Source organism: Wasmannia auropunctata, unplaced genomic scaffold, assembly GCF_000956235.1.
Source record: "Wasmannia auropunctata unplaced genomic scaffold, wasmannia.A_1.0 LD334213.1, whole genome shotgun sequence".
In the NCBI taxonomy this organism is placed as follows: Eukaryota; Metazoa; Arthropoda; class Insecta; order Hymenoptera; family Formicidae; genus Wasmannia; species Wasmannia auropunctata.
The window spans coordinates 152,646-274,802 of record NW_012028677.1 but is presented as its reverse complement, the minus strand read 5'-3'; the positions used below and the strand labels follow the sequence as shown (position 1 = coordinate 274,802).

General features: G+C 40.5%; 7 protein-coding genes across 15 annotated transcripts in view; 5 read left to right on the top strand and 2 right to left on the bottom strand.

The window, feature by feature from the left end:
* Positions 1 to 7,557: 7,557 nt before the first annotated feature.
* On the top strand, positions 7,558 to 37,874 carry LOC105459069. Of its 2 annotated transcripts, none has more exons than XM_011704755.1 (6): positions 7,558 to 7,732; positions 19,634 to 19,727; positions 29,424 to 29,760; positions 30,163 to 30,319; positions 31,147 to 31,513; positions 31,965 to 37,874. In XM_011704755.1, the coding sequence occupies exons 2-6, from the start codon at positions 19,719 to 19,721 to the stop codon at positions 34,077 to 34,079; spliced, it is 2,985 nt and encodes a 994-aa protein (XP_011703057.1). In that variant the 5' UTR covers positions 7,558 to 7,732; positions 19,634 to 19,718; the 3' UTR covers positions 34,080 to 37,874. The 2 variants fall into 2 exon arrangements, with proteins under 2 accessions (XP_011703057.1, XP_011703058.1); XM_011704756.1 differs by lacking the exon at positions 7,558 to 7,732 and adding an exon at positions 18,452 to 18,613.
* Positions 37,875 to 38,865: 991 nt separating this feature from the next.
* On the top strand, positions 38,866 to 68,298 carry LOC105459070 (GTPase-activating Rap/Ran-GAP domain-like protein 3). 3 transcript variants are annotated; one of them, XM_011704760.1, is made up of 18 exons: positions 38,866 to 39,116; positions 41,483 to 43,010; positions 59,040 to 59,106; positions 60,058 to 60,141; positions 60,315 to 60,396; positions 60,946 to 61,064; positions 61,505 to 61,569; positions 61,635 to 61,701; positions 61,791 to 61,893; positions 62,016 to 62,114; positions 62,527 to 62,739; positions 63,234 to 63,505; positions 63,815 to 64,100; positions 64,421 to 64,881; positions 65,065 to 65,401; positions 66,212 to 66,298; positions 66,471 to 66,734; positions 66,882 to 68,298. In XM_011704760.1, the coding sequence occupies exons 2-18, from the start codon at positions 42,805 to 42,807 to the stop codon at positions 67,127 to 67,129; spliced, it is 3,060 nt and encodes a 1,019-aa protein (XP_011703062.1). In that variant the 5' UTR covers positions 38,866 to 39,116; positions 41,483 to 42,804; the 3' UTR covers positions 67,130 to 68,298. The 3 variants fall into 3 exon arrangements, with proteins under 3 accessions (XP_011703062.1, XP_011703061.1, XP_011703060.1); XM_011704759.1 differs by lacking the exons at positions 38,866 to 39,116; positions 41,483 to 43,010 and adding exons at positions 53,722 to 54,019; positions 56,445 to 57,521; XM_011704758.1 differs by lacking the exons at positions 38,866 to 39,116; positions 41,483 to 43,010 and adding exons at positions 53,722 to 54,175; positions 56,445 to 57,521.
* A 1,719-nt stretch (positions 68,299 to 70,017) lies between these two features.
* Positions 70,018 to 93,352, top strand: LOC105459071 (nuclear hormone receptor FTZ-F1 beta). Its single transcript, XM_011704761.1, has 7 exons — positions 70,018 to 70,785; positions 87,428 to 87,943; positions 88,295 to 88,719; positions 89,358 to 89,702; positions 89,813 to 91,438; positions 91,682 to 91,972; positions 92,106 to 93,352. Exons 2-6 carry the CDS (start codon positions 87,601 to 87,603, stop codon positions 91,946 to 91,948), a joined length of 3,006 nt encoding a protein of 1,001 aa, XP_011703063.1. The 5' UTR covers positions 70,018 to 70,785; positions 87,428 to 87,600; the 3' UTR covers positions 91,949 to 91,972; positions 92,106 to 93,352.
* A 4,880-nt stretch (positions 93,353 to 98,232) lies between these two features.
* On the top strand, positions 98,233 to 104,103 carry LOC105459067 (uracil phosphoribosyltransferase homolog). Its single transcript, XM_011704754.1, has 7 exons — positions 98,233 to 98,671; positions 98,943 to 98,985; positions 99,320 to 99,469; positions 99,554 to 99,698; positions 99,791 to 99,921; positions 100,032 to 100,095; positions 103,492 to 104,103. Exons 1-7 carry the CDS (start codon positions 98,544 to 98,546, stop codon positions 103,542 to 103,544), a joined length of 714 nt encoding a protein of 237 aa, XP_011703056.1. The 5' UTR covers positions 98,233 to 98,543; the 3' UTR covers positions 103,545 to 104,103.
* A 258-nt stretch (positions 104,104 to 104,361) lies between these two features.
* Positions 104,362 to 108,351, bottom strand: LOC105459066 (SH3 domain-binding glutamic acid-rich protein homolog). Of its 3 annotated transcripts, XR_975624.1 has the most exons (6): positions 108,014 to 108,351; positions 106,958 to 107,140; positions 106,657 to 106,803; positions 106,200 to 106,240; positions 105,803 to 106,088; positions 104,362 to 105,697 (listed from the first exon to the last, which is right to left on the bottom strand). XR_975624.1 is itself a non-coding variant. In XM_011704752.1 (5 exons), the coding sequence occupies exons 1-5, from the start codon at positions 108,056 to 108,058 to the stop codon at positions 105,920 to 105,922; spliced, it is 585 nt and encodes a 194-aa protein (XP_011703054.1). In that variant the 5' UTR covers positions 108,059 to 108,351; the 3' UTR covers positions 104,362 to 105,919. The 3 variants fall into 3 exon arrangements, 2 of the variants coding, with proteins under 2 accessions (XP_011703054.1, XP_011703055.1); XM_011704752.1 differs by having other exon boundaries at positions 104,362 to 106,088; XM_011704753.1 differs by lacking the exon at positions 108,014 to 108,351 and adding an exon at positions 107,665 to 107,832 and having other exon boundaries at positions 104,362 to 106,088.
* A 1,315-nt stretch (positions 108,352 to 109,666) lies between these two features.
* LOC105459065 (60S ribosomal protein L37a) lies at positions 109,667 to 110,581 on the top strand. The gene is made up of 3 exons (XM_011704751.1): positions 109,667 to 109,773; positions 110,040 to 110,168; positions 110,404 to 110,581. Exons 1-3 carry the CDS (start codon positions 109,771 to 109,773, stop codon positions 110,548 to 110,550), a joined length of 279 nt encoding a protein of 92 aa, XP_011703053.1. The 5' UTR covers positions 109,667 to 109,770; the 3' UTR covers positions 110,551 to 110,581.
* Positions 110,582 to 110,877: 296 nt separating this feature from the next.
* LOC105459064 (polypeptide N-acetylgalactosaminyltransferase 5) overlaps positions 110,878 to 122,157 on the bottom strand; it is a 22,446-nt gene continuing 11,166 nt past the window's right edge. For 2 of the 4 annotated variants that reach the window (XM_011704747.1, XM_011704749.1), the window contains exons 2-8: positions 118,285 to 119,099; positions 117,707 to 118,025; positions 116,871 to 117,048; positions 116,258 to 116,438; positions 113,615 to 113,853; positions 113,373 to 113,507; positions 110,878 to 113,233 (exon numbers count right to left, since the gene is read on the bottom strand). In XM_011704747.1, the coding sequence (XP_011703049.1) occupies positions 113,084 to 113,233; positions 113,373 to 113,507; positions 113,615 to 113,853; positions 116,258 to 116,438; positions 116,871 to 117,048; positions 117,707 to 118,025; positions 118,285 to 118,906 (1,824 nt within the window). In that variant the 5' untranslated portion in view covers positions 118,907 to 119,099 and the 3' untranslated portion in view covers positions 110,878 to 113,083. Of the gene's footprint in view, positions 113,234 to 113,372; positions 113,508 to 113,614; positions 113,854 to 114,761; positions 114,943 to 116,257; positions 116,439 to 116,870; positions 117,049 to 117,706; positions 118,026 to 118,284; positions 119,100 to 119,852; positions 119,953 to 122,157 lie in introns of those variants that run through there. The other 2 variants (XM_011704748.1, XM_011704750.1) reach the window with 2 other exon arrangements.

Here is a 122,157-nt window from a genome sequence, read left to right as displayed (position 1 = left end):
AGGAGGGGCATTTGCCCCCCCTGAAATCAACAAGTATAAGAAAATTCAAAATTGGCTCTCTTATTTTTACAAATAATTGAAATAATAAATATGTTTGTCAAATGTGAGAGAGCTAAAATACAACACAAGTACACAATGTTTGAACATTTGCTCCTCGCGGTAGTTCGTATTAAAAATTTGGATCATGCTCCCTCTCTAAAAAAAAAAAAATCCTGCGGACGCCCTTGGAAGACAGTATATGGAAATGCCAATCGTGTGCTTTTGACTTCATGAAATTAAGCGATTTTAGTTTTACGCGTCACATTCGTTGTACGTTTTAAGATTTATGCGCATTCCAGAGTATGGTATGAACACAAACTGTATAGACGATATCGTGCACACGCATCTGTAATTTTTCTGAAAAGAGGGAAGATCACGTACACATATTACATACACACACTGTGGTGTCTCTCGCATGTTCCCGCGCTATATCTCACGTTCCCGCTTTCTCCTCTACTTGTGAACAACGTAAGCGCGGCGGCGGCGGCGGCTGGTGCAAAAGGTGCTACATTTGGCCGCGTCTCTTTTGCAGCACGGGAAGCTGAACTCGTCGAAATCGCATACCGGTTCCAGTCCCCCCCCCCTGGTCGCAGTCGGGCGGATTCAGCCGCGACGCGGTGGCCCGCGAACGAAAAGACAGAGAGACACGCGCGGCGCATGCGATGTGGAAAGGACCAAAACTATATACTCGCCTGGCGTTGCCGCACTCGGCGGGCGAGATGTGTCGTCCCTATAGATAAGCGACACTCGTTAAAAGACACTTCGGGAACGGCGGCGCGGGTCGTCGAACGGATATCGCGCCGGCCGATCGTCGAGGGTAACGCCGGCCAGAGAGAGAGAGAGAGAGAGAGAGAGAGAGAGAGAGATCTTCGTGCCTTTGTATTTACTCCTCGCCAAAAGACAGGATCGCGAAAGAGTGCCAGGACATCGAATGTATCGTCACGCGGGATTGTAACTTGTTTTTGCTAACTTTGAGCCCACCACGAAGAATGCTTTGCAAAAAAATGTCTTTTAAAATGTTTTTTAAAACCAGCAGTTGAAGAATCGAGAAGCTACAAGTTTTACTTGTCAAAAATTATGTATTGATGCTATATTTTTCATAAATTAAATTTTATACGACGGGTTTGATACAACGATAAAATTTTTATAGCTGGTATATTTTACAGCTGGTTTTTTTCTCACTGTCACATTAAAGAATGTTTTTTGGAATCAACATTCGAGGAATCGAGACAACGAGTCTCTCGTGGAAAATAAAATTACGAGCTTTTCATGAATTATTTATTTTTAGATGACAGCAGATCCTACTGTTTTTCTTCAGTGTCACGCGAAGGAGGAATCAAGAAGAGTAAAATAAATCCCGTGTGCCGATACACTCAGGTCCTTGTAAATTAGCTCTAGATTATAGAGAGCGTCCGAGTTGTTAAGTGGACGCTGCGTATAATTGTTTCGAACTATCTTAACATTTTGATCGTGCCGTGTTTCGCAAGTATGAGTACTAAGTAAGGGAGAGATGTACGAAGGGAGGGAATTAATCGTTTGAAGATTATATTGTGCAGCCGTACTTATTTCGGGCAACATTACGACGATCTCTTTTGATGGAAAGTTTGGATTTGTGTCTTCGAAGAGATATTCTTCTACTCAATCCATTAATGCAAGAGCGTAAATATGTAGTCTCTAGTCATTATACTCTACATAATTATCGATCGCGAGTTCATCCAATGATACGGACACACTGCCACCGATCGGGGTACGATCGATTTTGCTGTATCTATCTTTGTTTCTATTTAAATGAAGATAGCGTCCCAAATAAAGGTGCGTTACCTTGAAACTTTAAGAGTTGTTAATTTTGTGATATTGATTAACGATTCCGAAAATGCTATCACGTTTTTTTATAAGTTTGTCATGTTATTTAATTTCCTTTGTCGACGTCAGTTTATATAATACTTTTGTCGAGATGATAATGTCAAACTCTAAGTGAATATTTTAATAGTACATTACATCCAGCTTAAAAGCGTTGATTATTCACATTATTTAATCAATAAACGAAGATTTCTTCTGAAAGTGAAGAAACGAAGCTTTTCATTTGATTTACCAACTTATGTTCACGCATTTTACTTCCTCCATTTTTTTAAGACTTTTTTCAATTGTTAAGTCTTAATCGCATTATCACGCTTAATAAAATATTTATCATTACAACGAAAGAAGGCTTTAATTAATTGCATCGTTTTAGCTTACAGTGTATATTAACACTATAAATATTTGTAGCAATAATCTTCGTCATTTATATTCACACACTATTACATATTTAATACAAATTTCTGTGGATATTGCCAAAATTTATTTTCCGAGCACGATTCGCTAAAGCAACAATTAATTTCCTATTCGTGTTTTATACGTTTGAATAAGAATAATATTATTATGATATAGTAACGCAAGATTCGCCGTCTTTCGAGTGCCTTCTGCCGCGCGATCAGGTAAGTGAAAACTCGGAGGGGGAAAGGATAACGTTCGTTTGTCGCTGAATGACTTATTCATCCAGATGACGTTTAGACTTACGGTAATCGCGTTCACGATTACCGCGCGGGATAACGATTTCGGTACGACTTCGAATATATTCAAGCGCGTTGCCTGTCGAGTGCGTGCGAGTCGTATACCCGCAGCACTTCGGGATGCGCGTTGCCATATTCGGGAATGCGACGGCGAGAGAGGACCAACCGGTCCGTTGCCCTCCTCTGCCAAAGAGAGTTCGCCCCGGACATCGCGAAACTGCTCAGCGCCCAGCCGCGGGCGATACCAGGCGATAAGTCCGGGCACGAAGTTGGACTTTTCGTCAAAAATTAGAACTCGAAGAACCTAACTTGCTTGTGCTTTCTTTCGGCACCGTTCTCAAGTTCGAAAAGCTGTTCGGTAAACCTGATAAATTTTCTCTGCGTGTTTTTTCTTTTCCCTCTTTGTTAAAAAAAATTGAATATTCTGCCTTCAAATATTTTTTATACACGGAAAGAACAATTTTGCTGGATCCAGATCTGAAAATAATTTTTGTTCAATAATCAAAATAATTTTGTTGGAAAGTCACAATGATTGCTAGAATATCAAAACGTTTTATAGCAATGCTTATTAATTATAATTTTTAACTTTCCAACAAATTATTTTGATGATTGAACAAGAATTATTTTCAGATCTGTATTTAGCAAAATTTTTTGACCTTTCAACAAAATCGTTCTTTCCGTGTAATATTAATGTTAAAAGAAATCGAAAAAATTTATTAAGCTGCTCAAGTTTGAAAATAAAAATCAAAATTTGATATCCTTTTCTTTATTTTGATCGATTTTGTTTTCATGAAAATTCAGTTATATATAGCTATAGTTTAATGAGCTGTAGTTTAATGACGTTATAGCTAATGACATAGATCGATCAAGAAAGAAAGAAAAAGCATAATCTATCTTAGATTCAGGTTTCTTATTTTCAAACTCGATTAACTCTCATTATATATAAGCTTCTATGCTAATATTAAATATTATAAAATATATCTGAGAGAAGGTAGCAATTTCAAATTTTTTAAAATGATATAGTTATATCATTAATAGCCAGAAGAAATATTCGCAATATCCTGCAAACGGCGTTCCTTACGTATGGATACATTTTTTTTACTCCTTCTGTCACATGAATTTCGAGTTTCTTTTAATTGGTCCAAGGACGTCGTGTGAAAGTGAAGGGTCATTGCGCGATTCGGGGTTTTTAAGCGACGGCATAACGCAGCGACGTAACTTGCGTCAGCGACAAGTGATGCGGTAAAAGTAAATCGGCGTCGCAGGAGGATGGGGGGGGGGAGGGAGGTAAAAAAAAAGACAGCGGTGCGCAAACAGAAATTCGTCGAGCGAGCCTGCGTGCACGGGGCCGGCGCGCGGCGTGACGAATACGCGCAGGAAACACCGGCCGCGCGACGGTGGAAACACTACCGCGCTAGGTGTCGCGGATCCTCGTGCTCGCCGTGGCGGAATCGTGAAAGTCGCTTTATACGGGATTTCTCGTGGGATTCGAAAGCAGTCGACGAATTGTGATTCGCGAGGGAGGGAAAAAAATAGCGATTTAGCGATCGCGCGTTACTGCGCCGCTCTCGTGACTACTTGACACCTCCATCCGCGTATATCGCGCGTCGCGCGATGTTTCGCGGCGCGGCGCGGCGCGGGGCCGAGCGACGCGGGGCCCGTTCTCGCGGGAGCGCCTTTTTAAAGGGACCGATGCAGGCAAGTCACGCCGCATAATCGTTATGCAAGGATGATCGTGCGTATCCTAGATGATACGTCGGTCGGTCCGCAGCACGCGGACACGTTGGTCAGAATTTACGATCTTCGTTACGCCGGAGTTGCCAGCGGCTTGGGGCTCTATATTAATCCCCGCGCCGCTTCGGTATATACGCGATGCGACACGTAGATTAACTAACTCGGGAAACGGTGATTGCACTCCTTCTCAAAATGATTCAGAAATTTAATAATTGGCATCCGAGGAGAAAATCGATTAAAGATGCGACAAATTGAAAATCTCTTTTTATACAGCTCTTCGTACAGTTGTGAGCGGTTGTAAGTTAGAAATCGAAAGAATGCGAAAAGAGTTACGATTTTTATCGTCAAATTAGCAAGTGAAAGCAATTTATTAACTACTATATACGCACGCGGGCGCAGGACACGCTCTTACAAACGTTCTAACTACCGTTATCGCGAATAAATTGCGTTCGCTTTGCTGCATTGTGGCGCAATAATGTGTTCCGTGTATCATAATTAATGCGCGCGATTCTCAGCGCGCAGCGCAAATTAATCGTTCTATTCCATCGGCTATTAAATCTCGCGCGGATATTAATAATCTCACGGGATTACGAACGCGGTAATATCTTCTTCATTCATTCCCCCTCTTCCAACGGGTGTATTATAATCTAAACTGATCTGCTGCAGGCGCTGAATCGCGCGAAAGTGACGCGAGAAGAAAAACTCCGCAATCAATTCCTCGCGTCGACTCGCGAAATTCCAGATTCCGCGCGAGAGGAGGACTCCAGAAGGAGAACTCGTTGGACAAAACACCGCGATCAACGGAGGTTGGAGTCCCGCACCCGACACCGCGAGCCGAGCAAAACGATCGGGGCTCATCCTCCGCCAATAGCGCGGACGCGCGTTTCGCTGACGGAGTTTCGAGTGGTCTTTCCAGTTTGCAACGCGACCAAAATGGTCTTGACGGTGGTATCCGTTTCTCTCTCTCTCTCTTTCTCTCTCTCTCTCTCTCTCTCTCTCTCTCTCGCCCCCTTCGATCTTTCTCTCGTTCTCCCTCCTCGCACCCGCGCCTCACCGTTGTTGTCCTCGCCCCGTTTCGCGGGGTACTCTCGCGTCTCTCGTTCTCTCCCTCACCCCGCGAGTCTTCCGTGTCCGGCTACGCCGGGCCGTAAATGGCGAGCAGAAGGCCTTGGGCGCCCACGCCCCCGCGCGCGTTCTCTCTTTCTTCTCTCTTCTCGCCATCGCGGATCATCGCGGTCTCTTATCACCGACATCGCGAGATCGCCGGCCGCCATCTGTCTTTACGCCTCTCCTGGATGGCCGACGGATCCCGCGGTTTCGTCGTGCCTTTTCGGTAAAACGATTGGGAGAGGAGAACGATAAATGATCAAACGACGAAGGGAAAGGCGCGATCAAACGACAAAGAGAATTTCACAGTCTTTTGCAGCGCAAATTGCGCGACGCTTAAAATAAAAAGATAGAGAGACATATTCTCGATGAACGCTTTTCGAATTGTCGTGCCTGATGGTTTTTTACCTTGCCAAATTTTTAAGAATAGTATATATAATGTTCCTTAGCTATCATCATGGAAAATAAAAGAATGACATCAAGTAAATATTATTTACGCTATCACACGTTCTTCTTTTTTAAATTCTTGTTTTTATATCTTTAAAAAACGATATTTTGCATTTGACGAAAGTGTAGCAATGTTAAATCAACCACAATTACGTCCGAATGGTCGTAACTGACGGAAGACGCATGGAATTGCCGTGGCGTGATTAAAGTGAGAACGCAACTTCGCGCATTTTACATCTTTATAAGCAGCAGCGGTTCTTTAATGTCAATAGCGAAACACGCGAGGCGCATAGCTCCGTGTTAGATAAGCGGAAAAGATCTCCCCGCGGGGCAGGGAGTTGTGCGCGAGCCAAATGTCTTTCAATGCTGCGAGTGCGCTGCGTGCCGGGATACGAATTCCCGAACGACGCGTTCCCGGCGCCGGGGCGTTCGCGTGAGTTGCGAAAGAGCGTTCCCCCGCGTCCTTCAGAGACGGCGCGAAGCGCTCCGTGACCGCCTCGAGTGCGGGAGCTCGCCGCGCCGCCGAGCGCGGAATGGGAAGGGAATTCGCGCGCTAGTCTCCGCGGCGGAATAATTGCCGCGCGGCGAAAACGAATAGCGGTTCTGGAGGAAGAAGTCGCTGGAAGTTGGGGAGACGAGCGATCGCTGGCGTCGTCCCGTACGTTGCCCGGGGACGTCGCGAATTCACCTCTCGCCGGGAATAACGGACGTCAGTCGGAGAAGCCGTTGTCGGTTGTCAAAAGTATTCCTTAAATGCCTGTCGCGCGACGCTCGCCCGCTTTGCGGAATCGTTCCGGTCGGACGTTTGAAATTCGGACGGAATGGCTGGACACAGGCGGGTCGCTACGAGGACGACGATCGATCAGATCGACAATCAAACTATATAAGTTCTGCAGTGCGAAAAAAATGCCGCATTAAAAGCGGCATTAAATAAATAGATACTTCCTTGTCATAAATGTAGGAGAGATAAAACGCACGCGTGTCTCATAAATATCACAAAAAAAGAAATCAAAATGCTTCGAATGCTTCGAATCTAATTAATTCAATCCGCGTGCATCAGTTTACGAGCTGTGAATCAACAGATATAGCGATACGAAAATTAATCGTCATCGTTTGATCTACGATTCACCCCATGAAAGAAGTGGTCTCTTTAAAGAAGAGAAAAGATAAATTACAAAGATCAATCGCGAGGATTAGAAAGGAAGATAGGATCGCCCTCTCTGCCCGTGCCCTATCATCAACACCTGTCCGCAACCCGTCCCGGGGTCCTGCTGATCGTGTCAGAAATAAAAAAAAGGCATTCCGCCTCCCACGATTTGTCAAAGGGAGAGGGGGCGGAATCACCCGGATGCTGCCGGTCGGCGATCCCAAGGGGTACCGAGGCGCGAGCGAGTGCGGTGTGGGCGGGTGGCCGAATAGGTGGTGCAGGCGCGGTGGTACGCGGAGCCGTGGTATCGCAGGTAAAAGGACGCGCGCTTGGTACAAAGGCACGGCCGGCCGCGCGTGCGACGCAAGGCGACGCAAAGCGACGCGACGCGATTGCGAGTGGGAGAGGAAAAGGCGACGGCGACGGCGGCGGCGGTGCGGCGGCGGGTTTTAGTTCGCGCGTCGCACCGAGGCCGTCGAGGGGGGCTCCGTCGTCGCAGGTGAAACGCTCTCTCAGGAGAACGGACTCAGTCGTGGCCGCGCGATCGCGCTTAGACGATATTTACCTGCCTGCGCGCGGAGATCCCGGCAGGAGCGTATTATTTCGCCAGCTCCCCCGAGTGCTCTCTCTCTCCCCCCCTCGGAAGCGGGCCCCGCAGGCCCCGCACGCACGCACGCACGCAACATTGCACGGCGATAACGCCTACGAGGTAGGAGAATCCGCGTGTTATTTTTTTTTTGTTTGTTCCCCGCGTAAAACACGCTCGTCACACCGGGCACACGCTGGACGAATCGCGATTCGGAGGTTCATCACGGTGTCGGATGCGAACGTCACAAAGCGCTCGCAATTGGAAGCAACCGGCAAGAAATATCATGATTTTCTGAAGTATATGGATTCGCTCTTCCGACGACGCTCCGATCTCGCGAGCTTCCTCCAGCAGTGACCGGTCAACTCCGTACACGCGCGACTCGGTATTGCAGGTACCGTGGAGACGTAGAGCGAGGAGTTTCACGACGGAAATAAAAATTTTTATGGAATTTTCTTGATGGCGAACTCTTCGTGTAACCGCGACGCGACTGAATTTTTCCTGAACAGGAAGGTGCTCGTTTCGCGCTCGCTTTTAGCGCTCGTCTGTCACGCCGAGCGGTGATCTCAACGCTGTCAGCGTTAGGACGAATCGAGGTCGAGCGAGAGTTGCCGACACGGTGCGTGATTTCGCGGAGACTCGCTCGCGATGAATTCGACGGAGGTCGTCGACTGTCAGCGCGAAACTCGAAAGACGCGCTCATTAACTCCGGATGGGGAAGAGCCGTAGGGCAGCCCCCGGTAGCAATTTTGCGAGCGTGAGTAAGCTGCGCTCGCTCGCTCGCTCGCGAGCGCTCGCGAGCGCGCGTCGGTGCTCCGCTCCGCACACGCTATAGGCGTTCCCCGCTCGCGTAGAAAACTCGTTGACCTTCGCGCCTACCCGACGTTGTGCAGGAGTACGAAAGCGAGCGGCAGTCCGACTGAAAAGTCTCTCCCTTCTGCCGATTTCGGTGGAAGCCCCGCGCCGCGCCGATACTTGTCGTTAAGGGACACGCCAATTAGCGGCGGAATGCAACGGAGAGGACGCCAACGTGAGTTTTTTTATTTTTTCGCAAGAGCATACGCACGTCGCGACTCTGAACGTGATTCGTGCTTATTTTATTGAAATGCGTATATAAAATTCAGAAGCGGAAGCGTACGGACGGAGTTAATCCGCCGTCCGTAACAAAAATTTGACGTCCAACTTGACGATATATAATGGGCGCCTCGCATTCCTTTCTCCTTTATCCTTGCGGGGGGTATTGAATACTCCGTAGCAAGTGTATCGACCTTTCGCCAGATACGGCCGTAACGGACTCGCGATGCGAGGTGTTCGTTCCTTCGATCTCAAGGTTTCGATCTAGGAAAATGCGAGTATCGAATTCACGCGTATGCTATAAAGCGTATACTATAACTCCAGATTTAACTTCAAGTAATTCACATTATTTCAATACATTTCATTCACTACACTTTCCTAAATTCTGCCAAGATGGATGACGGGTTAAATACCGCGAGATTCCCTGGCTGGCACTCTCAGACACACATCCTCAACGTAAACTTTACAACATATCGTGTACCTGCCAACTTGACTAATCTATAATAACTATAATAAATAAATCTATAATACCTTGCTTGCAGCTCACGCGAAGGCAAATATGCGGAAATAAGAACGATATATTTCGGGGGGAGAGGGGGATGAGTCACTTGACAGGCGCCACGGTGAGGTATTCAAATATAGTTACGTGTAGCAGATAAGCCAATAACGCGATATCGGTATCGTTTTAAACCAGAAAACTGCAAGTATAGGCATCGGCTTGGAGGTCTTAAGTGAGGAGACGTTAGATCGCGGAGCGTACGATCGATACGTGCGTCGATATAGGTGTTTTCAAAGAATTCTCGCTGTCCGCCGAGTTCCGTTTTGATTGGCGGCGCCCCGTCAGTATATCGTAATCGATCAATGGATCGATAATCAACGCGCTTGCACTTTCAAATGTGCGGTCTATACGCTTCCTCGCGCAACGCTTCGTATATATATATATTCATCGGTGATGGATGAATCGAGCATCGGTGTCGTTGAAAGGACCGTGATGATCCGAGCGGGATCCATAGAAAAGCAAACGGATTCGATAGACGCTCGAAAGTATAAGCGTACACCAAGCGAAAAGATTCGACGATCAAGTTTGAATACAGTATCTGAAAGGGGACGGCGATAAAAGTTTTCGCCGCGTACTATCGATAGTTTATACAGATTGACGTTTCCCTTGTTTTATATATACTTCACGGAGATATATTTTTTGAACTGAATTTCTTAAAAAGCTACTGCTTACTGCAATATGATTTGAAACTTTCCAGATTTGAAAGAATATAAAAAATAAATATAAAGTGAAATTTGATATTAGTAAAATAATATTTTTAACTTTTCGTTATTTTTTTCTATTTCTGTAAAATCGCGCAAGTTTTCACCTCAGGAAGACATTTAAGACAGACAAATCGAATGGTTGAGGAAAAAAGCGTGGAAAATGCCGCGCTACGCCACTGGCATCCGCTGCCGCGCGAGAAAATGCGCGACGGGCGCGTGTCTCGGCTTCTCTACGCGGAACAGGATACGCACGGCCACGCATCCGAAGGGAACGTTGCCGCGCGGCGCCTTACCCGCGGCGCCGTATCGATTTTCGAATTAGTCGCTCGAGAAAATTTTACTACGGCGCACCGGTGAGACGAGGCGCTAATCTGGAGCGATACGCTCACGCGACACGAGATCCTCGTCTCTGGAGAAGGGACGCACGTATACGTTCAGCACGCGCGTTCTCTCACTCTATTCGAAATTTCCAGTTTCCCCCTATCTGTCGCGGTCGATTCACCGCGCGATTCACGCGGAGAGCGCGAAATTTACGGTAATGGCACTGTAAAGTCGTGTCCGCGCGAGCGCGTAGGTCGGACACGTGGAGATCGTTTTTTGTCAACGCCGGTAGGGCACCAAGTGCGATCGCGTTTTGCCTTCCCTTCGATAGCGGGATTTCAACGTAACGGCCACGTGTCGCTATTTTCTTCTATTTTACAATTGCTATTAACGGATATGACGATCCTACGAGCCTGAAGCAGAGAGTCTTTTGACTTTGATGGGCGATATCTCACATTTCTTTTTATATACGAGTTTTTAAATTGTCCGATTAAATTTATTCTGAGCCAAACTTTCATTTGTTAATAATTTATAAATGATAAACGATACAGAATTTAGGAGTTTTCATAAATAATGAATATGTTAATCTTCTTTCTCTCTTTCTAACTGCAAGATTAAATCTTTATATCATTTGATAGATAAATCTTTGTTTTAATCTTAATTTAATTTAATTTTAACAAATTTTGTTACTTGAATTTTTTAATCCGAAACAGTGCACATCTAAGGAATCGTCTTACAATATTTTTAAGATATCGAAGTACACGTTTCTTTCACCGGAAAACAGCCTTTTTACACCTACTGCTTGACTTATAATGTAAAAGTTAACGCGCCTTTCAATTATCATATATCAAATATTGTTCAAATTGATATATGATGATTTAAATGCGAAAAAAAACTGCGTACCTAAATAAATTAAAGAGCCCCTGTACGATTGTTAGCGGAGTTTAGCAGATCGCGTAGGCAGGGTAGCTTGCGTGGTTTCGTGTAATAGCTTCGCTTTTTCGGGGCCCGTAAAACGACGAAATTGCACGCTGCGGCCAATACGGCGTACACATCGATGCGGCCGCGGCCGCGGCCGCGGCGATTGCGGCAGCGGCGGCGGCGGCGGTGGTACCGCCTCCTCGAAAACCGGTCCTGCTGCCGCCGCCGCTGACCGCTGTCGATTTCGCCTGGTGAACACGCGATCGCCATCTTGGATCCGGCGAGGATGACGTCACTGGTACGGGGCACGGTCGCTTTATTCACTGCCGCTTACGCGCCTCGCATGCATAGGTGTGGACGTACGCGCGTTCCTCGCCGGGGAAATTGGCGTTGGAAAATTGGCTAAATAATAAATGACTCTGAATCTGAGTTTGTAGAGAGAGGTAGAATTCCGCCCATAATGATTACAAAAAAAAAGAATCAAAATACACTCTCTTTCCTTCGAATTTTACAATATTTAAAAAAATCTCTTTCTTTGTAGCGTAACGTGAAGTTTCTTTATATATTCAAATCAATTTTAATAAAATATCAAACGACAAAAGAATTTTGTTATCTTTTTATAATATATTCGTAAGCAATCGTTTTCTTCTTCAATGACTTAAATAATATCGATGAAATATATTATATTGAAATATTACAGATTTATTAATCACAAAGACAAAAAATAGTTGTTGCATTTAATAATTGCGATATTTACGTTATACATATATGTGTCTTTGTATACAGAATATTACAGAATACATTGCGGTAAAATTAAGAAACTTTGTGTTACTGTTTGTTTGGTAGCTATTTTCGAGTACCAATTTATCTACGATATAGACTAGAGAAATTAAATTAAACCACTACTAATTTATGTTGCTCCATCTATGAAATTCCAGAAGCGATAATCAATAGAAAATTGCTCTCTACTACTTCTAAATGTTTTAATTATGTTTAACGATCGTTTTAATTATGTTTAATTATGTTTAACGAAATTAACGATCATTATCAAAAATCGAAATAATTCCATCGAACATTATAAAATAATTTATGAATGATTTAGATTATAAAATAAATTTGGAATCTTAATACTTTAATAAATTTACTAAATTTATCAATATTTTAATTTTTCAATTATATATTTAGTCCATCCAATGATAAGATATAATCATATAATTCATTTTAATTCTCGCTCCTATCGAAATTAATTTTATTTCAGAGGAAGTATGCATGAGACATATCAACTATTGATTACGCGTATGATGAAAGGTTGACTTTAATGTCGTTAAATGCAGTAGACTAGGAATCGCGCAATCGGTGGATAATTGACTCAACAAGGGTACGACTTCGCCACTGTTGAGATACGCAAGCTCGATAGGCAGATTCCCATGACGTAATAATATAGATGTTCGTGGGTAAAGTATATTTGCGATGAAATTATTAAGCGCACGGAGACGCGTGCGACCGTTGCGATTCGCACGTAATAGCGACTTTCTGCGTGTAAGCACCGTAAAAGATTTTAATAGTATGCCATTAACGTGAATTAAAAGAATTGCGCGGAAAATGCCCCCCCTCCCCCCCCCTCGTGCGCACGTTGCGCTCGCGGTAACAAACTTTTTTCTCTACCACGGGGGAATCTCTTATCAACGACTTATATTTCATAATTCCCAGCTAACATTCCCTTCGGTTGTCGTACGCAATCCGACGGAAACTGCAAGATTCTGCATTAGATTTACGTTAATCGTTTACGCTTGAAATACATTATTATGTATTATTATATGTCTGTCATGCGTTTTTCCGCGTTTTTGTCGCACAACGACCTTTTTGCAGATGCATAAATATGGAAAACCATTTTTTTGCGGTACAGATAAGGTATTACATGTATTGCACTTCGCAATTTACATATACAATACAGAGTAGTGATGAGAGAAGTGATAATCTTATTATTAGTAATGTCTGTCAATGATATAAATTTCTTTCAACTACGTCACTATTAAAGTAGACTGAAGCCAATTTATTATCATAAAAATCGTGAGATTTATTTTGTTGCATATATTCCGGCAGTAAATTTCCCCAGTTAACCGGAATGATTAAGGATGATTGAGTTTTATGTTTTACTTTCGTATCAGATATGTCAGTCAGTCGAAAATGATTAGATACGGCAGGACTTTTCGCTCTGCTCGATTTCTCGAGTAGCGACAACTCGTTCGACTCGTAACCGGCGCGCGATCGCGAAAATGCGATCTATTTTCTTTCTACACGTATATACACACTACGTCCCTGACGCAGCAGCTTTGCGACCATTCACTCGGAGCTAGAACACACTTTCGCAATAGCAAAAGTGTGATTGCTATAATCCGCGGCCTGCGGCGCGACAGCGCACAATCCACAGCTGTCCCCTACACTCTGATATTTCGGTTTTCTTTTCTCCTATCTGATCCCGTTTGTATATCCGTTTCTTTGACGCACACGACAAGGCGCGAGACAAGATCGGCACGATCGTTATGCGGCGGTCGTTGATACATGCCGGCTGGATCGATAAGTAATAAAGTAATAATGCTCTGGCACCAGTTTTTGCTTCTTTCGCGAAGCAACTTTCAAATGATAACCCCGTTACATTTGTTTTATTGTCGACGTACTTATTATTCTGGAGAAACGATAATTCGTGCCCCGATTTTATCTGTCCTCTTTCGCCTTCGGAAGAAATGCCGTAAAAGTAACGAGCTTCTATATATTTATTTTACAAAGCGTTACAGACATACTTATTGCAAAGATCGATAATGGCAATATCCTGTTTTCAACGTTTTTGCCCCTTTCAAAGAAAAATGTTTTGAATGATAATATCAGTAATGCCTGTTATGTTAATTGTCATCGATTGTCAGTAAGGATATAAAAAAAATGCTATTATTATAGAGGACGGAAATTTCCTAACTGCATTAATTCTATCACTTCCAAGATAACTACTACAAGTGTATAAACGATTTCTAATATTATATTTCTTATTTGACCTTTCTAAAGTCACAAGAAAAATTTATCTCTGCTATAATTTGTTTTAATTAATTTTTACACACATTTGACATACATTTCACATGTGGTAAATATAGATTGAAACAAAATTATGTACATAAACTTTATTTCTAAATTTACTACAATTGATTATGACTAAAAATGAAACTGTCGCACTAAAAGTGCAATAATTAATAAAAAGTTGCAGTACATATTTTGCGTATTTTTATTTTATACTATCGTTTTTCGTGTTTTAGCATAGCAACGCATTATTACATTTTTGTTTTTTTTTTCATATTTACAGGAGATATTATATTTTGTATTTACTGTGTATAATATTAGTGTTAAACTACATGCAAGAAATTGCACATTGTTATGCATCGCAGAGTGCACCTTCGCTTTTTGCCGCGAGTGGAAGAAGTTGTAGCTGCAGTATTTCGCGATTCCAGAAAAAGAAAACTGCAATTTACTCGCTGAGAATAATCCGTGATGTGTTTTCGTTTCTCTTTTCTGGTTCTCTTAACCCGTTGGTTATTCCATTCTCTTGTTTTTCGCGCGGACAGCAGATTGTTCTTCTCAATTATATTTTATTATTTTTACATCGATCATCTACGTATTATATTTCATTAGATCGATCGTAATATTTATTTTTCCGCTTCGAGGCAAAGTTGCAAACTTTTTTTCTCTTGCGTAAAGATATAAATTCTCGCGTGAAAGATATAAATTTAATAATAGGAAATAATTTATTATCTCCGAGATATTTCATCGTTCCCATGGTAATATAATACGATCATAACGAAGTATAAGAGATTTTTCATGAAGTTTAAAATCACCGTATTTTAGCTTCTCACGTATTTCGAATAAATAAAGGATTAAGCATTGAACATCGGTTATCCATTTGTCGTTTCAAATCCAATATTAATCCTTTCGCGAGACCAGAAAGATCCAGCTTTCCGCCGTCGCGACAATAATTTCTCATTACGTGTTAATGAATTCGATATTTTAGCCGGACGTCTGTTTAACAAGCAGAAGTCGAATTTTGCAAGTTCTGTGTCGTAGAATGCGTCCAATCAAAGCGGATCTGCGGCGCGCACTCGCGTACACGGTGAATAGACTGCGATTTATTTCTCGTTTCGCCTCTCGTGGTCCTTTAATCCGCCGGTTACGTTTATCCTCCTACTTTTCGTGCGTCCAGCGATGCGCGACGAGCGCAACCACGCTCGTGCGCGCGCGCGCGCTTGCGATCGTGCATATATATGTATACGCAAGCGTGTGCGGCGGCGTGCAAGGGCACACGCACGTGCGCGCGAGCGCGCACGCGTATCCGCGTATCCGCGCGCGGCGCGCCGCGGCGGCCAGTGAAAGTCGAGACTATACGCGCGCGCGGCTTTTGCGCAACGAGATCGCTGTTGTCTCCATCGGATACTGGTTCGACTTTAAAAGGCTCGATCGCAGAAAGGCATCGAGACATTCGGCGTGACTGGGCGTTCACGTCATACCTTGCTTCCAAGAATGAGACACGGTGGAAGCATCCCGCGTAATCGATTGAAAAAGAGTTAGAAGAGATGCTAGAGACAACCTTAGCAAGCTGGATCGACGTCTATTATCACTTTAATTTTTTTATACAAAACGCAAACTTATTGTTTTGCAATTAAGTGTCATGTGCAATAAAGAGATCACGCGATACAATATTAAGAATTCAAAAATTTTAAAAATTCTTTGCAATTGAACATTTTCAATTTTCTTTTCGCATTATATAACGCACATATAATTTCTATCTGCACGAAGCGAGATATAACATTTTGTGCATATTTATGTATACATATAAACTTATAAACATTGTATATTTTGCGTCTATTAATATCGTCGCGTTACCAACAAAAAAAACTTTGCATTAAATTGCTCTAGATTACTCTAGAAGTAAAAAAATAAATGCCCATCCGGCTTTTTTCAAAATAATTTCATAACATAGGCTTTAATTATATTCTTATTTATATTTATTCTTAATATTTTTATGTATTTACTTTTGTTTTCGTTTTTCTATTTTTTTCTTAACATTTAAGTATTAGCCTGTCAAAGTATGTTGAACAAAATTTATAGATTCTTGAGACATTTATAAAACGCGAACAGACATCAACTAAAGTGTTACCGATTTTCGAATCGTAGCAACAATTATTTGTTTTTTTTTTTTAATTTGGTGTATTCTCTCCCCTACGTAGTTATCGATGGCATTACTTTAAAAAATCACAACGATTTCCTCTCCGAAATACATCGATGATTTCATAAAAGAAAAAAGAAGAATTGCGACAGCGCGGCGTCGAGATTGTGAAATGATTACATCTCTCTTTTCTCGTCGTTTTGTTTCTCCGAAGTCCGTTGCCTCGCATCGTTGCCATTGTGTGTCTGCCATAATATATACGAATCCTTCTGTCTGCCTACGAAAAGATTCTCGCTAGCGAATATCAAATATGAATCTGTCATCCTCTCTTCTCGCTCTTCTTTCATCTGTACGCGAGTGTTTTCCGCTTCCGTTTTTGTAGTACAAGATATCCTGACGTGACGGGACGCGCAGCGCACACCTCTCCTTTCCATTCCGCGCGGAATCGTCGCCGTCCCGGTGATACTTTTATGTAACAGTTCCACGGAAAAGTATAAGTCACCCTGCTTTTGCGGCACGACATCCGTGAGTAATCTCGCCGACGACGTGTTTACAAGCACATGAGAAAAGTTTTGTCATCGTTTCCTGGCAGAAATAAACCCAGACTGACACGTAAACGTTCAATTATTTAAATAGCTCGCGGGAATTATTTTAAGAAAAGCGATGATTAATACGCACGCATAATTTACTTCGATCGGCAAATTATCGGGGCAATCAATTTTACACTTCGTGCTTTTAAATCGATTACTGTATGTTTCTTATCGCAGCATTTCTCTTTCTCTTTCTTTCTCTCTCTCTCACACACACACGAGTTATTGCGTATTTTTAGTTAAAAATTTCCCGTGGAAAAGTCCTTGAAAATTATTGCTCACATTTAAAAGATGTGTTGTGTTATTTCGAAACAGTAATATTTTGCTCGACCGATTAGTTCCGAGAAAGTTTCTCCACATTTGCATAAATGCATTTATAGAGAAAGTCTCTCTTCAGCTAGATAAAGTATTCGTAGTGAATACTTGTTAAGTTAGCTTTCGTTCTTTTCTTTTCTATTTTTAATAAATTGTGTAAGTTTACTTTTTCTCGAATCTTTTTCGCATAAACTTTAATTAATTGTACTGCTTGAATAATAAAATTATAAATTCCTTTATCTTATACACTTGATAAAAAAATTAATTTTTATATATATAACACATCTTACATAACACATTACATTAAGCTATTTTACATAACAGTTTATATTTTCTAAATATAATTTTCTCTTGTAACTATATCAGTTATTTGAAATGAAATTAAAAAAAAGAATGAAAGAAAAAGGGAAAGAGCAAAAAATAATTTTTTAATAAACGTACAATTTTGTAGGAACCTTTTTCAGATTCAATTCTATTTTTAGATACTAATAAAAGTTTGTAGTCTGTTTTTAGTTACAGCGAATTAGATTTGAAACACACAAACTTTCAGCAGATGACAAAATGTCTTTCTCCGAGAAAGAATCGACATACTTTCTCCTCAACACAGATTCGCTTGAAAAGAACTCTTTTTCAATGTAACAATAATAATATTCTGGATCAGATAGTAATAAGATTCTCGAGCTTTATTTTTCGGACTTTAATTTTATATATTTTGACAATTAAATCTGAAAGTTAAAATAAAATTTACTCAAAACTAATTAAAGAATGGAATTCTGTCATCTGCGTTCATATCTAACGAAACTTAAATCGAGGACTCTTTGTCCTTCGATCGATACATGTATTTAAATTACTAGTTCAGTCTCTATTATCTACTAGTCCACGATTGCCGAGGCATCCTGTACACATCGTTCGCTTTACATTCCGCCAACAAGGCGACGGGATGCAGGATCGCGTTGGCGTTATCGCGTGGGACATCTCTCGACCTGGCCATCATCGAAAGCCTTCGTGAATTCTTTCGCTGATGATCCTCATTACATCGCGAAGTACGGGAACACACACGCGCGCGGCTCCTCTTACAGTTTATACGGAGTGTATTCAAACCACGTATCGTAAGCCGTAATCGGTACGGCGATCACGTGCCATCGTCCGAAAACAATGTCGATGAGCGCGCATGGTGCAGTCTGACTTGGAGAAAATTCGACGACGGGAGTTGTGTCAACAAATGTACATACGTGTACATGACTGCGCGCGCGTGTGTGTGGTGTGTGTGTGAGAGACAGGAAACGGCCAAGGTTGTGGCGACGCATCACCGTATAGGTACTCTGTCATAGAATCGATTACATCAAGTATCCTCGCCAGAGAAAAGTGTGCCAGACGATGTAAAAAGTTATATTAACTTTGGTTGACATTGTGTGTATAACTTTGAGAGCTCGCAATATTTTTTTCGTTGTTTTCGCGAATGCGCGCATTTTTTAAGGTAGTGCCAGGGCGACTTTTTTTTTTTCTTTTTTTGCGCTGACAGCAAGGAGAAGGGAAAAGTTTTGATCCGACTATAGGATTTCTTAGGCGTCTCATCATAAATCTTTTGATATCTTTTTAATCTCACTCTTCATCTATCTTCACCGAGCCGTCTTCTTCTTTTTACGTTTGGGTAGAGCGCATTCTCAGGCGCAATTATAGAGTACAGCCTAATGAAACTCTCTCTCGTTCTCGGGGGGGTGGCCGTAAAGAATGCCGGAGCGCGCGTTAGAAACGCAGAATGCGATAGCGATAAAGGTGTTAACTATGTATTTCTGGTAATAATGCGTTTCGATGGAAAAAAGGATCATGCCTTTAATTGCACCGAATAAGGAAGCCGCTGAAAACAACACGCAACATAGCGATTCGGTTCGACGGTCTTAGAACCGACTAATCCTCGCGGCGGAGGAGGAAGTAACCGCTCGCGCACCGACTCTCATACGATTCGTGCCAGTTCACCCATAAAATAACAGACGAAGCTGAATTATCGGTGAAATTTCAAAACCGGACTGACAGCCCTCTTCCGAGAGATGATCGCGTCGGAACGAAGCGTGAAAACGGAGCCGCGTCTCAGCCCTCCTTCCCCGCGCGTTCATTTCCTGATATTGATTATGCGGGACGACCACAAATTCGCGCCACACTTTTACGCCCGTGTTAGAAGCGTGTCACGAGCTTGTGCTCACCGTGTATTATCAGCCGTCAATCGCGCGGTCTTTTACGCGCGCGCACGCGGTCTCGTCCGCGACGTCCGCATATTTCACGCTCCGCCGAGACTAACTTTCACTAAATAATCCTCGCAATGTTACTTCGGCATTTCAGGACAGCGCGCGCCATGCGTCAACCTTAAATCCTACGAGAGACGAGGGATCGGGACGACGGGATCTGCGATCAGCGAGCGGCTAAAATGTTGAAGGTACGTCAGAAACCTTGATTAAGTTATATTTCCGATTCGCTGATAAATTCAGTTTTAAGTACATTTAAGTTGCCACGTACATAATTAAGGAATTTTAATCTCTGAAATCGATCTCTCTCTCTCTGGAACAACTCCTCCCGGAGTAATTACAATCAACCGCAAGAATCTCCGAGAGCGATCGCTGAAACTCGAGAGGTAAAGCCTGATGAAAGCAAGCTCTTTGGTAAGAGCGGAACGAGGAGTGATTTTCCGTTTGGCGTATTGCCTGGGGCGAGTTACTCGGATTCGAATAAATTCTCATATCTATAAGTTTATTCGCGTTATTATTCATAGATATTTCACTTCTGCCGCGAATCTCGAGTCGCTATAAATAGACGCAGGAATTTGAGCTAATCATCGTATTAGCGTGTCTAACGGGCTGTCGTCCTCAGCGGGACGACGTCGGGCCCGGCAAAATGTTCCGTCGCGTGTCTGCCGCAGAAAATTCGCATTCCGGGATAGACAGCACGACACCTCGGCACGGCGCGGCGGTCAGTGTAAACCGGGTATTTTGTTACCGTGTGTACCACCGCGGCGAGCGCGCGCATTACCGCGCGGCGTAGTCTAACGGTCCGCAAGTCGGTCCGGCGGCGCGAGCGCATCGAAGCGTGCCCGAGACTCTCCTTCGTTCGCGGTCCTGCATTGCCGCAGTCATCGTTAGACTGCGCGAGAGAGGGACCCCGACGGAGGAGGAAAAGGCCACGGAACGACCACGCGGGACGCGTTTCCCTTCGATTTCTCGTGCGTTTCCTATACCATGCATCGCTCGCTTCCGCGCGGCGCGGCGGCGATAACCATAAGTGCGCGAGGCGCACAATATGCGAACAAATATGATGAACGCAGGATATCCTTTTTACTGTATCAAAGAAATTAATTCGGCCGTCTCGGGAGGAATTAATTATATGGACGCGTTTCGCGCGGAGAGTCTGCAGGTTCAGCGACGCGCGTATCTCGCGTGTTAAAAAGGATTCCATTCCGCAATCGCGTAAGGTATTAATGATGTGCGGCGTTATAATGGTAAAGTAAACTACGGGGCAATTATCCTGTTAAATCGACAATTCGACTTATTGTTGAGGAATAATGCCGCTAGGAAATTTCTTACGGCTTTTTTCTTATCTTTCTCTCTCTCTCTCTTTCTCGCCGGACACGGTAGTCGACCGCATGAGAAAGCGCCGAGATTGCGCCAGGCAGCGGAAGACCGGATATCAATCGCATCTTTTTTTAATGGTCTCGCTGCTGAGCGGATAATGGCTGTGCCAAACGTATCTCAACCATCTCTCGCAGTGACGTGAAAGGGTTGAGGCTTGATGGATAAACACGATAGAGTCGCAATAAAATCCCGCACGTTGCATCGGAACGCATGCGAGTCGGCCGTTGTGGAAAGGGCATGACTCAACTTTTCTACGAAAATAAGTTCTATCAGAGGGGAACACTGTACCGTTAGGGTAGCCTCGGCGATCCGCGCACGAAGGTCTTGAGACGCGCTTTAAAGACAAGACTCCTCTACGCAATTCCATTCCTAATTATTTTCGGAAAGAAGTATAATGGAAAAAGATTCACGCAACGCTTTTGAAAAAATTTATCTCTCTGCACGCTATACTTTGCCGTATCCAAACGACCAAAATATTTGTTCTTTCAATATATGTGTTATGCCGAAAAAAGTGAAGATAAAAGTAAAAAATTTTCTGTCCCTATACTTTTAAAAATTTTACAGTATTAGATATAAAAATTAAACTGAAATACTTTATTCGGTTTGAAATATTTTGAGAAAGAATGTGAAATCTCATCTGCGCGTATCCGTCGCTCTTATTTTATCTTTAAACCGATGCGATTTTTGTTGTGTGTGCTTATTTTGTTTGTATAATTTTATATATCTTTTTTACAATCTATAGAGAAATCTATAAAGACAATTTGCATTCTTGATTGGCGTTTCGTCCTTGCATTCCCACTATCGCGAATAGAATTTAAAGACATGATTGAAGCTTTAGTAATAGGGCTGTTATTTTCAATTTCGAGATGCCGCCGAAGACAAACGTTCGAGGAGGACGAGAATAATTAAGGATCATAAAATGATTTGCGTAATGGGCCTCTTAAAGCGCGCCGCGCGAGTATACCTCGTTTCTCAGCAGCCACGGGAGGTTGGGAAGTGTAATATTACCAAAGGGACTGGTAATGTGATTTAGCGCGCGCTCGGCGTACGATGGCTGCATTAAGAGGCTTTTTTCTCGTTTATTTCGAACTTCTCTCTCGTACCGCGACATGCCTAATACGACGTGTAAAAAACGACACGGGCGAATAATACCGCGGTGGAGGCATCGCCAATTAAATCGCGCGTTGTTATTTCCTATTTAACTGTTCCTTTTCCACGTGCATAGCACATCAATTAAACAATTAAGTGAGCGCGCGCGCGCGATCCGCTGCAGCACGTTCGGAGAAAGGAAACTCAGGAAGCAGGAAACGCTACAATTGCCATGGGATTCTCCTGTGATTTCTCGCGCGTTACTTTCCGCGTGTTCACAATTGTGGACGCGGCTCCTCTCCGAGTAGGAAGCTGTAAAGTCTTTAACGAGCCTTAACAAACTGCCCTTCGAAAGCCTGCCATTTGCGATTTTACGGAACAGTTGGCGCGATCGTTACAATAGGTATATGTCGTCTGATAAGTACAAAAATGATGTCTGTATAAAAAGAAATTAAATAAACATTTTCGTAAATATTCATTATTTAGTACTTGATATCTTGGCAAACTATAAATTTGTTAACAAGGTTTATTCCTATATATTCAAAATATGTTTTTTTTTTTTTTTTTTAATATATTAATTTAGAAGAAATTTTATTTATTTGCAGAAAAAATTGTTTTTTAATTAATTATATTAAATTACAAAAGCTCGCGTTGAATTTTCGCAGTCAATTTATCAAATAATCAACAGAAATAAATGTGAGATAGCCAGTATTTTCTGTTATTTTTTCTCGATTTATTATAACCATCATGCGTTTCAAAACGTTTTGCTGATCGCTTTCGACGTAGTTTATATATAACGCATCCATAATTAATATAACTATCTCTGGCCAACGTGATATCCGGCACTAATAAATGGCCCATCCTATCTGTCACGCTAATCGATTACTCTTGAATTATGCACTCACCGCAATTTAGGCCTATAGCAAGTTTTATTTTAAGGAACAAGGATGAGTATCGGCATAAATAACCCGAATCTAATTTTACTTTTTACTAACGATTGATAGCCAGTCCGACATTTAGGTTGCCGTTCTGCATATTTATAGCGCGATAATGCTCCTTCGAACAACGTATTTCACTTTCACGTGCTGTTTTATGCTTTTTTACACAGACTGTTTTACAACCATCGTACGATAATTTAACGGCGTATTTTGAAAATTAATTGGAGATGCAGATCTCAAAAATGTTACAATTGTGCTCGAGTCATAAACAAATAAAGTTGGCTAATATTATTGCAGAGATTTTATGCGCTCAATATCCTGTATATATTTCACATTTTACTTCATTTCAAATAATATAAAATAATAAATATAGATGGATAGACTATGACGGAATAAAATTGTTTATACGTTATAAATGCAATTGCATTTATAATAATAATTGCATTTAATGTATAAATTGCATCTTTATTAAAACAAATCATTGAAATATTTTATGAAATGATTCAACAAGTATTCTCCATGCCTGTTTTATATTAATATTTAACCTTGGAAAGATATCGAAAACTCTACCTTAAGACCTTAGATTATATTACAGAAAAAAGAAGAAGAAGGAAAAATATAATACATCTAAATAACTAATAATTTATTTCTATTGTGTTGGAATTATTAGTATTTTAATAAAATAAGTAATTTTTACTTTTCATAAATACATATAATACATAATTAAGCTTCTTATTTTAACGTTAATCATTCATAAAATAGAACGCCAACAAAGAATTTAAATAAAGACTTTATATTCCAAAACTGTATCTTATTTGTTCTACTTTTATTTTATCTCTTCCTCTTTTTTTGTTTTATTATTATTTCTCTGTATCAAAAAATAGAAAAATTCAATTATAGTATGCTTGATAAATTGTTCAAATCATTATTAATGTCTTATATCTTCATAGTATCCTCAAGAGTATTTCATGAAAATCTTGTGCTTGGCAAAAAGAAATGATAATATTTTATTGATAGAACTGGTGACAATTCCTCTATTGTGAAAATCACTTTATCATTGTTACTACTTTTTATCGAGCTTATTGTACTTATGAAATATTTTCTATTTCATAGCGTGTTTTAGGGTTAAACGTGTTAATCTGTTTTAATTTATCGATTAAAGAAAACTGGCAATAGATCTATGATGTATTTTATTTATTTGTAATATTTATGTGTTTCCGACTGAGTGCATACATTTTATACATACTCGATGTACTTTTTTTCACACAGATCCATTACCTTAAATTAAAAGAATGTATAAAATTCATTACTCACCGATACGATGCGCAACAGCGGAATTGTAACGCTACGTTGATCTGTATAAAAGAACAAAAATATGTCTAAATTAAAATACATATATATATATATATATCTGGGAAAATAACCAATATTCGAGAAATAATTGTATCGCGTATATATAAAACGGTTATAAATGATTAATTCCGACAGTAACAGATGAAATAATAAATAACGAGTTATTCACTCCTGTGAGTTGCTCCACTACTCCGTCGCTCGCTTCCCCGAGCCTGCCTTTCCTCCCTTGATCGTATTTCCCGTACTTTCATTGTTTTCTCGCGGCATATATATATATATACTAATTCACGAAAACACGTAACGACGTTAATTGCGAATCAACACGAAATCGCATTTTGCACGGTATTCTCGGTAGACATGCGTTTTATTACATCCAAAAAAAAAAAAATTAAAAGTATAACAGTTACCCAGTTACGATTTGTTCGACAATGTCCTGCGAAGGAACAGCGAGTTAAATATTTCATAGCGCCGTGCTGTAACGAGCGAACCTCGAACGGGAATTTTAATAAGTAATGTACATGCCGAATGCTAAATTTATGCCATTGATAAATTAATGCGATTGATAAATGTTGAAATACCGGAATTCAATTTCGATAATTACGTACTAATCAAACGCGTCGCAGTGCCACTCGATTCACAGTCGGTCCGTTTTGTTCCGTTTTACTAATAACTGAGAAATTCGTCACCTTTAATAATGCGGAATACGGCGCGCTTGATGAACCGAGATAACGATTAATTGAGACACGATGGATCGAAGCTCTCAAACGCACAAATGCCACGAGGCACACATGTATTATTAATAAACAGTTGATATAATTACGATTTTCCGTTACGTTTAAATCATCATTCGCACGAGCCGGTCTGTGATTTGCGTGCTACTCCGCAATCCGGACATGGTGATTTATGTTTCAAAATGCAATTACGTTTAATTGCGAAAAATTAGAAGCGCAACGCGAGATCGTCATCCGTAAATCTCACAGTGAAATAATTTATAATTGCGATTGTCGTTACGGTTTCTATTTTAAGTCAACAAGTCGCGCTTAGATTGCAAATGTCTACTTAGATAACCGTCCTGTCGAGCGCGCGTTGCGGGAGAAAGAATTATCGCTCGTAAAAATATCGTGAAACGATCATTTATAAGTTTCGAATCACTGTTTCTTGCCGTAGGAGAATGAATCGATACATTTTATCGTGGGACGATAATTGCTATTTGTTCGTGTTCTCTGCCTGTACCTGTCTCGAGGGATAATGATGCCATGCGACACGAAGATCGGCTCGCGTCGCTGCCTATCGGCTTCAGTCTCATCGTCACCGAGTGACGATACGACGCAAGGTCTTGTGACAATGCGCGGCGTATACACCACCAAACAAGCATTAAAAGTATACGTCAGTCGATATCGCGAAATATTCATTACAACGCCATACCCAATATTAGACATAATTGTCGAATATTCTATTCCTTATCAGATTAAGCTATTGATATGTATTATAACAGCAGCTATGCCAACATCATGTCATTTGCATATTCTCTCTTTTTCATTTCCATGTGACCTTCGTGTAAATCCTGTGCGTGCGCAGCAAATTAAATTAATTATATTAATTATCAATAATCGACAAAACTAATTGAATGGCGATATTGGCGATTCGATCTGAAATAAGATATACTTATAAAAAAATAAGAAATTAGGAAATTATATATCGGCGAAAAGTTTAATCAAGTTAAAGCAAGTTATTAACTTGAATGTAGATATTCTTAAGGAAATATTCGTTATCCGTAAATCTCACAGAAGAACAATTTATAATCACGATTCTCTGTCACTATAATACGGTTTCTATTTAATTTAAATGAGCAAATCGCGCGAAATGTCTGCTTAGATAACCGTCTTGTCGACACAGTTGTTAGTCGCATTAATTAATCGCGCAAGTTCATTATTTGATTTGTATTCGCGTTGTAATTATTTGCAAGGGATAATCGCGTTTCGAGAGATAATAACACGACGACCGCGACGCGCGGAGCGGATCGCATCGCTGTCTGTCGGCTCGAGTATCGCCATGCGAATGACACAAGGTAATCAATCTGTAAACAGTAAGCCGTACGCAGTGCGAAGGACGTGTGTGCCAGGCAATCCGTTGACTATGAAATTTTTAACGTTTCGGTATAAATATCGAACGTTGTTTCTTGCATTTTAATTTCCTTGATCATTATTGCTCATTAAAATATTAAATACAATACGTTTGCTTGAAAAATATAATTCAGTTAGATTGTAAAAATATTTATGTAAATTATTACGATGTAATTTACGTGAATTATTTATTGTTATTGCTTTTTGCTAAATTTTTACTGTAAGAAATAATATTGCGAGATATTGATAAACCAGGAATTTTTCTTATGATTTTAATAACTCAAAAGAATGGAATAATGTCGCGTCGCGCCGTGGAAAATGTGACGACGCATTTATTTCCTTGGCTTATTAAAGTCACGCGAGCGCATTATTCTGGTGATATAAAAATTGGGCAAAAAATAATAATAAATTATAATATTTTTCGCGTAAAATGCAAATAAAGTATTTTTTATATTTAAATTAACACGCGGGTACATTAAACAATTGTTTATTTGAAATAAAATAATTATACCCTTATTTAAATTTTTATTACAGAAAATATTAAATAATTTGCAAGTAAAAGAGTTAAAATTTGTTGTTAATAATTATGTTAATATCAGCTAATTATTATGTATATGTAATACATAATAATTAGTATATCAAAAGATAAAATCAGTCAAGCAATAAAAAGCAATATCATTCGAGCTGTAAAAATCAATAAGAGATGACAGACGGTCATCGTGAAAAAAATGTAGTCAAGGGTTTCAAGAGTATCGCATTTTATGCGATACTCTTTTGTCAACTCCGATTGCTTACTTACAATTAAAAAACGATTGTCGTTTCAACATTTGCATATTAGTATTTTTAACTCTAATTAATCTCTAGAATACACTATATCTTTTTAATTTCCGTACATGACGTATGTATGTACATATGTTTGCTCTTTAATTTTTATTCTCAACGACAGAAAATCTCATATTTATTCTAGCTTATTTAACAAAACTGTTTAAGATCTTAAATTTTTTGTTTTCGTGTAACAGAGACATTACATCGAGACGAGAATCTTGTTACGGATTTAAGAGGAAGTACTGTTTTGACGGTCTTATTTTTTTTAACGTCTCGCTCGGTCCGGCGAGCGTGCAGGACGGCGCGGCGTGAGTTACACGCAAATTCCTCTCACGCGCAGTTAAGCAGCGGCGTACGGCGAATAATTTGCCGCGTGTCCAGTTTTCAGCGAACGGTAATGCCCGGCGCATCGCGGAATCGCGAAATTCCCCGGGTAACGACGACGGCGGTCAAATGATTCACGCCCGTTTCCGCGCGAACCTATTATCGCCGGGAGTATCGTCGTCTGGCGTTTACGACGTGCGTTTGCCGCGTGCGCGGCCGTGCAGACACGCGGGCACGCGGCGCGCGTAGCAACGCGAGCGGAGGCGCGCGATACACATTTTTGTACGCAAGCAATAATGTCTATAATTTGTGCGTTTGCTTAAGTGCAATTACCGGCGGTGAGCGTAACAGTATCTCGTATAGATGAGCACACTCGAGGGGCAGCGGCCTCGCCCCGGATACGATCGTTTCGTATATCATTACACGCTTTGTAATGTGTCATCTGCATTTTTCTTTCCTTAACGAAGGACGGCGCTCGCGTTACGCCGGGGAAAAAAAAAAGAATCGCGCGAGCGTTACACCGTTCGACAATTACCCGTAACTCTGCGGAACGTTTAACTTTATCGTCGGGTAGCGGAATTTCTGGACTGAGATTATATCGGTACACGCCGAACATTGAAGATCACAAGATCCGCTTTATATCTCGAGAGAAGATTTCGTGACGGATAACGGCTTTCTCTCTTTGCTCCAGTTGAGTAGAACTGCATTACTGCAGTCTATAGAGCTCTCGTCGAAGGGCGACGTGGTCTCGAGGTAGTGTACAGGGTGTACCGAAAAATTAGTTAGCCCCGCTTTTTCCTCAGTCGTAACTTTCGTAACGTCCATGAATTTTGAATCAATCTTTGTCTAGTGAATACTCGAATGCTATTGCGACTTTTCACGATTTTCAGGAAGTTAAATATCTATGTAATTGAGCGAAATTATACGAGAGCAAAGTACACAGTTCAAATTAAGTAAATAACGTTTTCTCAAGAGAAATATAAAACAAATCGTTTTGCAAGCGCGTTCCAACCTTTTTTATAATTAAGAAAGATACCGCCGTAAAAAAAAATTGTTCTTGATGTTTTGCAGTTCAAAGAGAAAGCGCGGTTTCTGACACACCTTGTATGGTGTATGAGACGTGGCGTGTTACGGTGGTCAAACCACCTCCGTGTACAGTCCCACGTGAATCGGGCGATGCGTATAAACAATGACGTAGCTAAGACGTACAAAGGAAAACTTACGTTCTGGAAGTCGCTCGTGGGAATGTGGACAGTCGAGTTGTTTCCTCATGCTTCCCAGATGATACCTGAGAAAATAATGATAACGATCTTTGTAGTACACATTACACATGCAATATGTCACATTTGTTATTAGAGCTCATTACAGCATCAATTAGGCTAATTGTGAAATTGACGTGACGTCGCATATCTTACGATATAATAAAACCCATAGTCATTATAAAACTAAATATTACAGATTAAGTATTACTGTGACTATTAATTTAGGTCATGTAAGGATCGCGGAGAAATGATGACTTCTAGTTTTTATTCTTGGAACATATCGTGACATTATACTGTATAACGTCGTGATGCATATATATGATATCATTGTGTGCTTTATAAAAAAGAATATTTTATAATAAAAGAATGAAAGCGCAAATTCATTTTCGCAAACTTTTCGCTAGATTTTCTAATATGTAACATTCTTTCCCGTTTAATTAAAAGTATCTGTATAATTAATTACAGTTACCTTAATCTCTAGCATCGTTAATCTTTAACAATATTATCATAATAATCTTTTTTACTATCCATATTCAATTTTGTAAGTCAGTCAATTTTTTTAGATATTGATTTTACGTCTCTTCTCGTTGTAGATGCTGCCAAAATTGATACTCCTGCTCTGGGCGGCAATTCCGATTGCGTTGTCCCAGAGCAACTATGCGTCGCAAGGCAACAGCATCGAGTATCAGCCGGGACTGCCGCCGAGCACGATCCTCGACGGCAAAGTCACCAAGCTGGACGACATCTCGCCGATTATATTTTTGAATCGAACGAAAGCCTATTTGAACTGCGGCCAGGGTAGCATGGAGGTCGAGCTCAAGTTTGAGGAACCGTTTTATGGAGTGGCTTATGCCGATTTTGATCGGAACAGTGCCTGCATATTCAAAGGACGGGGTGCGACGACCGCTAAATTGGAACTACCTCTGAAAGGTACATTATTAAATTCGATATTTAATCTCCCGGCATAGAATTGTTTATTTTACAGAAATGATGACAAGAAAATAAATTTATCATTCTTGGGCATATACATATTATTTCTCAATTAAAGAAAGAAATAATAGTAAGTTTTGAATAGGCAATAGTAATATAAATATTTTAAATTCAATTTGTGTTAAATTTAACGTAATGTAACTTTCATTTAGAACAAATAAGATTTAAAATTGATTCAATATTTTTAGAACGATTTTTGATTGCTCTACTTCTACAGATTATCTGTTTTTCTGATTCACATATAATACAATTATTTTAGTTGTTGCGTTTAAAGTGTTACTCTAAGCTATTTTTACTTAACAGATTTAACTTCTTATCGCACGAAAATGATTTATATTTCAGGATGCGGTACAAAGCAGGATCCTCTACGCGTGTTCACCAATAATATAGTTGTTCGCTTTCATCCCGGATTAGAAATGGACGGAGATGAGGTTATCACAATAGTGTGCAGATACCCGCCACCCGTGGCACCGGCGCCTCCTAAGCCGCCAGAGAGCATGTAAGAATCCTTTGTTAAAATTCTTATCGAGAAAATGTATTATCAAATATAATTTCTTGCAAAAAGTGACGGTAAAATTTGTTGGAACATTCCTTACCGAATATTAAAATTTTTAATTTATCAAATCATATGCATAAATTATATATCAATTAATTAATTAAATGTTTTAAATAAATGTTACTGAAGTGGGTACTATAATAAACAGTATCGAATTTATGACAAAACGCGGTTCTTTTTCGAAATATTTTTTAAAAGATATTTATGGTAATTAACCTTTTATATACTGTAGCTCATCGTAACTATAATAATATAATTTAATAAAAAATGAGTTTTAATGGAGAGATATATGTACTTGAAATAATTATTAAGTATCCATTTAACATCGATATTCTCGAAATAATTCTTTTTGCTAAGAGAATTATCGATTATATGTACATATTGTATCATATACATATCGTTATATGATTGACAATTATACTATCACTATTGCGAAAAGCCAAATTGAATACATGACGTGTATTCAACATTTAATGAAACAAATTATATAAATCTTTCTTTCCACTATCTAATCATTTAAACATTTGTGAATAATGCATTCAATATCGCTATTTATCTTCTCACTGCGTCGAACTGAATGAAAAAGTAATTCTGTATTCAGAACGTACTGCGACAACGCATGTTTTTGTCTCTCGCAGTCTAATTACGTTTGCGGATATAAATGCGAGATATCATCCCGTGTACCGCTAACTGCGGCGCCTAACGTCGGTGCTGTTTGCACCGGTCCCGGAATCGCGTATATCCTGTTCTAATCTGATTTCCGTCTGCAGAATGGCCACGCTGACGCCCGCGTCGGTGACTGAACCGCCGCTGAAAGGCTTCCAGATCCTGTTGATTATCTGCGCCATCCTGTTCCTCTCATTGCTGCTGCTTGGCCTCGGCTGCTCCTATATGTGCCTGAAACGCCGAAACGTGCGCGTGGTCCATCGTCATCCGTTCGAAAGCGCCACCGGTTCCGAGATAACGAAACTCTCCGGCTCGTCTCTGAGCAACATCACGATGTTCGAAGGCCTAAAGATACCACGCGCGCACGCCCTTCTTCACGCGGCCGTGTCCACTTCCGGTAGCGAGGCGAATCTGGTGATCGATCATTCGGACACATTGCCGAGCGATTATCCAAGCGAGAGCCACTCCGAGGTGAGTCCCGATAATTGTCTAACAAGATGGATGATTGCACAAAATTTATTACAACTTTGAAAGCTCATACTAATGCTCGTACTAATCCTTTTAGCAACGAGCTGCGTGTATAACGGTTTTAAAGAATTTTCATCGTGAAAATCGATTTAACCGCCAGATAAATTATTGAAATTTGTTTTAACGATTATTAATCGCATTGAAATTTGTTTGAATAAATTGTTCAATATCTATTCACTGTTTATATAAGGTAATATCGCAGTTTTATTATTATTCCACGAAATTTAACAAAATACGTTTTAAATGTCACCCATCAATTTATATTTTTATGTGAAGAAAATAAAAAAGATATTTCACAAATATCTCTTATCGTTAGTCAAAAATACCAAATAAAAAAGACAGTTGCGTAATCGATTCGATACGTTACGATCTATTCAATCATCTATTTTCATAGGTGGATGAGGAACGTTCGCTACCTGTGTCCTCCGCCGGATCCTACGACAACAAGGCATTCGTGGACCATCATGAGGTTCAACGCCAAGTGGAAATGCGTACTTCGAGCTCCCTGTACTCGGAGACAGTTGCCGCCGAAGTGGAGACTTCCTCGATGATAGCCGCGAATGCTTCGAGGATGGTGGTGCCGCGACACCCTGTGGCCATTCCTATCGAGCCCAAGTTTGACGTGCAGATGAGGGTTAAGCGGGCACCGCCGCCGCCGCCGAGCCCGCTGCCGTCGGAATCCGACGTCGCGAGCATCGCTCTCGAGAGAAATCTGACGACCATTCTGGAGAGAGAGGAGACCTCTCGCTCGCTGGAAAGCGCGCCCTACCGAATGACGACCTTCTCCTACGTGCCCGAGCTACACGGACCACCGTCATCGGTCTCGACCATCTCTCGGCAGCAGACGCCGCCGGTCTACTCCAGGATTCTACGCAAACAGGCGGAGAGAGAGACCACCGTGATCCAGGAGAAACTCCCGTCGCCGACGGCCGAGCAACCGCCGTTCCACGAGATCCGTCGGCCGAGGTCCCTGACCTCCCTGAACACCGAGCTCACCGAGACCCGCTCGTTGACCGAGGTGACGGACGCATCGCACGCCAAGTACCGGGTGGCGAGCATCCTGGCGCCTACCCCGCCGCCGCCGCCGCCAATCGCGCCTACCACGTCCACCACCACCACTCACACCGCCGTTCAGCACCGCGAGCACCGTTTGTTGCGCGAGATGACCGAGCCACTGGTCGAGCCGCAGGTAGTCGCGCCCCGCCGTCCGGAGATCACGACACACGAAGTGGACGACGTGTTCCTGCGCACCGTCACGGAGAAGAAGACGATCGAGGACGTGGAGCGTCACAGTCGCCAGATCACCGAGTATCGCGCCAGGTCCCAACCGCCGCCGGATCTCAAGTGGGACGTCACCATCAGGAACTATCCGACGGAGAATCTGCCGCCGCCGCCGCCGGAATGGGAGAACTTTTCCGACGTTAGCTCGGCCTCCAATCTGACCATCACGAACGAGCCGACGAATCATCTGGCGGACGACGAACCGGACGTGAACATCGAGCCGACTTACACCACGCGCGCCGAGATCCCATGCCGACCGCCGCCCGCGCGTCGCTCCCTCGACGACGCCGACGCCGATTGGTACACCAGGTTGGCGCGCGTCTTGGAGCCGCGTTACGCCACCGAGTTGACGGACGAGGAGCGCGCCAAGTGGCGCGAGATCATCACGACGGAGAGCACGCTGCGGACCTTGCTGACCGAGGCGGTGGTTAAGGAGGATTACGAGCTGATACGCAAGGACGCGAGATACGTTAACCTGTTCCCGCCGGCGAAGTGGGACGTGATCATTCGGATCCTGAGCCCGCCGTTGACGCACACCGGCTCCACCTCGTCCTCCAGTCACGGCAAGAATCACGGACAGAGGTACAAGCGGTCCAAGTCGTCGGAATGGGACACCAGATCCAGACGATCCTCCCTTCCCACCCTGTACGAATATGAGAGCGACGGTGGCAGCTCGGCGCGTACCTTAGGCACCCATCATCTCCAGACATCGCAATCCGCCACGACCGTGACCGGTGGACAGATCGGCCGTCCACGCCGACTTGGCGGTTCTATTCGTTCGCGGGGTGCCGGAGTTGGCAGCGAGGCCGATCTGAGATCGATGTCCGAGATAACCGTCCGTGATTTCGCCCGGATGGACAGAGACGACCTGACCAGCTTGAGCTCCTTCGAAGGCGCGGACTCGCTGGTCAGATCGCTCAGTCAGCCCAGCCTGGCCAGATCGGGCTCGGAGTTCACCGAGCACTGGGGCATGCCTTCCGGCATTCTACCGCCGTGGGCGTCCTCCGAGCACGCCGAGGATGGCGTCAGCTCCGTGGAAACGACCCCGAGGGCGATCAGGAGGGGCGACAGATTGGAGGTCCTCGCCTCCTTCGACGAGCACAGACGGGGCCCGTCCATCACAAGATCGAGTCGATACACCGAAAGGGAGCTCAGCGTACGCGTGACAGAAAACCAGAGGGCCTCAGATTGGTTTGACAACAACTCCGAGCCGGAGATGCAGATCTGAGCGGTTCCAAAAACAGATCACAGATTCTCGGTTTTTACCTCAAACCCTTTAGATACGGAGATGACATTCCTGAATTCTCGACGAAGGTCTGAGTAAAGTTATTAGGGATGAAAGTCAGATAATAGAAGCAACACTGTACCACTTGCACTTTACAAAATCAAACCTTGAGGTCATCGTTTCTAATGATTTTGTCATGTATTTTTTGTAATTCTTTGAGTCTCTTAATGTATAGTAAAATCGGTTATTAGAACCGATTGATTTCAATCGAGTCAATTTTTAGCGCTATAAATAGCAAAAAAATTATACAAATTATATCCAATAGATATAATAATTATGTTTTGAAAAATTGGTAATTTTTAAATCAAATTCTGAATAAGGAATTAAAATTTTAATTCGGAGTAATTTTAGATTTTGAATCTTAAATAACATTTGAGAAATTGCGTGCTGTTCAGAAAATGAGAAGAAGAATGCGAACCAGAAAGAGGTCCGTTGAAAGATCAGTTTTCATCTTACAATTAATCCTTCGCAACCTCCACGTTCTCTATTCTATTGCGAGCCACAATAACAATGGATTATGATTTATACGGGGCGTCGGTTCGTATTTTTCTTATAGGCACTGTTTCGGTCAGTGTCTACGTGATTCGCGCATGATGTGTGTATATGCCGCGTTTGTTTTGCTTTCAACTTCGGGACGTCCTATAGTATGATCGATACCTTGCCAAGAAAGAGGCGCGCAATGCACATTAACGGCGACGGGATAACGTTCCGCAATCGTCGGGTATAAAATGCACTTTTATTTGTAGCGACGGCCAGCCCGGCCGTTTCTTTCTTCCGTTTCTTACGTCGTCGGTCCTACCCCGCTGCCCTACTTCCTTCATGGCTCATGGCCGTTCACTGCCGATTCCGTCCTCGCGCCCGGCCCGACACGCGCGAGGACCCACGCTCAACCGCGCAAATGCAAGAATTGTTCCAATTTCGGGAATCCATCTCCGTCTCGCCGACGTCAGGATCTCGTATATATATCACGATATGTTCCCGAAACTTGGGGAAATTCAGCCGCCACTCTCTTCACACGTCACTCGCAACGCGAGACACGGGATTGCGCTAGTTATATGCCCGGTCTCGATCTCGGCGCGAGTGAGTCTGCAGATTTTGGCGAGAGTACGATAAACATATGCACAGTTTGCAGAAATTAAGCCATTAAAGCCAACCTTGTCACTTTCTTTTGTATTAACAGTTGCATTCAAATAATTACATGCAACTTTTGCAGTTCGCACGTTCTGTAAACTACAGAATGCACTATCAGAGAGATTTCATGACAAAAAAAATATATTCTACCGATTTGAGAGAACGCCACTCGAAAATTCCCAAAAGGAGAACTTTACGGACTTTGATGGGTTAATCGGCAAACGTGTGAAATCCATGGCACAGGGAATAATGCAAGGAAAAAAAATAACACAGGATGGGAAAAAAAACGATAAATAATATAGCGTAATCATATTATGAGAGGACACAAGGGCCACGCCCGACGCGGCCTAGTCCTCAGCTTCCTAACGTTCCGTTTAGATCGGGAGATCTCTTACCGAGATCACAGGGGACAACACGTAGCTCTCACGACTAAAACCACCCCCGTTTTGCGGTACAACTGCGATAATAGTCTACTTAAGTAGGTAACGAAACACACGGTGCTGGGTTATACGCTTCAAACGATAGCTAGAGATAGCTCTCTCTCCTCCGAGAACATTTACCTAACCTCTTCCCCCTCCCTTGCCTCCTCGCTCCTCTTTTCCCCCTTCAATGCATCCCTTCCGATTTAATGTATTTCGTCGGAGTGCCTGGGCTCGGCCGAGATACGTATCGACCGACACGGTACGTTCGCGCGTAGATAGGTATATTTGTAATTACGTACTTTTATGACTATAATGTATATTCACACACGTAATTTTAAAACTATGCGTAAACTCTCCCCGCGCTATCCTCGTGCAGTCATTAGAAACTTATGAAGTTATTCTCCGAATCCCTGAGCTGCAAGACGGGAGAGAGAAAGAGAGAGAGAGAGAATTTGGAGCTTGCAGATTCCATTAATATATCACGGCGTGATTATAGTTCTCGCGACGTAAATCGCTTCGGAATTCGCCTCGGCAATCGTCATCTTCGAAATATTACCGCCAAGCAAGATATTATCCTTCGCTTTGCTCGCGGGTGCTTATTAAAATTATCAGATGCCAGTCGCAAGCGAGGCAGATTGACAACGTCAAACTTCGAGCTTATCTTTTAGGATACTTGCGTTGAGTGTTTAATGCAATAATATGGAGTATCGCAAGTCGCAATGTAACTACCTATTCATACATATAGTCTCTTAGGATATTCAAAATTCTCGATTCTCGAAAGAGACCGATTTGTTTTCAGGTAACTGACGGTTAACTGTACGTTGTGTTATAATTTACCTGTTATAACATTTAATTGTAATACAAAGTTAACGGTAGCGGCAAAACAATTGGTATACTTTCCATTTCTACGTAATTCAATGCGATCGATGCACGAATAAAGAATTAATTTCTCGTGTTCGATAGTTGTGCAAGTCCGAGTCAATTGTTTTGCGTCGAAATAAATCCGTCCGAGGAATCCGATATTACATGATATTACATTAAGCGCGTGATTTTCTACGAACTGCATTTTGTAGAGCGTGGGTGCGTAGAAAATGAAGTCACATTGTGGACGCTTTCTTTATACATGTAACTGTAAATCAAAACCGATAATAAAGTTATGCATATTTTGAAACGTTTGAAAAGAATACCGAGACCGGCGTTAAGCGCACATGCTAGATCGATGAATAAAACATAAAGCGCGCGCGAAAGGAATATGAAGCGCGGATAGTGGGGTAATAAATCACATCGAAAAATTATATGGAACAAGAGTTATCAACATCGTTGAAGTTTTTTTTTATCTCGACGTCAGTTACATCGAGCTTTCACGATGTCTTTTAACAAAGAAAATCGCTGTCGCGAGCAGGATTCGATGTCGAAGAAAGGGGAGAGAAAAGAGATGCCCGCGAGATAAGAGAAATTAATGAAACGCTTGTATTTAACTTACGGAAATACGGTTAACGCGAAATGGGAGTGTTGAAGCGACGCGCCCTGAAAGCCTTTTTATCGGGCGGAATGGCGCGCTTTATTGTTAGAAATTAATGTAACTGCAGATGATAACTCTCTTATATATAGATACTCTATCTGAATATATATTTTTATATCGAATTTTGTAACAGATGCGAATTGCATTTGGATCGTCCGAGCGTTCCCGATACGCGGATGTACTTTGTGTAATAATATTCCAGGGAGCTCGCGTAAGCGCGAGTGAAATGAGTGCTCCATGGGAATTGGACATGTATAATGAAACGGGGGGGGGAGGAGAGGGGGTGATCGGATTGACGGAGAAACGATGGGTAAATCGTCTGGTAAGACGGCGAAGGACGATTCATTCGTTGTGTCATTGATCGATAAGCGGTGATAAGTAAGTTCGAACTAAACTCCTAAATTATAACTCCTAATAAATGCTGACAGCCCACGAACCACGCGTTGTTTGAGTGCATTGTAAATCATGTAACCCTCGTCGCTTCATATTACTCCGCGGGAGATTAATTTACACGGCTCGACGTGCTGTCGAAGTTATGATAAAATAGCACGAGTTCTCGCGACGGCGACTCAGGCCCGCGCGCGAATAAATGGAAAAGTGTAATACGATCTTTGAGCGAGTTTCGGAGAGCATGGCTATTAATAAAATTGATTACTAAAAACAGGTTTGTGTACTGTTGTTCTTTTATTGCCGAATAAACTCGGTGTCACTTCTCATTTTACCGACGAGATCCAGCGTGTCTGTACTGAGCATCGTCTTGTTTGTGAAAGATTTCACCGCTTCAATCTCAGAAGAATATACTTTCTTCCACGGTATGCGTGACGATTTTACTTGAGCGATATTGAATCAACACATCTGGCTAGATCCGGAAAATCATGAAATAATCTAAATTTCAATTTCAATAAATGTGTAAAATGCAGTATAAAATGAAATGAGGAATGGATTCAATTAATGTTGGACCTATTACATTTTTCAAACACACCGATTACCTCCTTCCATACACGTTCATATGAAATTAATTCTAATACTACTGAATAATATATATTCATATCGGAGAAAAGAGAATATAGCGCGTAAAAAGTGAAAGGTAAGAAATATAGCACGCGGGAAGATGCCGATGCGAGGCGCAGCATCTTCCATGACAATCAGATTGCGTCGCTCGCAAGAATTCATTCGGGTTGCTCGCCCGGAACAATCGAGGAGGACGTCTAAATTAATTACGGGGACTGGGGAAAGAATTCCGCAAAGCGGGACGCGGCGAATTCATCAAGAGCATCGACAGCAGCCTCGAGCGATCGCGGCGAATGATCCTGAGGTCACATTAAAAGGAGAGACAGAAGATGACAGAAAGAGAGAGAGAAAGAGAAGGGGTGGGGGAAGGGCGGGAGGGAGACAGATCACATGAGGGAGTCTCTATAATTGCTTCGCGATGTCCTCCTTGATCGATACCCCAGTGGAAAAAGACGTGGCAAAGGCGCGCCCCGCCGGCTGTCTCGCTCTCACTCGCGTAGATATATGCGCTTGTTTTTCCAAAAACAAGTTCGTCCGTCCGCGAGTACCGCGCGTACGTATGTACTTTCCTTCTTCGACCATGCGGGGCGGATCGACGCATGCGTTTTTCTCGCGCGCCCGCGTACCCTTCGCGGGATTATCTTGGCCGTGAATCGAGCAGTCTTCCACGGTCGTTCCCGAGCTTGCTCCCGATCCGCGGGGGCGCGCGTTCTCCTCCTGAGAGAGGATCGCGCGACCGCTCTCGAGCCCTCCACTCGAGACGCTCTCTCAGAACACAGCGTGCGTGTCTCTCGGTAAGCCGCGCTATACACCTGTATAATCGTGATACATACGTCAAGTAGTAAAATGACTGCGAAAGGGATTGACGTGGCGTGGGACACGTGCCGTTTAAAGGTAAGCGAGAATCGTGACGTGAGGCACACGTTAAAAGTCACTTGCCTGCAGTACGAGTGGGTAGTCGTGTTTAATAAACTTGATGTCAAACGTCGTTTAATTTATCGAAAATTTGAAGCGCATTAAATGTACACGTTAACGTTGACGCGAGCGCGCGATTTCTATTTGTCAGTCTTGTTGTGCACTTGAATTATTGTTAAGATTCGGACACAATGGTCCTCTCGTCGCGTCGCAAACTCGTTACGTTTATTCAAAGTGTTACTCGTTGCCGAGATGTTTTACCGTCGCCCGTGACGCCGGTGACGCGTCTGAACTATTTAAAAGGATGGAACAGATGCTTAAAGCGCATGCATGTTAATTACAAGTTATACGACGTATATTCCATACACGGAAACTCTCTCGCAACACGGAGTTTCGCCAGCGACGTGTAATTGCATTCAAAGTTACCTCCTCGTGATTAATGACTGAAATTAACCACAAAAGCATGTTAAACAATTTTTTTTCCTTCTTTTTTATTTAACACAAGCAGTTCGAATCAATCGATATTAATTATTTCGAAACTTGACAGAACGAAAGAGAGTTTTCATTAGATCTTATTTCTGCAGAATTATTTTCTGTAGAGAGAGGCTCGATTAGAGCTAGAGCAAAGCGCGGATCGCAATCAGGCTGCGGCTAACGATTATCTTTATAACGCATACATGTGAAGCGTGCAAAAACTAAGTTTAACGATCAATAGCTGCTTAGCACGAACGGCCGTTTCGCGTGGCCGAAGCTATAGAGCGCGTAAAAATTTTAATAATAATTAAACTCTGTGACATATTTGCATATTTTAAATAGAAAGTTTCAATTAATTGCCGTCGTCAGTGATGCGACGATCGCAAATAGCCAGTCTATTTTCGTGTAACGCCAATTAAAATTCATTTATACAATCAACACGCAGCTTAATTAGCAAGACGTTTAAGTCGAGGGTTACAAGCGGGTCGGTAGCGCGGAACGATGAAGTTTGGATTAATTTGGAAATCTTCTCCGGAGAGGGAGAGAGAGAGAAAGAGAGTGAAAACGAATTCAAACTCCGAATTTAATCAGGGTGGCCGGTACTCAAATTTTATAAAAGAATTTCCTAAAAATTCCCGGATTTTCCAGGAATTTTATTCAAAATTTCATGTAAGATTAGAGAATTTCTCAATACAGCTTTAAAATAAATTAGGCATTAAGAGTTCTAATAACGTATAGAACTTGATACGTGAAACAATTGAATCTTCTCATACATGTACAATAATTACATCTCCATAAAAAATTTTTCGAACGTAACGAAAGATTTTGTATGCAGATGTAACTACATATGTGAAGATTAAATTGTTTTACGCACCAATAAGTTCTACATTATTAGACTCTTAATGCTTGATTTATTATTTCTGGATTATCGTTTTTTAGATTGAAGAGTCTTTATATAATATATGTCAATTTTAAAATAAATTAAGTTTCAATATCAGGGGCCTTTGATATGGGGCCACGTTTAATTTCCAAAGGGATAAAATTAAATTTAAAAAATTCAAAAAAATTCTCTGAGTACCAGTAAAATTCCATGGGAATTCATGATTTTCAAAGGTAAAAATAAAATTCCCTGAAAATTCCAGGTTTTCCCGGTTTTTCCCGGTAGTACCCACCCTGTTAACGTATGGATCATCGAAATTAACGTTCGCGAGAGGTTATATCGTGCACTCCTACGTAGATTTAATTAAACGTTACGCACTGCACGTGTTATTCCACGTTCATGGAAGAATAAATAGCGAAAAATAAAAAAAAAGTGCACCTGCTTCTTGGCGCAAACTTGCGTCGGATTCTCTTGCGAGAATTCCCAGGTGCGTGAGCTCGTGCATAACTGACGCGCAGTAAGGGCTCGTGCACGATTACTCGTTTAAAGGGTAGGCAATCGTTCACGCACGGGTAACCTCGCGACGCACAGACGCTATATCGTGACGATGCCGCGCGCTCGAAACACGGAAGGACTCGCGAATAATTTTCCAAGTTACGATTCGCGGTGTCACGCTGTTTACGCGCGAGAGTCCGAAATGACTTCGAATCGAGAATAACTTCGTGAATTTGTGAGGCTGAACCTGTTAATCTCAGCTTCCCTTGGACAACTTGCTTTTATTTGAAATAATATTGATATTCATCGCGAGTAAGTGGAAAAACGCGTTAAAGAGTTCTAATTACGGTCCGAGTTATTTTGACAGAATGATTCCAACGTTAATATAAAATGTAATGTAAAATTTTTTTTTTAATCCCGATAATAATTCCGATAAGAACGTGGAATACGTATAATACTATAATATTTGTTAACGAAGTGCAACATTCTTTTTTAGATCCAATAATTTTAACAAGGTGGTCCTCTGTCGTTTATTCCGTTATTATCCACGAAAGAAAAAAGTGCGACAAGGAAATCGTGGCGAACCTAACAATTTCAACAGTACGATCTTTACCGTCGGATCGCGCGTACTTCGCATTCAAAAAGAAACGAGTGAAACGCACGGGGAAGATTCTCTTTTATAAGCGACAATAATCGCAAATACGGAGTGACAGCGTTCGCAGCATCCGCTCTGTCTGCGACGGGCCGTTAATTGACTCGGCGAGGCGCGAGCGATAGTTTAATAGCCGCGCGTTCGCGCGCGAACAGAGAGGCTACTACCTACCGGTGAGAAGGGGGTGCGAAGGGAGAAGAGCGGGGTCCACACAGGAGAAGAGAGCATCCACGGCGAGGGATGACGACGCGAGTCTACGTGGGGTGCCGAGAAGCGGATGGTGGGGCTGGATGGTTGAGCAAAGCGGCAACGGACGACGCGAGTTATGGTGGCGAACGACGCCGGTGGATGGTGGGGCTGAAAAGCGGCGCGGCCAGTTACGCTCGTACGGGATAAGCCCGTCGTGCACCTGCGATCGAGTCGGGAGGGCGCGGAAAGTAGATTCGACGAGGATACCGGAACGGTCGCACCGGAGAACCGGAAGAGGAATTCGCCGCTCCGGGAACGATGACACCGCTCATCTTGGCGAGACACCATCACGTCGAGAAATCAGCAAACGCGAGTACGGGGATACGAGTGGCCGAGGCGAGTGATATCTCTCTCCGTGACGGACGGAGGGAACTCGATTAACGAACTGATCTCTCCTTCGGAGCGAGTTCCTGCGAGCCACTTCCGAAAGAAACCGGGAGAGAGAGAGATCGTTTTATGCGCGCGACAGAGCGGAGAGCGCCTTAAACGAAAAGTTTCGGAAAGTCTCACGTGTAATTGAGAGGGATCCGTGTTCATCCCTCATAAATGTTTGCTCGTGAAACTCAAACTGGGATGCTGATGCCGCCTTCGCCGTGCCGAGCCGTCGAAGACCCTCGCGACGGAGAACCGGATCCGACGAGGATAAGTTTCCTCGTGGATGGAGATTACGCCGGCTGAATGGAGAGTCTTCTCGTCGCGAAAGGGCTGCTCGCTGCTCCCGGGACGCATGACTGTTGTTCGACGGTGGAAAATTTTCGCTGGTCACGAACGCGAGGATACGTGATACCGACGTTGGGAGCGTAGAGCGGTCGCGCCAGCAATTACGTTTTCGTCGTTGACGATTGAAAAACATGACGGGGAATGGTCGCGTAACCGGATCGTGAACAACCGCCGGCGTGGATAGAGTGATATCGAAGATGAGTTCTCTACGACGGACGATCAATCAGTCGGCTAGGGAAGGCACGTCCATGCGAAGACACGCGCTCTCCGGGCCCACCACGAAGAGCATGAAGAACGTCACTCATACGAACGCGGTGCCCGCTTCGCCGATGCGATACAGGACCAAGTACGAGCTGCGAAGCATCAGTTTGGAGGGCAACAAGGTGCTACCATGGACTACAAGGTAAGCAAAGTTGGATTATCAATTTTCTCAGATAGCGAATCTTTTCTGTACGCTTATAGACGTCTTTCGACTGCATCAAAACTCGTACCCCTATGAATATCACCAAGAAAATTGCTTATTTTTATCTCTAACTTCGTTGCTTTTATAAATTAACAACAATGCGTAAGTAATTGAGATAAATAATTAATAATTATACAATATAAAATAAACTACTTTTTTTTTCTCAAAGAACGATGCAGCCTTGACCTTAAATATAAAGCACCCTCAATTTACTGCATTTTCTTCGAAAATGCGATAATAGAAGCCAAAGGGGAATTAACAAAATATTAAAATTAAAAGTATTAGTTTTCAATAAAACTGTTTTTTTTAATATTTTCATTAGATATAGAACGTTTACATTAAATTGTATATAGGGATGTTTTATACTTATTGTTAGCCAAGACTATACACATAGAAATTAAATATTTATTTCGTATTAAATAAAAAATAAGTATGAATTACATATAATGTCGAAAGTTTTTTTTTTAACTTAATTTGTACGATCAAGGAGAAAATAAGTTGTTGCTCTAATAAACTTTATCTGTGAATTATTCAAGAGTAAAAAAAAAAGAACTTATGGCGAAGAAAAAGTTCGAAGAATAAGAAGTTGAGACTTCCAGTCTTAATCCCGAGAACTGGCTCGCTTGATATAGTCGGCTATATCAGCGCGGGCTCGCGGAAGCGTGTGTATCGTATAATAGTCTCTCCAGCGAAATCAATTTTGTGTGCTTCACCTTGGGTTGCCATGTATTCGGAACAGATACCGCCGCAACTTGGGAGTTTAATGGTTCTGAGATTAGGGCATTAAAGACAGCACGAAGCCACAAGCGAACCAATCAATCCGGTATAAAGCCGAACAATCGCGGTCCTCGCAATTGGTTTACCGCGACCGACGCTGTCGCTCGCTGATATTGATTGATGAGCAAGAGGGTTTCGATCCCCCCCGCGAGCGATACACAAGTACGCTTCCGCTTAATTATTTAATCCCAGAGACGAGACGAATCTCCGTGCCTTCCGTTCCGGAATTGCAAATCGCAAATGAATTGTTGATTGTCAAAGTTACATTAAACATTAAAATTATCGCCCGGTTCGAGAACGCGAAACTTATACATTGCAACTTATTACCATGTCGTCGTTCTCGTATAGTTGAAACGAAATACTTCTTAAGCATTTTTTTATCATGCTCTTCTTGGCTATTTAGAAGTTTATAATTAAGAAGATCGTATTAGCTGTATAGCTGTCAAATGAAATTTTTCACTCATATTCATCGACAAGATACTTTCGTCAGATCTTTAAATTCAAATTTAATTATTTTATTTCAATTACTTGTATATGCACTTAAACATAATATGACCGACATAACATGATGTGAATAAAAGTTCGCAGAATATTCGAATTACGTACGTTCAAGACTGTTCCGATCGTAATATTATTGCTCCGATAAGAAATTCTTCCGATTTATTTTTTCTCATAATACGAACGTGTATACATTGTCAGTCGGATAAAATTTGCTTGGAAGTTTGATAGAGAATTTTTACAATTATCAATAATGTATAGACACTGGATTTTACATTTTAGTTAAAAAAAAAATACACAAAACGTTGTACATAAATTTCTAGAACTTTGCTCGACTTTTGCGAGCAGCATCTGTTTTTATTCCCAAAACGACGTCATCTCGAACGACTCGAACATTCGTGCGACAGTACTGTTTGCTAAACAAAAAAGTCGCGAAAGGAATTCGGCGGAAACTTTTAATTAGCGAGCATTCGAGTGGGTTGATGACTTTAAAACTTAATTAGTTTCGTAATCTCGATTGACGAGTATCGAATGGGATCGTCAACCGTGCAGCTTCTTAATTGAGTCAAAGTCAACCGATCCGCGAACCGATGCGAATGCCATTGGCGCGCGATAAAGCCTGATAATCGGCAACGAGCGACGCAGATTGCAGCGTGCAAAATCCGGGGCGGATGCGGACGCGCTCTTTAATCTCCCCGGACAACGACGTACGTAAATCTGCGATACAAACGTGCATTTAAACGGTTACGAGTGCGCGGCTTATAATGCCGTACGATTTACGAGCGGCCGGTTGAAAATATAATTTGAGGGGGTCTTACATCTTGGAGAGAGAAAGGGAGAGCGAAAGAGAAAGAGAGAGAGAGAGAGAGAGAGAATGATGCGGCGTGGCATCGCGCGGATTATTCTTGGCGTATCGTTCGACTGCACGCGGCCGGGCACGTGCCAGATACGGTGCGCCATAAAGATACACCGAAACGATAGACCGGGGCCCCTTCCCTCGGGATCCACCCCATTATTTCTGATCAATTTGCAAAGTTAACGTGCGAAGACTGCTCGCGTTATCGTTCAGGTCCGGACGCGAGCGACGCTCGTAGGTATACCCGTATACTCGCATCCCCGCGACATCGATTTTTAATACGCCAGGCTACAAGCGCACTTAATTAGCTCCTTTTAACGACCGGAGCGTGTTTGAATTAATTCCGCGTCGGAACGTTCTCGTGATGTAATCGAACGGCGAATGTTGTGCTTTCGACTGTTACGCTTACCTATAATATGCCACATAATCTTCGATTTATCGAGCCCGAGCGGAAAGAAGGGCGCAGCTAACGGAGGAAACGAGGAAAAGAGAGAAAATCTGCGCGCGCGATGCTCTGTTTCCCGGAACAAGAGATAGCCAAAGTCAAAACGCCAATTTTCGAATACCGGAGAGACGTACGACTCGACGTGACAAATGAGCGAGACAATAGCGAGTACGGGAAGAAATTATGTCATTAGCAAATTTTGTTATTAAACACCGATGAATATTCAACAGCGACACGATTCGTTAATGCGGTCCCGTTGATGTAATTAGTTAGAATTTACAATAACGTTTTATGATTCATGTTTATTCAATTGCGTCTGGATGTATTACAATTAGGATATCACATTGCGAAATCGCGGCGCACACGACGCAAGATATTTCCCCTTCGGTGTTTCCAGCAAATTCCATTACTGTTTTCGACTATTGTGTTACACTCACGGGATCGTAAGCGTACCTGAATCGTTCAAAATTTAATTGCTTTATCCGGCAACGGTGCGTTCAAGCGCGAGACACCGCCTTCTTTATGATCCACTTCGTTTCCCTGCCGGGATAATGAGATTAAAGCCCTCCCTGCAAAGACGCGTAAACTACCGAAAGCGGGTACGTTTTGCCCGTAAAAGGTACCTTCTGGCGTCACAGTGTTATAATGTCAGGGTAAAGAGTCCCCCCTTGTATATACGCTCGCACTTTATCAATACATTTCTGATGATCCGCGCCAAGGATATCGATGCGAGCACTGCAAAAAAACTCGACTCATCGAAATTCCGTCGATATTCCTCAGTCGATAGACTTAACAGCTTCGGAAATGTCTCCCCCTCCCCCACCGAGACATCGATTCGTTGTATTATTATCTAGGGGAATATTTCTTAGTCTGCCTCGAGAACACTTTGCTTACGCTTTGTTGTAAAGCATATAGTAAAGAGATATCGAACAGAAAGTGGGAAAAAAAAATCTTAAATCCACGTATATGTGCTCACGCTTTTTGCGTCAACATTATTATCCTAACGGCATAATTTTTAAATCTATGTTTTTTTAAATGTAAATAACAAAATTATACGAAAGTATCTTTCGATGAGAATTTTCGCGGAACTACTCGCGAGACGTCAGCGGTCCGTGGTTAATTATAAAAGAGATCGGTCCAGATACAATCCCGATATTAATCCGAGAGGAATTACGGCCGGCAGCAACAGCAGCAGCGGTATAACAACAACGCGATATCGCCGGCGAGTGGCTCCGCGATATCGGATTTCGGTGCCTCGCTCTTTATAATTAACCCTTTTGCTATTGGACTCTGGGCCGAGTGTCCGTTGCCGTTCTTTTGTGTCAAGCCGATCAATCTCGATCACGCTTGACCGAGCGGAAGTCGACCGCGCGCGGCATCTCGATGGCGAGCGTAAGGGGGCACCGGGGCGAGGCGGAAATATGGAGCACATATAAGGGAGGCGAGAGAGATGAGATGCGACGTGGCGAGGGGTGGAGGACGGGGGTGAGAAAGGGCGACGCGCGCGCGAGGGGGGGGAGGGAAAAAAAATCCGCGGAGGAAAAACGGTCAGCATTACACGGTCAGCGAGGTGGAGGAGTCGGTATCGGGTGTTAAGCCGACGGCATTATGGTCGCGGAAGCACTCGGGCGTTTTCGATGACCCTCCCTCCCTCCCTCCCCCTCGCGCGTGTGTGCCCGCGAGAGTATATCGTTCAATTACGTCACCGCGCGCTGGTGGCCCGCATTCGAAAGCACGGGTATATCGATTTTGTCGATGCATAACAAGACTTTCGTAGGTAGCCGACAACGACGACGACGCGCCGCGCCGGTCCTGTCCGTCGCGGACAGAGGCTACTGAGAATCCCCCGGCATGCTCTTTGACGCGCGAGAGTTAATATGCCCTTCGCTACTTCTAGGCAGCTTCCAATGACTCCGGGTCGTTAACCCTTTCGGCCGATAGATGTTTAACGGCGAAGGTAAATATTTATACAACAGAATTTGTCGCGCTCGTCACGAGGCTATAAATATAGGTTTTACGCGCGAGCGTGGCTAGGTAATATGTGCAACGTATATGATATACGTTACAAGTATTCCGTGGATAACGCGCTAGTGGTTCGCAGTGAGCGATAAGTAATCGTAAATAAATACGTAGTGAACGTGGAAAGACTGAGGCTTTTAAGAATAACACCAGAGTTAAAAGTTTATTAAAAATTGAAAATCCAATTCAGCTCCTTGATAACGGATTGCGAGAAGAAATTTAGAAAACTTCTTATTTTACACATTTCATTCTAACATCGAGTATTGTATTGCAAAACTCAACGTACGTTTGCTCCAAATCTTTTTCCTTTTTGTTTGCACTACTTTCTTCGCACTGACGTCAGTCTCAAGAAAGAAGCATCGAGGTTAATTCTCGCGTGATATAAATGTTAATTCTCGATGATATAATTCTCCTTTTCTGTTTTTTTTTTATCAGCCACCGCGAGGGAAGTGGAATCGCAATTTTCGCGATAACGTCGCGAAAGACTCGACCGGTTTCCGCGCCAAAAACGAAAACGCGTGTATAATACACGGTTAAACGTGCGCCACGCAGTTTTCTCGCGAGTTTATTAAGTTTGTTTAACGTGTACATGTAATACGTATGCCTGCACTAATCATCTTTATGCGCAAAAAAAAGAATACCATTGCGGTCGTATCCGCCTCTTGGTAAAAGCGTACTTCTCCACCTATATCGCGCGCTTTTTCTCCGCCGCGGAAATAATACGAAAATACTATACGGCGTATAGCGCAACGGAGTATATGTTTGCGCAAAGCTGCAAAACTACGACGGTATGTCATAAGGACACCGCCACGCCGCCGCTCTCTGCCTCTCTCTTTATGGAAGAAAGTTCCGCGTATATGTTTTTCATTTGTCAGCGTGATTAAGATGGACGTGCATAGAGGAGGACACCTTTGTTACCCTCTTGTCTCCTCCACACAAAGTCGTTCCATTCCAGCGATAATATCCTCCGTATTTTATAATCCGCAAGACATTCGACTGCTACTTCGTTTCGTTGAGCAAATAGCTCACGTTACAAGAATCGCGATTTTTTTCTGCAGCTGAATAAATTAGATTTTGTGTCATTTTCAAAATGAATGATTTAAAATGAGCCAAGACGAAGGACTGATGTACATCTACTGCGCAAGGTAACTATAACGACGTGCCGAAGTATACAAAGGAGAGGAAGAACCGCGACATAAATTACTAATAGTTTCCAAGTCGTACGAAGCTTTCCGTGTCTATTTTTACTCGTATTATCCGCGAAACTACATTGGTCAGCGCTGTTATCGCCGTTAAACCGGCCATGCGCACTCGAGATGTGCGTCCTCTTTTCGCACGTATCTCTCCGTAACCGTATACGGGTTTCAATTTACGTAATCAACGGCACACATTTGGGTTTGCCGCGTGAATAATGTTCGAAACTAGGTCCGCGAAGGATAGATGAACGGAATTTGATGGAAATGGCGAAACTCCTAAATATTCCTCTAAATATTCTAATATCAGGAAAAATTATCTCTCTGTTAATTCTATCGTCGGAAAGCACTGTTGCGTGCCTCCAATGAATATTGCTACGTTTGTTAAATATTGTCACGTTAACTCGATTACGTTTACATTTTTAGCGTTTGCCACATTTTTTTAAATAAAATTGTGTAATAATATGCATGTATAATAAAAGTGTTGTCTCTTCGCTATTTCTGTGGAGGTCGCGTAAAACTACTAACCATATCAGTATTTTCGTGATAATCGTTCAGATTTCTCGGTAGTATATCGGCATTTTCGTGGAAATCAGCTATGTTGACAGTATTACGTGTACTTTTCATGCTAAAGCTGCGGCCAGTTTGGGGAAAACAATTCAATATATTGTCCGTTCATTTGGATGAGAGATAATGAGAATAATCTCTGGGAACTTCTTGTTCTTTTTTTTAACTGAGACGAGTTCTTGCAATTCAGCGTTGTTTGATTGAAATCTAGGATACCATGAATTTAACAAAATTTGACGAAATTATATTGTAAATATTTTCTTAGTATTCTTTCGAATTACCTTCTAGATGTATACTTCGAGAACATAAAATCACGATAAAAATACATTGTACAGTGCAGTGCAATGATTCACGCTGGGTCTTCTTGACTTTGTGTCGCAATATCACGGCTCGTAGGGCACGTAGAGGAAAAATAAAAAAAACACTTTTATCATATAATTCGAACCTAAGCTATCGATAGAGCTTACTTAGAAAATGATCCGTTTAACGACATAGTTGAGACCCGATAATCTCGGGTGCTCATAGAGCCCAGCGAATTATTGCACTGCACATTATTGCATTGCACGTCATATGTTTGCGAAACACATTATCTCTACACACACGCACACACACACACACACACACACACACACACACACACACACACACACACACACACACATTCTCTTTCTCTCTCTCTCTCTTCCGCTATTAAGTTAAATTGAAAATATTTTGATGTCACTTTCTACAATAAGAGTTTAATACAATAGTTTCAACAATAGTCGACTTTGAAACATGTCATAGCTACGCAACACGAGTACGATGACTGTCTGCATATCTGTTATTTGTCACATAGCAATTGCATCAAATTAGATGACAACAGAATGGCACACTATATACATACTACGTGTTGATGGAGTAATGCATATTACAAGGGTTCTCCGACAAATTTTACGACTGCATCACTGCGTTAGAAAATGGCTGAATCTGTTTGCTGTGTGTTTTTGAAAGTTTTTATAAAGAAGGAATAAAGTTTCTGGTTCAAATTGCGAGATTTTACGCGCTTACAATAAAGTCGATAAAGAGAAGACCGAGAGACACGGAGTCAAAATTGCATGCGAGTGCAATGCAGGACGCGTCTGCAAAAGAATCGCGCAATCCCCGCTATTTTAAATGAGCGGCCGCCATTGTAATGAGCAAGATTTCCTCCTCCCTCGCCTTTGATCTAAAACGGCTTTTGCTTTAACGATTGTCACAGTTTAAAGACCCTCTTTGTGAAAACAGACTATACAGTCGAATGCAATTCCTCCCGGCCTTTTCGCGTTTCACGGGTACAAAGGGGTTATAGTTTATAGCCCGAAGTTAAGGCGTCTACGGGTATATAGGTGCATAGGTATGTTTCCACGAACTTTTTTTCGACGTTTTAAAAATAGGTCTGAGTGCTCTAAAAATAATGTATCGCCAACTTTCAAGAACATTCTGTATATACTTAACGATCCGCTCGTTCGTACAAGTAACCCCTTCGTAGAGAGCACGGTAACGTCCGTGCAATCGATAATCGCTTTATCTATTTCTATTATTTATAGCGCCGTGCAAGTCGCAACTTTAATAGCCCCTCCCTTGTCTTTGACAGCGCCAGTCGGCCGACTGCAACGTGATAACTATAATGTCGCTTATCTGTCACTCTCTCTCTCTCTCTCTCTCTCTCTCTCTCTCTTGATTATTTTTCTACACTTAAAATAACACGACGCGCGCATCTGTCGTCGATGCGTATCCGCGCGATTTTATCAAAGGCATCGGTACGGTTTTGCGGCTGATCCGCGTACATAGCTTACGCCAAACAGTAATGCGCGATTCGCGATGATACGCGCCCTTTTTTCATAAGAAAAATCGCATCGCTGAATTGGCACAAATTATGAACTCGACAAATATGTCCATATTCAATTCGCAATTCGCAAATCTCATACGAATATAGCTAATTTTTAATTTTTAAACTTGTTTGCAACTCTCGTATAGTCACGAGTTGCACGTAGCTGGCGCAAGCTTATCGGTTATCGCATCGTCGTTGCACGGGATGAAATCTCGTAGTCGTCGATAAGAAACCGCCGGCTGGACGAGCCAACTGGAGGGCTTATCGGGAGTCGATAAACCGCCAACGGCACGTACATAAACCGAAGACTTGATACACGTGTCACGGAAAGCTCGTGTTCACCAAACCGTGAGAGAAAACAGACGTTGGAGCGTCATTACGCCTGTCAATTATCCTCTATTTTATGCGACTGATTGCAGATACGTTTGTTAACTTCAATATTTATGCGCGAATTTTCGTGTAAAATTTGTGAATTAAATACAAAAATATCTTCTCGCCACACGCACGTATGCAACGTGTGTAAGAGAATATTTTGGCGTTTTGCCACATGTTACATGCAACCTCAATTTGCTTTCTTCCAAAAAAAAAGCTAGAAGAAAAAAACGATGCGCGACTGATAAAAGTCGCGACAAATTGTAGCGATTGCGAAGAAAAATTATTGCGGTATAATTCTATTATGCATGACTTCTGTCATACATTACTATCGTTACATGTTGCACAATGCACGAGATGAAAAAAAAAATCGATACACGAAGACACATTATTATTTCCATCGAATATACTTTCCACAGCGATACAAATTATGTCTATTTATGTCTTCTTAAAAAGCGGTCAGTTATATTTGAGAACATGCTTCTTATTAAAGTAAGGATATAAATTTATAGTATTATTATAATTATGTAAGATTATTTACACGTCTTGTGAATGGAAGAAATTTGAAGAAATCTATTTTAATCATTGTCGATACAAAGATTAAGTTTTAATCGATTGAAAAAATTCAAGGATCTGTCTACATGAATTTGTAATATGTGCTTTTTTCATACAATAGAATTAAAAAAAAGTACATCTCAAAGAGAAAGAAAAGAGATTTGAACAAAATTTACGGTCGCTGCTTTTTCAAATAAGAATGTAATAGAATATACAATATTCGTGACATACACACACACACACACTTTCGTAGTATTTAATATAAAACGTTTTAAATTAAAATTCTATCAAAGTAATATTCATTTCAATTAAACTGAAGGGAATAAGTTTTCCCTTGTTTATTCAAGCCTTTGAAGCTGACTTTTAACAATAGCGTTTAATTCGCTACGTTAAACAGTACTGTCGGGAACCTGTCATAAAATTTTCGTCATAGAATTATTTCGAGTTCATCAAAGAAAAGGGGGGGGGGGGATACTTTTCCAGGTTTGGCAGCAAACACTCCCCTGTGTACGAAACACCGCGTTGGACGTTTTTATCGCGTTATCTGACGGTAAAAATCCGGGTTAATTCTCCGGCTATTTACATTTCACGAGGACGTCGCCGATGGCGGTGAGAGAATCTGATTAACGCTCGGGTCTGTGCTAATTCGCCGGCCCGATACGCACAGTCGCGCCCTAATCCCATACTCCCCCCCCCCTCCTCCTCCCCTCCCGGCCTCTGGTTCGGACAGCGTTTGCCAAAATTTGAAGGTGGCGTAGAGAGGGAAGGGAGGAAGGGGAATGTCGCCGGGACAACGACAGAGCTTGAAGGAGAACCGCGTCGCCCCGGTGCCGGCGAGGAATACGGGTCACCGTACCGACGACGCCGCGTTCCCCGCCGAATCGCGCGGCGAAGGGTCGCGGCGCATCGATATACGCTATGCTGGGCACGAGTAACGGCGGCACACGTACGTACGTCACGGTGCCCGCGATAGGGCACACGGACCCCGTACGTACCGCGTATACGTATGTACATGCAAGAACAAATAGATAAATGAACGGAGGTGGACGCGAGGGGGAGAGAAAGGGGAGGGATGGTAGCGGAGGAGAAAGAGGCGGTGGAAGACGACAAATAGAAGGAGACAGGGGAGGAAGAAGAGACGGAGGTGGACGTGGGGACCGACGAACTCGTCGACGCGGCGCCAGTCGTCGAGTCGCCATGTCACTGCGAGCAACTTGCTAACTGTTTCGCGGGGGCTGCTGCGCTACGCGTCGGGTTGTAAAGGTTCGCCACGGGACGGTAACGACGGCGGCGGCGGCAGCGGCGGGGGCAGCGGCGGCGACGGCGACGGCGACGGCGGCGGCGGCGGCGGCGGCGGCGACACGGCCAGTAGGGGTTGCGGACCCAAGACGCGAGGGAGTGTGTTCAGTTTCGTGCCGTCGAGTTTCGCAAGTGGTGTTCTTCGCCCCCGGGCCGACCAAGCAGCCCGTTCCATTTCCGGTGTTTCCGCAGAAATATATAACTTGGAAAATTAACGGCTACACGTGACGGTCTAAATTCGCAATCTACTGCTCTTTGAATAGATATAACGTGTGCACAATTGTTACATATACATAGTAGTAACTTGAAGAGGAGTTAAAGTGCAAACTTGAAATGACATTGTCATACGATTCTCTTGCAAAGAACGCTCTGATTTCGCAATCGGAGTTGTATAACGCGCGATATTTAATCGTTGTACGGCTTGCTGCACTATTTAAAATATTGGTAACATCTCGACGATAAGTGCGAAATAGAAAATAGGAGAAGAAATATATCATCAGTGACATCGACGCTCGCAGAGTAAAGTATCGACAGGATCCGATTTTCACTTAGCAAATGCAACTTTTATCAAGATTTATTGCATGAAAAACTTAATTCGGTTAACTTCGTTCAGGAGAATTCGAAACTTTTGGAGAAAACAGGGAAATGTGGAAAGTCTCATTCAAGACATGATAGGTGACGTTAATCATAGTTTAATGTCGCACTAGTGCGGTATATTATTCTAAGAAAGGTTAAGCTGTAATTAAGATAAGTGTTTTACGAAATGAAGTTTTTATCTTCTAGTTTGGAAGGGAGAGGAAAGTTAAGCTCGTAGAAAGTTGATGCTTAGAGAAGGCCGAGGCTGAAGAACTTCGGTGTTGTTTCTGAAGAAACTTCTGACCCATCTCGAGAATCGTGAAACGGCTTTACTCGATCCCTTCGTACTCCGGAGCGAAAAAGCGCGGATCTCGTTCGGAAACGTGACACGGCGAACCGTATCTCATTCTCATGCCGCGTAAATCTGGTATATGGTGGCGAGGATTTAGCAAAGTCTCACGTGAAGAATTGCAGTTGAGAGGAATAGAAGCTCGATATCATTCTCATATACGTCTCCCTGTTTACGTAAAAGAGCTTTTCCCGCTGAACTGGCAAATCGTTTCACATAAACAAACAAATCTTGTCGATCTGATTTACGGAATGGGAATTTTAATATCCGATTTTTCCGTGCGATAACGCACGTCCCAAAGGCACTTTTGCTCGACCGTGTGTGCACGATTTCCTGGAAAAATTTGCGATTCGATGATAGGAGCGGATGAAAGAGCGTATTGGACACCTTGGATATTTCCCACAGCGAATATTCCGCGACCCGACACTTGCCCGCTAGAATTTACGGAATGCAGTTACCGCGAGGACTACGTGTCAGCGTAACTTCTATATATATATATACATATATATATACAATAGCACGCTTCACAAGCACGGTTATCGAATCGCCGTATCCGTCCGACAACATCCGTTTGTCCTTCCCAGCCCGGGTTTCTCCGATTGCGAGATCGCGAGATCAAAGAAAGGAAAAAAATCGACGGCCATTTTTCCGTCCGTTATCGCCGATATCGCGAATCGTGTCCGGATATAAATGTGAAATGTCGGCCACACGGACCGTCCGCACAAACGACCCTTCGTGCCGATAGGGCCGGAAGATTGATAGAGGGAGATCCATGCCGGGCTGTTTGTCGAAGGTAGGACATAAGAACCTACGCGAATACTATACGTGCCGGCGATATCTTTGACACGCATCGCTTATCGCGAGAGCCTTTGGTATATCACGGATATTGGACGCTTCGGCAAGGTAAAAGGTTTGTTCCAGCGGTATCGATGTCTTCGGCCCGATGCCCGATAAAAGTGACTACGAGACGAACGACCGCGCGCACGTAGAGTCGTACGTCTATCCATGAACTCAATTCAGTTATTCATTCATCAGATCTAGCCAGTTTGTGCTATTCTCGGCGTAGGCGCCTCATTCTCTTTTACGTCGTTTCCAATACAAATCTTTTTTGTTATTATACCTTATCACTGTTCGACATTTGCTTCAGAGTTCTTCGGAGATACCGGTCTCTCACCGATCTTACGATCTTCGTAATCCCGTTATTTTTAATCCGATTCTTCATTCAGAACTCTAACTAGATTTCGGAGTTGTTGAAGTCGTCCTTTGCGCTCGGAGTAAGAACTTCGAGTAAAGGTCGCGTGCTATGCGCCGTGCCTTTCTGCTGTGTTTGCAATGAAGTATCTTCAAGTCCGAAATAAGCCGCAAGAATGTCATTATCTTGAGAATCAATATTCTTAATGCGGAACTGTCCTACGCGTTTGGCTCTTAGCTGAATTTGCTTACGTAGAGAAAGGGAATTTTCCGTTGCTATTTCGTCTGTTTCTTTATTCCGACGAAAATACATGTGATTATTAGTCTTTTATTAACGCTCTTATGTAACGTCTTTCAAAAATATCAAAAATATAAAAACAATTGTCTCTCAATATGAAAAAATTCTTAATTCTTTTGTGCGTCAATAGCGCACAAAATTGGATAGTGTTATTAATTAATTGATTTTTTTCGTGTTTAAGTATTAGATTAATATTGGGTTAAATTAAAATTATATTAATTTACACCGTTTCATAACTAATTAAAATAAATAAAGTTTAATTAAGAAACTTTGAATTAATAAATAAAAATTACTCATTAGAGTATGAAGAATAACAATAAAATAATAATTAAGAAGTATATATTTTTACGAAAGCGCTATTTCGTTCAAAATTAGAATAAAAAAAAAATAGTCTTCCGAAAACTTTACTTTAAAAACTATTATGCTTTTGAAAGCATACTTTGTCACTTGCTGCAGTCATCATCTATATTTGACTTCGGTATCGCAACGTACATATAATTATTTCCAGTGACATATAATTATTTCCACAGGTGTGACAACTATCTGCAAGTTGTGACGTGTATCATTTATCGTAACAGACAATAAGTGCGTGTGTATCCAGTGTTACGTTATCCCGAAGTATTTAAAGGACTGCCGAAGTGGCGCATAAACGTACACAGAAGACACGTTAGATCACATTTCATTTGTACCGCTCTGTGTATATCGGTGATCTCCTATTCGACATCGCTCAATATCTACTTCGGCAATCGACCGGGACGTCAAGAGATAGAGACAGAGAATTCAAATTACCACACGGCGCGAGAGACGTTCTTTGTAATTGATATTCCCCAGCTACACTGCGGAATATAAAGCATCAGCTACCGGCGGTAGCGTAACAGTATCCAAAAACAACTCGAGCCACGTCGCCACGTAATCGAGATTCATCAAACAATTTCACGACACCTGTAGTTCCAACCGACCGATCGACCCTCGCCGACGTTTGCGACGTGCGGCAATTCCGTGCCGCAATTTGGCTTGCACAAGCCGCAACAGCGATGCGGGTGCCGACACTCGTCGTCATCGCCGGCTGTTCAACGACATTATGATGATGATGATGATGCTACCTACTAAATGGGAACACATACCAAGCCGGTCTCCTAGTGGCGCATGCTCTATGTGATAAATAAAATACCGGCGTATAGTTGTGCACAGTCATACTGTTAAATTGTACATAATACGTAAGAGACGTCGCGTCGCGAAAAAAAGAAAAACTGGGAGAAAATGCTGTGCTTGGATATCAAACTCGTTTCGCGACTGCGGGGTGTCTCCTTCGGGACTGCCTCGTCGTCAACCGCGTCATCAGCGCACCCGGCGACGGGTGCCTCGGCCTCGTCATCCTCGACGAGCGCGGGCACCGCGGAGAAAAGTAAGTCGCGCAGAGTGAAACGCCACGAGAGCGGCGAGGTCGCCAGCTCGGCCTGCACGACCAGCGACAGCGAGGAGGAATCGTTGCGACCTAGTTCGACCGTTCAGGAGATGATACGCAGGAACAGATCCAGATCGGTGTGCGTGGCGGCGATCCTGCCGTCCTCGCAACTTAGGCAGCTACATCGACGCGCCAGTCATGTGTACGTTGGCTCTAAATGCGGGCGATGTTAACGCGAAGCCGAAAATTGCGAGTCGAGTTTAACGAGTTGCTGACTCGGCTTCTCGATGTTCCCATTTACCTTCTTCTTCGAGAAGGCCGCGTGTAACTCGTTATTCTCTCGACCGTTCGACTTATCTTCCTATTTGCCGCGTGAACTCGTACCAATTTACTCCGCTGACTTTTTTTATTGCCTTTTATTGAAAAAAAAAAAAAAAGAGTAATTTGCTACTTGTTGCTTGACCTTTCTCTCATTTGCTTCACTCGGAAACCAATAAAACCATGTCGCTGAAACGATCTAACGGGCAACGCTGTTGCGAAACCCGCGACCCATATGCGAATCCCCGAATCTTGAATAGTAACCGTTCCTCTTTGTCTCTTTCATACTTTCATGTAACGGCCTCTCCCGATTACCCGGCCAATTCGACCTCGACGTAGCTTCTCGTTAACCTAGATATTCATGTCGTGAAAAATGAGAAGCGCGAGAGGGATTGAGTTGGCGAATGAAGGGGGATGCCATCGTATATTACGTTCACACTACGAGATAGATGCGATTCGCTCGCCGGGGGATGATTGTATTTGATCGGGATACATTTAGTGAATCAATGATAATTATCCTGCCGATGGCATTTTACCGTTTAATCTTCCGTGCGAGAGAGAATACCGAGAAACGCGGTCCCACAACCGTCGCTTTCAGTTTTAACGATACATTATTTGCTCAATGTAATAAATTCTCTCGTTTTTTTAGGAAAAATTCTAGGAAGTATATTATCCTTTTATTGCCGTTTCTCTGAACATTTAATATTAAACCAATATTAAACATCTCGGTAATTCAATTGTAATTTAAACCTCTAGAAAAATCGCTTGATTTCAAATGAGGACGTTTATTTATGTCATAATAATTTTACTTAAAAGAAGATGAAGTTCAAATTGGTCAAAGAATTGATCTCTGTCATTAAAATTAAAGGCGAGATTGTGGAGACATTTTACGATGAGCACAGAAATCGATTCGCAACGCGGGATTAATTTTCAGGTTGACAATTCGAGCAACATTTCTATAGGAAGTTTTTTTTTAATCCACATAATTTTCAAATAGCCAACGACGCGTTAGAAGCATCGCGGAAGGGCGCGGTGAGGCTGATAGAAAAACGTACGTGTTCTCGGCCGAGAATGCCGTTCACCGCGGCGGACGAGGCGTGCCTTTCCTGGTGTGAACGATTCCATAAGAATGCGTATACACATGTAGTAAAAGAAGCTATAAAAAACGTTTACGCGCCGAGTGAGATCATTTGTTTCTGTATAGTGCGGATCATTTCGTTAAAAGAAAAAAATATTGCGTAAAAAAATCAAATCAAACGTGGTTTACGTAGCGCACAGCTTTGACGAACACGATCCGGTAAATTTTAATTAAGCGTCTAGTGAAAAATCTCCCGAGATAAAATTACATCCTCGCGGCAAGCTCGGGTTACATCTAAAATCATGAAAAATAACCGTGTTTCAGATCCACCACGGACGCGATAGCGAGGCGAGGCGTTCTGTCGAGACGATGTTACGGCAGTGTCGAAATGGTAAGGAAACAATGAAAGTAGATACATATGTATATATCTAGGTAAGAGCCTCGCTCTACTTGTCACACAAGGGTCTTAGCCGTATGTGCGCAAGTACTTGCGCAAGGTAAACGCTAATCACTGCGATAAAACGAACGAGCGCCCTATGATAATTTGCGACACGTCCGCGGTAAGCTGATTATATTGTTTCCCTCTATCTTGCTGTTTATCTATTGATTTGCTTATCGCATAGTTCGCCGAAGCTGCACCCGGGCTGTGTGCTTGGCTCGCTTGTTAATATACAACGTCGCAATTTATGTTCAGACGCGACACAATTTTACCAGAAAATAGAAAAGAGAAAAATTATTGCTTGAAATAATTAGAAATCCTATATCAAATAGAATTTCAATCGAAAATATAATGCACATATTTAATAAATCTGTGGGTGAAGAGTATACCACTTTGTATTTTCAATAAATAGTCTCGTGGAATTGTGTTTTCTCTCTCTCAAAGGATTTGAATTTTATATTTAATTTTCCAACTTTTCCGTTTCTTTAGAAACATACGTTTTGTTCGGTCTACTTTCAATTCCTTCACGACGCCGATACTTTCAATCACAGATGGAAAGCATCTAAATTTTTTTAGAATTGGTTCATGGACGACAGAGAGAGAAAGAGAGAGAAAAAGAGAAAAAGAAAGAATAAATATTTTTCAATAGAATTTGATTATGTTCAGTTCAGTGAAAATAAAATCGAATTCTCAAAATCACAGATCATTTATAACGTCTACACGAAAAGATTTTAAGGTCCGAATCCGATTTTAGGTTTTTGCGTTTCTACTTTCAATCGCGCGCGACTCGAGGCCTTCGGATTACGATTCGCAAATTCGAAACTGGAGCATGTTGACATTCGCGCCGACATTCTATATGCTATATGCGCTCGCTAATCGCGACGCTCGAAACTGTCTTTCTAGCTGCCGCAGATCGAACAGGACGGCGCCGACAATGGCAGAAGATTTCGAGTGGAGAACGGAGACTCTCCCGGGGAAAAGGAAGAGGTGAGGGAGCGTTCGCTTAATGATGAAACGATCAACTTCTTTCTTCTAACCACTCGAGATTCGTCCCGTTTCGCGTAATTGCTCGTTCTTACCTCGTTTCTCGCCTTTCATCGTGCATCCCACTTTCTACCACGGATTATGTTTGTAACGATGAACGATTTTTACGTTGACAGATGTTTGGCTCGCCGAGTACGCCGATATTAGAAAATCCGGAGTACCAAACGCGTTGGTACTTTAAGTACTTCTTGGGCAAACGTAAGTTGAACGTTGGGCTTACCTGTAACATAGCGATTATACCGTCGCAATTAGAATAATTATAATAAATGTTCAGTACTGCGTTTCAAGGCTTCACCGGCAAATAATTGGCGCGCAGTTTGCACGAATTAGAAAATGTATGCAAATTTACGCAAAAATATTATTATTAGGCACTCACTTCGACCGAACAGGCTTATTTCTACTTATTGTTAATGTATTATTTTGCTTAAAATATCTCTGTCCACTATTCACGGACACCCTAATTTCTCAAATCGTGTTTTCTTTTCGTGTGTAATGTCGCGGAAATATGATGGAAAATTCCATCAGCGTTCCCATTTATGTAAATCGATTTACGTTCTTTATTCGCTCGACCGAGTTAATCATTTTTGCTTCTAATGAAAATTTATGCATAGAATACTATATTTCGTATTTTTTTTTGTAATGACTCGTAGATGCAAGAGTTACAAAAGTTACTTACGATAGACGATTTAATACATTCAAGGATTATACAAAATAAAAAGAATATTGATTAATTTTATTTATGCACAGTGCATCAAAATTATATCGCTTCTGATCAGGAGAGAAATCCTCTCTTCCTCTCGGTAGTCACGAGCGAAGTCGGTGATCAATGCGTACCACACTACAGAGTTATTCTATGGAGGCGAACTGTGAGTAGCTATCATGCATTATTTAGTAGGGGAAGGGGGAAGAAAGATCCCTCTAGAGACAAATTTATGAAATTATTTATGTTACCATAACTTTTCCTTTCTTTCTCGTTTTTTTTTCTATTCCCTTTTTTTCTTTTTACCCATGTCAGCATTGCGGGAAATTCCTTTACGTCAAATTATTTTTTATAGATATTTTTTATAGACAAAATACTTATTGCAATTTGCTGATGTTAAAATCGATATCTATTTATATATATCTTTGTAATATCCAGTTCCTTTGCACATGAATATAAGATGAATAGATAAGATATTAGATTTTACGTAACTCAGGCCGCTTTTATTGTAACATACTTCTTGGTAGACTTGCGTACTTCCAAGAATAAAATTATGAATCGTGAATGTAAAGGCAATGATAATAAATTGAGAAATGTTTTGTGTAGGGCGCGCAGAAAATATCATTGCCGTATTCGGCGAACAAAACCATGACTATCAGACAAATTCTCAGGTAACTATCTCTATGTCCATGAACCGTGAAGAATACGAGTAATCTATTATTTATTGACGTTTCAGCAATTTCTTCAGTCTGGAGAAACTCGACAAGGCGCCGCGAGAAGTCTTCACGCCCGAGCTGCAAAAGGTACGTTTACAATGGGTCTCATGACCGTTTCACGCTCGGGGATGTGGCGTCATAAAGGAGGTACGGATTAATTCAATGATCCTTCGCAGGATCTATTACTGCTGGAGGAACAGGAAGGCTCGGTGAACTTCAAGTTTGGCGTAATCTACGCGAGGGAGGGACAGACCACCGACGACGAGATGTTGTCTAACGGTAAGCCCCGCGTCGGAAGTGTCGGCGAAAACAAAAGACAAGTCTATAAAGTGGGGATGGGAAATTAAGTGACAATAGATAGCATTATCGATCCCTGAGGAAACGTTTCTCATTGCTCGCAGAGAGAGGTAGCCCGGGCTTCGAGAGCTTCCTGGAGATCCTAGGTGAGAGGATACGGCTCAAAGGTTGGGACAAATATAGGGGCGGCTTGGATGTGAAAGGTACGCTGATGACACGGAATATTGGCAATGCAAACTCGAGATCTGCAATCAGAAAAGGCCTGCAATCGTCATTCGCCTCTTCAGATTTGTTACACTGGCGGGATTTGAAAATTTTTTTTACTGCCCTTTCTCCAATTTTTCCGCGACTAACGAATTCGTTTGATTACTTTTCATATATTATACTACATATTTTTTACGAATGTAACTGTAATAATACACATACATAAAAATATATATTGAAATGTCGATAAATAACATTGCCGATTGAACAAGCCTTTCTTTCAATTATTTTTCGTAGGCTTCTTGGCTTTCCGTGTGCAACAGTCATGTTACGAATAAACCCGTACTAACCCAGAGAAAATCTCTTCTTTATACCTCCGCGATTCTACTCGTATGTTCCGTCGTTTTTCAGGGGATATGACGGGCAAGGAAAGTTATTACACGGTTTATGCAGGTCACGAAGTTATGTATCACGTTAGCACGATGCTACCGTATTCGAAGGACAATCCGCAGCAGCTCGAAAGGAAAAGACACATTGGCAACGATATCGTTAACATCATTTACACGGACGATCCATCAGCCGTGGATACTTTCAATCCGAACTGCATAAGAAGCCAGTTTACCCGTAAGTTAAGAAAAATACCACGATAAGGTCATACGAACAATATTTCAAACTGAGCTTCGCCTATTGTTGTTTACATAAAGAGCACAGAGAGTTAAAATACCATATAACGCAGTGATTCTCATTCTTCTTATATCTTCCTTTTTTTCCTTTTTACGCCTACATATTTTGTTCGCGTTCCTTTAAACTTCAGTACGTACGTTATAACGTACGTGCTATAGTATCGTGCACTCGATTTACCTCCATTATGTTATACCTCCAATTACAGTGCAAATATAGTTTCAGAAATTGCCATTAAAATTATTTTATCCATAATTTTTATTGTTCCTTGTTAATTATTAATCACAAACTGATCAAAAAGAGTAGAATAGAATAAAAAAAATTGCTAATGTAATTGTATAAAAATTATTTAACCACATTATATGAAGCTACATAGAGCTATATAAAATAAAATAAAAGATCATTAGCTGGATATCAATTCGTCTCTTATTACTTAGACGTGTTCGCCGTGGTGACGACCGAGGCAAACGGTAAGGGTTGGCGGGTCGCTATTTATTGCGACGAGAACGTACCCCTGTTCGGTCCGAGCCTTCCGTGCCCGCCGGTTTTCGAGGACCCGTATAATCTCCGGGAATTTCTCCTTGTTAAGTTGATCAATGGCGAGAAAGCTACATTTGACACGCCGACATTCTCCAGGAAAAGGGAAAGAACTCTCGACGCCCTGTTGCGAGACATGTATCAAGAGCATTCGCAAGACAGCAAGAGCAACGTAAGCTACTTAACATCGGAGCCACTTATTCTCGCTTGTTTTTCCTCCACATTCCATTAATTTTTACTTACAATCACTATGATAAAACGTATATAACGCAATAATATTGATATTATTATACATATAATATCAATATTTAGTCTTTTAAAAATAATATTAAATATAATATTAATGTATGTAATTTATTTAAACGCTATCTTTCCTCTAAAAATTTCCTATAGAAAATTCTTTCCTAAGAAGGAATAATGTTAAATAAACAAAGCAAAAAGGGTAATGTGTTAAAAAAAGATCGATTCGATTTTGTAACAGAGCATGCTAAATCGCCGAGCACTCTCGGACGTCGTGGAGGCACCGGGTCGACGGCGCGAAGAGACGCGCGCCGTCGAGATGGTGCGAGTCGGACAAGCCTTAAAATTGGAAGCTATCATGCGTGGCCTCGCACCCACCTCTCTCGCCACCGTCGGCCCTTTGAAGCCCAGACCATGGGAACCGAGATGCATCTACCCCGACTTTCCCCACGAGGTCGTCTGCGGCGATGTCTGGCTGGAAAACAGGCTGATCCTCGCTTCGGAGAACGGGACGTTTCTCATCGAAGGTAATTCACGAAACGTAAATTATCTCGGAACCTGATTGCCCGAGATCTAACGAGACACAATTTTCTCGCGCGATTGAATGGATAATCAAAGGACTCGATTGTTGCATCAGACAACGACGAAAGTGTAGTGTACACGAAAAGCGGCAGTTAGTAATTTATCGAAGAACCAAATTGTACGAATTATCGCAACAAACAAAAGCTATACTATCGGAAATGTTACGAGAGTTTTTCAAATAAATTTCAACAATTTTCAAACTTCAAGTTCTAAATTCACGTAAATTCCGACACGTTTACTGATCTCCTTTCGATTCTCTTTTCAGACGGGGTTTCGCACAGATTGCTCTTCGACGAGTCGGTGCAGATCAAGCAGCTCGACGTGGTCGAGCAGCACGGCATACTCCTGTTTCGCGCCGGCGACAAAGGCAAGGAGAGCAGCGTCTACGTTTTCCGGCTGCGAGAGTTCGAGAGCGACCCGTCCGTGAGATGCGCCGAGCTGTTCAACGATCGCGAGAACGACGACCGGGAGAAGGAGGAGGAGGACGACGACGAGGACGCCGAGGACAATGACGATGACGATTGCGACGAGGACGACGCCGACGAGTGCGATAATTTCACACGTGCCACCGCCAGGTTTCAGTCGGTGGGACGTCCGCGAGCGCGGTTGCGCGTTCGCGCCCCGGCCGTTCGGAGCCGAGCGCATATCAAGGAGAGGAAGCTGCGGCGTACGCGGGGATGTAACTTGTACAGCATCACGAGACCCGGGGGATCGCATTTGCGCATGGTAAGAAAGCATGACGAGTCGGGCAGTTGGCGGAAAAGAAAAAATCTGACAACGCGACTTATCAAGTTTATTTACTTCCGCGCGAGACACTTAAACGTGTCTCTCCTGCTTTTCTTTCTGTTCTACCATTATTATTTTAAATTTATACTGCGAGATAAATAATGTGATTGTGGCGCGAAACAGTGCGTGGTCGTCGGTCGCAAACTCACGATCCTTCAGTGGAAGCACAACGCAGCCTGGACCATCTGGTGCTCGTCCGCCGACACCGACACCATCGACGGTTTTCTACTACTGAAGGAATTCACCGCGAGCGAGACACCCTCGTTAGTGACGATGATCGAGAGCGTCGATCCGGCGAACGAGTGGACGCTCTGCTGCGGCGCCCGTCATCACTTCGAATTGATCTCGGCTACCGGCTCTTCGAAGATAATCCACATAGAAGCGACGCCTAAGTCACACTTGGTGGCGGCGTTGGATCTTCGCGAGGACGAGGAGCCGGAATTATTACTTTGTTACAACAGTAGGTCGCGTTTTATTCCTTAATCCGAGATATCGATCTCTCAAACTCACAAGAGCTAATTCATAATTCGTCTTGTTTATATACAAGAAGTACATCAAGAGATTTCAGAGAATATCTATTTTTAATACTATAATTATCGATAATTATATATGTCTATTCCTACTACTTAAATATACCACATGTATATATACATGGAAAAAATTATATTGTGTTAACATTAGCTAAACAATAGTATTTTTTTATTAAATTTATGATGCATCTTTTGATTTTCCATTGATTTTTATTGCAATATGTAAAAAATTAAATTGATTAATTTAATCTCCTTTTCATATCTTTTCCCAAAAACACACGAAAAAAAAAAGATGTATCACAGCATTAGCCGATCTAATTGAAAATAATCTTGCTCATTCAATAATAGTATTAATGAAACAATATTTTATTAGAGCAAGAGCATGATGTATTTGTTTTATTATTAATACTGTCATTAAATTAACAAAACTATTATCAATTAGATCGGCTGTAATAAGTACATTTTTTTTCTTGTATTTTAGGAAAAGATATGAAAAAAAGTAAATTGATCGATTTAATCTTTACATGTTGGAATAAAAATCGTAGAAAATCTCAAAAGATGTATAGATTTAATGTCATAGATGTCATAGAATAGATGTCATAGATTTAAAAAAAATACAAACCAGCCATTTTGACGGCTTTGATAGTTCTAGTGTTAATTATCTTTCTGATGTTTCAATTAGAGAGTTAACAATCTATAATACACAAATGCCTATCGATATTCAACTTTTCTTCCCTTAGATACATGTCACTTTCAAAAGCTGGTAGAAGAGAACGCTGCGCCAACCGAATTCGATTTTAATTGGAATTCGATGCCGACAGCCGTAGGTGAGACAATTTAACATTACTTACAACACGCAAATTATATATCGTACAGTATATAATCATAATATAACGCTGTAAGATAAAACGGCAGAGTTAATCCCTTATTAATTTTCAATTACTTAAACAGCGTGTATAGACGTCTTCCTTGACAGACATTGCATTTGTTTGTGAGCAGCCTGTGCCTTTCCATACGTGATCGCCTTCACTAATGACACGATGGAGATTCGATTGATAATAAACGGCAACCTGGTACACACGATCTCCATGCCCAATCTCAACCTGATCACCTCGAAGCGGGACATCTTCTTCGCGACCACGGCGCCGGAATTTCTTCCAGGCAAATGCGAGCGAATCCGCTTGGACTCGAAGCCCCTCGAGAAGGAGGAAATGCCTTCCAGCCCACCGCAGTCTTCGTCCTCTTCTCGATCGAGCGTCCAAAGTACGTGCGGTCTTTGTATACGTCATTCCCTTGCCCCCGTTATAAGACCCGAAATCCTCATCGATCCGATCGCTATCTCCGAATGCCATGACAAACGTATTGAGGTCAACCCACCCCGAATCTCGGGGGGGCATCTTCCTTTCGCAGACAGTCAAGGCGACTGGAAGCCGATAAGGATCTATCGGATACCGCTGCAGACGCTGTCGAGAAGCACAACGTCCAACTGCAGTCAGAGACGATGTCCGAGCCCAGTGGAGCCGGAAATCGTCTCCGCGCCACCGACCTCCGACAGGACCTTCCTGAGCGTCGAACCTCAACGTACGCAGAGCAGATCCTGCAGCAGCAGTCCTACACCCACACCGACCACGAATTTGCCGTCGCCATGTAAAAAATAGACGCCGTAGTTGTTCTAGGTGCTCGCCGATCGATTGCATTAATTGCGATCTTAACAGGATCGGTCACGTAAAAGGAAAAAAAAGAAAAAAAAAAGAAATAATAAGAAACCGACCGCACGTACCTGATTTCTCGTCCCCGTACGAGAGAACATATGGAAATTTTTGTCATTGTTATGCTATTAGCGCGTGCGTCGCGCTGCATGTATATCTTGAATGCAAGCGCGACCGCGCGTATGAGTTATTGTTTAGATAGAGATTTTGACAAGGACACATGTCTTAATTACAGAGGGGCATAATTATCATTTTTCTTCGCGTTTTTCTCTCGCTGTTCTACTATTGTTATTTTAATTAACGCTCTGTCGCAGCATTTGCATGTTATTTTCTCCTTGTTCTATATTTTAATACACATAAAAAAACCTTTAGAATCCAGATTAAAAAAAAAGACAATCGCGGATAATAAATCACGTTCTACGATGATCCTCTTATTCTCTTATATTTCTCTTTTAATTTTCTTTTTTTTTACGTATATGCATGTATGTATAGTACAATGCAAAATAAGCATTGATTTCATGGCAATATCCCGCAGGATACCTCTGTATTACCTAAATTAAATCGATTTCATTTCGCGTCGTCCGTAATTAAAGACTCGGTGGCGTCTTGGCGTGATAACGACGATACTTTAGACACACCGTTTTACTTCTGGATTTTTTCTAAGTGACATTGTGCATTGTAGCTTCTCATTGTTTCGAAACCGGTCTTAAATAATAGGATTCAGGCTTAGTGACCGTAACGGTCGACGGCCGAAAATATTTCTAACTCCGACAGTCGACCTGAGTGTGAATCAAATTTAACACGCACTTAATACGTACGGAAAAAAAGGGCATTTTTCGGATGTGCGTTGGCCCGATGAATCACGCGTTTCTCCGAATGTAAGAGAAGAGACACGCGGAGAATGCTGTCGGAGAGGATGATTGTGCATGGTCGATCGATCCCCCCGATGATTAAGACCGTCGGGCTACGCCGCGCGCATCCGGACTTATTTTTATTTAAATAAAAGGTATAACATTATTTCCGACATGAGTGTCGATGTTTACGCGTCATGTGTATATAATATAAAGTATCGAATAAAGTATATGTTACCGTTGCATTTCCACCGAAAAAAAAAAAAATGATAAAGCAGTATTTTTTCAATACTTCACGCGCCTTCTCTTTCCATCTTTGATCGTCATTTTAAGATATAATTATATAATATATTATATTTTATAATATAATATATATAATAATATAATATAATATAATATATTTATAATTAATATATTATATTTTATAATTATATAATATATTATGTTATGTAATTTTATAATTTTAATTTCTATAATTTTAAGATGATATCTATTCAATATTTAACAAATTTATTTGATCGTTTTACGTTAATTTTATAAATATATATTGTCTCGCTATATAATCTTTTGTGTTGGTTGGGATGAATCATTGCTACTTTAAATAAATTTCCGTACTTGTTAAACTGAATTTCGCTGTTGCAACTATAGATTCGATAACGATAATGTAAGTGTTATAAGCGATTTACTTGATAAATATCATCTCGTTGTATTTTTGTCAAAGTACACGATAGCATAAATTTTCTGAGGAATTAAATTTATGAGAGAAACACGAGTATATATGTATATCGTTATTACCGTTTTTATCTTGAGATCATCGTGAAACGATGTATAATTGCACCGAAATTTCGAAAAAAAGAGAGAAATTAGGGGATTACTCACGAGAAGCGTCATCTAAAATCAAAACGTTTCCTTCATCGACAAATTCGATCGTCGACTCGCGCGAGTCGAGAAGCCGATTGTAGACTCGGGGAAGCGTGGCATTCGAACGGCGATTCCGGTCAGACTGGAGCATTGAACCGTGACGCGATTTTCGTTTGTTTAACATGCGTTTTCCGCTGTGAGTCTGCTGGCGATTGGGTACCACGCTCGATCGGAATCCATGTATCATCAACTTTGTACTCCGTACGTCGTTCTTTTCGACGAGACGAGAATTATCTTTCGAAAGCAAAACGCGAGGCACCCGGAAAAGTCCGTCTTTAAATCGACAATTTCCAAGAATCGAATAAAGTATATCTCGCGAGATACCGGTGCTTTCTTTTTTCGCGTGCCGCGAGCCCCCATGATTTCCGCCCCGTCGCGAGACGATTACAATTCGCCGTATAACAATTTTCATTGGAATCGCGTTATCGAGTTTATCGCGTAAACGCGCGACTCGATACGACAGCGGAATTTACCGCGCGAACGTTTACGGCGCGCGGCGCCTTATCGCGAAAACTTTCCATTTTTTTACGCGCGGCCCGCTGTTATGCGGAACATACGATCGCACACGTAACCCGGACGTTTCAGCGCACGCGGCAGGCCCCGTTCGTAACCGCCGCAACCAGCCGACCGCCATGTCGGCCGGCGAGCGGCCGAAGGCGACCGATGTCGGCGCGACGCGCGCGTCGGAAGTCGGAACGGCCGTCGGCGGTGTCGGCATCGCGCGGCGATGTACTGTACTATCGGCATTGGCTTCTCGGCGCGCACGGTCACCCGCGAGAGAAAAAGAGAAAGAGCGCGAGGTACAGGGACGGGGCGAAGGAAGGGGGCGGCGGGGGAGAACGCACTCGCGGAGGAGCGAGCGAGAGGGAGGGAAAAGGAAAGGAAGAAAGGGAGAAAGAGAGAGACGCAGGTACGAGGGCCACACACACGGAAGGTCCGCGAGACGAGAGAGCGAGATGTGGGAGGGAGAGAGGGGGTGGGGTGGGGGGAGAAGGAGAGAAGGAGAGAGACGGCCGAGCGAGCGAGCGAGCGCGAACTCGTGGTGTGCGGAGGTGCCACCAGCCGGAGTAACAGCGGAGAGTCGGAGGTGGCCCGTGCCTGTGGCTACCCGTGACCGCCTGTGGCTCGAGCCCTGTGTAACTCGTCGCCGTTGTAACGTGACGCGCGCGCGAGAGGAGGTGCGTGTGCGAGAGGAGGACGCGTTACGCGCCCGGAGTTCGTTCGCCCGTTTTACCTCCGTTGTCCGGAGGTCGCCGCGCCGCCGCTGCCGCCGCCGTCGCGTTCATCGGAAGCAACGGCGCGAGGTGCTCTGCCGCCGTCTCTCTTACTCGCTCCTCTCTCGTTTTCTTTCTTTCTCTCTCTCACACACACACAACACCACACACACCGCGCGCGCGCGCGCTCTCTCTCTCTCTCCTTCTCTCTTCCTCTCATTCTCCGTTCCTTTTCCTGCCTCGATCTTTCTCCCTCTCTCTCTCTCTCTCTCTTTCTCTTTCTCGTACACACGCGGAGTGTGATCGGTACAGTGTGCGATCAGTGCGACGTGATACGTTCTCGCTCGTGGATCGCCCTTCGCCTGTGCTTCTCGCGCGACAGAATAGGTGCTCGCGCGTACGTCATTGTGAAAAAGACTGTCAGGAGTGCCTTACTAAACTTCCTCCCCCCCTTGAGCTGTGGCTGTCGTACGACACACGTTCACCGTCACCGTCACGGCGAGATCGTCCGAGTGAAGCAGGAGAGAAAGACGGGCAGATAAGAAGAGAAAGAGAGAGAGAGAGAGAGGAGGAAGGAAAGAGAGAAAGATAGCGCCTCGACGCTCGTCGGACGACAGAGGTAAGAGTGCTTGCCGTGTTTTTGTTTCGGAAAAAAAAGCGAAACGGTAACATACATCAAAGAAGTCCGTTCGCCGTGCGACTCCGACGGCACAGACGTACGGAGGTTATGTTTCCCGATGACCCCTCGACACCCCCCCCCCCTTCGCGTCTCCTCCAGCTCGCTCCTCTCTACCCCTACCCTCGCAGCCACCCTCTCCCTCCTCCTTCTCGCCACGCTTTTCCTCTCTTTCTCGCCGCGTCCTTTTCGTGGCTTCGCCCTTCTCCTCCGTCTATCTCCTTCTCTCTTTTTCTCCCTCTCGCGTACTTTGTGTCCCCCCCCCCTCTTTCTACCTCACCTTCTTTTTACGTTCTTTTTCGCGTTAGACGGTGAGGCGGGCGACGTGAAAGATCCAAAGTTTCGACGAGATCCATGGCTCGGCCGCGATCGCGCACCTGGCGGCGATTTTCATTCGCAACCGCGCTCCGAGCTCCGACACTTGGTTACGCGTATGCTCCTCTCTCTCTCTCTCTCTCTCTCTCTCTCTCTCTCTCTCTCTTTCTCCGTTCTCTCTTTCTCTTCCACGTGCGGGATCTCTTGTTACTTCACGCCCGGACGTATTATTACATATGTACCTGACTCGCGTCTACGTCTCGCGTCCTCCCTCGCGGCAGCCAGTTTTCGTAACCTCTCGATACGGATTTCGCGACCCATCAGCTGTCAGCCACCACCGTAGTTTGTGCCACCTGTCCGAAACTCATGCGCGCGCGCACGCGTGCGTGCGTTTGCTGTCTCTTTTTTTCTCCGTCTTACCCTCTCTCTCTCTCTTCCTCCCTCCCTCCCTCCCTCCCTCCCTTCCTCTTTCGCTTCTTTGCTCCTCGCCGCGTTACACGCTCTCCCACCTATCTACTTCTCGTCCGGACGTTAAACCGCACCGATTTTACGACTTTACGATTAGTTTTCTTCATCGTAGTTCTTTTTAAGCTAATGCATGAGATTTCCCTTCGAGAGAGAGAGAGAGGCGTGCGCGCGCGCTCGCGCGATTGACGACAATCGACGATCGGAGCGTGCCAGCTCCCGGAGTAGAGAAAAGGCTTGTTGATATTTCGGCGCGCAGGCTTTCTGGCATGACAGCGCGACCGGCCTTGAGCCCCCCCGTGCCCCTTTCCCCTCCATGCCCACGTGTCCCCCGCGCCTTCCCTCGCGCCGCTCTCTTCCTCCGTGTCCCTACTACAGGCGCACTGCACGACTACTCTATGGACCAGTGACGCTCAACGCGCGCGACGATTCCTCCTGCTCCGTCCAGTTCTCGGAGCTCTTCCTCGATTTGTACATATATGTATAACATAAATTATTACATGTATAATATATGTCCGTCATATTTCTTTTTTATACGAGATGTGCAAGTTTGTCCCTTTGCGTTCAGGGACATTCGATTGTGTGTCACATACCTTGATCGAAATTACAAAAAGGGGCGAATTTTCTGGAATATTGATAATTTTAATGGTCAACATCTAGTGAGTTTGCTCACTTTTGTAATCTTCACGAAATTGTGTGATACATAAATCGAATCTCTTTTATCTCGATTGCGGCTTTGGGTATATTTGGTTGTTAATTTACATTTTATATTTATATTAACTAATGCATGCGGTATATTTATGTTAACTAATAAATGTCACATGTGTCGCGAATACATACGCGATTACCTATCCTACAAAATACGTTATTCAAAAGATGCTAAATAAACGCGTATATATGACGTATAAAAATAACGTATCGGAATATACCGTAGAATTACCATATTTCCGTATAAAGAAATAGACAGAAGCGATGTGTGTATATAAACTAGTGGATTTTTAAATATTTTTAATACTTTCGGTATACGAGATCGCGTCGAATCGATAAATAAAATTTGAATATCGACATATTTATGAGTTTTTTAAATTAAAAAATGCGAAATCTACGCTTTCCACGCAGACGCTGCACAAATTATGATCTGATTAATTTTACAAGAAGATATCAGAATTTTTAGAGACGGTCATTATTTTTCCGTCACGGAAAGATCATCTTCAAATTTACGACGAAACTTGTCGAAATTTATATTATTTATATTAGAAATTATATTGCCTTTTTGCACATGTGCAATCTTAATTAAAGATAAGCGTTCATAATCCGCGAGATTTATAGATTGAGAGGTGCGTTATCTCAGTGGGGCACCACTGCTCCTTACGATCCCGCTCACCCCCTTCCCTTCCGTCCACTCTTCTCAGTCTCTTTTCCCCCCTACTCCCTCTCTCTGTTTCTTTCTCCTCGGATCCCGATCCCGATCTCGTCTCATCGCGACGCGTCTCGTTCGGAGCGCTCGGGCCCTCCTCTCCTTTCTCTCGCAGCGCGCGCGCGGACACGAAATCGCCGCCGAATCGTCGAGCGGGCGTTTCTCAAGGTAGGAGAATAAGTGACCGAGAACGCGACCTGAGAAATCCGTAAGAGCGCGTCAGACCGCGGCGCGGCGGTGTTCGCGGCGGCGATTGAAGGAGCTGCGAAAAAGAGAATGAGAGAGAGAGAGAGCGAGAGAAAGAAAGAGGAGGAGAGAGAACGCCAGACGGGGCGCGGAGAGTGAAGGCGAGAAAAATCTTTCGCTCGCTCGCTCGCACGCTCGCCCGCTCGGATCTCGGAGCGGAGAGAACAGGAGAGAAAATGAAACGGGAACGTGTACGGGGACGGGACGGGCGTTAGCCCGTAGCGGTATACAGGCGTAACGCGCGGTGCGGCGGCGGCGATGGAGCGATCGCGACAATGGTATCGGTGTTGTATACCCATTTGCTTGATCGCGGTCGCGACGACGTGGCGACCCGACCCGACCCGACGCGTCGCCCGTGTCCCGTCACGTCGACCGCGCGTCCCGTCGCGTCGCCTCTCTCGTCTCGTCGGATGGGTCTCGAGATCGAGCGCTCCACCTTGACGACTCCACCTACATCGCGCGATAGAACGCTCCGCGCGCGTCGTACTCGCCTTTCGCTTCGTCGTATCCTGGTATACAGGGTGCTCCAGAATTGTCCGATCGGCCGGCGCTAATAACCGTACGTGTAACTCGCTCGGGAACGTTTCTCGGAAGCCGGATCTTTTTTTTTCTCTCTCCACGAAATTGTCATCAAGATTACGTCTATACGTCTATCGACGACCTGCCGTAATAATCGTAAAATTTCGAGAAACGATTATTATTGTTGATGTCATAATCAAATATTATCGAATCACTAAACTTCACGCAATTTGTTTTATCAGCCTTTTTTTTATAACCCTGTATATTCGCGGCAAGTCTATTTCTGTTTGCGAGTGTTATCGTATCGTATATTGCAAAGCTCTTGCGAAGCGCGCGACAGGATGAATCGCGCCAACGTCCTTCGGCGGGAAAAGAACGCGCGCACGGCCGATTAGATTAAAATGTTTGCAACGTGCGTCTAGGTATTACGTATTACGCGACGGATTTGCGCGCGGCTCGACGGCGCGGCGGTTTCGGCGCGGCGCCGCGTGCGAGTGAAACGGCGAAAGTCCGCGCGTTGCACCTTCGTTTGACCGCTGTTTTTTCCGTGCCGCCGGAATGATACGAAAGGTCACGGAACGCTTAGAAGAACTTTCTCTGCGTTTGGTGGTCGTTAGACTCGCGTGCCAAGTAAAACTATATTTACCACGCCGACACGCCGCCGCCGTTGCAGTGTGCGCGTTCTCTCCTTTTCCGAACTACGATTTACGCGGAGAATCGATTCGATCCGCGCGCAGGTAAAATGTTTCACAACGAGATGCGATTTCGCGTTACGCGCAGGGTACTTCTTTAAGGACCTCCGGGTAAACTTTAGATGTACTTATTTCTCGTATTTCTCGAAAAATCTGAGATCGAGGTTTCTCTCCCGAAGACACTCGGTGTCGATATTGATAAGCTTCAGTTGAAATCTAAACGTTGAAATCTCTATCACACGTACAAAAATTTTAGTCGTAATCATAAGGCTGTAAGCAAATTGACCAATCACGATCAAAATTGCGGTTTAGAATGTTCGACTGCGATTGGTCAATATGCTTACGGCTTTACGGTTACGATTAAAATTTTTGTACGTGTGATGGCCTTAAAAGCGGAAATAAAATTTTATTTTTCAACTAGTATTTACTAATCGAAATTTTCCTTGAACAATCTTTTTCATTAAGGATATTTAACTCTTGCATACGATGGGTCGTTTGTGTCTGAAATAATTTTCATCACTTTTTATAAGTATTAAAAAATAATTAAGTGATTTTTTACATTTATTTTAACATTTAAAAAATATTTGTAAAGTTGCGTATTAAAAATTGTATATAATATAAAAACTACAGTCAACAATGTTATAATTAAAGTCGACATGAATGCCACTAAAAAAAGTAATCTTGCAATTATAGAAAGAGTTATTTAGATACGAAAAATTAGTTAAAACAATAAGCGATTAGTATACACTGCGATACCACATATGTTTTGTATTTAATCAATATAGATAATAGAGACAGAAATTATATCTAAACTATTTGTCGAATTTAGCAAGAAAGTTTTTCTATGACGTTTAATTAGTCCAGACTCTAATCATATTTGGTTATGAGACCAATATTTTCTTCTATATATTCTTAGAATATTGCTGCTACGAATTCTATACGTATGACAGACAATTTTTTAGCAGATACAAAAAAAAACAGTGATGTAATTTAAATGTAATATTTAGAATTCCAGCTGGAACAGCGAAACATTTCTCTGAGTGATGACCTATACGACTCGTGTGTACTAAGAGTTAATTAAGAACGTGGGATAACGCGTTTTTTTCATTGAATATGTTAAAAACTATAAACATATGTTGAACACTAAAAAGTCCTGAAAAAAATTCGAAAAAGATTACGCCGCTGAAGTTTCACACACACACATACATACGTATAAAATAATCCTTTATATAATCCAATCGGAATGACGTAAATCCTTAAAGATCGATTCATCGGCATTAGTAATCATGGCGATTGTTAACCAATACACAATCTTATGATATTACAATTTTCCTAGGTAAAAATAAATAGCGATTACGTAGTGGTGTACAAGCCTAACGGCTTACATAAGTAACATCACTCGTTACAGCTGACGTGAAAAGAAATCGGAGATACTCTCGGCATTGCTGCACGCCCGCCGTGCCGGTCGCGCAACGAAAAATCACCTGTGCGCCTGTCAGTTTAATAAATCAGCTCACGGGGAAATCTGGCAGTATTCCATTTCCATATATATAGCGTCGTTTAGAAGAACATCAATTTTTGATTCCTACGCAGATATCGTGTTACCGATATGAATTATAATTACGGAATATTTTATCTACAACGGCGTAACGATTAAATCGGATTGATGATCGAGTTGTCTATTATCTTAAAAAAGGGTACTCCTCCCCCTATCATATATATCATGTAAAGAAAGAAAGGTTAATTAGTTGACCTCGGAGATTAGCATTAATTCAGTCAGCGCGCGAAAGTCTGATCAACGGTACTCGTATATGTATCTTGTGGGAATAATACTTCAATAAATTCATAACCGCGGACATCGTGACTGCCTGTTGACCTCTGGTGTTACGGAGAGTGACGTGGACGTCTACCACGGTATTGGGATATTCTTGGCGCATATGTATATCCCCGTGTGTTCAGTGTGGCGTGCGAGTAAAAGTCCGCCGCCGGTGCGGTGGCGGCGGCGGCGGCCGCGACGGCGGCGACAACGGGTCTATCCATACGCGAGCGTGTCTCTCCGGGTAATCGCTACTCCAGATTGCGCAAGCACCTTCGGCACGATCTTATCGTCGTGTCGACTGCAGTGTACACTGCACGTACACGTACGCGCACGCATCCGCACGCCCGTCACGTCCACGTATCACGTATACCCGCGGCCGATGTGTACAGCGTGCGCCGGACACGTATACACACGTATGCAAGTGTCCTTTACGCTCGATGGGTCCCGTGCGTGCACGTCGATGGGTAAGCGCGCGGTTGTGTATGCGTATGCGTATCCGTGTACGTGTGTCCGCGTACGAGGAAAGAAAAATAGCGTGAATGCGTGAAGGGCGGGTGCGAGGGAAGAGGAACGAAGCGTGTGTATGTGTGTGCACGCTGGAAACTCCCTGGATCCTTGAAACAACGCGGATAAGCCTTAGCGCGCAACTTATGAATATTGATGTACCTTTCTCGACGGCCGGACCGCACCTCGATCGCTTCGTTTCTACTCGAGAACGATCATCTTCCCTTCGACGCGTTAAAGTCGCGCTGTGCGCCGCGACTTTTCGACGTAAAGACCGCGAGACTGTCGATCGGTTATTATGGCTTTGTTATGCCCGATTGCCCGTTTTCCAATTAAATAAAAAAAAATACAATCTTCAATTTTGCATAACCGGATTGTTATGCAAAATTAAATTAATTTGGGAAATATTGATTTCATTGAGATACTGAAAATATTGTATAAAAAATTCGCCGATCCAGCTATATAATTTATTTTGTGAATTAGTCAATATTTGGACTACGTGGAATTATTTAATTAATGTAGGGGAGGAGGACGGGGCTATTCGGAACCCTCGCTATATCTCGAATACTCATGCATTACCGAATGTCAAACTAGATTTTATCTATAGATTGCGCTTTTTTAGCCTGACATTTATCGTTATGTGACGCTTACATTCGGTAATGCAGTATTCGAGATATAGCGAGGGTTCCGAGTTTCCCCCGGATTTCGAATAGCCCCGTCCTCCCCTATATTAATTAAATAATTCCACGTATTTCAAATATTGACTAGATTGCAAAATAAATTATATATAGCTGGATCGTCCTCCGCTGCTTATTGTGAAATTACAAATGATACTGGTTTTAATTGAGAAACGTCGTATTAAATTTAATTTTCTTCGTGCCGATCGAAGGAAAAGGACAGTGGAGGAAAAGAGTGAGATAGAGAAATCACATGGAATACGGCTATATCAACTCTATGAAATCCTGTTATCTTCTGAATTCCGTGGAAAGTGTGGGACGAGGTCTGCCAACCCGCCGTACGTTCAAATGTCGCGTGCTCACCTCGGAGGGGGGTCTCGGGTATTTTCTTGCGACGCGCGTAATCAGCCTCGTGGTTTCACGTTTTAATTAATTTACGCTTCACAGCGCGGCGTAACGCGAGCGACCTGATTCCCTCACAGCGCGACGTTCGTCGCGAGGGAGGTAATATTAGACGAATGACGCGAGACAATTCGCCGCGGTCGTATCGCGGACCGTAAAGCGCGGGCTTCTTCCCACGCGTGTGCGCTCCATACCTCCGGCTGGAAAACGCTTTTGAGCCAAGGCTCTCCGTCTCCGGAGATCACCTTAGCAGCTGTGTAACGTCGTCTGAACACCTCTTGTGTGTTCTCCAAAAGGTCGACGGTTGCAGAACGCGCGCGAAACGCGAGGCGGCAGCTGGGGATACGCCGCCGACGGGATATCACGACGCAACGAATGCGGCCGTAAAATTTTTCTTTGCCGCACACCGCGCGCACACGGGGGATAAGGGGAGGAAAAATTGTATCTCTGCGCGCTAGCCGCGCACCGCGTTGGATACCGGTTTTGGTGCTGCATTGTTTCGATCTGGCGACGTGGCAGTTCCTCGAGTTCCTTCGCAATATCTCGTATCACTATATGCATTCTTATAAAGCGATACGATAGATACACATAACACGCTGGATATTACGTCGCGTTACGACGTGGAGAAAACTGTTTGCGCCATATGCCGCGAACCGAAAGAAATTTGGGATCAAGAATGTCGAACTGCTATGCCGATTATTTTTAGACGAAGGGATATTTTTAGGAAACGCTCCTTAATTTCGTTAACTCGCTGCGACGCTGCTGCAGTGCACTGCGTTTTTTTTTTCTTCAAAAAAAAAAAAAGTATCGATACTGCAGAGATACTTAGTGATATTAATATGACGAATCCGCGAGATGTTTTCTTACTTTTATTATTAACTCTTAATAATTTATGACTTGTAATTTTATATTCAAAAGAACTGTTTAATTCCGTTTGACATCTTACGTTGTTATAGATATTAATAGCTTGTAAGAAAAGTTGGCAGTCAACTCCCTTCGTTGACAATTCTTGCTACGCCACTGCGTTTGTCCGCACTGATTGTTGTGCGATCTGCCGTTCTCTGTTACATTCGGTGTGGCATTCTTACAGTAACGGAGGCTGGAGTACAGCCAACAACCTAATGCGAGCCGACGTGGCAATTCGATCTGACTGTACTTATATATCTTAATCACAACAGCACATAGATAATTTCTGCTCTTAGATACATGGATTAACTGCAAGAATTCTACACCAATCTCCGTTAATCTAATTTTATTAGATTTTCTCTAAGTGATAATTTCTCCATTGTTGCTTAGTTATATGTACATATTTATGCATACCTAAAAAGTTATTACACAAATCATACAAATAAATTTTTATTGCGCCAATATAACGAGTTTCGGAAAAGTACGTAAAAAAATATCATTAAAATGGCGCAAATTAATTCTAAAAATAAATTTTTATTGCGGTAATAGGCAACGGTTTTCGAAAGGAATGCAAAAGAATTATTTTGCAACCGCTTACAAAAGATTATTATTGCTAAATCAGTTTTATTTCAAAACATTACTTTATCTTTTACGCATGACTCATAGTTATATCGCAGTTTTATTGTATTAATCAATATTAATCGCGATCCGATATCTGTATATATATCATTCGAGAAACTTTGCGTTCTTAGAGCGCTTTATGTTTGTTTGCTGCATTCCTGAGTTGCATTGCGCGTTTGTGCTCTCGGGCGGCAGAATTTAATCTTTGCATTGCATATCGCGATTGAGGTCATTTTTATCTGGACCCCTCCCCCTCCCCCGTGTTCGGTCTAGGTGCATGTTTCGCAAATCGTTTGCTGCATTTATGAGAACGGCGTATCCCTCAAGGAACTCGGGCCTTCCTCGAATATCTGAATACTCGGCTATATCGATTACCACCGGTTCCGATGAACATGTGCCGGTCGGTCGATGTCGCGCTGCGAAAAGGAAACGCGTGCACACGGGGCAAGCGCGAGCGCGCGAGGCCGGTAGCCGCGCGACTGCGTGAACCGGTTTTCGATGCCAGCTCAAAAATGCCTCACCGTCGGCGGTAATAATTTTAATCGACACCCAGGCCAGACCGCGGCCGCCCGGCTGTCCCTCTCGCGTACACGCTCTCACGCTCGCGCGTGCATTCGCGAGATGTCGAAGATATGCGCGCTTGCGGGGCCCCCGACCGGGCCCCGCTTGACAAGGCACACGCTCTGGCCCGGGTGAAAGGAAAACGCGCGCGCCTACTACCTTCGGAGACAGAAGGAGAGAAGGATTCCGCGGCGAGCGAGGGCATGCACACGCCGACCGCAGGAGATACGCAGGAGTTTTCGCGGAATACCGCCACGAAAGCTGAGAGCCCAGGCGAGCGTTAGGTAGCGATGTAACGATGACACAAAGTGACCGCGAGTATAATAGTGGCCGGCCCGAGACGCAATCGTGAGGTAATCGTGGAAAACGACAGGCTGGGTTACTTCTGCCAAAAGTTTCATGGCGATAATGCTAGAAATGTAATGAATTTCAGGGGATTCTCCTTTTGCATTCATAATGACAAAATTGAAGAGATTTAAATACAACTCTTGATAAATGTTTCATAAATTCGATTAGATTCTTTTCTTTTATACTCGGTATGATTATAAAAACAGGAAAAAGAGAAATATTTTGTAAAGATCGTCACGAAAGCAGTTTGTCAATTTTCATACAAATTTAAATAATTGCAAATAAATGTGTATAATTGTCAATTTAGATTTGTATAATTTTCTTTGAAATTTAAATCAAGAACTTGTAAAGGCGTTTTCATATTAATTAAGAGTAACTACGAACATAATTAGAAATCTCTTCGATGTTAAAAAAAATAAATGGAAAGTATGTCAAACAAGACACATATCTCTCGTATCTTCAGTATATTTTTCTGCCACGAATTATCTTGTGTGTGATATTTGCGACGTTGTAAAATACATATCTGCGAAAGGCACGGATCACCTCCGAAATAAATATACCCAGTCGCGATAGACGCCGACTATCGCGTTAAGGCTCCGAGAAATGAAACGGCGGGAACGCTATGCATGTTATAGCCGAGTAAAAACCACTCCAGTTCGAGATACCGTTTTATTTCGTGTGCAACGCACTCGTACCGGGTTCACACGATTGGCTGTCCCTCGCACTTGCCATTAAATAAGAAATTGTCTGGTAGAAATTGTACGTTTTTAATCGGCATCATGAAAAAAAATCTTGTCGATTAAAACTCGATAGTGTGTGATTCTCCGACAGAATGTAGCCATTTAACAAGCTTAATATTTTCAATTTTCTGAAAATATAAAGTTTTCGTTTTTGATAGAATCCTTTTATTCGTATTTAAAAAGCGTTATTAAAATTTAAAACCAGAGCGATAAAAAAAAATACAAGATTCTAATAGATATTAATATGTTGAGATGGTTGCAGTGTGCAAATGAAAACGTTCTTTATAATACAATATATTTTCAATTTTCATATAAATAGTGAACTTTTAAGGTGTACTCATAATACTTTTGAAAGTCACTTTTGAAAACCAATAGAGTACGCATTAAGAACATCGCGACGGTATGTGGCACATACGTTTACGATGACAGTGAAATATGGTCGACGCCCACTTTCATAATGCTAAATCTTCGGAGGTTGATACTACTTAAATGCAATAGCTTGATATATCACACATTATTATGAAAGAGAAGAATGTAGGGTATATATTAAAATCTGCAATGTGTTTAGGCATTAATTGAATTATTTAACTCTGAACTTGACACGTGTCCTATAAAATGGAATATTTGAATAATAAATAGAAAGAGAGTAGGCTTACAAATCAATTGTATGATAAACAAAGCAGCGTAAAGCGCGACTAACAAGCACTAAGACTTTGGCGTGGTTTTTTTTCACCGTTCAATTTGTAATTTCTCCACTGAAAAATTACCAAAATATATAAAAAAATTCTCATATTTCATTAAATTTATTATTCGCTTGCTTATAAAATAGGATGTGCATATATAGAAACACTACTTCGTAGAAAACACATATCTTATATGTTTATTATATTAAAATATATATTTAATTTTTATCAAGTTTAGAGTTAATGCGCGGAAAAACGAAGGAGCGTAAAAACTGACCGTATTCAACGATCAACCGCAAAAATGGTTCGTTAGTGCGAGGAGTAAGACGCGCGAGCAATCATGCCATTCTGGCATTACATGTCGACTCGTTGCACGCGAATGTTACACTTGGCCGACGTGGTTCCTCGCCGAGGACGAGAAGGTCTAACGTAATACGCACGGGGAGAGACAAACGCAGGCGGCGCGGCGCGGCGCGGCGCGGAGCGGAGCGTCGCGTCTTTCACGGTCATTCCGCGCGCGGGGCTGCCGATCGGGGACTCTGTTCGCGACCCGCTTAAAATAGAGCCGGCCGTATATTCCGTAGGTCGTCGATCCCTCTTCCGCGTCACCTGCCATGCCGCCTGCAGCTTGTGTCAAGATACGAGGAAGCCAGGCACTGCGCGTGCATCACGCGCAACCACTGTCGCGTTGCTCCGCGACGCGCCGCGCCGCGCCGAGACGAGACGAGACGAGACGAGACGCCTGCCCGCCCGCCCTGCTGCCGATGTCAAGAAACGGCACCGATCGAACGGTCATTGACTAAAGGCTTCGACGGTAAATAACCTTACGCCCGTTACCATAGACGCGCCTTGAGCGTTTCCACGAGGCAGCGACGTTATTAAAGAAGGCCGATAGTTTTTCGATATTACATAAGCGATCCATCTTTAAAAATATTGCGAACTTCAGCCGCAACATTTCCGAAAACTTTTTATTTGTGTGTACGTGCTCACACACGCGCGCGCGTGTATGTCAGATTTTTTTAAATGCCACTTAGAAACGTGATTTTATTTTGGATGAATTTACGGCTTTATTATGAATTAATCACAGCCGAATTAGCAATATATGAATAGATTGATATTATGACTAACATTTTATAAAAATTCGTAACTTCGGATTAATAATTATTATAGCAATAATTAATGACATTTGTTTAAAATTTGTTTGAACTAATAGTGCATAAAATTATTCATTTTCTTGATGTTCGTATATATAAATATACTATTAAAGGCAACGATTTCTTTTGTACGTTCGAACAAAAGCCAGTAACAAATACATTTTTAAATAAGGACGCCTTGTCCGTAGGATGAATTTTTTTGGTTAGTATAAATAAAAAAATATAATATTATTGGCTCGAAGGTGGCATCGGAAACGCGTCAAAATCATGATCCGCGCAATCTAGAAAAGGAGCACAAAATAAAAGCGTCCGCTCTCACACGATCCGCGCAGATCGTTTCTCGGAAGAGCCGCTATCGAGTCGTGTAAATCTAAAACGCATTCGAGCTCGTACTTTTCGACTCGTTCTCATATCCGATGAAATTCCGAATTTTGCGCTTTCATCTCGAAATCGCTTCACTCGCAAATCTGTAAATTGGACTTTGTAAATATTCGTGTACATATAACTGCAAATAATTAAACTTCTCGTGTCGTCTCATAATTCGTCCTTCACGGCTCTCGATTGCTCCGAGCCGAAGCAGTATTTAATTAACAGTGAACGATTGACACTTTACGCCGTTATCTCGAAAAATCCCGAGATTCATTTAGCAATTAGGTGATATTCCCTTCTAAAAAAAACAACCATACTTTTGTCAGATTAGTATCCTTCGGTAGTACGGCACTTGGGGGCTATCGTTTCGCGTACGATAAAAGGCCCGATCGTGTTATCGCGGCGCGGAGGACGTTGCTTTGTTCGCGAGCCTGCTATGTCAGACAAAACGGATATCATACGGCCGAGTAAAATGAGGAGGATCCCACGGACAACTTGCACATTTTATAATGAGCTTGCTGCTGATTCGCTGCAAAAAAAAGAGGATAAGGTGCAACGCGGGGCAGAAAATCGGCTTACGGAGAAACGTACGTAGGAGTTAGCCAAGCGGATTTCGCTAACTGCATTTACGGTTGTCGCTCTCTTCCGTGACTCATTTTTATTCTTCTCTGATATTTTCTTTGTTACTCTTTTTTTTTAACGGTTTCTTTTTTTCAAACGAGACAAAAAGTTTTACGCACAAATATGCAAATTGTAATTCCAACTACGTGGAATATAATTTATTTTTCGCAAAGCTATATGTATACTTTCGAAAGTTAAAAGAGATGCTGTGGGAACACGTCGTATATATAACTATATATGTATCGCGTCGTCGGATTCGACAAACAAAAGCGTTTATCTTAACGGTGGCGATTACGATGTTGCTTACCGCTATATGTTACATTTTAAAGCGGTCGCGGTGATTGCCAATGGCAATACTTGTCTTTTCCCATTGTGCCCAGGCAACGGTAACAAATAAGCCGGGCGACAAAGCGACGTAAAGGGCACAAAGGACGTCAAAGCGGCTCGCTCGTGCGCCTACCTGTCGAAGCCGCCGCGCGGCGGACCACAGGGAGCCCGGCGCGGTGCGGCCGGCGTTTTTCTCGTCTCTCTCTTTCTCTCTCTCTCTCTTTCTCTCGCCGAGCCGAGCCGACGCTTCCTCCGACCGTCCTTACGCCGATGTCACTGACCCGAGTCCGTATCTCGATGCACAAGAATAAGGAGGAGTAAGGAGGAGAAAGAGGCGAAGGAGTGGAAGGAGAAGGAGGAGGAGGAGAAAGAGGAGGAGGAGGCGGCACGAGATTCCATCGTCGTAGTCATCGTTTGTCGTCACCTACGGCTAACCGCCGCCTGGCCACCGCCGCCGACGACGAAGACGCGAGACGACGGCGGCGGCGGCGGCGGCAGTCGGAAAGCGACGCAACAGCGTCGCACCGGTGCAACTACGATAGCATGGAGCCGCGCCGCGGCTGGCCTGGCCCGTGGCCCGGCTTGTTCCGGCCCGGTCCGACTCGCCTCGACGCGGTGCGGCGCGGCGCGGCGCGACCGCGACGCTCCCGAAAGTGGGGAGAGAAGACCTTGAGCTGCGTCACGTGACCCCGAAGGTGCATAGGAGCCGGGTAGGGCGGTCGCGGAGGGCCTTGAACTTACCGCCGACGTCGTCGAAGCCGGCGTCGTAAGTCGTAACTATCGCGCGCGCCGCGCGCGCGCACGCTCGCGTTCTCTCGAGTTTAGAAGAGAGACGACTCGCGCGGGGATAGGAACGCGACACTCGGGGCATGTGCGTAGTACTATCGTGTACAATCTCCCGTATTCGCTTCTTTTCTTTTCAATTCACATTCGCTCGAATAAGATGAGAGGGAAAGAGGGAGCGTGTATATAGATTCCTCTCTCGCGCGATCGTATTATACGCTCGCACTCGCTCGGCGCATGTATGTACGCTCGTTTCCGAAAACGTAGACCGGCTCCGGTATGCGACCTGCACTCGCGCGCCCGCGAGGGGCTACCTGCCGTCGCCGCCGCTGCGCCTGCGAGCGACGGCGCGGCGAGGGACGGCGCGGGTGCCAGGACGACACTCCGCGGTATCGCGCGACGAGGAGAGACCGTACACCGGTCTCCCGATATGCTCGACCGCTCGTCCGTCCCGCTCGTAACTAACGTTGTTACGTTACGTTCTCGTGGCACCGTCGTCGGCGCGTTTCGTTTGAAACCTCGCGATAACTAAGCCCGAGTCCGCGAGAGGTACGGTTACCGCGTTTCACGTGGTGCGTCGTAGCACCGTGCGCTTCTGCATGTGAACAAGATAGCCCCGACTGCAGTGGACCTCGCTGCGCGTCACGATGCGTAAAATAAGTATAGAATTGTAGAACGAAGCTACATTTCTTGTAACTCGTCTTATGCCGCCTACGACGGGGAATGAAAGGGGATTGTGTAAAAGTTGTCAGTTTAAAACTGGAAGAAAGCGCGTATGTCGTCGTTAAAATAAATTTTGAAAGTAATCGTCTATCTTAAAACTGTTCTACTGGTCGATCTTTGCAAAAAAATGCGAATAATTTTCTTGTTGTCTACGCGTGATGTAATAGAAATTAAAAAAAGTCCTACTGAATCGAGTTCAATAGCGAATCTTGTTCCAGATTAATTTCAAATAGATATCTTTAAATTGAAGAGAAAGGAAATTTAAGATTTGAAATAAACGTTATAAAAATTCGCTAGTCGGTCCGGAATGTAGACAAATTAAATATTTATTAAGAAGAAAAATCGATTTCTAAACTTTCCAAAACTTCTGTATTATTATTCAGGTCCGCGCACAACAGACTACTTTATATAACAAGCAAAGTCGCGAAACAGCGAGAACTGAATTATTTCTTTCGAGGACACGTCACACGAGTTTGCAAGGTGTTAATCGTTAATATATGGTGCTCGCGCGTTTCATGCAGGCTCTCTGTATACACACGCCGGCGCGTATATATATATACGCCAGTTGCGTAAATTATTTTAATTATCCGAGCGGTTTACGCTTCAGAGCGTGTGACCTAAATGAACGATTTTGCAATATAACGCTCAGTTTGAAAAGGGACCGATAGCGAAGTTAACGTAAGTCTAAACGGCGTAAGTGTTTGCCTGCTTTCCAGTCGAGCGCCGATCGGAAACGACCGTCGAGGATTTGCGACCCGCGACGCGGAGACACGCGGGAGGTTGATCTTTGCTCTTTTTTTTTCAACGACCGATCGCGCTTCCTCTATGTACGCTTTCTCTGTCGCACGATCGACCGAGCGACTCGTCCCGCACGCATTCGCAGCACCATGTGCGGGCGTGAGTGAACGCGTGTGTTTCCGCGCGAAGGTCGTTCGGCGGTTCCGCGGGACCGGAAGTGGGCCGGCCTTGCGGCACGGCCATCGGCGTAACCTTGCAGACAAGAGAGAGAAAGAGAAAGAAAGAGAAAGAGACTTGCGACTGTGTGTCAGCGCTCGCGAAATCGCGTCTAATCGTGCGACTGGATTTTTGGCGGACATAATCGCGCGATAAATTCATCGATTCGATACTTGATTATTTCTGAGCCGAAGTAGGAGTTTAAAGGGAGTTCTGTATTCTTGCGAAACCTACGTTATTGCGTGATTATTGAATACTGTGAATTGGAAAGTATACGCAGGAATTTTATGTAATCGGACTTTCCGTTTGAAAAAAAAATTCCCACTTGGAACTTTTCAACTGAATTTGGAATTGAATTTGCACTAAAACGCGAATTCGATTTAAAGAAATGAAGAATTATTTTATATCAAATATTGAGTGAATTTAATGTTTTGTAAACGAGCAATCCTGTTAAAATAATAACAGATAAAACAGATTCTTTCAGTAATTAATATTTTTGCCTAATATTTTTTACATTAACATTGATAATAATTAATATTTTTATTTAATATTAATATTTTTTTGCATAAGATTAATGATTGGGGAGTGCATTAATAGTGAAAATTAATGTGCAGCTAATGATTTATTTGAAGATTCTTCTTCAATATAAAAAAAAGTGCTGCGAATAAAATGTTATATAGCGTAGCAATAGAAAATTTACGTAAACACATAAAGAATTGTATTCATTTTTCTTTTTCAGTGATACGGAGCGTGCGTAAAATTGGCATTAATCGTGCACACGGCCACACGTAGCTCCCGATAATTCGCAGAGGCGACAATAAGAGGGCCCGCCGTAAGGATGCTGTACGCTTACGCGAAGATCGAGAGGCCACGAGTCGTGTCACGAGCCTGCAGCAGCGTAACCAGCTGAGAATGTCAGAGCAAAACGGGCCCAGCGAGGGCCCAGGGCCAGGACCCGGTTCGGACTCGAGCTGGTGGCCAACCACGCAGACTTGGAAGTCGTCAGCGGCCGCCTCGTCGTCGACTGCGTCGATCCCGACTTCGGCGGCGGGCTCAGCGTCCGTCTCTGTCTCCTGCTCCGCGTCCAGCTCATCCTCGACGAGTTCCTCCACCTCGATCAACTCGTCCGCGACCTGTTGTCCCTCATCGTGCATCGGCGTGTCCTGCACGATGAGCCCGAGCCGTTCCACGGAGACGGGGAAAAACGTGTCCGTCACCACGATTAACGTACCGCCCAATCAAGAAATGCACGATGGTATTACTCGACTCTTACTCTTTACGAGATTTCCTTAATGTGGCAAACGCAAAATGATTATTCGAAATAATCTCTTTCTGATGTACGATATCGGTCAAATATTAATGAAAAAGCCTCTAATTGGTTATGTAAGTAAACCTGGCATGTTTCAAAAAATAATTTATATTAATTTTAATAATTGACGCAAATCTATATATTATATTAATTATTTCAAGAAAGCGTTTATTTATACATTTTTGTATTAATATCGAAGTTAGATTATTAGAAATTTTTTTCACGAACAAACTTCTTTTCTCTAAGCGATAAAATTTGTAGTAACATTGACTATACATAATGCAACTATGATTTTAGGTAAAGGGGTATGTAAATATCTCGGGGGCCAAAACGGCGTGACGGTGTCGGTGGTATCGACCTCGGTACTGGGATGCGGAAACGCGAATGCCGTCCCGACAAGCGGAATCTGCACGAATACGGGGCCGCATAGTATCGGCATCGGAATTGGTGGCATCCTCGCCGCGAACGCGGCCGACATCGATGATCCCGAGGATAGCGACGGTGAGATTAGCAAGATTGACTTTAGAGGCGTCAATCTACGTTCGAAGAAGAAACGCGACGTATCGGGTAATCAGAATGGCGACAAAATCGGTGACGGAGACGCGAACGGCGACGGCGGGGGATGCTGCGATGACAATTCGCAACAGCAGCCTGAGAGGCCTATGTCGTGGGAGGGTGAACTATCGGACCAAGAAATGTCTTCCAATACAATTACTAATCAGGTTAGATTTATCGAATTATATTAAGATCACCGACAAAGATTTTGGCTGAGTTCGACCGATTGTATGTTTATGTTTATTTAAGGAGGTGAAAGAAAAGTGTAACAGAGATTTTTAAATACAAAGAGAAATAAACTGTTACAAACCCTGTATATATTAATATTTGAAAATATTTATAAAAATTTTTGAAGAATCATATTGTAATTGCAAAGAATATGTTTATTTATATGGAAGTGTCAAATATATAAACTTATATTCTTTTAAGCAAATTTGATTGTTAATTGAAAAACTACTTGTGGCTATGTTACATAAATGAAAATTGCAAGTTGCCTACTGCTTGATCGCTAATATACAATAAAGTCACAATCAGTATCAATCTATTTATTATTTATGTTATGATTTGTATGAGATAATACAGTCAAATTTTTAATATAGACATTTTACTTAAATTTTAATTAAATAATTATAGAAATTTAAATTATTAAAAATATATAGAATTGTGTAATGTGTAAAATTTCAATTGACTATTGATTTTACTTTAATTATATAATTATATAAATTATATGATTATAGAAATTTAAAATATAAAAAATATATAGAATTGTGTACATGTTAAAATTTCAATTAACTATTGATTTTAGGACCACAACGAGGAAACGTCCATGGAGGGGGTTCAAGTATGCAGCACGAGTCCTGGGCCTATGGAACAGAAGTTCCCAATTAAGTCGGAGCCGGATTTTCGATCTAGCCCAGGTTTCACAATAGGATCCTTTCACGACGGTGGACTGCCCATAACACACAATCAACAATTGCAGCAACAACAACAGCAACAACGCGGTATCGAAAATCTCGAACAGACTCAACAGAGCGACCTACCGTTGCTCGTAGGCAAGCTTCTCGGTGGATACAACAACTCAACGCCTAACCACAGTCCTGTTCTCAATCCGCGACATCATCTAACGAAACATAGTCATACTAGATCGCAGGTGAGCTAACACAACAACCTATCTAAGTACTGTATCAACTTCTGAGTATCATCAACTCGTTAAACTTATTATATCGACATGTTTATATTTTAACTTTCGAACTCTCGCAGGTGCCGTCACCAGATTCCGCCATTCATTCTGCGTACAGCGTCTTCAGTTCACCGACACAGAGCCCTCACGCGGCACGGCACTCCGCCCTAGGAGCGGGTAGTCCGATACCCTCCTCGTCATTGTCCCTCTCTCGACACAGCTTCAACAACTCGACTTCCTCGTTATCCCTGTCGCTGTCGCATTCGCTTTCGAGGAACAACTCCGACGCTTCCAGTAGCTGCTACAGCTACGGCTCGCTTAGCCCGCCTACGCATTCACCCGTCCAGCAGCCGAGACATCCGCACTCGCACTCGCAGCATCATCAGCATCAAGTGGCGCAAGGTAGTCCGCTGCATCTACCAGCCTCGTCCGCCGTTGCCGCACATCATTACTCGTCCTCTTCCATACCAGGCTCGGAATTGTCGCCGGACGGCCATCCCGTTGCGGAGGATCAGGAAGACTGTAGGATACCTTCAGCGCCGTCGGGTATCTCCACCAGGCAACAATTGATAAACAGTCCTTGCCCGATTTGCGGCGACAAGATAAGCGGCTTCCATTACGGCATCTTTTCATGCGAATCATGCAAGGGCTTCTTCAAGCGCACCGTCCAGAATCGCAAGAACTATGTGTGCCTTAGAGGCGCAGGCTGCCCGGTCACCGTGGCCACGAGGAAGAAGTGCCCGGCCTGCCGCTTCGACAAGTGCCTCAATATGGGTATGAAGCTCGAGGCGATCAGGGAGGATCGTACCAGAGGCGGTAGAAGCACTTATCAGTGCACCTATACTCTGCCGGCAAATCTCGTCGGCAGCCCTGCCGGCGGTATGACCAGTGAGAAACTGACGACGGGCAATTGCAGCCCGGCACCGGCCGGCAGCGAGCACCATTATTCCGTTAGGTATCATTCAAATCATTCTCACAAGATGCAAGTAGTACCTCAACTTTTGCAAGATATCATGGATGTGGAGCATCTTTGGCATTATAACGACAACGATCGGGTAAGCGGCAGTGGAGGGATACTTGGTAGTGCAAGGAATGCCGGTGGTGATAGTATGCTGCTCGGCGGACCCGGAAGCGGCCTGGCGTCCAGCGGCACTGGAACCGCGACTGGTATTGTCGCTGCCGGAAACAACGGGGGTGCAGTGGAATGTTCGTCGAATGACTCTGGCAATGTCGATACTAATAGCAGAAGAGTAGAGACGGCGAGCCCCATCGATTCGACCTTAACGGGGGCGTCCGATCAACATTCCACAAATGGCAATATCACTAATAATAGTAATTCTCAAATTGCCAGTAATTCCAACGGTAATTCGGCGCAGCATCCAGACTTTCTATCGAATCTGTGCAACATCGCGGACCATCGGCTCTATAAGATTGTCAAGTGGTGCAAGAGTTTGCCATTGTTTAAAAATATTTCCATCGACGATCAAATCTGTTTGCTGATCAACTCTTGGTGTGAGCTACTACTTTTCTCGTGCTGTTTTCGCAGCATGAGCACTCCCGGTGAGATAAGGGTATCTCTTGGCAAGTCGATTACTCTTGAACAAGCAAGACAGCTTGGTTTAGCGACTTGCATCGAGAGGATGCTCGCTTTTACCAACAATCTGCGAAGACTGAGAGTAGACCAATACGAATATGTTGCAATGAAGGTAATTGTCTTTCTTTTCGATATTAAAATCCTCATTTTCAGTTTATATTTACTGTAGTTTTATACATTTGCATCGAAATTGAAAGTAACATTTGTATCGGACAAATATAATCTAGATTGTATTAAATGTAGTATTGTGAAGATGAAAATATGATCCAATTGATTTTTTATTTACAGCAACACACTGAGAATGAATAGATCATTAATATTTTTTATGTCTGTTTTTTTTTTTGGAAATTAAAAGGGGATCGTGCTGTTAACTTCCGACACAAGCGAATTAAAGGAGCCCGAGAAAGTCAGAGCTTCTCAAGAAAAGGCACTGCAAGCACTGCAGCAATACACACTCGCGAGGTACCCGGAAATGCCTGCCAAATTCGGTGAACTATTGTTGAGAATTCCAGATCTGCAAAGAACATGTCAGGCAGGAAAAGAATTGCTCAGTGCAAAACGCGCCGAGGGAGAAGGCAGCTCGTTTAACCTTTTAATGGAATTGTTGAGAGGAGATCACTGAATTGTCAGCACAGTGAACTATGCCGTAAGTGCAGTAATAAATAATTGTTTGTTTTTTGTAGTAACAAAAAAAAACAAAATTGCTTTAAATAATTTAAATTAACCATTCTATTGATTATTGCAGAATTGTAATCGGACTTTTGTTTTTTTTTTTCCAGATTCCACGCTTATAGGGTCCATAAGCTTAGGGAATCGGATATTAATAGATAATCGCAGAGTAAGAAAGATTAGGAAAAAAAAGGGGCGGCAGATGTAAGGTCTATAGTGACATTTAGTACTTGGTGAGGGGATTGCATTCTTCGTAATTAGGACGCATTAACGTAACAAAAGATGAAAGGAATTTTTTTATTTTACACCGGAATGCTTCCATACAGGTTGTGCATGTTCGCATTCCTGTTTTTTTTTTTAAACAAACGAATTTCGAAGCGGCCTACAATGTATGCCGGATCCGTATGTTCCGCATACAGGTAGATGCTAATGAGACTGAAAGTTTTATTGAGACGGAGACACGCAGAGCATTTACTTTTACAATGATAAGCGTTGTATAAATACGGAGATGGTATCAAATAGCATTAAAATGCTAAATTCTATTAGATTGATGTAATCTATTCGAGCGCGAGCTTTATAGTGGCGGACGCGGATCTATAAGCAAAGTTGATCTTTAATTAGCGATTATAATATATAGAACAACCAGTATTGCGTATCGTTCTGCGCTTACTTAAGAACAGAGCATAGCCATGCCTTATCTATCCCGGTTATGAAAGTGTACTTAAAACTTAATACATCAGTCGACCAATTGTCTACTTATAGAGCAGTTAATCATGGAATAATTAGTTAATATGCTTAATTAGTATATATATCGTCCACAGAATATGTGGTTTATCGATCACACAAAATACATTTTTTATTCTCTTTATATGTTTTAACAGCTTGCCAACAAAGAAAAAAAAACGAAAATTTCAGTTGGCATAAAGTATCGTAAAAATTTCCAAAATAACATCAGCAATACATATAGCTGCTATCTTTTTTGTAAATATATATTTTTTTAAGGAAGGATTGGCTAATATATTTGGCTTTTCCGTTTTTATTTGTAGAAAGAATTTTATTTTTATTGAGTATTATCTAAAGCATAAAAACAAAATGGCAAATTAGATTATATGTTATATATACATGTTTATATATTATATATATATTTATATTATATATTGTTTTACATATGTCTTCATGATCGTAATATAATTTTCAGAATTTATTGGTTTGCGTTTCATTTAATCAATGATAAATTTTATTAAAGCTCCCATTTTCTCATTGCAATTATACGGAATTATGATATCGAAATAAAAAGCGAATTTTTTCCTTATATAAATCGAAATAAATACATTTTTTGCATGCCATCATATACGTTTTATAATACAAATTGATAAAATACATATATCAAATATTCTTATTAAAATTCGGAAATTAATAAATAGCTAATTAATAAAATCTTGATCGATTATTTATATTTTTGTTTAATGTTAATGTACATGTGTTTGAATTATACATGTATTTATTAATACGTGTATAATTAAATTATAAAAAAGGGAGTTTTCATATTATATCGATTTGTTATTGAACGTGAATGATGTCTGAAAAAAATAAATTTATTTTAAATGCAAAAAAATGATCTTGCATAGTACAAGAAAAATTCGCTCGATTTTATTTTTGATATCATAATATAGATGTAATGAGAAAATAGTAACTTTAAAAATTATCAAATTTTATGCTAATATGGCGAAAGGACGTTTATTGATATATTGTAAAAAATTGTAAAGTTATAAAATTATTAAAATTAGTATATTTGCCAATCACGCAATTATTATTTTTGTTATAACATTCTGAAGTATGATACAGGCTATCAATCAATACTAATATTTGAGACGAAATATTACTTGAAATTTATATATACACTGGTTGTATACGTATACGTAAATGAATAAAAGAATGATTAGCTATTGATAAATTTTTATTTGTCTCTGTGTGAATTTTACTAAATTTATATTTACAGTATAGTACCGAAATTATTTTTCAATAATTTTTCTTGAGCGTGGGACATAGTTTTTTAATACAGGAAAATAAAATGTGGTGCATTAATTATGAATCAGCATGATTCTTTTACTAAGTCAAGGAACGAAAATATTTATTTTTTCTCTTGAAAGAAATGCATTATGAATGTCGCTTGAAAGATGCAGCTATAAGCTTGCGTGCGAAACGAATTGATCTCTGTTGTTGGTACTTTAACGAGACTGTCGTATATATTAGCACATTGTCCTTTGTACATTGTTTAGTCTTTTTCTTTATTTGTTGTCTACGATTCTATAAAAAAAAAAGCACGTGAAGGGCATCCCAGGAGACACTTAAAAAAATACTACTGATTCGCGCAATACTTAATATAAAGATAATTTATAAGAACCGTCTTCCCACATTTCTATCAATTCTAAAAGTAATTTATCACCCTCTCACAATGTATATGCGCACACATATCATTCGCGTAACTACTGAATGATTCCCTTCTTTAAAAGTTCATTGTAAACAACTGTAACATTGAAATCGTTGATAATAATGTGTACATCTCATCATGCACAATAATAGTGATAATGTATCGGAAAATATATTAGCCAGTATTTTGGACGATTCTTTGGATGTGGTATTGAATGAATATTGAATTTGTATTGAAATAAAAATATTTCAAATCGGATGTTTAGTTTGATTAGAGATTTTAAAGATGCAACGAAAGTAACACGCTGTAAATATAAAGAGAAAGAATCATATTTTGTTGTGACGAGTGTGTGTGTGCAGAACGCGTGAAGAAAGTGGGAGGAAAGAAGGAAAGAGAATGAGAGAAAACGATGGAGGGGCATGCGAGTATGATATACTTGTAATAAAGCATATATAAAAGTCGACTTAAGCGAAATAATATGAAAGTAGAATTACAAAAAGATAAATATTTACCTGTTAAAAAATGACTATTCTATGTTTATGTTTGATAAATGCTATTTCTACATACTTGAATGAGATACTTCTGCTGTAGCTCAGTGATAATCGTCTTTATTTGTGCGCACGCGTGTGTGATGTGTGGTGTGTGTGTGTGTGTGTGTGTTGTGTGTGTGGGTGACGCGATGAAAGAATTTGCTTAATTTTTTCATGTGTGAGAGAAGCCTAGCTGTAGAGACACTCTTAACCGACACATTTCAGTTCTATCCTTTTTTTTTTTAAACCATCAAAAGCAGAGAGCTACTCATCAATGGACAGTCTTCCGTTTCCAGTAGTATGATACGATATCGTCGCGAATTACGATATGCTCGCGTTCGTTACAAACATTATAAAGAATTGACAAAAAAAAAAAGAAACGGTCTTTTCGCCAATCATGACAATATTTGGAGGAAGCTGTGTAGAGTCGGATTGTATAGAATCAAACAATATACGAAGAGCTTAAATACGACAGACTGTACACAATGATAATTATATAGATATAAATATATATATAGGGTGTGTGTCTGATAATACAGTACGATCAGATCTTTACAAATTAATTTCTTATTAATTATTGCGAAAATCGTACAAAATGATAAAAGAAATTTTCTGTTCTATTTTAACCCGTGCGCAAGAACGATATCTATTATCAGATATCCTGTACATATATTTATATTTATATACATACATATATGTTATACAAATTATATGAATATAAATATGTATTTATATTTGGATTTATATATTTATATAAATTATATAAATATATATAAATATACATATAAATTCATATATATGTATATTATGAATATACATACATACAGTTATGTGTAAGAGAAAAATTTGTAAGTATAACAAGGATAATACCGGACATAAGGGCCAAACAGCAGTGTAATATTAAAAAGATCGTATAGAGATAATATTATGGATACTCAACACATATAGTATTTCTTATTGATATATATATATATACATATATATACATATATATATATATATATATATATATATGTATATATAATTAAATACAGCAAGAGAGAAATTTTATAGAGAGACGAGAGTTTTATCCACCTATTATCAACTAGCTCAGCAGTCCCGAAAATTGCATATTTTTTACCTCGATATTGTAAAAACTTCGCGGTCGAACGTTTGTACGTAAATATTATAATTATCACACGCCAGACGATGATCTCAATTACGCGAAGCACGTTCGGCATATTAACGATTTTAGATACTACTGATCTAGTTGAGCCCCGCAAGAAAGAAGAAAAAAAAAGACAGGAAGCGCCCGAATGTATATGTTACTGCTGGAGAATATTTCGTTCCCGACTTAGGAGAGAATAGCTGCTAATTCACGCAAACACAATTAGAGAGTAATTTTATACATACAACACGAATTATCAGTACGAAATAAAAAGAAAACTTTTTATAAAATGATACATTTACGCTTATTCGCTCGAATTGTTTTCTCAAGAATCTCTTATCACTATTATAGTTTCCCTATCATCTTTATTATTCTCCTTGAAATATGCTGCTCAGCTACTTCTGCTTTAACCAGATATAAAATTATCATTGACGATATGAGAATGTTTTTGGAAGGTAACATTCAAGCAATTCTCAATAGAATTAGTGGTTTGTACGTATATTTTACTGAATTTGCATTAATCGCGCCTTCGTTGCGCCTTGGCGTAAAAATGGCTTCAGATACGCGAAGAGGGTTTCAAACACATGTGTGGAAACTCAAACATATTATATTTGTTCGTATAAAATCATTATGTTGGAAATTAACTGCGGTCCTATATTTAATGCATTAAAACGCGTTTTTATTTTTGGATTTATTGCACGTATACTACAAAATTTTGAACTTTACTTACCTCTACTATAAAACATTATTTCAAAGCCGTAACAATGGCGGTTAGTTAAAATGTCTGTGATTTGTTTATTATTAAAACTTTCACACGTATTAATTGCTTGTGTTATTAGAGAACATTTATTTAAAAAATAATTTAAGTCACAAATTAATGTAACAAATTCAATCTTGTTTGTTCAGATATAGGTAGATAATTTGATAATTTTAGATTTTGATGTAACATTAATTATATATTAATAATAGCTTTAATTTTTAATAGTATAGAGGCTTAACGGATATAAATAAAAGTTTACGCAAAAGACAATTTTTTTTAATCGGTAGAATTGAAACCATAATTATTACTTCCAAATAACAACAAATATTTTAATATTTAATGCGTATATTATACATTGTCGGTATATATATACGTTATAGTTGCGCAAATCGCGGCGTACGTCTGCACAGTAGAATTTACAACGTATTACGTTTCCAATTAATAGTTTCGTTTATTTTAGCTTATACAGAGTTGCATTCAGTGTCTATATAATTACACGTGTACATACATATATTATATGCGTGAGTGTACAGATGTGCAGCATACGTATATCAATGTGGCACGTGCACCCAATTGGATTAATCGTCAATGATTGGAAATAATTAATTTAATTTAATTATAGTTAATTTTTTCATGAAAATTACTATTAATTACCGTTTGATATCATTATACTTAACAATATAATGTTTACTTCGTAAACACGAGAATAAATCGTGGTGGTGAGAAAATATCAGCTGGCGCCAATATCTCACAATAAGTAAAACTAATTTTTACAAAACAAATAAAAAAAATGAAAATATGATAAATTTATATTATTATTATCATAGCATGTCAGTTCGTGAATAAAAAATAAAAACAATATGAAGATATAATCAACTCTAGCCATTATCAACTGTATCATCGACACGATTTATGAATCAAAGCTGTAAACAAATAATCTAAATAGACTAAATTTTTATAATATGCTAAGCAGTTATGTAACAGAATTAATCATAAATTATACATCAGTAGTAAAAAAGAAAACAATTAAAAACTAATGTAAAAGATTGAAGGATTAATTTCGGATATATGTATTTATAATGTATTTTAATATCAAAATGTACAATAAAATATTTCAATATACTAAAGTACATAACTATATATCAAATTAAATCTTGATAATCTTTAAGAACGAAGTAAATCAAAAGTATATTTATATATGTTATAATATTATATTAACAAAATACTAGCAATTAATAATATAATAATAATATAAATAATTAATACTGTATTAAATCGCGTATCATCAAGCGAATCTTTTGAGAATTTTTCAAATTATATATTCTACATCCAAATCATCTTTCTAGACACATGACCAAGTTCGACCAATCATATGTTTGACATGTAAACAGTGTCGCAGTAGTAGTGATATGGCATCTGTACTATTTTATACTCACACAAAATACGAATTCGTCTGAATAAGTCTTTCCTACGATTACGGCCTTTTACTTCTCGCTTCAGCACGCTTGACGTTCAAAGCACGTTTATACGGCGTTGTTAACTTGCAATCGTAACGAAAAACGTGCGGACGATGGTGCAACAGTAGACCGGATTGTAATTATAACCTCTCCGTCGCATTCGTCGCTAACCGCAATCCTTTTGTCGGTATCGTCGGTGAACACGTGGTGGAACGCATTCGTCATGGGAAGCACGGACACCACGGCGAAGTTGCTGAACGACAGCCACGAGATCGACGAATACGGGGCTAACCTGAAAATTCTACCCTGCAACAACCAGGTGAAAGAGTTGCAAACCATTCTGCGGGATAAGTAAGTACCTTTGCGTTGAAAATGTTTGCATTAAATCTCATAGTCGTATAAGTTGAGATATTTTATCTACCTGATTTTCTCTTGAACCTTTAGTTTTTACAATTTTCTATGACATCATAGGATGTATCAAATTTTGTTTATTTGTATGCATGCCTGTATACACATGTATATATAATTGTAATACATTTATATTCATGAAATGCTAAATTTTTGTATGGATTTATTATCGAGAATAGCTATGAGCTGCTCATTTACAGGCCTTATTTTATAGGAATACTACACGGAGTGATTTCAAATTCTACGCTGACCGTTTGGTAAGATGTGTTTGATTTTGCTTACATCGCTTACAAATGTTTTCAACAGATGTTTTCATATTCTCTTTAAACTAAAAAAAGTAACTTTAATTTTTTAAAAGTAAATACTGTTTGAATACAAATAATGTTGTAATTTTAAATTATTAAAACATACGATATGATACGTTGTGCTAAAAGCTCTTTCTGAACTTTTGTAGTAATTAAATATTTATTATTTACATGATAGACAACTATATATAAAAAAATATATGTTGTGATTTTTAAAAAGTTGTTTTCTGATTTTTGTTTATTATGAGGAAAGGAAACTGTTACAATTTTTGTCGAAATGTTTTAGATCAGACTAGTCATTGAAGAGAGTTTGAACCAATTGCCTTTCACGAAATGTGTGGTGACGACTCCAACCGGTGCCAAATACAAAGGTTTAAAATATCAGAAGGGAAACTGTGGAGTATCTATAGTAAGAAGTGGAGAGGCTATGGAACAGGTACAACTTCAACTAATCATAATAACAAGCTGACGATTTCTTTGTGCGAACTAATTGCTAATTTATGGAGTAATATTTTTACAGGGTTTAAGGGATTGTTGTCGTAGTATCAGAATTGGTAAAATATTAGTAGAAAGTGATATGGACACGCACGAAGCTAGAGTAGTTTATGCTAAATTCCCAGACGATATATCCGAGAGGAAGGTCTTATTGATGTATCCAATAATGAGTGAGTATTGCAGAATATTCTAATATTGAGAGTATATTTGACTGATTGTGAAGAAAAATTTTAATTTATTTTATATTTATTTGCACATGTAGGTACAGGAAATACTGTCATAAAGGCCATAGCTGTGCTAAAAGAACATAATGTACTTGAAGAAAATATTATTCTATCAAATTTGTTTTGTACGCCGATTGCAGCCAAATCTCTAGTCACTGCCTTTCCTAAGGTGATTTCAGTTATTTATATTTGCATGAGTCAGTGTTGAAATCCATTAAATTTATATTTATATCTAATATATATAGTATTTATTTTTTCAAGTACATTTTTCTCTTACAGATGAAGATCTTAACGTCAGAGATTCACACTGTTGCACCAAATCATTTTGGACAAAAATACTTTGGTACGGATTAATTATATTTCACTAAGAAACAAATATAATGCATAATTAAATCGAGAGAAAATCAATGAAGAATGATTACGTGCTAAAGATGAATATTAAGCTAATTAATAATTAAAATTATTATGGCAATTAATAGTAATCTGACAGAGTGATAAAAATATGTACAGTATCAAATGTTTTTAATAGATATTTTCATATTCTCTTTGTAAACTTTAATTGTTTAAATTTTTACTTAATTCGATAATTTTTTTATAGAAATGATTTAAATAGATAGATTTGACTTAATATCTCAAATATTAAAATATGATTTTTGCTTTATCTATTTTGTATTAATTAAATATTTATTTTTGGATATTACAGTTTAGAATAGGTTTACTTAAGGTTCATTATGTATTAATAGTGCATATTCTCTCTGAACAACTTAGACAATTTTATAATTCATAAGTACATTATAAAAACTGTTATATTAATATAAAGTATAATATATATAATTATATATTTTTCATAACTTTGAATTATAAATTTGTTCTGAAGTTTAAATCTATTAGCTATAAGCATTCTCCTGATTTTCTCTGTGTATAATAAGACTGTAAGTAATACATTTGTTTTAAATGTACTTGAAATCGTTCAAAAATCGATGAAATAATTGATATTTTTGACAACGTCTTTTAATAATTTTTAGAGATTAGACACGATTACAGTTTTTCCTCAAATTTTTCTAATCCCTTTATGTTCGCAATAGGTACTGCATTATCAGTTTTATGTATGCTATACTTAATGTCAAGTATTTGCATAAAAAGTCTCGCATTAAGATAAGCTAAGTGTCATAAGCGATAATATTTACCAGTTCAGGTATTGCATATATACATACATATATACACATCTCTTAAAATAGAGATTTATAGGCTTACCGTCCCAAAAATAAACAATTTGACAGATTAAATAATTAAGAGCTTGACATTACAAACAATCGTTTCCAAAATTGTTTCCATTTTTTATTCCGCATAAACGTCTTTTTTTTAATTGACTGAATTGAAAAGAGTGGAAGTCTTAACTGACATTAAATTTCTAAGTTTACTGAAGTTTAGTAATGTCAGGTTTTCTATGTACACAGGATTTATAATATGTGTACGATATATTTATATATAAACTAGAAGAGTTACAAGTGATTATAGCATTATGTGTTAATTGAAAAATTATATATATAAGTATATTTAAAAAATATATAAATAATACTTTTTAAATTAAAATATGTTTTTATTTTTTATTTTTTTTTTATTCAGATCTGGTTTATAAGTATCATTATGCTATATTTGTATGCGATTATTCCGAAGAATATAATTTTAAATGAAGTAAGATTTATTATACATTGAGATGAATCTTGAGTCTAATAATACAAAGTGTAACCTTATCGCAACAGTACGTGCATAATCGAGTATTCATTTTACAGTATGTAGATAAGTTGAAATAACATTAAAAGTTATTTCACAATTTGACTTAAGACATTGTCTTAAAGGAAGAATACCTCATTATATGTTACATGCTATTTTAAAATAAAGCATTATATATAATTATTTTTGCTACATACAGCTTGCTGGCAGATATGTAAGAAACCGATCTGTTTGCATAATATAAACGTTTAATAAGCATAATTTCTTCTATTATGTATAATAGGTTTGAACATATAGCATTGCAATGATTTTGCAATTAATATTTATAAATATGTTCAAATTTTTGGAAAAGATCATGATTCGCAAATGGGGAGACTTATAATTCAAAATTCCTTTCTGAAGATCCAATAATTTTCACTGTTGATTCACTGTTGATCGTTGCATTTTATACGTAATTTTAATGGAACATGTGTTTGTGTACATTATTTGTTGATACAATTATATACGTATTATACGTATTGTACGTACTTCTTAACACGTTTTAGTCGAACTGGGTACAAAGTACTTCATTTACAATAGATTTACATGGACAAATTATATAACAATATTTTGTTCAATATAAAGAGAATTAAATATTATAACGCATCGCATAATTTATTTACCTACTTAATACAAATATATTGATGCACTCAAAGAGATAGTCCTAATTGTCCATTAATGTCAGTTAAGAACAAAGGATGATATATATTATACATGTATGTAAACAGGGAGTGTACATTGGGAATTATTTTATGTACATCATATACATTCAGTACATAAAGTCAAAACACAATTTTCGCTCAATAATTGAAAATTAGAAAGAAGCATCATGTTATACAAATCTCTATATAAAATCTTTGATATGAGTAGAGATATGTTTAGTTACATGCCCATTGAATAAGCTATGCAGCTTTTACATGTAGCAAGTTTCAAATAGAAATATGAAAACAATATTTTGTGTAATTTTTCAATAGGTAATTATCATATATTTGTTTAAACCTATTAAAGGATATAAAATTTTACAAACAAGAAAATAAAGATCTAGATTCAGTAAAAAACCTTTTCAAATTTGTCCTTAAAAAATTTAGATCTGTCTCAGCATTCTTATTAAACTATTTGCCTTATAACGTGCCTATGAAAAAGCTGCATTCAATAATTACAGCAATATCAATAAGACCAATAATTTATGTGATGTAAATTCCTGTTATTGAACGTGAGATGTTTATATACGATTGTTTATAGATTTATTTACATTGACAATTGTTTAACGTCCTTCGCATCAGCAACAAGTTTGTTTAATGCAAATTGTATGTGCGTAATATTGATAAATACAGATATATGTGCACAATGATTATTAATTAAATACGACAAATAGCATTAGTAAAATAAATGTAATTCTGAAACTGGACTACGTTTTATTTTTGTGTATTTTTTTTTATATTTTAATATATATTTGAAGAAGTTTAAATATTATTATGATTAAAAACAATTATATTACATTAACAATATCTATTAATATATTTAGCTAATAAATATTAATTTTGTAATTCATTACATCTACTTGCTACATGTACTTCTCTAATTTTTTCAATCATAATTAGAAAATTCACTTTTATGACTAGTAGTGATATGATAGAAATTTTTCGCTGGAAAGCAATTCCAGATTCATTAAAAAAATGTATTCATAAAAATTTTTTTAGTATGTTTGAAATATCCTGTCTATTTCGTTTTTGATAATTAGAATTTCGATATATAATTAATGCTACTGACAATGAGAATAAATATAGATGATGAACGATACTCTATATATAGACATATTTCACATTACTGACAAAAATGTAGTTTAAAAATTTTTAACAAATATCTCCAAATTTTCTCTATAATTTTTTTTTAGATAAATAAGTACTTTATATATACTTTTATTCCAAACGTGTATTATAAAAATATTGATAATTATTGGTTTCAGGCTGCACTCGTGTTGTAGTGGAGACGCCAAATATACAAGAGAAAGATAATTGAGGATGTAGAATTCGTTAGATCTCAATTGAACTGATTAAATAGCAAATTTAATTTATCTATAATATTGAAACTGAACGCTATAACGTGTGTAGATCAATCAGTTTATGCACTATTTTTAACTTGAGAAAGGATAAAGAATATTTTTAGATATTGTATACCAAGAAGTATATTTTACGCGTAACTAGTTTTTATATCGCTTTTGAAAAAGATCAATATATACGCTGCTTCAGATTTATTATAGAATTATATCCATGTATTTGAATATTGTATCTATATATATATATATATATACTTACCTTTAATAATTGAAACGGAATTGATTGATTCCGTTTCCCAAAATACATTATTGTTACATATCATATATTTATTTCATATAAAATGTGTTAGAAATAAATTTTAAGGATATATGAACGGAATTTTAAACTTGAATCATTGTATTTATTAGTAAATTTTTGTATGCATGTAACAATGATCGCTGTTGAGCTGTATATATATGTGTATATATATATAATATATACACATACACACACACACACACACACACATAATGTGTGTATAATGAATATTATTTTTGTAAATATGGTTATATTTAATGATTATATATCTCTAATATATGTTAAAATTTATTTTAACATTAATATTCAATCTTTATTGTTACCTCCCGCTCCCTCTCATCCTTGTAATAGTGTAATAAGAAAGACATATTAACATGAATAAAACTTTTACCATTGCTCTCTTTGATTATAGCAGTAAATTATAGATATATATGTGCGATATTAATAATAGTTTTTATGTATCATGTTGAAGAATATAATTATAATAGCAAAAATAACTTTTTATTTCATTTATTTATTTATAACAAAGCAACTTGTAGCAAATACTTGGATAAAGCTTAATTCTTTTTTTATGACGGAAGTATTGGTTGAACGATAGATAAGCAATAAAAGATTTATGCAAGATATTGATCTTGCTGAGCACACACGTAGGAAGATAAATGTCATGACTAAAAATAATAAAAGAATAATTCATATAGGCCTTTTCATCAATACAACTGCCGCTATTATCATTTAGAATATAATTAGTTTGAATAACATCGGATTTGTATACAAAAAACTTGTTTTTTTTTATTCATTTTGTGCAATGAATAGATATTAAACATTTTTCACATATATGTCATTTTTTATATTATATATATTAAAGCATTCATTGCGCTGTTTCAATAGTAGCAGTTGTAAGAAATTCTCTCTCTCTCTCTCTCACTTTTGCTTTGAACTTTTGTATTATTACAATACAATTTACAAGCATTGTAAACCGATCTTTCTGTTTTCAAAAATAGAACTTTTTAAAAAACTCAATTGTTCGATTTTAGACGCAAAAATTTTAATGACTGAATAGACTGTGTTGAACAAGCATGAGTCATATACACACATATCAATGAAATCGTGTCACGCCTCAGTATGAGTCATATGCACCAGCATAATTTTGTTGTAAGTAGAAAATGGAAGTTTATATACCATAAAAAGATATTTATAATTCATTTATAAAAATCTAGAAATCTCTTCTTCTGTTCCTTCTAATAACTACTTCTAATATATTTAATATATAATTAAGCTCAAGAAATCAATCGACTTCTTAAAGCATATTTGGAAAGACCGTTTGATTATCTTAACGCGAAAAAAACGAAATGTCCGAATAAATTTTAACAAGCCAAACCTATCTTTAATACTGTTCTATTCGCGATTAAAAGTATAATATAAATATCAAAATTTTTTTTCTCATGTGTAACAAATTAATTATATCTACAAATAAAAAAAATTCAATTATAATACATATTTATCTATATATCTCTCTCTGTCCTCATATCTCAAATGATATTGTGTATATGTTATGTATTGCTAGATTCTATATTTTGTACGCTTTGCACGCGGCAACAAACGAGAAAGGTGTAATGGGTGGTTGCACATGTAAGAGAAAAATATGTACTTCAGTTCGGATGTAGTGTGCTACAATGTGTATCAGGTATGGTGCGGTGCGAAACAATGCAAAAATAGTAAACAAACGTGAGGATGTATACAAAGAGAGCGATACGAAGGAATTGTTTCATATCGCTTAATCAGACCTGTTGCAAAACATTTGGTGAAGACGCGTTTGATCTAAAAATACAAAGTATATATATTCTATAAAAGAATGTTCCATGCGTCATTTATACTGATCATTCAACAGACTTTCTGCGGTGCAGAATATTATCTTGGCAGTACCTTCATTCAGCCTTAGTAATGTAATAAACGTGGCTTTTTGCAAAATACGTTTGTGGGTGGAAAAGGAAGGAAGTCATTGTGTGGAATATCCCAACTTTACATGGGTATATCTCGTATCTATTCCTCTTTCTCTTGGTCGTCGGACTTCTCTTCATTTTTATCGCCGCTATCTTCTGCGTGTTCACCTTCATCGCTAGCGATAACTTTTGCCGCGCTATCTACTTCGGCTGGTTTAGAGTCATCTAACGCTTTGGACTCGCTTTCTAGAGTTGTCCTTTCTGGTAAACTGCGAGCAAATAATTATGAATTAATTATTCAATATTTCTAATCAAAGTATGGATTGTAGATATTGATTTTAATAGATTTCCATATTAATCCGTTTATTATTAATAATCACCTGTCGGAAAGTAGAATATCTGCTTCTTTGTCTGCGGAAGGCTGCGGAAAAAAAAACAGATTGCAAATGTCAGATATGTATTACAATATAAATATAGTAGCAAAGTTATCAGATTAGTACAGAAGTAGGTAGCAATTAAAATGATTTTATATATAATTTAAATATAGTATTTTATATATAGTTAAAAAATGCTCGTTATAAAAAATAAAATATAGTAATTTATGTTTTATATCATCGTACATTTTAGTTCTTTTGGAAAGATACAAACAAGTAAATATAAACGATTTGTCGTACACGTGTCACACAATAGGCATGACTATAGCAATTGTCATTTCTATTTTGGCGCGTCGGAATTCTTTCTAATAAAGAAACTGTATGTATGTACATACAATACAAAGGTTAGTTATGACAAAGCTCTTTTTAAAGTTTCAGTTTCGAAACAAAGACACATAATTACCTCTCGACTTGACGTATTTCCATTCTCTTGAATTTCACTCTGAGATTTTGAGTCAAGAGTGATTTCTGCAGTACTAACCGCCGGCGTTACTTTCAGAAACTTTTCCAGTTCATCCATTTCGTTCGCTAAATCAAAATCTTCATAATCCTGTAAAATTCAACCGCTTGTATAAAAATTATGATATCTTTTAAGCGATTATCTTCTATTGCTTGTTGCATATGTGTGGTATATTTTTAAACTTAGTAAACTCTGTCAATGGTAATTGCAATATAAATGGCATAAAGAAAAGAAAGATAATTACACCGCAATAATCATCTTCGTTAAATAACTGTGGTGGCAATGGATACTTGTTATTCCTAGCATTACTGTTGGCTTGCATGAATTCCTTTTCCAATTCTTTGCCTGGCTCTGTTATATCAATGATCTCGTATTCAACATTTTTACTATCTAAGATCATCAATACACGTTGCTGTCTTTTTTTCACCTGTAACACGTTTACATGTAATTAAACTTTTTGTCGCTGTCTCTTTTTCACCTGTAATACGTTTACATGTAATTAAAACTTTTCAAACTTGCCCAACTTAATATGTGCAACTATATGAAAGTGTTATAATCTATTCGTCGATAATGAATATTGAAAAAGATAGAAATTAATGTTAAATATATATTTTAACATTTGCGTAACACATTTATGTGTTGTGAAATTTATCTTAATTTCTACTGAAGTCAGAGTCGCACGTATAAGCAGAAAAATCCATATGCAACAAAGTGTGTTAATTGCATCTATTATTCTTGTATATTTTGATCCTAATAATAAAATTTACAGCACTTATTGTGCTGTAAAATAGCAATAACAATAATTGCCAACATGATACTATTAATATTCCCAAAAGAAGTATATTCAACAAACGAGAGATCAAAGAGACACGATCGCACGGAACAAGTTTGCCTTATCAATAATGGAACGTTTCACTATCGAGCTAAAATATACGAGATAAATTCGACAACCATCGCTCCCAATTGATTCCAATAAACAGACCCGGACGTGACCCGCGATAAACAGCTGGAAAACTGGCGTGACACCACCGTACGCCCATCGTCGAGGAGAGCGAGCCACGGAACCGATCAAAACGCGCAGTTATACGCGCGCGTCACATCGCGCGAGTGACAGATCCCCGATTCTTAGGCGGTCCCCCCGGGGCCGCTGGTGCGTGTCGTTCGCATTGTAACCTGATACAGCGGCGACGACGACGACGACTGCCTGGCGTGCGCGGTGTGTCAAGAGACCAGGCGCCGTGGTCGAGCATCGCGACACCGCAGCCCGGTCGATCGTCGCCGAAAGCCGCTTGGCACTCACTTCCTTGTTGCCGCTGATACCCGATACGTAGATCTTGACGACCATCGCGCTGGCTCTGTGCTGCGACCACCACCGGTCGCTGTGTGCCTGCCCTAGACTCGACGACGCACGCTCCCCTCGCGCTTCTGTGTGGCTGTGTGCACTGCGCCGCGCTGCGCTCTTGCGCTACGCCACCACGCTACGCTACGCTCCGCTCCGATTAGGCGGCGCGTCGGACGACGCGCGACGTGCGGGAACGACCGACCGACCACACGACCACCAACCGGTCGCTCGCCGCGCGGCGGTGATTCCGCTATTAGCCCGCTCGCACGCACGCCGACACGCGTGACGCACCGATCTCGAGAGCGAAACGGAGCCGGCCTAACTCCGGGCAGTCCGGGGCTCTGCGTGGCCTGCCTTCGGTCTATACGTCATACCCGGGCCGGGTTCCTCTCTTTCTCCCTTTCCCAGGGATGGAACGAACAATTCCTCTCCTGCGCTGTACGTCGCGCGCGGAGTTTAATGTTTAGGAAAATGTTTAGGAAAAAATAAATTAATAAATACGCGTGTCTGGAAAAATAATTTTGCAAAACGCTTCGCCGCGCGCGACTGTTTCCGTTCGTCAACTGCCCCCCCCCCCACCCTCGCAATTGTGTAACGCGTTACGATATATATGACGTTACATAATCGACGCGTATTTTTGGAAATTTGTTAAAAAACACGGGCGGTGACGTTTGCTTGGGAGCTACGTGTAACACGGACCGCGAATTGTTTGACTGGTGTAATTGAATTATGTAACTTACATCATTTGTTGATTGATTCGTCGCTGCAGAAAGATTTAATAAAAATTGAGTTAAAATATTTTTTTTTTGTTATATGCAATTGTCGAATTTTAGTAGCGGAGACCGCTTGAAAGATAAATGAAACTCTTGGAGAAATCGAGTTTCTACTCGTGACTTATTCGCAATGCAATTTCTATACCATATTACAATTCGGGACACGAAGACTAACTTTTACTATTTAAAAATATACGCTTGTGATACGTTTGCGTGTACGTTCCTGTGTTGGGTAACTTGTCGATAAGCCACCGTGTTGGTCAACAGCGGTTTCAATAAAATTGAATTAGCGAGGGCTATTTCTTCCATATGCGCAAACATGTGTAATCTCACTCGGTTCATCATTTCCAATATATCTCGGAGGATGCAATCTGTCTTTTTACATTAGCTTAGTTAGCTAATAAGCTATCCTTTTAAATATAATTTTTTTTTTAAATATGTATATGTAACACAAAAATAAATTTCAAAATATTAAAATATTAAATTTTGTTTCAATAAGCTAAAATAAACGTATAATAAAAAATAAATTATGATTAAATAAAATATACGTATTATTACAATTTATTATTAAATTATATATATATATATTTCAAGTTAAAAAATTTATATATTTTGTCTTACTAAAAAAAATATCTTTTATCATATTATTTCATTATATTTGTATTAGTTAAGATACATACAACAGAATATTTTCTTCAGAGGAAAAATAATGTAATTTACGTTATAAAATAATCTTTTGCAGATATAATATATGAAAATATATATTTGTCATTATATATAGTTTTGAAATTCACCAAGTTTTTCCTGCGCAAGTTTGAATTTCGTCACCATTGCTTGCGTCCATTTCCTTTCGGCTGACTTCCGACGTTACACGACTTGCACGACGCCGTGCGAGGTTACCTTTTTCCGGTTCTTTGCGAGAGTGTACTCCACCCGTTCGAAATGGTAAGATATTTTATCGAATTTTACGTGTCAAATCTTGCTGAAATCTACATCATGTTGAGCATCAAATAAGAATTATTGCTGTCAAGAAATTTTTCATATACATATTTCACTGTGAAACGCTAGCGTTACGTACTTATGAGGAGGATCTAACCTAAGGAGGTTATGTTTTGAAAGCGTTCCTTCCTATTCGATCATATATTTCTGATCTCTAATATCATCGAAGTTACGTGTGGTGCGGAGACTTTAAAAGTGTTGAAATTTTCCAGGCGAAACGCACGAAGAAGGTTGGAATCACTGGTAAATATGGCACGCGTTACGGTGCCTCCCTCAGGAAAATGGTCAAAAAGATGGAAATCACCCAACACAGCAAGTACACCTGCTCGTTTTGTGGTAAGGTAAGTAATTGCATCGTACTTTATCAATACTGTAAGTTGGAGAGATAAATTCTCATTGCTTAGTACTTTGTAAACATAAGGTTTTCATGTAATAAATTCTCTCTACCTCATGTTCATGAATCTCTTGCAAATGCTTTTGCAAATTTGCTTTCTGCGAACATTATTTGATGAATTTAATGCAGTCCAAATCAGATTATCAAATGTATCGAACAACGCTACTTTTATTTTTTAACAGGAGGCGATGAAGCGCAGCGTCGTAGGAATCTGGTCCTGTAAACGATGCAAGAGGACTGTCGCTGGTGGCGCATGGGTATATTCCACGACGGCCGCTGCTTCAGTAAGATCAGCCGTACGTAGATTGCGTGAAGTTAAAGAGCAGTAAATTATGTAATAAATATCTTTTTAACAATTTATACTGTGATTTTATTTAATGCAAACCAATCGTTTCTATTATTAAATTTATATTGATCTAATATTTATCTCAATTTTTTTGTTAAGATCATCTATATTTCTACTTTCTCTACATTATTCATTTTATATTATTTCTTTTTTACTATTTAATAAAATACAAATTATTTGTGTAAGTATATAAAAAGATGATATTTTAACGTGTATCAAGAAGTATTAAACAATAAAATTATAATTGAACTTCTGCGTTTATTAATCAGGAATTATATATATGAAAATAATGATCAACCAACATTTCACATATGTAACGAAACTAATTATTTATTCTAACAAGATGTAATTGTATTGATCATAATTATTTTTATAAGATTCCATAGAATACTTATATGGTACAATTTTAACAACTATAAATAAATTACTTTTTTTAAAAGGCGTCTTTTAGTCGAACTTAACTTACGTTCTGAAAGGAGAAACGAAAGTCAGGTTTAAATGTCGTTAATGTGCATACATTCATTTTTACAAATTTTTTTACTTACTTTAGAAATATTTAAAATTATACTAGTATTATAGAGACATGCGTTATATTAAACTTAATAATGTATACAAATAATTTTTATTGTCTTTTAAAAGATCATGCTTACGCAGTTCAGGCTATTATAATAATCGAAACTGTCCTTTCGCATCATCATAATCGATTGAACCGTGAAGCTAGAGACATTTATTATTATCGTTGAGCAAATGATTAAAACGGAAATCGTTCATTAGCAATTTTATTCATAATTAATAATAGCATTCTCCATGAAATCAGCCTGCGAGGAATGACGTATTTGCAAAGAGAGGTACTATTGACTATTGTTTTTTTTTTTTCGATCGCGATCGAACACTTTCATCATTTATCTATAAAGTGGACTGACACATTGCGCATTTCAACATATAAGTCAATTTGTATTCTATACAAAAATAAATACCGCAGTCTTAGAAGACAAATGTATCAAGCTATTAACGTTGCACCATCACCATAACATTCTTTTGAATTACATAAGAATAATGAGTATATTCGTCATTCAATAGAATACAAATAGAGGTCTTAAAACTGTGTCGGAAGTTGTTTCACAGGAGTATAAACTCACGAAAGTTTCTCTTGTTTTCAATAGCAGATTTGTGAATAGATCGAGTAGAAGATGTCATTATTATAATTGTTGGAAGGATAAGAATAAAAATATTCTATTGTAACTTATGATGTCGAGGAGAAAGGTGCCATCATTCAAAAACGGAAGCTGATTGATTTCGTTCAATTGATCTTTGCATAAACGGTAATTATTTCCTGCAATTGTCGTTGCAGTTTAGTTAAACTCGTTACTTTATCTGTGAATGATTGCGCTTTACATGCATCGTGCTCAAAAGTCGTTTTCTTCGGAACGATTTTATGGCATAATGTTTTGAATGTTAACTCGTAAATTAAACACTGTAATGTAATTCGCACAGACAAAGTAACTTCGCAAATGTGCGTGAATGTGAGCTGATCATGCCAGAAAAATCTGCTATCATTAAAATATGGAAGACACACTCTGGTACGTCCGTTGAAACTGCATTATGTCTCTGGAATCAAATTTCAACGAGAATTAATAAACTGTATGCATCTAACTAAAACCTGATGAATTCTTACATATTGCTATTAAAGTCTGATAAGTACATCCTTTGCACGAAACGACGCGTAACAGTTAAATTATACGAACGAGATGCAACGAGGAACTATCAGAAACATGAATATAAAAAGATCCAGTGCTCTTCTCTAGTTATTTAAATGGATTGTACAATAATAATTTTTTCTATATTATTATCGGTAGCGTCACATCGACTTCACTGACATTCCACCATTCACTCCGTCATTTATCTCGCGTTACATTTTCCAAGCATATTCACATTTCATTTCGTTGCGTTACCGACTTAACGGTCAGTCATTCGTCATTGCACTCATCCGAAATTATCAAATGTCTCTCTCGCTCTTTCGTATCAACAATTATTTATAACAGTGGTCTGATATGATTCCCTCTTTACTGCTTCGTAGCCAGAAAAGAAGAAAAGGAGTTCACTCTGTTCGTCGTTTAGTATCACTTATATATTCACACGCGCGATCAGAGAAATTCATCTCTGCCACTATTGTGCATCGATCAAGGCGCACCGCAAGGACCGGTTCCACAAGGAATGGCAGTAAATTCTCGATACTGCCTCATCAATGGTAAATATATCCCGTAGAGGATAATCTAATTATTTAACTACAATTTCCGACGAGAATCGATTTCTCGCACACTGTCAATTCATTTGACCTACACAGTCGGATGTAATATTGAACCGTTTCTTCGCCACTCTCTGGATTATAATAACTTCATTCTCTCTTCTTGTACGCGCGCACTTGGGAAGTCCTCTGCGATCAGTCCATCAGTTACCATTTATTAAACATATTAACAAATATTGCGTATAGATCTGGCGTTTAAAGTGGATTCGTATTAGCTGGCCTGCCACTTGAATTTGCTACGCATGATCCATTTTTGTCCGATGTTGTTGACATCGCACTGCGCCAAGACGGGTTGCGACGCATCGCCCGAGTGGGGTTTCGACAAACAATAACCCGTGTTCGTGTGTTTAATCATTTTGGTCTAGAAGGAACGAACGGTGTGTATTAATAATAAATTAATTGCATTTATCGAAACTATGTTTTAAGAAATTAGTGCTACCTTTTATGTCTAAAGATATTTGCTTTATATATTTTTTTATTTATATTTCCATCCTTCTTACCTCGTCATTGTAAACCCACGCTTGATTACCACCCATGCCATGACATCGTACGATCTTTACTGGACCTTGTGGACTAGCTGCATCAAGGCACATATCGTCAGACATTATCTGTTGCCGCTTAGTGTAAGCAAATACCTGAATAATACAGTCCTCGTTAGAAATAACGTACGTTCAAAATTGAAAAACAGTAGCGCTCGATTCGTTACGCATGGATTACTTGATATCCAAAAATAAACACGAACCTGATTACCACCTAATCCGTGACAATAACTAATTCCGACGTTCTCCCCGGTTCTTCTGCCCATAGTATCCAAACACGTTTGCGTTTCAACATTTTTCACATCGCCGAGATAATAATAATCTAGCGGCATCGGCGATTCTGGATATATGTTCTCCAAATACCATCTGAAGCTTTTGCATTTCAGCCGTACTCTGAGTTTAATTCGCTCGGAAACATCACCGACGTCGACATTTCGCGCTCCTAAAAGAAAAAAAAGAAATTAATTTTCTGTAACGCTACAATATTCTACAAACAGCCGAACTTATTCACATGTATTGTTTTTTTTGTTTTTTACATATTGTGCTTGCAAATATAAATTGATTGAAAAGAAGATTTGTCAGAGAATTTTGTGCTAAAAATAAAGACATTTGCAACCATGGTACATATTGTATGATACATTAAATGCCATATGCTTGCTCCTAACAAATAATTGTGCAATTATACAACGCATTTTTTTTCTGGAAATCTGAAAGATGTAAAGAAGTTTATGAAGTAGAGCATTGTTTTATATATACACGTATACAATAACTTTCATACATACTGCAAATGTAGCGTGCAGAGATGTATTGTGCTTCACCAAAATTATTTTATACACATATTACCAATTAAGAAACAACTACGAATACATATATGCGTATGTATTTGTTACTTTTATGTCTGTCACTCTAATTATTAGAGTCTAATAGAATATCTCCCTTTAATAATAACCTTTCGATTATAATAGTATCACATAGAACCTTTAATGCCATGCGTGATTTATTTTTTACTCTCCAAGTACACCTCTACGTGTCCTATTTGCATTGTCGTTCTAGTTTATTATATATTATACTATACCCATATTGTTGTCTAACGGATTGTCTGCAGTGTATTAAGAGAACATAATAGCAATGATGTTTTAAACAAATGTTAACGGGTATCTGATATAGACAGTGAGCACCCGAAGCCGTAAGCTGCAGTAAAAAAAAAGATTGATAAAGAGACATGCAGGCCCATCGCAAAGCATGCTGCATCGCAAAAGCAACCAACACACAGAAAGAGATGTATAGGGATAGAGTCTCTTTGTTTCTTTTTTTTTTTTGATGCACGAGATACGCCAGTGTTAGTGCTACCTGGATTAATGTTGTAATAGAAGTACTTCCATTGGTCCAACCAAACTTCCGCGAGCCGCGCATTGTTGTGGTTGACTATCTTGCTGGTACCGCCCGGGAAGGTATACGGGGTCGACTTACGGAATACATGCCCGACGTGCGAGCATGTCGCAATTTCCAATGTCCCACCACACATCCATATCTAACCAACTCAGTTCTGTTAGTGTGTTAGCAGTTACAAATGGTAGTAAAAAACACGATAAGTAGACAAAAAGAAAAAGAATAAACACATGGCAAATATCATATCGTATTCTGCGGCTCATGGTGGATTTAGAAATTCTTCTCTTGCGGCACCTACAATGGCAGTCTGGTAAGAGAACTCCTCATTAAAAGCAAGCGCAATTTTTCAATTGGTTAGTCGGCTGGATGGATGAGTGGTTAAGACTACACCAGCATTCGTATCGAGATACAGAGATATCAAAATATATATCTGAAATGTTCATTCGACGTTCACGTTTAATGCCCGTGGCTATTTCCTAATTCTACATCGTACAGAAGTATACTTATTGCTTGATCGAAAAAGACAAACTGGAGTAAAGTACTTTGATCGGTCGCAAAGACAGCAATCGTGAAAATTCTGAGCATAATTTCTGTAGTAAGAGAGATGGTTTGGTTTTAGTTTAGATATATTAGAGCAATATAATGTATACAACTACTGATGTGTATTGTGTATGAAATATTAGTAAATACACACATAAATTATAATGTGCATAACACATACAAACGATTAACTAATTTATAGTATATCTGTGTGCGTGTGTGTGTGTGTGTGTGTGTGTGTGTGTGTGTGTGTGTGTGTGTGTTGTGTGTACAGCTAATGTTAAAAATCACTTTATGAAGATATATTAACGCAAGACTGTTATTAATTAATTATTAGTCAAATGGAGAAACAACTTGTTAACAAGGAAATAATGCATTCAAAAAACAACTGCGATTCACACAGCTATGTGAATTATCATAATTTGAGTGAGAGGTAATATAAACGGATTATATCAGATACCCGTCAAATATGTTATATAGAGTTACGCTTGAATGATATTATATTATACAGAATATAATATAATAACTGCAATTTAAAAAAAAGGCTTTATCAGTTAACATCGTTGCTTTCAATATAAGCGCTATATGAGTACCAGCTACATGGAAATTTCGAAACAATGCTATCAGTAGTCCTGAAATACTTTAAATTTTTCAACGAATTTTACAACAAATTTTTCAAAAACGTTTTTTAGTTACATTGGATGTATATGTGTTTATATATATACATATATATATATATATATATATCTGAATAATTTTGAGAAACGAAAATTTGTACAACGTTTAAATTTCTGATGGTACACTTATGTGTGGAGTATGTATGACATAATGTGTGCATAATGATGGCATCATTTAGCGCAATTTAGTACAACAACATTGGGGAGAAATTAATTAAACGATACACTTGATTATCTAACCTGGATTCATGGCATAGTAAAAATCTCTCCACTCATCCATCCAGACTTCGGCCACCCTGGCCGCATTGTGCAGGACTATCTTGCTGACACCGCCAGGGAATGTATATGGGCTCTTGTCCCGGAATACATGTCCCACATGTGAACACGGACTGATTTCTAATGTTCCGCCACATTGCCACACCTACAAGATACTTATGACTTCACAAATGACAAACGGAAATTTGTACGAGAATACCCTTTGAAGACCTTTTAAAAACTTTTCATCAAATATCATAATAGTCACAGTTATCTCTAATACAAGATAGAGGCGAGAGTTATTATTAAATAACGGACATTGAGAATCGTATGAGCAAAATCAATTTGCAGAGAACCCTACAAATTAATTTACACATAAAAAATACATGGAATTAGGGTATTAACATGACAATTTTCAAACGTTTCGGTCTTCCTTCCTTCGTATTTATAAATAATAATTGTTAATTTCTTAAATTAGATAATATATTCACCATGTGATTTTGTTGGATATAAGCTCATGCCATAAAAAAATTCGTGGATAATCGCGTTAAAAATTAGCAATTTTTTTTGTATTGTTTTTAAAGAAAGGATTGCTTACCCGGAAGCTCATTTCAAGATTTTCACCACCCCAAATATCCATGCCTTCGTCGTACGCGCCCAACTCGTAAAAGTAGTCTTTATCAATAGAAAACAATCCACCGGCCATGGTCGGTGTTCGTAGCGGTGCCGTTCTGTCGCTGTTTCTCCTGTCCATTTCTCTCTGCGCGACTCGGTACCTTATTGAACAGAATTAATATAATATTAATATTTTTTATTTAAAAAAAAATAGAGCTATAACAAACGCATAAAACGTTGTACTAACATATTATTTGACAAACTGCCAACGCGTTTTGTTTCTATTTCAGAATTTCGAAATTAATTATAGATGAATTAAATTTAATTAAACAATAAGCACAGTGTACAGGTTTGTGGTGAATATTGTGGAAACTGTAAATTTGTAAACTCGACAGCACGTAATTATACACGAAGGAGAGAAAGAGAAAGATTGTTATTGATTATATTTCAGATTGTTATATGTAGAGGCAATTGAATTAGAACGAGAAGTATTGAATTTATGGACAGTATAACTTAAAAATCGTTGAATTTATGAAACTATCGTAATTTAACGGAGATATAAATTTATGTCAATAATATATATGTCTCAGTATGGATCGATAGATTTAATATTTCAAGCGGATTTAACTATATATGCCAATCTAACTATTCATGACTTGCAAAATATGTAGATTTCCACATTTGCAACTCAAATTTTCTTCGTGAGTGTCCTTTTTTTCCAGAAGGCAAGAGAGATTTTAGCTATTTCGGTTAAAATACGAACGTAATGTCATTAAAATTCATGACGTTTAACGTTGTAACGTCGTAATGCTGTAATACCATCTGAAGTTCAATTTCCAATTGAAACCTCCCCAGGTCATGTCGCTGGCCGGGATGTACTCGAAGGTGTCGTCGCTGATTACGTCTATGATCGGGCAGACAACGGTATGCCTATCGACGGCGATTCTTGATAACAGCGGCTCCAGCCAACCCTCGGTACACTCGCAGTGCGCATCGAGAAACGTGATTACTTGTCCCTTGACGTGCTTTGCCCCTAAAAGCCTCGCTCTTATCAGGCCCGATCTCTTCTCGGTGCGATACACATACGTGGGGACTGGTAACGTGGCTATGTAGTCTTCCAAATCTTGCTTCAGGTGCTCTAGAAAAAATAAATTTTCACCGGTCACTTCGAGTCACTCGAGTTTCATAGCTACGATTCTTGCAATTCTCTATATCGATCCGATATTACTGTTTATATTTTCTTTCGTTTTAAACACGTACAGTCGCAACTTGATCGTCCCGCTTTTACGCGCGATACGAGGAATTACAAATCGATCTACATTACAAACACAGTGAAAACATTGGCGCTTGTCACGCATGTAAAGCGCTCGTTCGAGAAACGCTATGTGAAAACGTACCACGCTCGCTCGCGTCGTCCACGAGGATGATTTCCTTCAGCAACGACCTGGGAGATCTGTTTATCACGGACCAGACCGTCCGCAGCAGAGTGGTCCACGCCTCGTTATGGAAAACTATCACGATACTCGTGTCTGGAAGATACTTGGGGTACTTCTTATTCTTACAACCCTCGAGCCTGATGTCCTTCAGGGATCGGTTCAAGGAGATCATGTCGCTGGCCATCAGATTGAACTGATTCAGCTTGAACAGCTCCTGCTGCTTGGCCTCGTTCTCCGGCGCGATGTGCACCGCCGCTCCCATCTCGCCGGGGCTGCCCTTACTCTCCTTGATGACCTTCGCCGGCCGCCACAGATTCAGCTGCGACTGCGGATACTGCCTCTTGTTGTTGTGCTCCTGCTTCACCGCCTGCGGCTCCCTAATCTGGGCCTTCGGGTGCAGCTGGGGCGGCTCCTCGGACTGAAGCGCCTGCTGCTGCTGCTGCTTGCCGTCCGAGCAGCCCCATCCGGACCCTCCGATGCAGTCCGAATAGAGCATGAGCACCATGACGTCGACCAGGAACCATACCAGGGACGTCAGCAGTATCACTTGACACGTGTGAATGCGAATCTTGGAGCGGAACATCTTTCAACGGCGGCTGCTGCAGTCTTCCGCTTGTACCACGAGCTCATCACCCAGTCCGCCGCGCGTGGACTACTCGCGATAAGGGTTTTCTCGACTCGAGGCTTAAAACGAGATACTCACAACCGTGTGTTTCTACTAATTGCACGGGCCTTCGTGGAATCACATGACTGAGGGCGGCTGGGCTTTCAGCGCTCTGCAACAGAAAGATGAGCCGGGTTCGTTACGGGATACGATGGCTGCGCTGAGGTTCCCTATCGCATCGGGAATTCCCGTGTTGATAGTAAAATGTTATCCGACAGACGCAACCAGAATTCTTTCGGCAGATCGATCGTTCGCTTCAGCTTTACGCACGCTTATCACGATTCTACGAATCACGGGATGAAGCCCGGGACTTTTCCTTCCCATGCACATCGCGTATATGGTCGTATCAAGATGGAACGAGCGATGGAACGAGCGATACCGGCTTGCGAAAGACGAGTAAAAACTCGTTATAAAAATCGATTGTTTCTCTCGATAATATTTGCCCCAAAAGCTCATAATAAACATCCATTCACGTTTCCATATTTTTCCTGCATATTTGATAAATACCTCAATAACCTCAATATTGTATGTGTCTATGTATTTAATATTTTATATATGTCTATACATTTAATATGTTATATGTATAATATTTAGATATTTCTCGACGCATTTTGAACTTTATTAACGCCAAACTATTTTTTTTTTTTTACGCTGTTTATTAACAACGGCACTCCTACAGATAATTTTACGCCAAGCTTTCGCGAAAGGTTTTTCGACTTTTATGCTTAGGTATTGCATACGCTGCGGCGATTACGAGAACGGAAATACGAGGAGGCGCGCGGGCGAAAAGTGCATACGTCAGCTAAGGGTAACCGGAGCACTTTGCGACACTTAGGTAAGCACTTAGCACATGACTAATTCGTACTCGCATCGATCGCGGGAGAGAATGCCACTTTTAAACGAGACGTTCCGTTTCGATCAGCTGCCCGATGCGCGAGTTTCATGCCTTCCTACAAATAGAACCGGCAATACAATGACTCGCGACTCGCGCGTACGCGCATTTACGTTCGCGTTATATACTGGTGTATGAGTCTGAGTGGATCAGATAAGAGTTTAGCGATGAGCCTACCTATCGCGCACATATTGGAACACTCTTATCGTATTGTGTCGCGTGTAAACCGCGCTGTCCGTTGTCTCGCGTACATCGCAATATCGACTGCAACGCCGATGGCAGGCAGTTTTATGAAAATAGAAAAAAAAAGAAGGGCAGTCTCGGGATTATCTTGGAAATGATATACATTATGCGCGAGGTGAGCTTATTTTGTACAGTCAAGTCGAGCGGCGAAGACACGCGCTGCTTTGCATACTTATCACTCGAATGGTCGACTATAGAATTGGCCTGATCGGACTAACGGCTAATTTCGCAAAATTGACAAAATAACTTTAGATAAAAAAAAAATACCGTGACACGTTTCGACGTGTTACGAAGCGTTATCTCGCGTTGCGAAACAAACTCCGCGTAAAACGTATCAGCCTTCTTGCCTCCGGTACCACCGCGGTACCACCGCCGTACCGTCGCGGTTGCCAGTCGATAGCCGGCTGTCATAATCGCGACAAAAAGAAATTAGTATATGATCATAATGGCGAAGTGTTTCGAAGACACGACGGAAATACAGATCCGTGAGTAATTATCCCACGCAGTCAGCGGGGTCACTTGGCCTGGGAAATTATATTGCGATGAGACAGCCGTGCTCTCCCGATGGTACTAATTAATTAGCTGCCGCTAAATAATTCACTTTCATCACGATAACGAGCGGGAAATGGGAGTAATAATGTCGGATGACTATATGCGCGACCCAGAGAACAACGGCGACATTCCCTGTCGGTTGTATTGCACGAACTTTCTATTATAAAAAAGGTAGAATGTGTACATATAAAACACATACTTAATATATTACACACACACATACATATACACGCACGCATGCGCGTACATATATATATGTGCAAGTTTCTCTATTTTATAAATAACAAAAAATTCAGGTAACGAGAGGATGTCCGAGAATGTAAAAAAAAATCTTAAATTTTCATGTAGTTTATGAAAAAAATTGTTTATTTCAAAATAAAAATGATAAGAATAATTAATAATTAATTAATAATTAATAATTAATTAAGTATAACCCAATTAAGCAATGTTAGAATTGTTATGCCTATAAATATAGTACTTATATAAATCTTACAATTATATTTTGAATACATTCTGTAAAGTTGACAATTGTTTGAGAATTATTTGTAAATTTATAAAGTACTTAATGGCAAAATGTACATAGAAATATTTGAGAACTCAGTGGAAAGAGAAATCAAATTCTCTAATAATTACTAAGAAACTGATTGCGATGTGAGTTTCTATTAATGATGCTATATATTATATTATAGCTGTACATTATGATTCTGTATTATTTATCGACATGGCATATCTAGCATGCAGAAACGAAAATCGTTACAATACAATAGAATGTATTTGTAACGTATTCAAGCAATTATTTCGCATGAAAAATATTACAAAGCGCAGAGACCATGTTTAAAATTCAGGAAATCAAGTCATCTAAAACTTTCTTACTTTGTAGAGAGAAAACGGAATCGTGATAACGTCGTACAGTTATAATAAGTAATGTCGTAATACCGGCTAATAATGTACTCTTCGTTTAACGTGTATCTCTACATCATTACTTCTCATGCAGAGAAATCATCATGGTTTTACATTCCCAAGGACTGGCGGAATCTCTACGAAACGCTTTACTGTTAACAATAACAGACGCGGAAAGTATTTCCGGCTCACGAAGGCCGCAAAACCGTACGGCAATTATTATTATTTTTTTTTTAGTTGCCTTTGTAATAGTCGGTTGATAATGCGCTATTAACAACATTGCATGCGGGGGTTACTGATAAATCGATACGGCACGTTGTCAAGACGGGGGACATTACTTCTCGTGACCGCGTCATAAAAGTCTTGTGACGAAGTGATGAATTGCATGCCCGCGGTCGAAGTGCTAAGCTACTTCTATTGTTTCGCTATTGTATCGCGGAAACTGCGTTCTCCACGAAACAGATGTTCGCAGATAAAGCGGGTTTCGAACACGAGCTACCTCGTGAGCCGGTGCCAGTTAACTTTTCTGGCATTAAAGATAGAAAGTTCCGAAATATATTTCATTGCGAGTTTTAATTCAATT

What these genes read in the sequence shown, in the direction of transcription:
- LOC105459070 (XM_011704759.1), top strand. Translation starts at nt 57,175, where the DNA reads ATGCTGTGCTTGGATATCAAACTCGTTTCGCGACTGCGGGGTGTCTCC. An exon ending in TTATTCTATGGAGGCGAACT is followed by an intron (nt 61,065 to 61,504) that starts GTGAGTAGCTAT and finishes TGTTTTGTGTAG; the next exon opens with GGCGCGCAGAAAATATCATT. An exon ending in TTCGATGCCGACAGCCGTAG is followed by an intron (nt 66,299 to 66,470) that starts GTGAGACAATTT and finishes GTTTGTGAGCAG; the next exon opens with CCTGTGCCTTTCCATACGTG.
- LOC105459067 (XM_011704754.1), top strand. Translation starts at nt 98,544, where the DNA reads ATGGGAAGCACGGACACCACGGCGAAGTTGCTGAACGACAGCCACGAG. An exon ending in AATTCTACGCTGACCGTTTG is followed by an intron (nt 98,986 to 99,319) that starts GTAAGATGTGTT and finishes GAAATGTTTTAG; the next exon opens with ATCAGACTAGTCATTGAAGA. An exon ending in TTTTGGACAAAAATACTTTG is followed by an intron (nt 100,096 to 103,491) that starts GTACGGATTAAT and finishes TATTGGTTTCAG; the next exon opens with GCTGCACTCGTGTTGTAGTG.
- LOC105459071 (XM_011704761.1), top strand. Translation starts at nt 87,601, where the DNA reads ATGTCAGAGCAAAACGGGCCCAGCGAGGGCCCAGGGCCAGGACCCGGT. An exon ending in CCAATACAATTACTAATCAG is followed by an intron (nt 88,720 to 89,357) that starts GTTAGATTTATC and finishes TATTGATTTTAG; the next exon opens with GACCACAACGAGGAAACGTC. An exon ending in ATAGTCATACTAGATCGCAG is followed by an intron (nt 89,703 to 89,812) that starts GTGAGCTAACAC and finishes GAACTCTCGCAG; the next exon opens with GTGCCGTCACCAGATTCCGC.
- LOC105459066 (XM_011704752.1), bottom strand. Translation starts at nt 108,058, where the DNA reads ATGGTCGTCAAGATCTACGTATCGGGTATCAGCGGCAACAAGGAA. An exon ending in GTATCAGCGGCAACAAGGAA is followed by an intron (nt 107,141 to 108,013) that starts GTGAGTGCCAAG and finishes AACGTGTTACAG; the next exon opens with GTGAAAAAAAGACAGCAACG. An exon ending in ACGAAGATGATTATTGCGGT is followed by an intron (nt 106,804 to 106,957) that starts GTAATTATCTTT and finishes TGAATTTTACAG; the next exon opens with GATTATGAAGATTTTGATTT.
- LOC105459069 (XM_011704755.1), top strand. An exon ending in ATTGGAACTACCTCTGAAAG is followed by an intron (nt 29,761 to 30,162) that starts GTACATTATTAA and finishes TTTATATTTCAG; the next exon opens with GATGCGGTACAAAGCAGGAT. An exon ending in CAAGCGAGAGCCACTCCGAG is followed by an intron (nt 31,514 to 31,964) that starts GTGAGTCCCGAT and finishes CTATTTTCATAG; the next exon opens with GTGGATGAGGAACGTTCGCT.
- LOC105459065 (XM_011704751.1), top strand. An exon ending in CCTGCTCGTTTTGTGGTAAG is followed by an intron (nt 110,169 to 110,403) that starts GTAAGTAATTGC and finishes ATTTTTTAACAG; the next exon opens with GAGGCGATGAAGCGCAGCGT.